Source organism: Poecilia reticulata, linkage group LG19 (genome assembly GCF_000633615.1).
Source record: "Poecilia reticulata strain Guanapo linkage group LG19, Guppy_female_1.0+MT, whole genome shotgun sequence".
Classification (NCBI taxonomy): domain Eukaryota; kingdom Metazoa; phylum Chordata; class Actinopteri; order Cyprinodontiformes; family Poeciliidae; genus Poecilia; species Poecilia reticulata.
In genome coordinates, this window is record NC_024349.1 from 8,865,809 (window position 1) to 8,974,826 (window position 109,018).

The following is a 109,018-nucleotide window of genomic DNA, read 5'->3' on the forward strand; positions in this document are numbered from 1 at the left end:
CACTAATATTTATAGAAATCTACGTCCTCAGATGGGCCTTAAACATAAAACAATTTAAAAACAATAAGACAAAACAGCAGGATAAAATGTCCTATGTAACATGAAGCCTAAAATTAAAACAAACTATGAAGGGAGTTTCTCTGGCAGGTTATTTTACTTATAACATGGAAAAAAGTTATTGTTCCAAGTGAAATAATCTGCCAGTGGGTTGCTAGGTAAAGGCTGGGGTTGCTAGGTAACGGCTGGGATTGCTAGGTAACGGTGGCAGTGGAACTTGAACCTTTTCATCAATATTAAGGAATTACTGACTTAAAACAAGCTGCTGTATATCACTGAAGAGCTACCTGTAAGTTAGTTCTGTCTTATTTTAAGTGTACTAAGATATCTGCACTAAAAACTAGACAAAAAATATGTGGTAACATTGTGTTTTTGCATATTCTATATTTTCTCACATAGAGTGCAGAAATGTTTCACACTTTAAATAAGAGAAAACTAACTTACAAGTAAGTTTTTAGCAAGATATAGAACCTTGTTTTAATGCAACAATTCCTTAATATTTATAAAAAGTTCGTTTTTCATCAATTTTGAAGAAGTATTGACTTACAACAATTACTTAAAGTTACTTATAAGTTAGTTTTGTATTATTTCAGCTGTACTATAACCTGTTTGAGAAACTAGAAGAAAAATACTTTGTAAGATATTGCAGTGTTAGCATCTCAAAATGGGAAAGATAAAAGAACATGACATTCATCCAAGTCAGGTAAGTTCTTCTAAATTCAGAAAAATGGCGCAAATGGAGCAAAAATTAAAACGTTTAGAAGAACCGAGAAGCTGGAAGATGAGTTGTTTATCTTGTATCCTCTCACTGAAACTGACGTTTTGTTTTGCAGACAGGGAAGCTCCTGCACGTTTACCTCTGCTTCCTCCCGTATGCGACGCGGCGCCGAGGCTTCTGGGCGCCGGGGAGTCGTCCTCCAAACCCCACAAAGACGAGGTGAAGATGGAGCTGGAGAACTCATCGTTATGGAAGCAGTTCAGCTCAGTGGGAACCGAGATGATCATCACCAAGAAGGGCAGGTCGGCACCTCTGCACACAACCATAAATGACACCTCTAAACACTAAAAAAACACCGTTTTAAAGGACTTTATTGTATTTCATCTTCTCAAACAAACTTCTGAGGCCTTCACAGGTCAGTAAATTACAACATCTAGTTATTAGTTAAGAGGAACAATGTAAAGAGCTGCTTGTGCTCCCAGTCCAACTTAATAAAACCTACAACCTTTTAGTAAATTTGTCTTTTTATTTCAAAGAATTTTGATTTATTTTTAGGTTTTGAAATAAAGAAAAATGAAGAACAATCTATTACATGTCATTTGTGTGAATGACACAAAAAGAAGGTAGTTTACATATAAATAACACAGCTTGTTATATAACTGATACACTGCAAAAAACAAAATCTTATCAAGCATTTTCAGTCTAGTGCAACTAACTACTTTACAAATAACAATGGAGCAAGACACTTATAACCTTACAGAAGTAAGGTTTACATTTGTAAACCTTACTTCTTCTCAGTCTTACAAAGTATTTTGGTTTAGTTTCTAGAGGAAATATTTTAAACATTTCAAATAAGACCAAACTAACTTAGAAGTAATTTTTAATCAGCTGTAGATTTTTTAAAGTCAATAATTCCTTAATATTGGTTTAAAAAATTTACCAGTTCTACTTGCAAATTATTTCATTTTTCCTATAAGTGAAATAATCTGTCAGTGAAACTAGTACATTTTCATCAATACTATGGAATTAACTTCTAACTCGTATTGTGTTGAAAAGTTGTTTCTAATTAATTTTGTCTTAAAGTCTAGTAAGATATTTGCTCTTTAAACTAAACCTTTTTTCCAGCTTTAAAATCCCAATAAAACAGAGTTTCATTTTCTACAGGACCTGCCTGCAGCTCTAAAAGACGCCAAACATTTTCTTTAATTTCTCCGTCTTGCAGGCGGATGTTCCCGGGCCTGAGACTGAAACTGTCGGGTCTGAACCCGTCTCTCCGCTACATCCTCCTGCTGGACGTCGTCCCGGCCGATAACTCCCGCTACCGCTTCCAGGGCGGCGGCTGGCAGGCCGTCGGCGGGGCAGAGGCCAGGCTGCCCGACCGCGTCTTCATCCACCCGGACTCGCCCGCCACAGGCACCCACTGGCAGAGCCGCACCATCTCCTTCCACTACGCCAAGCTCACCAACAACACCCTGGACGCACAGGGACATGTGAGTGCATGCAGGCTAAGGGGGCAACGCACGACGGCGTGTTGGGGCTGCTGCAGACAGAGAAAAAGAAAGAGGAGTAGTACATTCCTGCCAAGAAACACAGAATCTTTTAGATTGATCTAAGAAACTTTCCAGAAACAAACAAGGACATTTCTGAGCTCAAAAAGTCAAAAGTTTGCAAGATAAAAACTAATTGAGATTGATTTTTTTTTAAATAGTTTCAAAAGTAAAAAAAAAAATTTCAACTTTTGTTGGCAAGATTCAAAAGTTGAAAATATTCAACTTGAATTACAAAATTTCTGTAATTTATCTCAAAATTTGAGTTTTTTTTCTAGCAAATTCTTGACTTTTAGAACTAATAAATTTCCTTGTTTTTCTAGCAAATTTTCAACTTTTAGAGCATAGATTTCTTTTTTTTTCTAGCAAATTCTGATATTAATCTAAAAATGCTTGAGTTTTTCTCTAGCAAATGTTTGACTTAACACTCAGAAATGTTCTTGTTTTTTCTACAAAATTTGAGATTAATCTCAAAATCTTTTAGTTTTTTGGTGGAAATTTACAAATTTTTTTCACTGTCTGCAATGGGCCCGATACTTTGTCGTAGCAACATGCTTCATTAGATTTTGATGTTTTTAGTGAATCTTATTTTGGTTTTGCTTCAAGATAATCCTGCACTCGCTGCACCGCTACCAGCCCAGAGTCCATGTGATGGAAGCCAGAGACATGTTACGGTGGGGCGGAGGACAGCACAGCTTTGTTTTCCCGGAGACCCAGTTTATCACAGTCACAGCTTACCAGAACAACAAGGTACGGCTTTTTTTAAAATTAAACTTGATGATAGAGTATAATACAAGGCTGTAAACAAATGCATTCCACACTTCTCAGATTTTTTATTGCAAAAACTTTGAAATCCGTCTATTTTTTTTTTTTTGCTCGTCACAGTAGTAGTTTTCATTACAAATGTACGCAAAACTTTGTCGCTATTGCGCTAATGTAGAAAGAACACAATTTCACAATTTTGGTGTTTCCAACAAAAAATAAACTCAACTAAAATCACAGGCGAGTCATTAAAAAACATGCAGCGCCACGATCCTCCTACCACTTCCTGTCGTCGTCTTCTTCCTGGTTTGCTCCAGTGGCAACTTCCAGTTGTTAATCATGTGATTCTTGTGATGCAAAAACAATTTGTTTACATTCAGTTTAGCAAAATAAACCAATTTCGATATAGCCAAAACAAATCACCGCATCCTAGTGCTAAAACTTATCAAAAAAATATTTTTTTTAACTTGGTGTGTTTCCATTAAGCAAATTTCTTTTCAAAATGTCCAATTGTGTGATTATAATGTCAATGTAAAAGCAGATACTGATGCATTTTGTAGGCCAGTCACAGAAATCTCTGTGAAATCCATTAAAGTTTGTAAATTTATTTTGACAAAATGTAAAAAACGATCAATGCTTTCGCAAGGAACTTCAGAGTTTCCGTGGAAATGAGTCAAAATAATAACTTTGTTTACAGATCACAGAGCTGAAGATCAACTCCAACCCTTTTGCTAAAGGCTTTCGAGAGGATGGCATGAACAGCAAAAAGTAACCGGCAACTAAATTCCCTTAAAAATTAAAAACTTGAACGTAAATTAACTAAACTTAACTTTTTTCCTTCTTTTGCAGGCAAAGAGACGCAAGACAGAAACGCAAGATGGTCGCGCTAACGGAGACTCTGGATATTGGTGAGAGAGATGACAGGAACTATCATTTTAATTCAGTTTTTGATGTGGAATAAACATGGATGATTGTATTTTTGCTCCCGTTGTCCGTGAAGTGAACTGTGATCCCTGTGAAGCCGTTAAACCTGCGGCCTCCAGCTCCGACCTGCAGGCTTTGGCGCTCGCCTCTCTCCCTCCGCTGCCCGACTCTTCCTGCGGGTTCAGACCCGAGGAAGCGTCCTATCCTGTCCCAGAGCCCGCACTGGACCTGACCCAGACCTTCATGACCTCCCAGATGCCAGATATCAGCGTAACAATGCAGGAAACGCAGGAAAACGAAGCGGCACACAATCTGATTGAAAGGTGAGGAAATATGCTGGTTATCTTTGGAACAATATTTGCAGAATCATGCAGATTTGTAAAAAATAAGAAGCTTTTTTATACTGGTTTAAAACGTTCTTCAAGAAAAGAAATGTTACCACTTTACTAACTCTGATTAAATGGATATGGACAGGTAAGATGGCGTATTAAGGCCATTGTAAACAAAAAAGGAGTACATTTTCACCAAAAAAACAAAAACAAAAAAAAACAGAAATTTTCAAGAAAAAAAAAAGAAAATTTCTGAGTTGAAAAGTAAAATAATTGCTAGAGGAAACCCACAATTTGAGATCTCAAAACTTTTCTAGAAGAAAAGTTAGAAATGACTGAGATCCAAAAGTCAAGTTTGACAGAAAAAAAATCTCGAATTTTATCATTTATTTCTGAGTTTTAAAAGGTGAAAGTTCTGTTGAAACTCAAAACTTTTAGTTTTTCTAAGAGATTTTCTGTTTTTTTGTATGGCCCTAAAACGCAGTCATAGAAAGACGTAAACAGTGCATAAACTGTTTATTTTCTCCTTCACAGCTCAGACGTCATGGCTGAAGCGACCTTTGAGCCTAGCTTCTCTGCTCCTCCATCCCATCCTCACCCATCCTTCCCTCCGGTGGATTACCCTTCCAGCTCCTTCAGCTTCCCCACACCTCCACCTTCAGACTCCTCTTCCTCCCCCGCTAATGGCGCCTTCATCCCGGAAGCAATCAGCCCCCACACTCCAGCTGATTTCACCTGCCCGTCAAATCCACAAACATCTCCTCCCTCTCAGGTGCAGCATGGAGAACCGGATGCTAATGCAAGTAATGGACGTTTAGTTCACACTTCGGCGGCTTTTACTTATCCAAATATCCTCCCTACGAATGCAGAACCTGAATATTCTTTAGCTACTTTACCTGCTAATGGTTCCTGCAACACTTTTGCGTTGCCGTCGCTTCCCCAACAAATTAAAACTCTCTCATTTCCAAACGTAACTCAAAACACTGCTTTGAATTTCTCCAACTTGACCCACCAAGCTCAGTTCGCGACTGCCCCCTATCGTCCGGAGGTGGTATTGCACCGCCAGGCTTTTATTCCTCAGCCGACCTCCACGCCTCCGCCAGCTCTTTACCCCGCCTTCCCATCATACCCTCTCCGCCTGCATCAGGACCCCCACTCCGCCCTCTCTGCACCCTTCAGGCATCTTTACAGACAGCACCAGCAGAGCCACCCTCACTCCCAAGGGTCCTACATCAGCACAAGAGCAGTGTTTTAAATTAATGTTTGGTTTCAAGGCGCTTTACGGGAATTTAGCAATAGACTAGAAGTAGCAGTCGTGAACTTTGTATGAGAGCCAAACTGTTCAGCTGATTAATATTGGTGATAATAATGATGATTTGCATATACTTTGAAGTACAGCTTGGTATGATGGTGTATTAGAGTACAGTTGCTAGACCCGTTGTGGCTCAATATTGGTCCATATATAAAGCGCACCGGATTATAAGGCGCACTGTCGGCTTTTGAGGAAATTGAAGGTTTTTAGGGGCGCCTTATAGTGTGGAAAATATGGTAACTAAATTAGACCATGCTTACAGAAAATGTTTTATTTATTATGGCTTCTTGAATTTCAAGTAAATATTTGTAGCAAATATGCATGCCCATAAAAAGTAAAGGCATCAATTTAGAAGGTTTGTTAAAACACCAATTTGACTGAGAACAAAGTTTTTTAATGTCTTTTAGTGTTGCTGAAGTCCATCCATCCATTTTCTTACACCCTTGTCCCTCAGTGGGGTCGGGAGGGTTGCTGGTGCCTATCTCCAGATAGTGTACCGGGCGAGAGGCGGGGTCACCCTGGACATGTCGCCAGTCTGTCGCAGGGCAACACAGAGACACACAGGACACACAACCATGCATACACACACTCATACCTAGGGGCAATTTCGAGAGGCCAATTAACCTGACAGTCATGTTTTTGGACTGTGGGAGGAAACCAGAGTACCTGGAGAAAACCGTTGCTGAAGTCACATTTAGATAAATGTTTCTATGTGATAAACGTCTTTTCAGTGATGAAAGATTTTCAAGCTAATTTTTGTCAAAATGAGACAATCTGAACAAGTTATTCTGACCAAAACTCAATTTAAATTTAATTCTGATTTTTAAACATTTTAATTCCATATAAAATATGTTGGTCCTGTTATCTCTTTCTTTTATCTTTGCTCAACAAGTTATTTCTATTTTTTAAGTTGTTAAACATGAACTTCATATGTTGTATTTTTCTTCCTTGTTTTAAAATAAATATTTTATTTAAATTGTTGTTTTTTTTGTCTTTTCTGATTACTTAAACCCTGCACAAGTAATGCTATTGCTATTTTTCTGTAAGTCTACATTAACTGCAAAAAAGAAAAAAAACTGCTTTTCAAACTCTAACAAGTATATTTTTGGGTCAAAATGTTAATAACACAAATCCTGGAAGCCGGATGGGAAAACTTCACATAGAAACCACCTGGCTGCACATTAACGCATCTCTATGAACAACAACCAGTCCTGCAGCTCCCCTCTGCAAACCTCTGAGGTGAAGAACAAACAGACGAAGAAAAGCAGAAACAAACCAGAAAGGTCCGGCTTCGCTGCACATGATGTGTCCAACAGTCCCTGAATGATCTCATCTCTTCTAGTTTTGCTTAAGTTGCAAAAAAGTATTAAACATTTTGGGGAGAAACCATATTTTACCTCCAACACATCGGCGATAAAATGGAAACTTTCCTTAAGTTTATTTATAAGACAATTTCAACTTTTAAAGTCAAATTTGTCCCATTAGGGCAAATATTTCTGAGACATAAACTTCTTCTATGAAGTATGGAATAAACATATTTTGCATATTGTACACCAAACTGCAAGATGCAATGAAAAAATACTGACTGTTTAGTATAGTTTTAAAATGGTAAACAGGGCGATTCTGACATGAATGCCACACTGGGCGGGCCCCGACAACATAGGTTTCAAAAAGCTAATTGTTGGTTCAAGCTGTAAAAGGATAAAACACATTTAGAAAAGTTCTTAAAGTAAAGCAATATGCAGTGATGCACTTTATATTTGTGGCCAACTTAGTGTCAGTGGATCACAAACCAAGTGAAGATCTATGAGGCAATGCTACGGGTCAGACTGATGTTTACTCAAATGTCCCAACAGTCACTGATTAACCCAAAAGTCCTGCGCTTGGATCCTCAAACTGCAGCTACCAGCTTTAATCAGTGAGGTGATCTGGGTGGCGTTTATGGGACGGATGGTAAAACTTTCTTTCTTTTCTGCTTCAGTTTTCTATTTTCTTGAATTAGATTTGATTCTGCTGTAAAAAATAGTTTTTGAGGTGATTTTTTTTTACCCGTTAAACACTTGAGCCAGAGTCACAAGAAAATAGATAAAAATACTTGGTAAAATTTTGTGTTTCTTTACTAATCCTACCAACAAATTACTTAACATTTAAAAATACTAAATAAAACTTTAGTAGATGTCTCACAAAATTAGAGAGCTAAATAAATACACACTGCAAAAACACAAACTCTTACGTTTTATTTTGTTTGGTATCTACTGCAAATATCTTAGTGCTCTTATAATAAGATAAAATTAAATTACAAATAACTTTTCATCAATATACTGGAGCTTGCTTGAAGTCAATAATTCTTATAACGAGCGCCAATATGTTGCTGAATAATTACTTATAAGCTAGTTTTCTTATTTCAAGTGAACTAAGATAATTGCTTGAAACTAGACAAAAATACCTGATTAGATTTTATGTTTTGCAGTGTTCTATCTTATCTTTATGCTTCTATAGAGCTCATAAACGGAAACCAGCATCGGTTTTGTAAAATTTCAAAACTTTTGTGTTTTTCTTTCTCCTATATATATATAGAATTTTTACCTAGAAAGGAAAACAACGGTCTAAAATTGAATATTTGGCACTGTAACATATATTTACACACTCTAAAGACATAAAATTTTTCTATAAGCTGGTTTCCAGCTAAACCTGAACACACTTGTGTTTCTCCTGGGACGATGCTGTGCTCTAACCTCCGCTCGGCCGTCCCTCACCTCTTGTCGCGGAGGCTTGTTGGTACCGCCACCTCCAGGACGGCAGCGGTGAAGCGGCCGGAGATTCTGTCGGTCAGCCTGGCCTTTGAGGATCCGAGTGCCTTCAGGGTGAAGAGTCTGGGCGAACTCCTCCGAGCTCTCGGTGTCTTCCGCCTGTGCTCCTTCCCTGTGCTGGTCAACAACTGTGGTAAGGTGAGATCGAAGCTTTATGAAGTCTTTCCTGTCTTTCTTTTCCTTGACACTTAATAAACCCATTTCTTTTTAGATTAAAATTTTAAAATTTTTTTGTAATTTGGTAATTTTTTAAACTATGACAGAGTATTAGGACTATACTAAGAAAATAAATAAGTAAGTAAATATATCAATAAAATTATGGGAATAAAGTTGTACGGAATAAAGCTGTAGTATGATTTTAATTCATGTTATCATGACTTTATTCTCCTACAAATTTGTATTTGCAATATTATGATTATTTTCACAAGCAAGCAAAACAAAATGAAAAAATCAAAAGCAAGGAAAAAAATCTAGACAAAAACTAAACAAATTTCTTGTCAATGGCAAGAGCACAAAGTGTAGCCTAAAAAAATTAAGCAAATGCTTATTATTCCTTCACTTTTTATATGCATACAGCATTACCAAAATCAATACAGCATTTTTCCTCCATGTTTTCTAAAGCATATCTCTAAGAAATTGCGGTCAAGTCTGTAGACAAACTCATAAAAGAAAATAAACAATCATAATCAAACCTTTTTGTATTTGTAGCAAATGATTTGTATGCATTTTTTTTAATTTGAAGAATGAAAAACACAGTTGCATCTCCTCACAATGATTATTTCACTCCCAAATCCCTCCAACTGAAGTGCAAGTGTTTCATCTTGATATTTTGTTTTTGAACAAACTCTTCTCTCATTGTTTTTTTAATTTAAAGCCACTCCTGTTTACACTTGAAAATGAATTTATTATAGGCTTAGGATATAATGAATACTACTAAATTATAACATTTTAAAGTAAATGAAAGAAATATTGAATTAGTTGGATAAAAATAATTTTATCCAGGGCCCAGGAGAACCGCACCATACTTTCTATAACTGATTCAGTTATAATTTTAATCTTTTTTAGCTGATGACAGCAGCACGCACAATCCTGGGGAGGAGAGGGTTCTCTTTGCTGCTGCGGCCCACCGTCTACGCCCAGTTTGTGGCTGGAGAAAACGAGATGGAGATCTCCCAGTCCATGGGAAAGATCAGCTTGCTGGGACTGAGGCCCATGTTGGCGGTTCCGATAGAGGAAGACCTTGGAGAGAGCATTGGGTATACCTTAAATTCCTGCAGAGTTTTGTAGAAATTATTCATACCTTTTAAGGTTTTTCATATTTTGTCACATTACAATCGCACACTTCAATATATTTCACAGATTTATTATATAAACCAAAATAAAGTGGTGCATAATCGTAAAATGGAAAGATAAGACTTTTTTTCTACTTTGAAGCATTTTACCAACACACAGCATGATACTTCTACTTGTATGTTACATTAAGATCAGACTTGGTTTCTTTAGACAAAACACCGTGCATCATTTTCCTTCCACTTTAAAATTATTTTTTTTAATTTGGTTTGGTAAATCACGCAAAATCTCAATAAAACACTTTGAAGTTGAAATTGGGGTTGTAAAGTGACAAATTGTGGAAATAAATACTGTTACAAAGCACTGTACATTCAAAAAGGTTGGTTTTAAATCATTCATTAATGTAATAAAAAACTTATTTGAGGCTTTGATGAATACAGTATAAAAGGTTGCAATAAATCCACCTGTAACTTGGTCCCCAACAGCTGAAAATAGTATTTTTAATGTTACACTCACCGATAGCTCACTGAAAAAGTGTTGACCTTTCACTAATGCCAGCTGGTCAGCTCAATTTTTGTTCCTCTTCTAATGTTTGGTCAACCTGAAATAGACACAAAGCACGATTTTTCCTTAAAAAATATATTTAGTGAAATCCTGTTGTAGTAATTCATGTTTAATCTCTCACTTTGTATTTCTACTCATATTAGAGAACCAGAATTTATCCCCGAGGAGAAACTGTTAATTTGTTGACGAGCTACTCCGTCAAAATGTTACATATGAGCAAATACGAATATAATCATATGTGACATAAATAGATTCATAATTGTGAACTTACATGTAATTTAGCTATAAAATTAACAAATGAAATAAAATAAAAACAAGTATCTCCATACAAATATGCAAAACTAAATGATTTCAGAATAAAGAGAAAATATTAAGACTTGGTATTGACTTATATTCGTTTTAGTTACTGCATTAATGCCTAACCCTAACCATTACCACTACATTTTTTAATTTAAACTTAATCAAAATTTAATTCCCACCTGAAACCTTTAACCTTGACCCACAACATTAAAAATGGCTTTGGTCCTCATAAGGACAATGGTCTTCAGAGGGTGGGTGAATGTAGCAGAAAATGTCCTTAACAAACACTAAAGACAAGTACACACACACACACACACACACACACACACACACACACACACACACACACACGCACACATGCATAACTCGACAACATTATCTTTAATATTTGGATGTGTGTTGAAATGTCATAGTTCTAAGTAAGCTTTATCCCCACTAGAGAAAAGAGATATGACGACAACATGGCGGCCATGTTGGAATGTGTGCGGATGTCCCACAGCAATGCCTGGAGCAAAGACCCGATGATGCAGCTGAAGATCACGGCTCTGCTCAGCCCGGAGCTGTGTGTAAGGATCCTTCCTCCATACACAAAAATATTAAATATAAAACATTTCTTTTTCCTTTATTTTATTTTATCTTTTGGACTTGAGGCTTACCACCAACACACTGACAGCCTTGAATTCCTACACGTATGAGGGGAAAAAAGATAAGAACCCACGTTTTAGTGTTTGCGCTGTCAACAGCTGCTCTAAGCTGTTTCTGCCGACTCAACACTAATTTCCCCAGCCTAGTTGCCCTCCGTTTCCATCAGTCTGTCTCTCTGTCATGTTGATCTATTACTGAATGTCCTTCACCTCTTTCTACTGAGAATAAACTGTTTGTGTCAAAGGTCAAACTCACAACCCTGATTGCACAGCAGCCATACGACCTGAGCCTCCTTGTCCGAGCGATGGACGGAGAAGTAAGCCAGCAGTCCACTGAGTAATGTAGATTATACAGTGTATTTTTCTAATTTTATTCACAATATCACTTGCATTTTAAATAATTTATACTGTTTTTTAGATGGTAACGTTTCCTGGATTGGAGGAAAAAGAGGCGGCTCATTTCTTGTGTGGTCTGCAAAGACTGAACAAAATAGCGGAGGTAACCCTTCCCAGACTTATCTGTTTGTAATGGTTGTATTTTCACAATCCAGTTGCAGTCAGAAGTAGTTTTATGGGCATTCTGACACACACGTACTGTTGTCATTGCTGTACTGTAATATATTTGTTTTCCTGTCAGTCGTTGTGACAACAGTGACTTATTTTAAGATTCACCCACATCCATATTCCTACCGTTCACAGTAATAAAAAATGGTATTCCATTTAAATAAATGTTTATCTTTATCTTTTGTGATGTTGCTGTAATAATAAAAGTTACATTGTTAAATGTTGATTATTGTTTTTAGGCAAGTGTTAACAAAGTCAGAGTGCTGGTTGATGCAGAGTACACCTACATGAACCCGGCTCTCACGCTGGTCACCATGGCGCTGATGAAGAAGTTCAACAAAGATGGCGCCTGGATCTGGAACACCTATCAGTGTTATCTAAAGGCAGCTGTCAAAATCGACGGTTCAATAACTTCTACAAACATCTGAGCATTTCCACTGTTTCCACTCACTGATGGTATGTGACAAGCGTCTCATCTGTCAACCAGGAGTCCGGGTCTCTGCTGTTGGAGGCTCTCCATCTGTCGCAGGCTGAAGGTTTCTGCTTGGGAGTCAAACTGGTACGAGGTGCATACATGGACAAAGAGCGAAAGCTGGCAGAGAAGGAGTGCCGGGTGGATCCCATTCACCCGAGCTGGGAAGAGACCAACAAGAGGTTGGATGCACAGCAAATACCAAGGCTAAATCTAAGGACGGACTTAAATTATAATCGCCATCTCAGTTTCAAAATGTCAACCCAAAAGTACAGCCTGGAAGAAACATTTGACTAACAGAGTGACCCAAACTGGCTTTAATGCACAAAATAATGAGTTCAGACGACTGAATCCAAATCTATATTTCCATAAGTTTTTAATAACACAGTGGATCTCTCATTAGAATCTAACTCTAAATTTTTCAGGGAAAATTCATAAAAAGACCAAAAATATTTAAAATAAAACAGGAAGCTAACTTAGGTGCTAAAATGAGGACATCATGTTTGTTTAAATGAAATAAAAATTGCAATTGAAAAATCATTTTCAAACCAAAACTAAAGGTTTTACACTGAGAAAGGAAACTGAAAAAGATTTGAAAACTTTTTGGTTCAGATTTTTTTTTCAGTTTTATGCCTTTTATTGGTTCAAACATTTTTTATTTTATTTTATTTTTTACAAATTTTATATCCTCAATTTAACTCCATGTAATCTTTATAACCCAAAGAGCCTTTCTTGTCAAAATCTCTTAATTAAAATTGGTCTTACTGTTTGTCTTAATGCGTATTAAGGTTGTATTTAGTGTTTAAGCGATCAATGTATGCAGTTGTAATTATTTTCATAGGGGTTCTCAAGCATCAGCTTGCTGGGACTGAGGCCCATGTTGGCGGTTCCGATAGAGGAAGACCTTGGAGAGAGCATTGGGTAGACCTTAAATTCCTGCAGAGTTTTGTAGAAATTATTCATACTTTTTAAGGTTTTTCATATTTTGTCACATTACAATCGCACACTTCAATAGCACACTTCAATATATTTCACAGATTTATTATATAAACCAAAATAAAGTGGTGCATAATCRTAAAATGGAAAGATAAGACTTTTTTTCTACTTTGAAGCATTTTACCAACACACAGCATGATACTTCTACTTGTATGTTACATTAAGATCAGACTTGGTTTCTTTAGACAAAACACCGTGCATCATTTTCCTTCCACTTTAAAATTATTTTTTTTAATTTGGTTTGGTAAATCACRCAAAATCTCAATAAAACACTTTGAAGTTGAAATTGGAATTGTAAAGTGACAAATTGTGGAAATAAATACTGTTACAAACTGTTACAGTTGTAATTATTTTCATAGGGGTTCTCAAGCATTTGCGGATTTTAGCTCTTCGTGGTCGGCTGTGAGTGAAAACCAGCGAATGCTGATCACCGGAAATCCACTGTGATAATAACGTTCAGCCATTGCAAAATCCAAAACATCTCTCAACTGAACTTGCTATGACAAAAAAAAAAAGTGATCTATATATTCATTTAATTTTCATTTAGAAGTCAAAACCTTCATTAATTCAGACGTTTTCACAGCAGAGTGAGAAATAAACCCGTAACATGTTACGACTTCTTGTGGCAACAGTTATAACGGCTGCCTGGACGTGATGCTGGAAGCCATAGCACAGAAACCGGACCGCTACAGGATCATCGTGGCCACCCACAATGAGGAGTCTGTGAGACGAGCTGCTAAAAGGTAAGGACATAAATAAAAACATACTTCACAGGGTTATTTTAAAGGAAAATTAATTAAGGATTTAAGGAAAAGGTTTGAAGGAGAGAATGAAGAATCATCACCATCAGTCCACAGAAGTCACTCTTCTGTTTAGAAAACTAAATATATTAACCGGCGGAAGCTTACTGAGTTTTAAACAAGCTTTAAAGGGCATTGTTTGCCTTGCAGTCAAATAATGAGCTTTAAAGGAACAAATCAATATTTAAGCTCAATCGAACATCGTGATGAAGGCTAGATATATTAAAGGGGATCTAATATGCAAATGTCACATTTTGCACGTTTTTGTACTTTTTTTTAAGTCTCAACTGCTTCTAAAAACAGCCCAACCGCTTAAAAAAAAACACTAAACAGACGTTTTTGGTGTGTAAAATTAGCGGCTTCAAAAAGTAACACTTGACTAGCATTGTGCTGTCACCTAGCAACCCCAGCAGAGGTCCAGCATGTTTGGTCAGCTGGTATGCACTGTACAATGGCTTCTAGAAAAGACAAGTGTATTATTGTTGACTTACCATCCAGAAACCACTTCCTGTAGTCTTGTTTATTGTACACGATGCTCCGCTTCTGCTTTTCAAAGATGCATAGTTGTATATTTATGGATCTGTCTGCAGCCATTTTCATGCGAGAGTGTAAAGTGTTGATTTGGGGGGTGAATCCAGCAGCAGCTCATTCTGAAAGGAGTTCAAAAGAGGCAGAACTGAGCAGACTAAAATCTAATCTAATAATTCTGTGCAAAACCATATAATGAACATGTTTTCTATAGAACATAGACCTACCCTAACCTGTTCAAGGAAGCATAATACTTAAGATATTTAAACATTCGTAGGTTCAAACATGCTGGAATAACTCCCGGGTTGTAGCAGGGTATCCTGATCTTTTCTCATGACTGTACAGGACAGGAATATTTAAAGTTTTGAGTGTTTAAAATGAACATTTGTACTGTAGGATGGAGGAGTTGGGGATAGAAAAAGATGGAGGCTCGGTGTGTTTCGGCCAGCTACTGGGGATGTGTGATCACGTCTCCCTGACCCTGGGTGAGATGAACTCCTTTTTCCTTCATGTTGTACAGAAGAGCATCACTAACGTTGACTATTGTTTTTCTTTTGACCAGCAAAGGAAGGTTATCCTGTCTACAAGTCGGTGCCATACGGCTCAGTGGACGACACTCTCCCCTACCTGGTGCGCCGGGCCCAGGAGAACCGCACCGTACTGCAGGGCATTCGCAAAGAAAGAGACCTGCTGAGGCAGGAGCTCAGACACAGAATGAGGCGGAGCATGAGGGGTGGCAGCGAATGACGGATAACCAACATAGAGACTGAAAACAAATCAGGAAACTGATGAAATGGCGTATTCTCTTGGATAAATTACTTATGAATGTTATGCAATTCTAAATAAACAAATCCCTTGTTTTACACGTTATATCCCACAGCGTTCTGCAGTCTCCACTTTTTGTCGTCATGTATGTGAACAATTTTTAATGTATGCTGATCTTTTATTCTTGGTCACAGTAAAAGCAGAAGTTACTGCAGGCATGTTGACTAATGTTATGAAGTTACAAAGCTAGCATAGATGTTTACAGCTGAATGTATCAAAAATAGTTCAAATGTTCTCCAGAATGACTGACAGTGCATTTAAAATTTCATTAGCATAATTGCCCAAGTCCTATTTCTAGAAAACAGGGCTTAGCTAAAAGGACTTAGCAATTATGCTAATAGACTCAAAAGTTAACCTCAAACTGCAAATTTGAACTTACCAAGCTCCTGCTCTAAACAGATACTCTGTGCATATCCATGTTTTAGCTGCAAGTTGGTTTGGTTCATCAAGAAAATTAACCCAGTTGTTTGTGTTTCTGAATAAACAAACTCAAGACAGTGTTTATTTTTTTCCTTTATTACTGTTTTCCTAAGTAAATAATAGTTAACATGTTCTAATTGACCACGCTGCTTTGCTACAGAGGAGAAAATCTTCAGGGTTCGGTACTGAATGGTGGTATTGTTGAGACATTTCATAGCTTTAATGAAGGAAGTTTCAGCTGATTCAGGATAAACTGAAACCATTTTTCCATTGGTTGTTGTTGGTGTTGTGGAATGAAAATTACTCCAGGTAGAAAAAGTGACAAAAAAATCCCAGCACAATTTCTAAGTTCAGTAGTTGCTCTGGTTTTGATTCCTGTAGCCTCCTCGCTGGTAGCCGCCCTGCTTCTGCTGGTAGCCGCCTTTCTGATCTGTTGAAAGGTCAAAATTTTAAAATTACAATCAGCATTTAACTAAATACAAACAGAAAACCAGCTGCATTATTCAAAATATATGCATGGAGGAGCAGGCAACATAATATATACCTCTCTGGTACGGCTGCTTCTGCTGATATCCGCCTTTCTGATCTGAAAATCAAAACAAAACTATTTTTTTCTGAAGGCATTTACAGATGATATCTGCATAGAAATCAGACTGGTATGTTTCATTTAAATATTTATTATAAATTAAAATCTAAAGTTAAAATGATCCTAAAACGGGAGGCTAACTCTTAAATAAAAACTCCTTTAAGTTCAAACATCATCTGGTTTTTCCAGATCTTTCTCAATCTAAGACAATTCTTCCATATCAGCTCAGATCAGAATTTGTTCCATTTTATTAAAAATAACAGGATTAAATCCACGTTTCCTGTCCCGCTCACCTCTGTTGAAGTATCCTCCGTAGACGCCCTGCTTCAGGTCGAAGATCCGCTCGTTGTTCTCCACCAGGCTGCCCAGTTTCTCTGCCAGCTGCAGAGCCATGTTCTGCAGGGAGGTGGGCTCTGTGCGGTGCATCACCACCGTCTGCGTGGGCTGGTCCAGCGACGCCTGTGGAGGTCGGTGCAAAAAGCTCTTAACGCCTTTAATAATTAACCAACAGTTGGAATTCATTGGTTCAATACTAAGATTTTTTTATGCTAATAGGAAGACTAAAACGAACCATCAGTTCCTCATTGATGATCATCTTGCTGATAATACTGTGAACGGTTGGGATCTCCAGTTCAAACATCTCAGACAGAGTCTCCATGCTGCAGATCACAGACAGAAACAAACATAAAAATAAACATTTAGCATAGTTTTTAGCAGATCTAAATGTCTTCTAATATATAATAATGTGAATTTGAGGTTTTCTGGAGCAGATTAATCAGATTGCTTCCACAGACTAAACACAGAATTGTCCTTTTCTTCTCCATTTTTCTGAACTGCTATGAAATAAATGAATAAAAATCCCAGATATTTTTCACATCAAATCCAACTTGAAGCAATTTTTTTTTCTTGCTTTCCTTTCTAGAAGAAAAAAAAATGTAAAACTGACAAATATTTTTGGATTTTAGGATACAATAGTTTTCGTTTAATTACGAGAATATAGTCACAAAACGGTGGCTCTCGGAGCGCTGACATCACTGAGCCAAAAAAAAAAACAAAAAAAAAAAAACCCAAGGAGTGCATTGTTGGGGAAAAAAAATTCTAATTTTTCAAAAATGTTACCATCAAAAACAAAATATTGGATAAATCAATACAGTTGATTCATCTGTACACGATGCGTTTACCTGATGGAGTCGTACACACTGCTGTAGGTGAACAGGTACGTCCTCAGGGATTCCTCCTGGATCTTCCTGTAAAGGGTTTTAACAACATTAGGTGGAAAATTGGAGCAGTCATTCCATTAAAAGCATTTAATCAGATTAATCACACTATGATTTATCAATATGTCCAACTTTGTAAGGTTGAAATATAAATATGCACACAGTTGTGATTCTTGCAGGAGCAGGGCCCTTCCTCCTGCTGCTCTTCAACCAATTAAAATGCAAGAAATGATCCGATTTGTTTTTGTAGCAGAAAGCAGGTGATGTCGTCAACAGCAACAAAGGGAAACTTATCCGGCTACACATTCATTCAAATGGCAGCAAACTTGTACTTGGGACAACTGATAGATAAGATCCAATTTATTTTAAAGATCCTGGTTGTGCCGCCCCTCTCTGATGTCACCCTGGGCATCTGCCACTGTGTGCATGTTTTCAGAAGATGTTTTACTGTGTGAAACCAGGGATCAGGAGGGCGGAGTTACCTGACGAGCATCTCTCTGACTCGCTGCGTCTCAGGAAACAGGTCCCACACTTTACTGTTCATCTTCTCATTGATGATGAACGAGTGGCAGGTGCGCCAGTCGCCCATCTTCATGGCCTTGCTGGCTGCCACCACGTGTTCCCTCATGCTCTCCGGAGGTCCTGGGGGTCAGAAAGGTTAAAGTTCATCGTCTCTGCCTCCAGAGTGAGGTGAATCCCTGACGGAGGGAGTTCGGAGGATTGCTTTGTACCCAGCAGTGGCTGCCTCTCTCCCACTCGGAGCTGGTGGTGGAACTGCTTGCTGATCATCCTGCGCCGGGCGTCGAACTCGTGGGCAGCCATGTAGGGGATTTCCAGCAACATGGCCGACACCAGGTACACACACTCCAGCAGCTCCAGGTTGATGTGCATGTGGAAAGGAACCTGCAGCCAAAAGGTGCCATCTTGGAGTCACATCATTGCAAAAAACACAAATATCACCAAGAATGTTTCTAGTGCAAATATCTTAGTGCACTTAAAGTAAGACAAAACTAACTTAGAAGTAACTTTTTAGCAAATTACAGGAGCTTGTTTTACTTCAATAATTCCTTAATATTCATGAAAAAAAGTACTAGTTCCAATGGCAGATTGTTTCACTTGAAACATGGAAAAATATATTGTTTTAGGTGAAATAATCTACCATAACATTAACAAATTGAAGAAAGCTAATAAAAAGAAATCACAATGACCTTTTGTGAAGCACTGACTGCCGTTTGTGTAGGGAAATCTGTTTGAATGTGTCGTCACAGCCAGAAGTGACTGGATTGTGATGTGATGCGTTTCAGTGGCAAAGATTCTTTCATGAGTTCATAATTATAATTTTAAGACATTGTTTACATCCAGATTTACTACATTCTGGTGCAGAATTATGCCCCATATCTCACATTAAAGACATTCGACATGACTGTTCAGACTGCAGACGCTTTGTTGCATATGTATCCAATGTAGTGCCACCGATTTGATGTTTTGGGCAGCGAAAGATAAAAATTTGGTCGTTTAGATTGCCATTAAAAAAAATAATTATTTTGTTCACATTTGTCTGCTGTGTGAATGTAGCCTAAGGTTCTTTTCACACCTGATAGTCCGGTAGACTCGGTTTGAATGAGGACCAAAATTGTTTTTGGAGTGGACTCCGGTTCGTTTGGCATTCATATATGCATTCAAACTGCACCCGAGTTTGAGACCAGACCAGGGTATGTAGAAAGACCAAAGCTTTCTCTTTTGGTCTGCAGCAGTTTGATTAATTACTCAAACTTTCTAGGGAACCGGACTGGAGTCGGATTAAAGGGGACTAAACCGTGGTGGTGTGAATGCGTCCTCCTCGTCTCTTACCTGTCTTCTCTTCTCGATCTTCTCCTGCTCAGCGTTCCTCTCCTGCATGTTCCTCATCAGCAGCCCCTGCCCCAGCAGCTCCTTGGCTCGGCCCGATGACTGGATGTCCAGCAGAGCGTTGTGGGCGTCTTTAATCATCCCCTGTCTGAAGGCGCAGATGCCCAGCTGGACCATGGTTCTGTTGTACAGGATCTTCAGGAGGAAAGCGGAACAAAAAGCCGATTATTCCCGTTCTCCTCAGGCTGAGTTTCCGGTGGTCTTGAGGGGACCGACCTGCACGGGGGGGTCGGCGTGCTGGATGTTGTCCTGCAGGTGGCTCATGAGCATCAGGTCGCGGGCCTGGTACCAGCGTGAGTGCAGGGCGTGGTGGTAGATGTGGCACAGGATGGCGCAGGTCCGGATGCGGTCGGTGCGGTCCTTGGCGTAGATGAACTTGCAGAGGCGGTCCATGATGATGGCGCTGTCCTCGCCTTCGCTCTCCTCCTGGTCCTGCTCCGACTAAACGCATAATTCAGAAAAGCAAAAAGTTATTCTGCTCTGAGGAGCCGCAGTTCTTCCCACGATATGCAGTAAATTGTCCCAGAACTTAACAAGGTTATTACTGTTTTGAGCCCATTTTCAAATAATATAATGGTAATGGCACAATAATGCAAGTAGTAGGCCTGTTGCAATAAACAATAAATCACTTAATCGCAGGATAAATGAAAACAAACTCAATAATTTCAATTTGAATGATTTCTTGTTTTTCTCTTTCTACCAAAAACTGGATGATAAAAGTCTTCAGTCTGGGGCTTCTCGCTCAACCAGACAGAAGAACTTCACAGTTTATTTCATTTGTTGTTTTGTTTATTTATTTAGGATATTTAAAGTTTTCCAGTTCAGTGTTAAATATTCATTAGAAATTAAATGCAACTCTGAGAATGTGCTCTTGCATTATTATACCACTACCACTTTTGAAAACAGTTTAAAAACAATATTATCATTTAATTGGAAAAAATAAAAGATGCACTAAAACAGGTGAACGTAATTTATTACTTGAGAAATTAAACTGTCTCAAAAACAATAATATCATAATTTATTGCAATTTCTGGGACAATTTATTGTTAAGCAAATGAAATATCACAAGTACACATTCTAAGAGATCAACACGTTTTAATTCCTAACAAACATTTAACAATGGAACTGGAAGACATTTTAAATATTGTGACTTTCCTAAAATAATGCCAATTTTTTGGTCTTTTTTTCCCCCAAAAGTGATTTTGGGGAAAACAAAAAAGTAAATAAATAAATAACTTTGGAACTTAATAATGTTTGAAAGGTGACTATATCCCAAATGATTAAAACAACAAATAAAATTGATACTGAAGTCTGTAAACACAATTGTAATTTAAAAAAAGAGGCAAAAGAGAAGAAACAATAGAAGAAAAACAAATGAATGCAAATAGAACTGGTCAGACTTTTTAAATTTATCCTGCGATTAATAGTCTTAATGCTTATTGGGAGCCCAGTTCTTCCCTCCACACACAACCTCGCCTCACCTTGGTTTCTCCCTGCAGGCCGAGGCTGCGGCGGTGGGCTTTGTAGTCGAACTTGTAGTAGGTGTGCATGATTCTCCGCAGGTAGACGCGGCAGATCTCCTCTGTGGATCCTTTGTTCTCCAAGTAGGAGAGCAGCCGGTCGATGATGCCGCAAACCCGACCTTCGTCTTTCAGGTTGTCCACGTACTCTGCACAAGCAGACGGAAAGTAAGAGAAACAGAAACGTGAATTTATGAAGGAAAATGTTTGTTTATACAGACGCAGCAGCAACAATAGTGGGTTTTGTACCTTGTGAATGAGGGTCGGTGTTCTGCATGATCTTGGTGAACTCTTCGTCCATCCTCTCCACCAGCGTCAGGACACACCCGCGCACCCTGAAAGGCTGATGGCCAGACGGGCAGGCACGCACACACACGCACACACACAGAGCGGTTCATGGATTCGTCACACTGCAAACTAAAGAACTAACTAAAGAAATTTAAGGTCTCACCAGTGACAGGAAGAAGAAAACAACAGCAAAAAAATGTATTTCCATTACAAATGTGAGCTAATCTGTGTTTATGTTCCATCTAAGGTAAGAAAAAAAAACTCAATTGATGTATTTTGGTTAAATATTTAATTATTGTTGAACAAGACTGTGGTAGTCTAAATAAATAAGAAACAAATTTATTTTACATCAATCTGAAAGGCTAATAAATACAAACACAAAAATGAAGGACGTTATAATTTCAGCACGTTTTACAATGCATGACATGGTTCCAGTTATAGTTTCCCCCCATTAATTACAGTTTTAATAATTTCCATTAGCAAAAATATTTTCTCAATTTGTTATTTTAGTTAACTATAATAACCTGTTTTCTACTGGCATTAATATCCGGTTGTTGATCACACGACAAACCTTTTCATTTAGAACCGTTAGAGCCTTAAATAAAGAGTTCAGCTCACCTGATCGGAGATGATCAGACTCTCGCTGTCCTCTGCGATGTTTTCCCCGATGAAGATGTTGTTGTATTCAAACAGGATGTCCAGCAGCTCGTCGATGCAATCCAGGCATTTCTTCCACATGTCGGCCTGAAGAGCAACATGACCACAAAACAGAAACGTCCTGAACCTCAAACTCACCAGAACTCTGGAAGAATCTGAACCATTTCGGCTCACAAATCATTTTAAAATCTTTCGGTGACGTTGGATCTTTTAGAACGCAGAGGCTCACCTTCATGAAGGCTGCCAGGTTGGGGTTGTAATCATACAGAGAGGCGATGATGTTGAACTTGATCTTGACCAGGATTCCTTGGCCCAGATTATTCTCAGCAGCGATGACTTCCAGAGCGTGGAGCAGCTCAATCTGAGCAGCCCTGTGCGAGGAAAGAACGGCTCATCATTTAAACAGACCAACATTAATCTGAGCTGCTCGTCTGTCCACTACAGCGGTTAGACGACATCATAAATCTACTGGAACTCCATCCATCCATTTTCCTGCACCCTTGTCCCTTAGTGGGGTCGGGAGGGTTGCTGGTGCCCATCTCCAGCTRRCGTKCCRGGCGAGAGGCAGGGTACACCCTGGACAGGTTGCCAGTCTGTCGCAGGGCAACACAGAGACACACAGGACAAACAACCATGCACCAACTGAGTTGGCCCCAACTGTTAGGCCAATTAACCTAACAGTCATGTTTTTGGACTGTGGGAGGAAACCGGAGTACCCGGAGAAAACCCACGCATGCACAGGGAGAACATGCAAACTCCATGCAGAAAGACCGGGCCGGGAATCGAACCCAGAACCTTCTTGCTGCAAGGCAACAGCTCTACCAACTGCGCCACTGTGCAGCCCTACTGGAACTCCAGTTAGTAGAAAATACAAACTGTGAAGGAGCGCTATCAGGCTTTTACAAGATGGAAACTAGAGAAACTCTTGGTTTGTCACAGCTGTTTCCTCCTACCTGTCTGTTCCCTTTTTGCCTCTTGCTTGCAGGATCTCATTGAGCTTCTTCACCACCACAGGAACGTTGATCTCTGTGCCTTTAGCAAACATCTTTGGTTTCTCCTGGTGGACAGAAAACACCAGATCAACGTCAGCATTAGAGCTCAGTTATATTTGCTTTGTTTTAGAGACACGTCTCTTAATGTGATCCATTATGCTCATGTTAGGATTAGTCTATGTTCATTACATTCTTTTGCACAAAATCATTCTTAGGCAATTAGATTTTAGTCGGTTCTGCCTGTTTGAGCTCCTGTGACTTTAAATTCAGTTAAGCTGCTGCTGGCCACGCCCCAACTCAATATTTACCATCACACTTGAAAATGGCTGCAAGCAGATGTGCAATTATACATCCGTGCATCTTTGAAAAGCAGAAGTGGAGCCTCCAGTACAACCAGTAAGAATGCAGCAAGTGGTTTCTGGATGGTAAGACAACAACATAACTCTGGTTGTTCAGCGTAAAACCAGCTGACCAAATGTGCTGGAGCTCAGTTTGGGTTGCTAAGTAACGAGCTATGCTCAGGTGCGGTTGGTAGGTAACGGCATAGTGCCTGCTAATTTGTTATGTAACATTCAAGAGGTTTTTCAAATGGCTCATTTTCCAGACACCAAAAACACATTAACTTACTGCCTAAAAATGTGCAGGATGTGCGTTTTGATTTTTTAAAACCAAAACGGACGGATGAAAACGTGCAAAATGTGAATTTCTACCTTGACCAGAGGGACGCCTCCTTTAACCTTCTCCCAACCCTCTTCGTCTCCTTCGCCCTCCTGCAGATCCCCACCTCGGTCTTTCTTCGGCAGCTTCTTCTTCTTCTCGCCCTTCTTGATGCCGGCTTTGTCGGCGCCGGCCACCCTGAGGACGGTAAACGTTCCCGTTAGCGACCCGTTTGGCTGCAGAGCGATTTGGGCCGACCGTCGGACTCCAGACTTACTTCTTGAGGAAAACAGTGGCCAGAGATTTGCTCTTCCCTTCCTCGTCATCCGAGCTCTCGCTGCCGCTCTCCTCGGTGTCGCCACCCCAGTCTTCATCATCGTCGTCTTCATCACTAGAAGTCGACTCGTCCTGTTGGAAGGAAAACTGACGTTCACATTTGCAATTTGTTTGTAGACTTTTCTCAAAGGAAATTCAAGAACTTTTCAAACATTTTTAAGGTAAGTTTCAAACTTTCCTACTTTGGAGATAAAAGCAATACAAAAAAATCTAAAAAAAAAAAAAAACCCAAACTATTTCAATTCACTATTATATGATGTCATTTATTACAGCTCTTAATGTCTTGTCATAGTATTCTACGTTCTAGGGAAACTGAAATAGAACAAAATTTTATGTTTTTAAATGCATCTCACACTTCACTGGTTTGAGAACAAAACATTAATTTAATAATAAATTGCCTAATTTTAATAACATTTGTTAACATAAAATATCATCTAACCTTTATTTCAACAGATAAATAACGTAAATGGCATTAAAAGATTATATAAAGAAAGTTACAAACAATCTCTAAAAAACGTTCTTGGTAACTTTTCTGAAATTAAGCAAACAGAAATAATTTTGGTGAATCTAACTGACCTAAAACAAGAAACGTTTAGTCTGATTTAACTTCAGACAGTCAGAAAAAACAATGCTGTGTTTTCTTATTAGGTACATGTAAATATCTGGTTCCAACTGTAAATTTCATTTTCCAAATTTAGGCTTTTAATCAAACCTTAGATTGACTTTGCTGCCAAACGGTGCAGTTTGAGTATCAAGAACTTTCAAGGACTTTATACAGAAATCAACCTTGAAAACACCAGATTAATATCCAAACATTTTCAAGGATGTGAAGCAGTCAAACAGCTCGCTGCCTCTCACCCCAGAGCCCTTGGCAGACTTGAGGAATTTGCTCGCTTCTGAGGGGCCTTCGGGTTTTTTCTTCAGGAAGGATTTTGCCGACACTTCCTCCCCCACGTCGTCGTCATCATCGTCGTCGCTCTCAGACGAGGAGCCTGGGGAAATAAAACAAGAGAGTTTTTGAGAAGATCTTAACACTTCTAATTAGGCCTGACATGATAACAAATTTTGCTGGATGCAGAAGTTGTTGTGATAAATTATATATTGTTGTTTGAGACCAGTTGTTAGTAATATAATGGTATAATAATGCAAGAACACATTCTCAAAGATCAATAAATCTTAAATTCCAGTGAATGTTTGACACTGGAGCTTGAAGACATTTTAAATATCCAACATAAATAAAGAAAATAACAAATAAAATGAATCATGAAGTCTATGTAAACTAAACTGCCCTTCAATAAAAGGGCTGGTTGAGGTCAAAGCACCAAACTGAAAACTTTTGCCATCCAGTTTTTGATAGAAAAAGAAAAAAATTATTATTATTAAGCTCATTTTAATTAATTGATTTATTGTTTATTATGACAGGCCTATCTGTAATCCTCAAAAGTGCAAATATTTTTCACTATGAATCTAATATAATGGATAATCTGGGGCTTTTCTGCAATCTTGGCGTTTCTTGAGAACGTGACAAACATTAAGAACAGAAACATTTACCAGAGTCCTCCTGCTCCTTCTCCTCCTCTTCATCTGCAGACTCCTGTGGGTTCTAAAAAGTGAAAAAAAATATTTTTATTCCTGTTCAGGTGCTTCTGTTTTCTTACCCCAACCATTGTTGTTTTTATTTCCACCTTACCTCCTTGTAAGCAGCAATTTCAGTTTCAAAGTCTCGGTTGTATTTGCGGATCTTCTGGCGCAGGGTGCTCAGGGCCTTCGCGTTGTTCTTGTTCATCTTCTTCTTGCCCTCTTTGTCCTCCCAGAGCTTCAAGGAAGAGAACAAACGTTGTTTGTTTAATAAAAGAAACGTCTGGCTGCTGTTTGGTATTAACGGAGGCAGCCGACCTGGTTGAGGTAATCCTCCAGGTCAGCCAGCAGGCGGATGTAGAACTGAGGAACTCCTTCTTTGTCCACTATGTTCTTGCTTTTCAGGAAGGCCCGACACAGCTGCTCGAACTCCTCCAGACACTTGGACATGTCACGGATCTTCATGGCGTTGCGGATTGTCTTTATGAAGTTGGTCAACTCTTCAAACCTGACATTTAAATGGAAATTATTTTTTAATGATGAGCTTGGTGGACGATTTCTGCCATTTTGAGGCTGTTTAAAAGCACACCCACCTTTTGTCTTTGGCGCTACGCACCACTCTTTTAGTATCCTCCTCATCGTCACTAAGGAGCAGCGACCTGTAAAAGAAGTATTATTGTGTGAGACCTCAGTAGACGGATTTGATGCGATGAAAAACTGGAGAGATGCACTGACTGCTTGAAGGTCGTTCCGGGCGCTTTAGGGGTGATCTCATCGGCGGATGACGACTCCTCTGACTCGCTGTCAGACCCGGTGGCGAAGAAACGAGACATCGCTGGAAGGAGCTGTCAATTTGGAACGATACGCATTACACATCAGAGAGGTCAGCTGATGTACTGAACAGTCAATATCTAGATTTTTAATTATTTTATGTTGCCTAGACAACACAAAATTTATGCCGATGCTCCACTTATATCCGTCACAATAACACATTTTGCTGGACTATAAATTTTCCAAGAACTTATTGTGATAAATGATAGTATTGATGCTTTGAGACCATTTTCTAGTAATATAATGGTATAATAATGGAGGAACACATTCTCAAAGATCAATAAACTTTGAAATCTAATGAATATTTAACACAGGAACTGGAAGATATTTTAAATATCCAAAATAAACAAAACAAAAAAAACTTAATTATGAAGTCTGTAAACAAAATTGTCCTTCAAAATAAAAAAGGTCACCTGCTCCACCTGTACATATCCCACAAACATTTTAATTGTTAATTTTCTCATCTCATTAAAATAATAACACAGAAAAAAGCAAAATGTATCATTAAAAGCAGAATGTTAAATTATTCATTCACCCTTATTTATATTTCTTCTTATACTTGCTAAAAATTACAAATGAGCAGTGAACGTCCTCTGCTGAAAAACTGTAATATTGATACTGATTTTTTTCAAATTTATATGGATACGAGTTATTCTTTAATCAGGACAAAAGAGGAGGATTTTTTTATTTCCACCAAAGGTGATAATTTAAAAAGTAATCCAAAATGTGCAGTGAATCAGTAAAGTGGTACCGTCAAATGGATTTTTTTTATTTTATTACTTATATTAAGTAATATAAGTACTAAAACGATACCTGCCAACGATACGATGGCAGGTATCGTTTTATATCACGATACCTGCCATACAGCAACCCGACTCGAATGAAACACCTCAGCCGGAATCATTCAGGCGTTAAAAAACAACTAATCTTACCGTTATTAACTTTGTCAAGCCTTTGACAATATCAGTAGCCGACTATCTATAGTTTGAAACTCAATCTTTACGTCCGTTATGCAACCTAGCTTTATTGCCATAAACAGTCTTTTGATAAATGCTAAATCATTCTTTCTTTTTAGAATAAATTGCGTTTCCATACGTAAGTGAGGCAGGACCTACGTTTTCAACTAGCTATCTACATGCTAACAGTCAGTAATGCAACGTACTCTTTAACATATGAAGTAGAATGACCTAATTTAGCCAAACATAGATTGTATTTTCGGTTAAGTTGTACACATTATCCCAAACATCTTGTAAATAAATACCACAATTAAATACCAAGCAAAGAGCATTTTTATTTATACTGAAGCCGTTAATGTGGCGCGGCTAGCAAGCTAATGCTATCAGAGACTACGGTGAAAATATTAGGCCTTACACGAGTTTCCAGTGAATTAACAGCATCCTTTCAAGCTAGCAAAATACTTGACTATTATTGCATTCATGACCGAACTTACTTATGTCGTTCTGGAAATGTTGTTATCGTGTGTTTGTTCTCGTTGAAAGGTTATAAAATCCAGGTTTGCTAAAATAGGGCCACGGAAAACGTGTGCGGCAACCTCGCCGGGTGCTTCGCGTCAGGAAAAAGGAGCCTACTCTAGATCTACACAACATAGGGATGGTGCAACTGCAGATCTACATTCTCACCGACAGTGGGCTTTTCTGGGTTATACTGCCACCAAGCGGTAAAAGTTTTTATTAGTTTAGAACGCGGAAAGATAATATCTTCACAGTGAACAATTGGGTAGCAACTAGTTATTTACTCAAATGAGTAACATTTGGGAACATTTACTTTTAGGGGTATTATTACTTTGAGTTGGGTAGTTTTATTTTGAGGTATCGTATCATTACTCTTATTGGTAGTAAAATTTCTCTACCCATTGTGACTTTACTGAATGATAAACAAGCTTGTTTTAACCATAATTTCACCTGACACAAAAACACGCCTTAAGTTTGTTTGGTGTTTGATATAAAGACGAAATGATTTGGAAAAATATTTGTTTTTCCCCTGATTTTTATTTTGTAATTAATATATATTTTAGTCTGTTGATTATGTAATTTCTAAACATGAGTTGCTTAGTTACTTGAGTAGCTGTTTACCAAATACTTTATTCTCGAGTAATTTCTTGTACAGCTAGTTTTTACTTTTACTTGAGTAAAATAATGTTGGAAGTAGTGCTACTCTTACTCTAATGCCATTTTTGGGTAATCCTCCCATCTCTGGTTACTGTAGTAATCTGCATTTAAGTGGTTGATGAGCAAAGAGAATCTACTTTCATCTTAGTGACAAAGAAGAAGTAAAGAAAAATAAGGGAGTTGACTTTAGTTTATTTGCATAGAACAAAAATCACAAAAGTGGCTTCTTCCATCCTGTCAGCACTCCACAGGCATTCGTGTAGCTTTTACACATTCCCATCTTTCATCCCTCAGAGCCAACATGGCAGCCATTCTGAAATGGCTGCCAATTTTGCCAATGGTAAAAATATCCTTGTCAATCCGACAAGGATATTTTTGCAGCCATTTGGTCGATGCAGTAAAACAGTTGATTTAATACAGGATAACAAGGTTCTTTATGATTCATTCCCAGCTGTTTCTGAGTTTATATCAAGGCAAATGAAGATAATTTTACCCCAGATACAGTGTTAGAGTGAATGCACAAGTGTTGGTCTAAAAGTCATGGGCGTCTCTCAGCGCCGTAAAAAAAATAAAGTCGGTATCAAAAAAATCAGCAGTATCATTAAAACGACAAGAGCAGAAAGCAGCAACAACATGTGAAAAAGGTGATAGCAGCAGAGTGAAATTATTTTAAAAATGATGTTAATATTCAGGTCATTTCCATAGATTTCATTTCTAAGGTAGATTTTAGCTATAAATTATACAACTAATCTTAATTAGTTAGGAATAAACTTTCAATTGTTAATATATCGTAGAGCTGAAAAAGCCAACAAAATTATGTAGAACAAATCAAAATATTAAAAAATATATTTTTAGGTGAATTACTTATTTGAAAGCATTTTTAAACTAAAATATACAGTGCAGGTTAAGTATGTCTGGTCTTTGTGCAAGCTGCTAGAATTTAAGTGTTTATAGTTCGTTTTTAAACACAATCAGTCACATCCTGACGATGGTTCATTACAAGCAGACTGAACTTTCAAGGGTCCCGGTTTACTAGGTCTCCAAGCTAATCCCCCCACACTGGATAATTCACTTTATACGCCCCAAACTCTCTTTAAATTGAATTTAACCATCATGAGGCAAAACATAAATAAAATGTAACATTTTTAAACCATATTTCCAACATTCATGCTGCAATTCTCTTCCTCGGTTTCTCAGGACAGCGAGGAGTGAAAACATTACGACAGTCTCTAAAATGGCACCATCAACGTCCAAGTAAGCATTTCTTAAAGTCTTTAATCTGTTTTTTCCATTTCCCATCACAGCTCAGCGCCCTCTGGTGGAGAGAGACGTTAATGCTGAGGAGATTCTGACTGAGCTGATCACAGATTAAGTGATTACATAACCTATACCTAATCATCCCCATACAATCAGAGCATTTACCATTTTTATATTGCATATATTTTTTATAGACTTCAGGTATCTACCACTTCAGCACTGATTTAAAGCACCGAAAATAGAGATAGAATAGAAACATGTGTTTTTAGTGAGATAAAGTGTAAAGCTTCTCAGCACAGCGCTCCAGACGATCCCGGTACTCCAGTTTGGAGTAGTTGCATTCAGGAACCCCTTTGGTGCCGTAGAGAAGGCCCCAGCAGCAGCAGGCGATCACCGCTGTGCTGTCGTTGTCACCTGGACAAAACCACAAAGGTATAACGCCATAAAAAACATGTTTAAATCATCCTCATGTCTTCATGTGAAATAATGTAAACTCTGACAGTGTTAGAGGAAGTAACATTCAACAAAATTGGATGAATCAACCTCACTGATTCCAGATTCTACCAGTTTCACCATGGCCAAAATCAGTTTTGTCCATGTTCAAACAGCCATTTGTGTCCAAGTTTCAAACCTCTGATCCCTGAGCTATAAAGCCGACTCATGCAACCAAGTAAAGAGCGAAACAATACTCTCCTGCAGAGGACTAGAGGTTTGAACTCTGTTTAATTGACTCCTTTAAAGCTGGTATTAATACACAAAAGAGACATTTCTTATTTGAACTTCTGACCTCCATGGAAAGCAGCTCTGTTCATCAGCTCCTCCCAGTCTGAACCGGCGCCCAGTAAGGCATCCAGCGCTATCATGGGAGCATCGTGGCCACAGGATCCCCCCCAGCCAGACAGACTGAAGCTCTTATAGGCCTCATCCCTCTCAGCCACACCGTAGGGGTCAGGCCAGGTCACCGGCCCCTTTCCGTCAGAGATTCCCCGCAGATCCAGGTATCTGAGGTCAGAGGGAAAAGCTCACTGATGTTTACAACCCAGTTAAGAATCAATTATGTTCAAACATGGGATGCAAATTATAGATTAATGAATTAATTTGAAATTGATTAATTTTATCTGCTTCATAAGCAGCCATTTTGTCTCATGTTTTATCTAGTATGAAAAACCATTTAATGGCTCTATTTTTGATAATATACAGATTTTATTTAAAGAAACATCATTATAGATTAGCAATTTTGCCAGCTTTATTCCATACTGACCGAATAAACAGAAAATTATTAAACTTAAACATATTTATAAAATGTAACAAAACAAGAACCTCTTAGATTGCTGAATAGAAAAATAAAAAGGTTAATATTAGAAACATTTAATGCCCCACAAAGTGAGACATTTTAATGACTCTATCCATCACAATACAATTTTTCTGCCTCATACTGTCATTATATGCCTTAGCAACAAAATAATTTTTTAATGAGACGGTGCGGCTGTCCCGTTGTGCACCTGGGCTTAATAAGCGTCATTAAGGTGAAACTTGATTAGTTTGTCAGGTATTTATATTTCCAAACAACTTAAGGAGCCTGTCAAGAGTTTATATTTCAGAAAAGAACTGAATAAAGTGCATTTTACGTCCCACACCGAACTCTGTTCGGACCGTTTCTCTACTGTCCTAGTATGCCTCCGCCATCTTGTACCAGCTGGCTCCGCTTAAAGATGACCAGCGGCGCCCTCTGTTGGATGGCGGCAAAACTACAACACAGATATAAGGTCTAACGGACGTTATTAGCCGCATGGAACTAGTTTTAATCTAATCGTAATTGAATCGAACATCAGCACAGCCTAATAAAATAAAATAAAACTGAATTCAGCAGCTTGTACCGCTTCCAGTGCTTAGAGAAGGAGTCCCAATCCTTCAGATTCTCCTCCACAGAGAAGCCGCTGTCTATAATAACCTTCAAGGCTATGGGACAGGCCTCTTCCAGCAGACCCAGACCCCAGGATTCAAGCGGCCGCCGCTGGATGGCGTAGGAGGCGAAAAGCGCCGACGCAACGGATCCCAGGAAACCGATTGGGTGATGGTGAGTCATCCTGCCCGTCTCCACGGCAACAAACACCAGAGAAGGCAGCTGGTCAGGGTTTGGATACCTGGAGGGTAAAATAAAGCAGAATTGGGGTTTATTGGTGAGGATATGTCACAGATCTCAAAAGTGAAACAAAGTGTTTTGAAATCGCTCCAGTGCGACTTCAAAAACGAACTGGTTCTGTGATTCAACGACAGAAACGCATCGTTTTTAAACTTTCCAAAGTAAAATTATTATTATTGCAAGTTTTACTTTTCCAGCAGCATTTTGAAGATAAAAACAAAACAAATGAACCAAAAAAAGACAGATTTAATTCACGTTATTAATAATGTCTTGTGATACTATCAACCTTCTACAGCAGCAACAAGGTAAACTAAAATATAAGTAAATATAACACTTTATCGGTCCGAGACCAAAACACTAATTTAATTTTAAAAATCCTGCTATTTTAATAATGTTGTTTAACATATAAATATAAGCCAACCTTTATTTCAATTACACTGATCAATAAGTCATTGTAGGAATAATTACATCAAAAGAATCCAAACAGATTGTGTTTAGGTAAATGACAACATACAAAGAGAGTCAAAAAAATAATAATTTCTCACTACGTTTTCTGGGATTTAGCAAATAGAAACTATTATAAATGACGTAAAACAGAGAGGTCTAATTTAATTTTACACACAGAGAAAATTAATGTGTCTTCTTATTAGGTGTATGAACATATCTGGTTTCAACTGTAAATCGTTTTCCAAGTGAAGACTTTTAAACAAACATTTGTCTGCACATTATTGTAAAACTGTGCAGTTTGAATATCAAACACTTTCAAAGACTTTATACAGAAATCAACCAAAAAAAAAACACCTAACAGAAATCCAAGCCTTTTCCAGGATAGCAAATTACTTTTCTTGTACAATTCTGCTTCCTGAAACCTGAAAGATTTTGTCAAAACCAGACATCCACTTGCCTAATTATCCTGTGTTGGAAGACTTTAGATACCCAAACTCTTTAAAGTCCAGAAGTCCCAGAGGTTTGTCTTACCGCAGGCCGATGCACATGGCCCTCATGGCCGCTCCACAGCCGGCACCCCGGCTGTTATACGGCACTCTGTGGCCCCCTTTCTGTCCAGGCTTCAGTCTGTCAACATCTAAGAGTATATTTACTTCTACATATCTCTGCTACAAGTGGACATGATGTAATTTAATGATTAAGACCTACTAGAAGCGGTTGTATTTCCAGGAGCCCTTCCAGTCATGTCTTTCATCCCCTTCACATAACAAAACGCCACTTCATCCAGAAGTTTCTCCTCGGTCTTTCCTGCATAGAACATAAACGTTCGCTCAATTTGAAGTCAGTATGCTTAGGATAGGTCTGTGAGCTATGCAAAACAGGTTCACTACATTTTTTACACAAAATCATTCTTGGATAATTTCAATTTAGTCTCCTCACTTCTGCCTATTTTAAACTCCTTTCAGAAGGAGCTGATCTAATCCCTCTTGTCACTATATACCCAAAAAAGCTGATGCTGGTCACGCTGCCAAACTCAACATTTACATTTGCATGTGGAAATGACTGCAGCCAACTGTGCATCCTTGAAAAGCAGAAGTAGAGCCTCATACACAAACAGGAATGAAGCAAGTGGTTTCTAGATGGTAAGCCAACGACAAAACAATTGTCTTTTCCATTATACAGTGGTAAAACCAACTAATCAAAGGTGCTGGAGCTCAGTTTGGGTTGCTAGGTGACGACCGGAACTCTGTGGGGGTTGCTAGGCGACAGCGCAGTGCACGTGGAATATGACATTCCATTCGGGTGAAGTGACTCATTTTCCAGACACCAAAAACATTAACTTATTGCAAAAAAACTGCTGGGTATTTAAAAATAAAGTATAAACACACTGAAAATGTAAATTTTGCATAGTAGGTTCCCTTTTTAAAGGTACTTTTTTAGGTTTCCTAAAAAAAGATGAATATTGACTTCATCTGCACACGAAGTCAATATTATCAGGGAAAAGTTCAATTTCCAGTATCCATTTTTCTGTTATACAGAGTTAATAGGACAGAAAATCAAGGCAAAGGTTAAATTAGATTTAGCTGGAGATCTAGAAGGTGGGGTGCAGTCAGTCAGCAAAATAACATATTTGACTGGGTTTTCTGATAACTCACCTGTTATCAGAGCTTCAGCTGTTGCAAGATGCAGAACTGTGTCGTCGCTCACCGGCCATTCAGGAAGCCGGACAGTGATTTTTTTCAACCCACCAAGCTTCTGCAGCTCCTAAAGATGAGAAAAATAATCAAAAACACCCGTCATCTACTTCCTTAAGTATTTTCTGATTCACTTGCCACAACTCAAAATTAAACTTGATGCATTTTTCTTAATTTTCCAGGTTTACATCCAGTCTGACTGTCAAGGTTTCTGGTTTGGGAACCTCAGGATCTCAGCTGTGCTTTTCATAAATCAAATCCTGACCATCCTCTTTATGAGACTGTCTTGGGAAAGTACAGCGTTTTCAGTCAGAGGCTTCTTCAGATTCAGTGTAGTGCAGACCACTGCAGAGTTCTAATTTAAAAATAATTATAACTCTTTGAAGAACCTAAATTAATGAGTTACAACAACATTTAATTTCCTTTCAAAAGTATTTTTTAATTTTGAAGTGATGGAATTTTGTTGGCCATGAGTGCAAACATTTTCTCAGAAATTTCCACGTTTTTTTCTAGAACATTTCTGAGATTAATCTGAACATCCATTAATTCGAGTATTAGAGTATTTCAAGCTAATTTTCGACTTTTGGAGTTCAGAAGTTTCTCTCTCTCTTTTTTAATAATTTCTGAAGTGAATCTCAGAATTTTTAGTTTTTGGTAGAGATTTAGTCTTTTTTTTTTAAATATATCTATAGTGACCCTAAAATCCCATCGTGCACGTCGCTCCTCAAAATCAACCGTCCCCTTTCCTCCATCATGCTACATGTTTTCTATATCCTCCGCTTTTCTGTCATCACAACCTCGCCTTCTTAGCAAATCAGTAATTTTTGAAGTTGCTTCGTCTTGCTGATCGACTGAATGAGGCTATTAATGTGGTAACTTAAGGAGTTTGTCCGTGTTTACATTTAAAAACAGAACCGCACAAAGTACATATTGCCTCCCAAACCGAACTATCCTCCCGGTATGGCCGCCATCTTTGATTCTGCATCAATGGCTCCGCTCAATTAAGGATGACCAGCGGCGCCATCTGCTGGATGGCGGCCAAACTACAACACTGAACTACAACACAAAAAGCAGGTGTAAGAGGATGTTAATAGTAATTTTGAAAGTAATTTTAACCTAATAAAAAATAGGCATTAATCCACAAGTAACTGAAAGTAACATGTCATCCGAACCTAAAACCATTAGGCTGGTGGTTATAATGGTTCACTGACCTGGTGGATGTCTGGTCCAACATAATTAAACTCCCAGGTCCCGCCCCTGTAGCCCAGAGCATCACCGGCACCACTGAGCACCATGCCTGCCTTATAATGCTCCACTGTAACAGCTTCAAGTCTGCAGACACAAAAAGATTAAACACTCCAGGTTATATTTCAGGTGGGTTGCTGGACCATAAATGTGACACGTGACACCAGAGGAGCACAATTATTCAGGACTGGTCCTCGTTTCATTTACGGATTCACACCAACGGTCAGACTACGATTTATGAAAGCTTAAATTGATTTGTGAATGTTCAATAAAGCTCGATAAAGGGCAATTCCCAAATTGGAAGTCAACTTCAGGTTCGTTTAGTGCAGTAGAGGCTTGACATCCCCACAAATTTTACATCCTCAAAATTATCCTCATAAAAACAAACTTTTTTTCGTCTGAAAGCCTTCAAATTAAATATTGATTCAGCAATATTTAATTTGAAGTCAATCTGACAGCAGTAGATATCGAAACAAAATGTCCTCGAGTAAAGGTACCAATGCTTTGACTTATTTTCACATAAGTAAAAATAAAAAGTACTAGTCCAAGAAGTTAAAGTAAAAGTTAGAAACTGCTCAGGTAATAACTCTATTACCTGATTTAATATTTTGAAATGTCTTCAGACTGAAAAAGGTAGAAATTTGATTGCAAATTGTCATTTGTTTTTCAAATAAATGTTTATTGAAATAACTAAATGGTATTTGTACATAAAACTTCCAAGAGGCAGTGAGACTACAAACACTTTTTTGGCGTGTTTTTGTTGACATTTAGTTTTTCACAGAGGAGCATTGAAACCCTTACCTCACCAGTTTCTAAATCCGCCGCTGGGTGAATTTATTCAATATTTTCTGCATTCCCAGCTTAGGATTTAAAATAAATCAGCCACAAGTTACCATACGTTTCACTTTTCAGCACGATTGCGTCTTCTATGAATATACCGACGACACAATCAATTAAAATCAAGGTACAGCATATTTTCGCAACTTTTATACTTTTTACACCCCGACCCCTGAAGCCATTATTGCTCGTTGCGCTTAAAGAAAAGTAATACCTTTTTAAATTCATTTTAGATGGACTAAATACAATATGATTGGTTTTAAACCACACTTTATTTTGGACGCATTCACATCGGAAGATGATGTTAACTATTGCCCGACACTGGGGAAGTTAAACCTTAAAGTACAAAAAACAAATAAGCACAAAAACATTTAATCTGCGGCCATATTTACTCACTAATGTAAATCTCTTACCCGTCCATTGCAGAAAACAGCTCCTTAAAATGAGGTCGAGTCAGCACCTCTTTCTCTATGCCGATTCTTCTTCGTTTATTTTGGTGGGTCTCAACAATGTGGTGCATTACCGCCACCAACTGGTTAGGAGTGAGAACCGGAATGATGCTTGTACCAAATAAACGAAATAATTAAATTTTAAAAATAAATAAAATTTGTCCCTCATTTAATGCAAGTACATTCGCTTTAGAAACTAAAATTAAAAATGTTAAAATCTGCAACAGAACATTATCTATTGTATTCAGAGTTTAAGAAAACTCAAAGTACTACACCTTGTTGCTGATTTTTTTAAGAGGTTCAAATTAATATGAAGTAGATGCTTTTGAAATCTGCAAGACAACTCAAACAAATCATCACCTATTTTTAACATCCCAAATATTTTATTTATAATTCTGTACACTGTATCTAGAGAAATAAATAATTCAGACTTAGTTTATAAAATTTCAGTGACAGAAAAATAAATTTGATGTAAATGAAATTTTAAAAAAAATGATTTCTCATTAATCAAAACATTAAAAAAAACAAAATCAAACAAGGACTTTCAAACCTGAAAAAAATGCTCTTTATTTTTTAAATTAGTTTTTAATTTCCATAAATACAAAAAAGTCTGAGTTGGCCTAATTCTGCAAGTATGTATTGTTCTTTCCTCTGAAGTCAATACTTTAGTGTTGATATTACATAGAAGATTGTTTTGAGTATTCAAAAAATTAAGATCACCAGCACAATGTTATAGATCAATATTCAATTTAAGAAGTAAAAGTTGCAGATGCCCACTTCACTTACAAGAAAAAAATGAATACTTTGTAAATCCTTAAACTGTTTAAAAAACAAACATCATGGAAGTCTTCAGTCGTTCAGTGGTATTTTATGCTTGCGAAGCACTGTAGGGAAAAAATAAATAAAGATATATTAACATTTAAAACAAATGAGTAATTAACATTGTTGATTATCAACTTCGAAAAATGTTTTAAATTTCCCACAGGGTTAATATAAAATACAGAGTAAAATGACATGTTACCTTCCTTTAGCCTTTCCACTTCTTGTGACAAAAGCTCACATTTGACACAACCTGTAGTCAAGAGAAAGTAGACAAAATAAAAAATGTTTTTCTGTCAGAAAATTCCTCACATTAATGAAGTCGGAGTAGTGATTTAGTAGAGGATGCTGACAATTACATTTTTAGAAAAATTCAGTTTCCACACATTCTTAAAATTAGTTACATTTTCCAGAATCAACTTTTCAGAGTTCTCAGTATGTTGTAGCAGACACATGATCAATATCCAATAGATGATAGGTCTGATAGAATATTCAATCATTTTGCTGAACTTCAATCCAGAACCGCAAAGCGTTCTGGGAGATGTAGGCAGAGGAAAGGCTTTAGCTGCTCAACCTCTGACAGCTAGCTAAGCAAGGTTGGTGGGTCAACCGACTCACTCACCCTCTGGTTACCTAGCAACTCACTCACTCTTTGGTTACCTAGCAACAACCTAGGTAACCAGGTTACATTCTGCACTATTAAAAATAAAAGGAGCAGAATGAAAACTGTTGATAGAAAAAAATGCTAAAGCATTTAGCATTAATTCTGATATTTAAAACAAAAAAACCCTTAACAATAATTATCAAATATCAACAGACCCGTTACAGTCCTGCTCGTAATTTTAACTCATTTTGTTCGCCATTGGGGAACAAAATGAGAAATCTTATGAACTTGCTCTTGTTTTTAGCTCATATCTTAATAGCTAATAATTTTACTCAATTAAACAAATAACTTGTATTATTACTGTGTTTGTGAGGTTTTTTTTATTTCAGGTTTTTTTTGTAAATGAGATCTTAGTTTGACAACCTGTGTGTATAAAAGTGAAATAAAACAAAAATATCTGGTTTTATTGTACAGTATTTGCTTCACCATCACCAGGTGACATCAAGAAACCTAAAATGAAATCCAAACTGAAATGGTCACATTCATTCTTCATATGGTCAACATGGAGTGAACATGTGACAATCAGGAGTTATCCATAAATAAATGAAATTATATTATGCTCTTCTTACCTTGGCTTTGCGGTTTGCCATTGTTAGCTCTGGGATTGGCTGCTGCCCGTTTTAAGCCCTTCCCCCTGCTGACGACGTCATATGATGCTGCTGTTTTAGCAGCTACAGCATCTGAAAGTTGGATAAGAGAAATGGCTCAGATTGTTAAATCTACTCTGTTGCTGCTTATTATGCATCAGAACCAAGTTACCGACCAGTTCTGGAGGATTTACCAGGGGCAGAACTGTGGCCGGCTGTTGGCTGTTTCCCTGGTTTTAACCCGCTGGCGGCGGCGCCGACGGATACGGGAGCTTCAGTTGTGCTGGCATCTAAAAGGATTAGTGAGAATAACTTTTACTCAGCTTCAGTTCTTCAGTGAAAATGTGGAAATTAATTCCCCTAAAAAGTCTAATCAAGATTTGTGAATAAAAAAATTTTTTTTTCTTTATTTTTGCAGTTTCTTTGCACCAAAAATATGGAACAAACTTCTGGAAAATTGTAAAACAGGCGAAACACTGAGTTCCTTTAAATCAAGACTGAAACAGTCAGAATAAATGTTACTTATTATTGTGTTGACAAACTACATCAATGCACTTTAAAAATAGGAATAACCTTTTATTTGTTAAAGATGATGCAACACATTTTTATCTAAATTTGTGTAAACACCAAGTGTGACACTTTTACACAACATTTGCATAAATATCACCACGTGCTGCAGCTTTACTTCCATATTTACCCGTTTTCCTCCTCGTTGACACAGGCAAAGCGTCTCCTTTAGCCACAGGATGCCTCTTACCTGGTGCCATCTTGACAGAGATGGCACCAGAGTTAGAAGCTAAATGAAGAATAAACAGACTAATTAGACAGGAAACAAACTGCAACAGTGAGTTCTCAGTGTTTCATATGCATTCAGAGGGCTGGCTGGAACGATTAATCGCTAATTGGAGTCTAAACCTCCCATAAAAAGCTAATAGCTAAAAAAAAAAAACATATTCAGAGCAGTAATTAAGCCAAAAGGGCAAAAAATATAAATACATTTTGCATAAAGGTGTAAAAACAGCCGTTTGTCAAAATTCTTTACCCAAAACTCATCAGGTTGGATTGTTTTAGCTTCATCTGGATTAAATTAAAACTAAACTAAAAGGAGCGCTTTATTTCATTACATTTTAGGCAATAAATGTCTATTTTCTTACTAAAAAAATAATGTAATTATTTATTTCCATTTTTAATGTACTTCTAATATTGTATAAAAAAAAGCTTAAGAGGTTAAATGAAAAATGTTTATCAGATTGTCAGAATAATGGATAGCATAATCAGTTTCTAAAATAATAATATTTATAACCTCTGCAACTAACATTATGAAAACCAATTTTTGTAAATTTAGAATGGAAGTTGGTATATGGGTTAAATATAAAATATCTTAAAAAAAAGAAGCAAAAACATTAAAAAAACAACTAATGAGAGTCTTTAGTTCTGATTTATTTTCACATTAGTTCACTTGGTGATAACAGTTAATCAAATCAGGAGAAAATGGTCCAATTCTGATAAACTTATCAACTGGTGCATCAGTGTAAAAAAAAAAACAAAAAAACTGCAAGCAAATAAAACAAAGGCATTAAAATCCTTATAAGTCTAAAGCTCGATTAGAAAAGCCGCAGGTTTCTTTACCTGCCGTCAGTCTGCTGGGTGTTTGAGTTTTAAGCAAAGTGAAGCATGCAGCTTGACCAGGTGTGAACAAACCTGCAGGTCCGCTTGGTTTCTCTGTGCTTGAGCAGGGAGCAGCTCTCAGGCTCAGTGCAGCCCTCGGCAAGCCAACGGGAATGCCGCTCACCTGAGGTCTCTGCAAGCCAGAGGGGGGCGGCAGCTTGGAGGCTGCAAATGGAGCAGAGGAACATTTTCAAAAATGTGCAATTTTTTGCACATTTGGTCACATTAAACCCAAAAACATCTGTGTATTTTATTGGAAAGTTATGGACTGAGACACCGTGGAGTATAATTGTAAAGGAGAACGAAGACAGTGCTTTCTACGTTACATTTTTAAATAGCAATCCTCAACATGTAGTGCATATTTATATTCAAATAAAATATGGTGCAACTATTACCTTTAGAGAGCCAGAAATTAGTAAAAAAAATAGTAAATAATTTTAAATAGTTTAAATAATGTAATTTCAAAGTCCTCTTTGAAAAGTAGCAGCATTAATCGCAGTTTGTTTTCTTCCTCAAGTGGCTTGTGGATCTAATTAGCATCATACCTAAATTTACACTGATGGCATCTGTCACAATAAGCAATTAATTAATTGCTTGATGACTTAAAATGAGCTTGATAATTTCCATGCTAATGATAAATATTTTTTGAAGGGCAATTTTGTTTACACAGACATCATAATCCATTTAAGGTTTTGGTTGTGTGTGTGTTTTTTAATGTCATTTTTATTCATTGTTTTTGGTTGTTGTATTTTATTTGTGGCATTTAAAATGTCTTCCAGTTCCAGTGTGAAGTGTTCCGCACGAAATAAAAGTTTACTAGTCTTTCAGAGGGCAAACTTACATCATTTTACTTAAAAATGGTCTCAGAACTATATTTTGGCTTATCGCAATAATATCTGGGACAATTTATCATCCAGCAAAATCTGTTAGGGCAATGACAGACCGCTTTAGAAAACAATGTATTACTATAAATGTATAAGAATAGGGGGGGTAACAGCAAATGCAAACCAGATGTTGGTTCAATAAAATATTTCAATCTGCAGAAGAATTTCTGAAAACCAAGCATCACTGCTCACCTAAAGATCGCAGGTTGTACGAACTTGAGTTTTTCTGGAATACAAAGGATCACAGACATATAAAGATACAGCTGTAAAGTTGAGTAAAATGATCAAATAAAAAGCAACGCAATTGTTTTATAAACTCAGCAGCACCCAATGTTTTTACCTCCTGTTCCTTTGGAGCAGCAGAACTTTTCGCAGCCTCCCCATCGGGTCTCTGTAGTTTCACCGGCAGGCCTGTTGCCGCCGCTGGTGGATTACATTTCAACAACTCTGAGGCTATTTTGGAGGCAGGTTGAGGGATTTTAGCTGTGGGCTGCTTGAAGAATGTTTTACGATCACCAATGATGTTTGACGGTTTGATGGTGTTTGATGGCTTTATAGGCGTTTTCCCATAAAGTTTTTTCTGCACCGTTAGGATGTGGCCAGCCCCTCTCTTTGTCTCAGAAGCCTGTTTAATGTTTAACAGTTTAATGCCCACCATTGGTGTAGAACTCGCCACGCACTGAGGTCTTAAATCCAAACTCTCATCAAAATCGGAAAGACCTGATTGTGAAAGATATATGGATACATTGGCTGGCTGTAGAGGAGCTTCAAATGCCATGTTTGGGCTTCCATCCTTCTTGGTTTCTGGTTCTGCAGCTTCATTTGTCATGTTTGGGCTTCCATCCTTCTTGGTTTCTGGTTCTGCAGCTTCATTTGTTTGGAGTTTTGACGAGTTGTTTTCAGAACAGCCATCTTTAAGGGTAATTGTTGCATTTCTTGCTTTGGAAGTGGAGGAGCTGCCCAATCTGCTTTGATGACTGTCGTTTGAGCTCATTTCTGCCAAAGTGATTGTGTCGTTTAGTTGTGAGGGAAGCTTATAATCAAATGTCCCGTTCCGGTGACCAAGTGGAGCAGGAGTTTTCTCTAAGGCGGAACTGATCTGGAGTTTAGATTTTTGAAGAACATCTCCATCAACAGTGACATTCTGAGCTACGGCGAAGGTGGTTTCCTTGTCGTCTGAGCTGCTCTGATGCACAACAAAGGAAGCTTCAGTTTTAGAGTCGACAGAAGTTTGCTGATCTCCAGTTTCCTTGACATCTTTTGCCTTGCTTACGTTGGTTGGTAGAAGATCTAGAGTCTCGTTCTTGACGAAGGAAACAGTCTGCATAGAGGGTTGCTCAACGGCAAACGTGCCGTTTGCAGACACGTCTGGTTTCAGGGTTTGTTGTGACTCTTTGTTGGTTGACTTGGTGTCACAGCAGGTTGGCAGCTCTTCAGGTTTTTTGGGGGGTTCAGATTCCAAGTCAGGGGTGAATTTGTCCATGTCAAAAGACAAGTGTGCAGTCTGCACAGACGTGTCACAGCCGGGGGTTTTTTCTGGAGTAATGTTAATAGCTTGGATACAGTGTGTGTCTGAACTCTGATATATCTCTAGTTTTTGTCCACCGGTCTCCAATTCTGGGCTCCGTTGCGACTCCTTTGTGACCATCTCAGCCTCTATGCAATCAGAGTTTCCTCTCGGTTCAGGACAAACCTCATGGGTTGATCTTTCTATGCCAGAGGAAGAGATGTCGACAGTCGTAGAGGCATCACAAGAGGAGCATAGATCATGAGTAATATTGATAACTTGAGTGCCATTGTCTGGATTTTGAGATTTCTCCACTTTTTGTTGACCGGACTCAAATGAAGACTTGCTGTTTTCCAAAGTAACATCCTGACTTGCCTCCAAGGCTGACTTAATTGAGTTTTGCCTTGAACTCTGGGCAGAGTTTCTGCTCGTGCTGGAGACTTCCTCAATTGTGATTGTGTCCGATTTCTCTGTCATAATTTGATCATTATGATCAGAAGTCGCTCTGACATCTTCCATGTCCATGAAGGACATGTGTCCAACTGGAGAGTCCCGCGTAACTTCAAGGAGACTTATGTCTTGTAAATAGTTATTAAAAATCCCTTGGAATGAAGGCGCGCTCTGAAAAGATTCATCCACCTTTGTACAAAAGCTATTTTGATTATCTGAAGTTATTGTCTTTTTACCATAAAGCTGAGGAGTTGCATGTTGTCTTTCAGGAAAGACTGAATCATTCATTGTCGGGTGCATCATTGAATCCGAGGTAATATTGAACAGAGTAACTTCTGGCAAGCATTCATCGTTGATCATAGAGAAATCCTCACCATTCTTTTGTGTCCTTGAGTCTTCGGTTGATTTTTGACAGTTTGCAGCATGAAAACTAGAAGGAACAGCAAGATTAGGACTGTTTCGAAGTTTAAAAGGTTCTGGAGATGCGCCTTTATTCCGGATATTTAGGTTTTTAAAGACTGGGCTTAAAGAATACTGGACACCTGACAGCACCGACTTTGCCTGGAAATCACTGCTTTTATTTTTTAAAGCAGGAGTGGAAGAAACAAAAGCATTCACACCATCTTCTTGCAACTGTAAGGTGAAATTCTCAGTGTTTTCTAGTTTTGAAGAGTCATCAGCTTTAGGATCTCTAGGTGGAACATTTTCACGGCATTCATCAGCCTGTGGATCCTCTGTGATGTATGAGGCTTGAGGTGTTGTGGTATTAGCCATGAGAGTAACTCCTTTGTTTTGCTTTGAGGAAGACAAACAGGACTTTCCTCTTCTAAAAAAAAAATAAAATACTAGAGAGGCTTTAAGCACAAAGTTCTCTCACAGTCTTAAAGCAGGCTCTCTGTGGAAGAAAAGAAAATGATTTTTTTTTTTAAAAAAAACATCAATTGTATTCCCAGTTTCTAACATACATATAATCCCACCATTCCGTTTACATTAATTTTTTACAACATTATGGTTTCCTAATATTTTTGAAACACTGAGAACAAACAAAATGATGATTATTCATAGAAAACTGGCTGAGATACTCATCTTAGCCACAAAAAATAAGCAAGTGTTGTTGGTATCAGATTTTTAACCATCAGTGGAGAAAGCCATGGAAAAGTTTAACCACCTGAAGGGGTCATATTATGTTGTGGGTGTGGCGTGAATACCAAACTTTAAAAGTTGTGGCTAAACCAGTTGACCAGCTTATCCACATCCACTACATAAAACTTTATGGGCTGAAAAAATACAACTCGGGTCAAAGAGAAGAAAAAAGGGGGACAATTGATACTAACTTTGTCTGTCAGATGGTAAAATATGTAACTAAACTAAACATGGAGAAAACATTTCAGACGCTTTCTAAAAATAGCGAAGAAAATATATTATGTTTAACATATCATCACTTGCACGTGTTCACTTGATAAAAATGTGGTGTGACAAAAAGTGTACTTATTACCTTAATAAATAGAATCAGTAGCGGACCTAGAGGAACAACACTACAGTTTTAAACTGATGACCAAATTGTGCCGTTAACCTCTCCCTTCTTCCAGAGTCAGTAAACTTAATGAAGACGGACTCAAACGTTTGAAAATAGGCAAATAAGTTTATAAAAGTATTACTGCTTAACTGTTGCTAAAACCCTGAAAAGTAACTGAACGTACACATTTAAAGGCTGTTGCTAATACGCAGTACCTGTGGCAATTTCAAAGAAAAATTCGCTTAAGAAAGCTTACCTTGGAGAAGACACATCTATTTTATGTTTCAGGAGGTATTTTAACAGACGATCTTTAGTTTTAGTTCAAAAGCATAAACTTTAAGCCACCGTGATTTCGGACAAAATGCCAAAATCCATAAAAAACAACACAAGCGTTGAAACGCCAGTCTAGTTTAAAAGTATCAGTTTCCTGATTGGAAAGTAATACCAGCCAATCACAGCCCGGTGCTTCTTCTTCGTGACTCTTATCAGAGCACTTTATCGCCATCTACCGCTTGAACAGGTTTATAAAAGAGGAGCTCAGAAAATAACCGACAGTTTTTGTAACAGTTTTTTTTTATGTATTAAAAATACATATATAAAACAGTCATGGCTGACCTTGACAAATGACGACATAAAAATGCCCAGACAGAAACTAATAAAATATAAAAGAGTGAATTCTGAACAACCCCAGTCATTTCAGTTAAACGGCGCAGCCATATTGTGAGTGGCATTTTGTTGTAAAACAACAAGAGTTGAGCAGTGTCAAGACCTTACTCGGGTAAGAGTCGCACTACTTCAACATATTTTAACTTACTACCTTGAAATGTATACATTTAATATAATATTCAAGTAAGAGTGAAAATGTTTTTGGTAAAAAGTCTGCACAAGTACTGAGTAACTCTCCATAACTTCTGATTCAATATTGCACAATAACATAATCAGACAGACAAAAAAATTAAATGTTATGTTTGTCTCACTTTCACATAAACCGTAGGTGAGTCTCTGAATAAATATGGTTAAAGTTACTTTTGTTATTCAGTAAAATTACTCACAGTAGGTTGAGCATCGAGAAATGTAACTTAAGTAAGCGTTGTGATACTTCATAATATTTCTAGAGTAAAAGTAAAAATTACAGTATAGTAAAACTACTCCTAAAATGATTTTTTCCTTGAACAATTTTGTTTTAAGAATTAGCACAATTTCTATTTATTTACTTATCTTTATTTCTTATTCTGTAAAAAAAAGATCAGTCCTTTACTGTTACTACTACTTAAGAGTTATAATAATAATAATAATAATAATAATAATAATAATAATAATAATAATAATAATAATAATAATAATAATAATAATAATAATAATAATAATAATGGTTAACCCTCTCTACATAAAGGTGTGTGTTAGACCAGCAGAGTCAGAATTTGTACAGAATAAAAAGGAGGATCAGACAGTGTCATCATGGCCTCATGTGGCCAAATCTTGCGTGAAGAAACAACAACTCTGTTTTTGGTTTTGCTTTATTATAAATGCTAAATATAAAAAAAAAAGTACATAGCATAAAAATCTCATCAATGCTTTTAGTTAGATAAAAGACAAAAACAGAGCAATGTTTATAATATAGTGAGCTATTCACAGAACGCATTCAAATGATTGTTTTCACTCTTTGGGAGTTTTCTTCAGCTTGGTCTTGAGTTCAGACATGAGTGGATTTCCAAATCTGTGGAGACATATAAAAGAAAGAGAATTCATGATCTTTTGCTGAAAACAGCAAAGTTTAGGGTTTCGGAACATTTTGTTGCTTCGGCTTTACCCTGGTTGTCCGGGTGGCATCCATTTGGGTCTCTTTGGTTCTTCATCCTTTTTGGCAGCATCACTTTTCTTTTCCTCTTCCTTTTTCTCCTCAGATTCCTTTAGATTAAGAGTAAAATCACATTTAGCTTTCCCCGACATAAAGATAAATAGCGATGTATGAATTAATGTAGGACTGAAGTGATTAATCTGATTAATCAATCGCAGAAATAATTATCAACGAATTGATTCATTAGTTAATCACTAATTGGAATATAATTTGTTGAGGTTACAACACAGTCAGATCAGTAATTAATACAGAACTGTAGAAAAATATATGCATTTTACATGCAAGTCCCCAAAAAACTGTACACTGAAGAAATAATTATGACCAGAAAGAATTATGACCATTGGAAAAAAATCTGACTTTTCCTCAAAATCTTGATTTTATTCTCAGAATTCTGACTTTAATTTCAAAATTTAGTCTTCTGAGAAAATAATCCAAAATCTGAGAAAAAGTCAAAATGCTTTTATTTTTTTCAGTGGTCCTAATCCTCTTCCTTAGCATTTGCATTTTACGCATTAAAATATTTGAATACCCAATTGAATCATTTAATTTTTTTCATTTATTTGCATCTTTTACTGTATTGTTAATAATGCATTAAAAATATTGAAGTGGTTAAATGAAAAATCTGAAATTTTTAATCTGATTAACTGACAGAATAATCGACTAAAGAATCATTAGATTATTGCGATACCTGTGATTGTGTTTCTGGGTTGTCTTCGTGTCTTGGGGGCCGTTGTGTTTTCTTTAAAACAGGAAAACCTGCTCCAATCCCTGAATTCAAACATAAATACATAAATAACTTTTTTTTAAATGTTGAAAACAGGGACTGATATGCTGCAGAGAATCAAACCTACCAGGCAGTTTGATCCCGATCCCCAAGCCGCCTAGAGGCAAACCCACAGGAACTTTACCAGGCACCGGCAGGGGCGGGGTTGGATCCACAGACGGCTTATGGATTAAGGAGCGGGGGTCTGTCGGGGGCCGAACACGAGGGTTTTTCACCGCAATGCGAGACTTTTGCACTGCAAAATCAAGCATGGCGGCATCAACCTGCAAATAAAAAAATCATCTCATTCTATAGCTTATCTGCACACTGCAAAAAATTAAAAACTTACCAAGTATTTTTAGTCTGTGTTCTAGTGTAAATATCTAAGCACACTTGAATTAAGACAAAATTAACTTACAAGTAATTTTTCAGCAACCTATGGGAGCTTGATTTAAGTCAATAATTCCTTAATACTGATAAAAAAAAGTTCTAATTCCACTGGGAGATTATTTCACTTATAAAATGGGGGAAAATGTTTTCTAATAAGTGAAATAATCTGCCAGAGAAACTAGAACTGCTTTTAAAAAAAATCAACATTAAGAAATCATTAGCTCAAAACAAGTTCCTGTATATCGGTAAAAAGTTATTTTCAAGTTAATTTTGTCTTATTTCAAGCGTACTAAGATATTTGCACTAGAAACTAGACCAAAGCATCTGGTAGGACTTTATGTTTTTGCAGTGTAATTAAAAAATTAAAGATGATTAGTTGGTACACTGCAAAATCACAAATCTTACAAAGTTTTTTTGTCTAGTTTCTAGTGCAAATATTTTAATAGACTTGAATTAAGACACACCTAACTTGGAAGTAACATTTCAGCAATATACCACAGCTTATTTTAAGTCAATAATTGCTTAATATTAATGAAAATGTTCTAGTTCCGCTGGCAGATTATTTCACTCATAACAAGACATTTTCCCCATGTGCTAAGTGAAATAACACATGGATGAAGACTAGCACTTTTTCGTCCATGTTAAGGGATTATTAGCTAAAAACAACTTCCTGTGTTTTGCTGACAAGTTTTATCTTAATTCAAATGTATGAAGGTGTTTGTACCAGAAACTAGACCAAAACTGCTTGGTAAGATTCAGTGTTTTTGCAGTGAACTTCAGAGAACTGATATTGCTTTGGTTTGTCTGAAACAATACCTCGCTCCAATCTTCTTCCAGCTCAGTCCCGCTTGGGTCTGGAAATGATTCGCTGAGATCTTCTGAAGGTTTTTCCTCTGGTGCAACCAGGGAGAAATTTCTCTTCTCAGGTTCATCCTGAGGTTCACCTCCAGAAGGTGATTCAGTCAAAACACTTTCCTCCTCTAACAGAGGAGAGATCTGGACTTCACTGGAGATGTCGGACTCTGTTGCTTCTGTCAGTGACGTAACATCTGCTTCTTCATCGTCTCCACTCACTGCGTCTGTCTCTGGTTTAGTTCCATCCTGCTTCTCTTCAGCTGTGCCTCCTTCCTGATTCAGATGTTTTGGTTCTGGGGATGAAACTCCTGAATCGGGGCAGGATCCGATCTCACCGGATGCTCCCTCCGCTATCGGGTAAGGCTGAAGAGTTTCAACCATTTCTTCGATCAATGCAGATTCAGAGTTAGACGTAAGAACTTCACAGATGTCTTCTGAATTGTCATTTTTGTCGGGAAGTAATCCGGTGTCTCCTGATTTAATTATCTGAGTATGACTGAAAGTCTGGTCCAAAAACCCAGAGTCCAGTGTGGTCAAGGAAGTTTCTGTTTCTTCTGAAATTGCCTCCATCACTCCCTCTTTCTTCTCCTCTGACGATGTTTCGCCTGGTTCCTCTGTAAGTCGGTCTTCTTTAATCCCACCAGTGTCCTTTGACATCACTGTCTCGATCCATAAATCAAGGATTTCTTCATCAATCCCATCCTGTTGTTCTTCAGCTGTATCTTCTGAGTGTTTCTTTGTTTCTTGCGGCTCATTTGTAATTTCACCAAGGGTCGTCTCAGATTCATCAGCTGTTTCTGTGTCTGTCGTTATCTGACGCTGCGATAAGGCTGATTGTCCTGTGATCAGATCAGATGCTGTCCCCACTAACTGAAGAGTCGTGATCTCATTTAAATCCAGGACTTCGTCTTGTTCTTCAGTGTCAAACCTCACCGGCCGAAATTCAGTGGCACTTTCATCAAATAGTTTAGGCTCGGTCTCACGGTCATCCTCCAATCTAAAAGCTTGTACAAGTTCTGGACCAAGACTTATCTGTGTCATCTTCCCTTCTTCACTCTTGGGGGATTCAGGAGTTTCATCTGCAGATTCAACTCCTTCATCGGCTGCTACAGCGTCTCTTTTCTCACAGACATCTTGGGGCAGCCTGTTTGTTTCCCTTTCAGCCGTTTTGCCCTCATCCTCCAGTTCAGTCTCAAATTCCTCGTCTGATTGTTTGATCTCCGTCTTCATTGAAGTATCCAGTAACTCGACCTTTTCTTCCTCTGAAAAATGATCTAATTCCAGATTTATGTTGTCGCTTTTCGGCTTCTCTGTATCTTCTGCAAATTGAAGCGTTCCAACCTGCAACTCCTTCTTGCTTTCCTCTGTGCTGCCTTCTCTTATCAGTAAATATTCACCTCCTCCTGCTTCGCTGCTTTTAAATACCTCCACCTCTTCTGGTAAGTGAATGGTCTGAATTTCCTCTGAATTTCCCCCCTCGAAGAACCTTTGTGTGGTATTTTCATCTGACTCGAGTTCATTGTTGTGCTCAGGAACTGCCTCTGGAGTTTCCTCGCACGCCTTGGTGTTGAGCTCGTGAGACAGGCCAGCCTGGCCTTCAATTACCCCCGAGGGAACGTTGCTAAAGCCAATGTTTATTTCCCGTTCAGACTCGCCTCCAGCTTTTACAGTAACTGGAGCGGTTGTGCAAACTCTTTTCATGCAGATCTCTTTGTCGGAAAGCCTCTCCTCAACATCTGATGAAATTTCCTCCAAAGTAATTTCTTTCTCTGTGTGCATACTGGTGACATCGTCCTCTTTAAATGTAAACTCAGTTTTTTCCTCTTCGATTGTCCTTCTGTTCTTGTCCTCTTCCAGCTTCTCATCTGTTGTCTGATTCAGATCTTCAGTCATCTGGACGTTGAGGTCAGTTAGCTCATCTTTGCAGACAAGGAGAAAAGTTTCTACTTTAGTTTTCTCATCTGAGAAGTTCAGCTGTGATGCATCTTCACTGAGGTTTGCACCTCCCAGCATTGCTGCAGAAGCTTTATTGTCCCTTTCTTCTTCTGTCTTTTCATTGCCGCCCTCTGCCTCCTTTGTTGGGGTGCTTTCTTGCATCTTGCTTTCCTCCTCAGAGTCTTCTTCAGCTCCTTCTTCATCATCTTCTGCAATGTCCGCCAAGGTTTCCGACACTTTCCAACGATCATCCAGTCTCACATACTCCTCTTCTTCACTTGATTCAATCCCATCTCTCACTCCCTCCTTTAACTGTACATGTCCGGATCCAACAGTTGTTTCCTCTTTGTTGTTTCCAGGCGCCTCACTCTTTTTCTCAAAGTCTTTTTCACTTTCCTCTCCATCATCTTCCTGGATTTCACTTCTCTCTTCCTCCAAGTCTTCTTTGGCTTCATCATTGGATTGGTCGCTGTCTGTTTGGTCGAACTGCTCCTCTCCTGTGTCTTCATCAGCCTCGCTGCTTGTGGCACTTTGGGTTAAAATATTTTCCTCTTGTCTGACATCTTCAACTTCTCTGCTGCTCTTATCCTGCTCTTCCTCTTCACATGTGACAGACTCTTCATCCTCAACCCCCTCATCCTCAACCACACCAGACAACTCTTTGCAAACAAGGTGTTGAGTTTCCACTTGTTCTGTTCTCTCTGCTGAGTTTTCATTTTCAGATTTCAGCTGTGATGCGTCTTCACAGATGTTAGCGTCTCCTAGCAAGACTGCACCAGCCTCATCTTCTTTTTGCTCTTCTCTCTCTTCTTTCACGATGTGTTGTTTTTCCTCAAAGTCTTCATCTCGATTGTCTTCCTCTATTTCACCTCTCTCTTCCTGAAAGTCTTCTTTGTTTTCAACCCTTTCTATTTCTTCACAAGTGTCCAACTTTTGGATCTCGGTTTTCTCTAGTCCAAGTTGGTGTGTTGTCGTGTCTTCAGTGATCAGCTGATCTGCAGAGTCGTTTCCTATTTGGCTAAACTGTTCCTCTTCTGTGCTCTGATCAATCTCGTTGCTTGTGACACTTTGGGTGGAAATATTTTCCTCTTCATTTGTCCTTCTGCTCTTATCTTGTTCTGACTCTTCTGTTGTCTGTTGCTTTGCAGCTGTATTCAGATCTTTTTCAAAAACAGTCATCTGGACGTTCTCAAACTCTTTGCAGACAGGAAGAAGAGTTCCTACATTGTTAGTTTTCTCAAAAGGTAACTGTGATGCATTTTCACAGATGTTAGTAACTCCTAGCATTGCTCTGGCAACCTCATCCTCCCTTTGTTCTCCTGTCTCTCCATCAGTGGTAAACTGTTCTGCCTCACTTTCTTCCTCAAACTCTTCTTCATTTTTTTCTCTACCATCCATCCGGATTTCATTGCTCTCTTCCTCCAACTCTTCTTTAACTTCATCCACTTTTGGGACGTCTTCTTCTCTCTTTATGCTCACAGACTCTTCTCCAACATCTCCATCACCTCTTTTTTCCAGCTCTTCATAATTTGCCTCATTGGCTGTATTTTCTTCTTTCTTTTCAATCACTTCTGTTTCTGCAGAAGTGTGCAACTTTTTCTCTAGTCCAAGTTGATGTTCAGCCATGTTTTCATTTATCAGCTGTTCTGCAGTGTCGTTTCCTTTTAGACTAAACTGTTCCTGATCGTCCTCGCTGCTTGTGACACTTTGGATTAAAACATTTTCCTCTTGTTGGACATCTAGAACTGCTCTGCTACTTTTCCTCTCTACCTCTTCATGTGTTGCAGGCTCTTCCTCCTTAATCCTCTCACTCTCTGCTACACCAGACAACTCTTTGCAGACAAGATGCTGAGCTTCTACTTGTTGCACTCTCTCTTCTGTGTTTTCATTTTCAGATTTCAGCTGTGATGCGTCTTCACAGATGTTAGCATCTCCTAGCATCTCTGCCGCAACCTCACATTCCCTCTGATTTCCTCTCTCTTCCTTTGCAGTGTGTTGTTTTACCTCACTTTCTTCTTTCAAGTCTTCTTCTTCATTTTCTTCTAGTATTTCATCTCTCTCTTCCTCCAGGTCTTCTTTGTTTTCAGCCTCATCTCTTTCTGCAGAAGTGTGCAACTTTTTCTCCAGTTCCAGTTGATGTTCAGTCATGTTTTCATTGATCAGTGGCTCTGCAGAGTCGTTTCCTTTTAGATCCTGTTCTTCCTCGCTGCTTGTGACACTTTGGGCTAAAACATTTTCCTCTTGTGGGACATCTTCGTCTGCTCTGCTACTCTTCCTCTCCTCTGACTCTTCATGTGTTGCAGACTTACGATCCTCTTCCTCCTCAACCCTCTCATCTTCTGCCACACTTGACAACTCTTTGCAGACAAGAGTTTCCACTTGTTGTGTTTGCTCTGCTGAGTTTTCATTTTCAGCTGAGAGATTCTTGCCTTCTGCCATCTCATAATCAAGATCTGCTGATATTTCTTCCACGCTCACATCTTCCTCTGCAGTTTGCATAATGGTGACCAGCACATCTTCTTCTGTAATTGTAAACTCGGTCGTGTCTGGTTCTGTTTTTTGCACATATTTGCTGCCACTTTGAGTTAAAATGTCTTCGGCCGGCCGGCCGCTCTTGTCCTGTTCTGACTCTTCTGCCGTTGCAGCTTCTTCAGCGACTTTCATCTGGACGTTGTCATCCCCTGGTAACTGTCTAAGCTGAGTTTCTACGTCTTTAGTTTTCTCATCTGAGAGGTTTTTGTTACCAGAGTCCAGCTGAGATGCATCTTCACTGATGTTTGCATCTCCTAGAATCGCTGCAGAAGCTTTGTTGACCTTTTGATGTCCTGTCTTTTCATTGCTTTCCTCCCCTGAGTTTTCTTCAGCTTCTTCCTCAATGTCCGCCAAGGTTTCCACCACTTTCCGATGATCACCCGATCTTGCTTCTTTTGAATCCATGTCCTCAATCACTCCATCCTTCACCCATACATGTCCAGATCCACCAGTTGCACGCTGTCCATCATTTTCAGGAGCCAGACTTTCCTCACAAGTGTCACATTTCTCGATCTCAGTTTTCTCTTGACTGCCTTGATGTGCCTTTGCACTTTTAGTGACCAGCAGCTCTGCAAACTCATTTCCTGTTTGACGGCGCTGTTCCTCTATTAGGTCCTCTTTGTTCTCATGATCTTCTTCTTTGGGCTTCAAGTCGATGTCTGCAGCGCAGCGCTCCCATGCAACAACCGGCGAAGACAAGCTAACAAGAGAAACAGTAGAAAGAGACGGTTCCTCGCCGACTTCTACCCCTCTGGCGTCGTCGTCTTTCTGGCTACGGTCAGCAGGCTCGCCGTCGACTCCAGGTTCATCTGAGTCGACGGCTTCAACTGGTTGTGGCCTCAGGAATCTGCTCACAGCTTCACTTATGTAACACTGGGGAAGAGATGGGAAAGTGTTATTCATCTTAATGAGTGTGTTGTGCACAATCTGATGCCGAAGAGAGAGAGAGACATAAGAAGGCACTTAGTTCCACTTGTACACTAACAGTGTAAGAGGCTATTTACACAATAGCGTCCCTGCTGCTTTGCAGGCTGATTGCTAAAGGCCCTTTCCTGTTTTAGAACAACAATACCTTGTCACACAAACCAAGGTTCATTAGTGAGTCTGAAAGAAGTGGCCTTCGCTGATTACTGATTAAATAACAGATCTCACTTATGTAAGATTAAGGGTGTGTTGTTAAATACGTGGATATTAACGATATGTGCAAAACATGACAACGTTTTACAGTACTGTGAAAAAGTCATTTCCTATGTCCTTATGATTTGCTCGCAAACAAACAGGTATTTTTGTAATCTTCTACTTTCTAAAGATGTTTCAAAGAAATGTCGTCTGTTAAGCCACTTTGCTCTGAACCTAAGGATCATTTATGCATCATAAGGCTCTTAGGGTGATTTTACACCTGGTAGTCTGGCAAACCTTTACACCTGGTAGTCTGGTTTGATTCAGGACCAAAACTGCATTGTCCATTTGTGAATACAGTTATGAAAAACACAAATAGTTAACATAAAGCTATTTATGTTAATAGCTAAAAGAGAAATGCAGTGAACTGCAGGTACTCAGGCGGTCAACCAGGCTATGTAACCAACTCAGAGAAAAGCTTTACCATTCTTAACTACAAACAACAATAAATGTCCTAATTAACATTTTTATTGTTGTAATCATAAATATAGTAGATAACTTCAGAAGCAAGAGAAATAATTTCTGCATTTCAGTTGAAAACAAACCAACTGGATTATTTTTATGCCTTTTTGTTTAAAACCTTTTGCATAAATGCCACTAAATAGTGGTAAATTTTATTCAAAGTTAGCATACTGTCAGTCATATTGTAGTGTAAGAAATCTGCCTATGATAACTCAGTTTAATTGGTAATAAAATGGCATTTTAGCAAAAAGAACTAGTAGCTAAAACTTGACAGTGAACATAAGTAGGTTTACAAAAGAGATATTTAAATATCTGAGGTCTTGTGTTCAGTGGCGCCACCAAGTGAGGTCGGGGTGCAATTACTGTAAATTGGATGCCCCACCTCCAATCAGTCTGCATCCTGTTTATGAGTATAATTCAGAAGAAAAGAAGGCTAGTGCATGACGTTCAGAAATATTTTAAGGCCTACTAGTATATTTTTCTGTCCTTCATCAGCTCACTCTGTTCTGTTTATGACTTTGCAGCCACTGCAAAGTCATAATCGGAAATTAGGAGTGGTCTGAAATATTTTAGACATGACCCTGATGCATACCTTGAGTTTTCAGCCATTTCATCCCAACATGCTTCATTAAGTCAGTTAATTGACTTCAGAAACAAATATATTCACATAAATGTATGTACTTATATGAATTATAAGCTGATAGTGAGTCCAGAGTTAAACCTTTGTTAAAGAAACATATATTGTCTTGCTTTTCTTCTCTTTCTGACTGTATCAAGAGTTTTGTCTTGTGTATGGGAGCAAATTCCTGCCATGTGTTGGAAAAAAAAGAAGAAGAATTTTTTTACCTCTTACTTATAAGACATACATTTCATTAGAATTGGATAAGTCAATATCATGAGGAAGTATGTAAAAACTGCAGGCTATGAGATTATTAAGTATGGATGTGACAAAATCCATAACTATTGAAACTCCATGGACTGCTGCTAAAGTAGCTAATTATTATGAGTCCTGGATATAAAGGAGAAGGATATTAGATTGAAACTCAATTCTATGTTTGAGTCTTATGTTGAAGTGAGAAAGGAAGTACTTCTTGTATTGCTGCATTGTTTTGACACATTTTTGACTTTAGATACTACTGATCAAACCAGAACTGGTTAACACTTATCAGACATTCATAAGAATATAGTTTTATTCAACTTAAAGCTGTATCTTTTCATTAGAATAAATTACAAGATATTATCTCAGCTGAAATAATTCAGTGATTATCATGAGACATCAAATTATACACTTTTTCCCCATCATGGTGGCAGAAATGGGCTTCCATAGAGTGTATCCCACTATACTTTATTGCCATAGGCTACAATTTTATCACATTGCAGCATTATTTAAAGCTGCAGTATTTAACTGTTATTCCACAAACAGTTTTTTACATATTTGTTAATATTAGACAGATAATCTGTGAAAAGATCGACCTTCCTCCAGGAGCTGCTACCCTTTGAAGAAATGCACAGCTCCCGTTCAAAAACAACCAATCAGAGACAGGAGGAGGGGCTTAATGTTCTCCCTGCTAAATGTGCTAATGACAGAGAAACAATTGACCTTTACAGAAAAACCGTTTATCCTCCGTCATCAGTGGCTATGCTAACTAACCTGACCATTCACAATATGCTATGCTAGCTGTGGTAAACCCCGCCTCCTGGCTCTGATTGGTTGTTTATAGTTAACATAAGCATAACATACTGTCACGACAGTGACTTTTTCAATAAATATGGAAATATATAAATATACATTTATATTACATTTATATTTTATCATAATGTTTAAACAGAGCCGATGTGTTCAAGCAGAGCAAATAATTTTAATAAATAGTAAACTAATAAAGAAGATAAAAGAAAAAAGCGGAGAAACGTGACCGATGCAAGTTAAAGACCAAATATAGATGAATAGAGGAGGGAGGAGCAGAAAACAGGGGACATGTTTGTGTGTAATGTGTGTGAGAAACATCTAAACAGGAAGAAACTATTAAAACATTAATGCTCATGTCGCAACTTTGAACTTTACCATCAAATCTGTATAAAGTTAACATGATATTTGCTCACCCAGACTGAGATCAGCGTCCTCTCCACCCGTTGAAACGGACCGTCGGGGTCCGGCTCCATCTTTGCGCCTCCTTCCTTGTTTAACTCTTGACCATTTGAAGCAGAGAAACAGAAAAGCGCATGAGTTTATCCTGAAGCTTCATCAGAAAGCTGTTTCCAGATGGTCCTGCGTCCTGCAGGTGGACTCCTCTCTCTCCTGGCGTTTGTCCGGCGCTGTGATCAGGAAGAGGCTGATCCCAGCTGAGCGCCGCGTCTAGCCGATGCGCTGCAGTTTGCGGATGTAAACAGCGCTACTTTTGACACATCAGACCACTAAAATGCATGTGATGAGTTGCTGAGCTGCAGTGAGAAATGCAATTTTAAAATAACTTTGAGTATGCCGAGTCATGGTAAACTTCACCAGTGCATGAATTGATCTGCACTTTTCCCCCCAGCGATACATGCTTATTTATTTTTTCATTTTTGCACGTTTAGGCTCAGTAAGCAGCATGGGAAGACGTTTGTAGAAGTTAGGAATTGGAGAAGTTCCTCAAGGTGATAAAATTAGACTGCACAGGGTTTATCAGCGGCAGTTTGATCTACAGCACATTTCATCTGCTTCTACTTCTGTTTCTGTCACTACATGAAGAGAAGTGACAGAAACAGAAGTTACAAATCAGAGCCGTGAAAAGGTCGTTGCCCCCTTACAGATTTCTGCTGTTTTGAATTTATTGTTGCTGCTTAAAGTTTCAGATCTGGAGAAAATGTCAGTATTAGACAAAAAAAAAAAACAAAAAAAAAAAACAACAACAACATAAAAACGACCTGAGTAAATTTAAAATTAAGTTTTCAAATTATACACAGCAAAAAACACAACTCTGGCAGATTACTTCACATGTACTGGGAAAAATGTCTTGCTATAAGTGAAATAATTTGTCAGTGTAACTACAATTTCATCAATATCAAGGAATTATTGCCTTGAAACAAGCTCCTATCTTGCTGAAAACTTACTTGTAAGTTAGTTTTGTTTTATTTTAGGTCTATTAAGATGTTTACACTAAAAACTAAACCAACAATACTTGGTTAGATTTGTGCTTTTTACAGTGTAATCTCATTTGTGAAGTGAAAAGTTACCCTAACCAACCTGGCAGTGACGTCTATATGGTATGAGACAGATAATCTGAAAAAAATCGAGCTCCTCTGCCTTCTCCCAGTGCTAACTAAACAACCAAACCAGAGCCAGGAGGCGGGTCTTAGCGCTGTCAATCACCTTCCAGCGCTGCTTCTTCCTTTCTGTGACTTTCCCAGTTGCTCTCTGCTACAAACAGCCCGTCATGAATACAGCGTCTCAGCGTTCATGTTGCGTTTGAAGACGGCTTGGAAAAGCAGGTTACGACGTGTTAACAACGATTAAACAGTTTTAACTGCCGAAAAAAGTGACAGAGGACACAAATATGGGAAGTGCAAAAGCCCCTACTGATTAAATTAATATAGGAATAACAGAGAGTTGGCCATTCTAAGGTAAAAACAACAACAGTTTCCAGTCCAGGGCTGACTCTGTGGGCGGATAATGCCCCCCCAAAGTCCACCATTGTGTCCCCCAATGTCCTCCAATGCCCCCAATGACCCTCAATGCCCGCCCATGGCCTGATCTTACATCACTGTGGAGGAAATTTGATCATTTTCTTCCCAGCATTGCTTTAATTGAGGGTTTTTTGTTTTGCTTTTTTTTAAAATAAATGGCCTGTTTAAAGTCACACAGCAGTACCTCAATTGGATTTAGGTATTTACCTTGACTAGGACACTCCAAAACTTTAATTTCTTGTTTGAAGAAAGAGATACTGGTGTGTTTTTTTCTCACTGGTTTGAATTTCTGTACCATAAAAGATTGCTTTTCTAGATCTTTTATCTACTTTCTGTTGTCAGACAGGTTCTACTGAAGTGATTTCAGCATTTTTTATTTACTCGGGTCATTTTAAACTGACATCAACATTTATTTGATGATCTGAAATGTGTAAGAACCGAAAACAGCTGACCAGCAGCATAACAGAGTCTGATAACATGAAATAGGTCTGGAGGCTTCAGCAAATCAGCAGCTGAGAAGAGCTAGAGAGAAAAGCTGTTAGTGGTTTCTTTCTGCGTATAGCTGTGGCCGGCTGAAACCTCTGGTAGCGTGGCCTGCTTCCAGTAAAGTGAGGCTGACTGTGTGATTATTTCTGCTGCATCTCTGCTGATTTGCTTGAGAATAAGCTTTATTTTCCATATTTCCAAAATTTAAACCTAAAATATTCCTAAACAACTCGTTTATTTTTCCTTTCTTGTAACAAAAGGAATAAATTATTTGAAGCCTTTTTTCAGCTAACTGTCTGGTAGTGCACAGCAACAGGTGGAGGAGGGCAGGTGCATTACTCAGTGTTTCATACAGACATGAAAAACTGAAAAAGACAGAATTATCCAAAAATATAACTGGTTTGATCCCATTGTGTTTTATCCATTACTGTTTTGTTGCTGTTTCATCTGTTTAAACTGTAACATAATCTTCTGCATTAAATCAATACATTTTTGATTGATTGGATAAAAAGTGCAGCTAACATCTGAGCATCACTTCCTGTCGTTCTAATGAGCACTTAACAGTCAGAGTGCCCAGATCGATGCCATGCATATGGCTCTACTTCAACTTTGTCTTCTTTTTTTTTTTAATACTGTATACATACATACTTATTTATAAAAAAGTATCTGCAACGTTTTACACTTTGCTTTTTCAAATCAATCATGGTAAAATATAAAAAAATTCTGTATGTATGTAATCTCAGATATGCCTCACTGAGATTAAAAATATTTTTCAAGAGAGACAAAATACAGACAATAACAAAAAACTACAAATATCAAAACCCAATTAAAATACAAAACATATAATAAAGGAAGAAAAATAACAAAAGTAAAAAATACTTACATTTTTGGAATTTTTTTTTTTACAAAAATGAAATCTTCTATTTGCAACATGACATTAAATGAAAATATTTGAAGCTGCAGTATTGGAATTTTTATGTACTTATTTATTACAGCTGTCACCATGTTGTGACAGTTTAATGTGACACAGATAATCTGTGAATGAATCCGTCTCCTCCGATCGCTACCATTGCCTTCTGAAGAAAAGCACAGCTCCCAGTCAGAAACAACCAATCAGAACCAGGAAGAGGGTCTTAGCGCTGTCAATCATGTTTGTTTATGCGCTGCTAAATCCGCTAATGGTGGAGAAACAACTTATAGTTCCAGGAAAACTGTTTATCCGCCGTCAACGATGGCTATGCTAACCAGCGTTAGCATTCCTGGCAGGGAGAAGCTGTAGTGTAGAGAGAGAGGTATACACTGACGGCACTAAGACCCTCCTCCTCGCTCTGATTGGTTGTTCCTGACTGAGCGGTGTATTTCTGTAGTTGTTGCTCAGAGATGGCAGAAGAGCTCCATTTTTTTTTCAAAGATTATCTGATTTATCCAATCAATCAATAATTACAGACCAGAAGGGCGTGAATATTTACTCACTTAATTCATGTTACATATTTTAATTATTATTTTTGTAGAAATTAGCTTTCTTTTTGGGAAAAAGTAAAATTTTGTTGATCCTAATTAATTTGTAAAAGCAATGAAGAAACAGTAAAACATCCAAGGTGTTGAATACTTAGTGAAGTCAAAATGGAACAGAAATGAAGGGGTTAATATTTATGCTACACGTCTTTAACTGTCATTAATTTTCACTTTACTTTAAAGGGTTTTTCTTGTCAAAAAAGTCACATTTAATTAATCACGACTGATCTGTAAAAGCAGTTTTTGCAGGTTTGCAGGTTTTTGCAGCTTCAGTGAGAAAGAAAAAGAAATTCCTTGTTCGTGACCCAAACTTGGCAAACGGATCTGATTCTGGTTAAAACTTCAACGTGCCTTAATACCAGAAACCACTTCCTGATTCAAGTACACTGCCTCATGAAGTATTGCTTCATGGCTTCCGAAAGTACAACTTACACCAAAATGTTGTAATACAGAATTTATAAACACAGTCCTGCAACACTGAGAGGCATTTAATAAAACAGTACAAAAAGTGATCAATGTGACATAAATTTGCTCATCTCTGCAGCACATATGCAGAGATGAGTAATGAGTTGTTCCTGTGGTCAGAGCATAAAAAAACAAAACAAAACAAAAAAAAACAGAAGTATATTTTGAAACAAGAACTAATCTTGGCAGGTAACGGCTACGACTTTTGCACATAACTTTAAACACCAAAGCTGAAGAAACGACAAAACACATCCAGGTCAACATGATTTAGTTTTTATTTTATCGTCAGCTTATTCATACAAAAATAGAAACTTTTGTGGGAAAAACATACAAAGTTTAGAAGAAAGTAAAAGACAAAAGACTAGAGATATAAATAGACCCTCATCTAACAGCGGAAACATGTGAGATGCAGCTGAATGCTGTAATTTTTGTTAAGCTCCAGAGATAAATACATCACATTAGATACATTAGAAGGGATGTGAAATAAGGAAGCAGAGTTGTGAATCTTCTTCATGCAGAGGATGAAATTTCCTCATTGGGCTCTGAAAGAGAAAAACACACAGATGAGCAAACTTCCTGTTGAGTGTGGGAGTTTTTTTCTTAACTGGTAAATATTTTATTTAAGCAGCTTTTTGTCTGCTAGTAGAAAAGTTTCACGTTTCTATGGTTGACATTTAAAAGTGGAATTAAAATGCTAAAGGATAACGTTTGAATAAAGTTTGTTGAATAACATATTTTAGCTGGAAGTTGAAATATTTTTAATAACTTCTTATATTTGGAAGAGATAAATAAGACGCTCTGCTTCCCCCTCATGCTTCATTCTAATGTTTTATCTCTGTAGTTATGCTCTGCAAAAACACAAAATCTTAATCCAACTACTTTTAGTGTAATTTCTAGTGAAAATATCTTAATACACTTGAAATAAGACAAAACTAATCTAAAACTCACTTTTCAGCAAGATATAGGAGCTTGTTTTCAGTCAATAATTGCGTCTCTGTCTCTTTAAAAACTCCTGTTCTTTCTGAAGCTCCGCCTTCAGGAAGTCATCCCAACATGGTTCCTCTATTAACCCTTTAAATGTTTTTACCAGCATTTCACTGGGAAGTACCACAACAGATGAGCAGTTCCACCAGGTGTTTGCTAATTGCTGCTGGCTTGTCTGAAGGAGCTGAGTGGGGGAGGAGCTGCGCCTCAAAGGCGGAGCTAAGTTCACCCAGGCGTTTTGAACAGCTGAATGGTTGCCATGGAGACTAAAGGATTTCTCAAACATGCATAAAAAAATCGAGGCAACACTCCGGGAATGTTTTTGATGACATAATAATATTATAATATGATGCAAAGCTCAAAAAAGTAAATTTTACGTAGCACTGCCCCTTTAAATGAAAGGTACACTACTGAGGGTCTCACCTGTCCACGTCCGGTAAACAGGAATCTTGAGTGCCGGGTGTGTGATCTCCACACACAGTCTCAGACGTTCCCTCTCGCCGTCTCTCAGACCCATCCTCAGGTTGACTTTGTTGATGTGAAGCGCGCCGGCGGCGCCCGCCATTTTCTTATCGCTGTCCTCTTCGTCCTCCTCCGACTCGGATATTGTCTCCTCATCTATGTATTCTATGCCTTCAGTGTCGGGGTCTGTGACAGCAGCTTTTGTTTCTGAAAGAAGAATTACATATCTGAAAAGGTGACTCAATTACTGAACTGATCACAACATCAATTATTTAATATTTAAAAATTACATAACCAGATGGACCACAATATAAAATTGTGTGAAAATTTTGATATTTTAAAGGTCAAAAAGAAAAGAGCCCTGCTTAATGATTTTATTACATTGGGTTATAATTGTACATTTATGAAAGTATACTATATTTATAATATAGCTTCATTATTTTATTACATAAAGTGTTATGATTGTGCATTTATGTAACTGTTTTTGCAATAAACGTTTTGTTTACGATGTGACCCCAAGAAGAGTAGCCATTGTTTGTCATTGAGAAATAGGGATCCAAATGAACAAACAAAATGAAAATTAGTCATATTAACAACACAATTAAAGTTTCACAAGTTATAAAACTTATGAAAACTGCAGGTTCATGTCTGGTGAATTTTTGGTTAAAACAAACTTGTTTTTTATTCAGTGAAGATTCTCACAGTGAGTCGATTATCCAGAAATTTCACTGAAGAGAGAGCAGCGATACTTCACAATAAAAATACTCAAATAAAAATAAGTAATAAGTACAGCTTATTAAAGATACTAATAAAAAAAGTTTTTATGGGTATTAAAAAAAAAAAATCTAATCTAATTAGCCCGTCTTTTTGTGTGTGTGCCAAAATCGAATTTGGCAAATAAATAAAATTAATAAAAAAAATAAAAAATAAAATCTAAATAAATAAATAATAAAATCATGCAAAACATGACCAGGCTATTGTATTAGGATGGTGATATCATATAATAGACATTTACTTATTGCGTGGCCATTCTTGCGTCTCTCCGGTTTGTCCGGTGTTTGTCCGGTGTTTGTCAGGTTCGCGGACTCCTCCAGGGCGCAGACACTTTTCAGTTCTCTCTGTCCGTCTTCTCCGATCTCCTCTGTCTCACTGGACACTAACGGAGAGAAAGTCGGTCCCCCCGCGGACCAGAGTAGCTTGGCCTTGGGGTGACCTCCCTTCAGCAGGATGGAGAACACGCCGACGCCTTCGCTGCTCCAACAAACGGAAATCGACGGCGGAATGGTCGGGGAAGCTAAAGAAAACGGAAGGAAGTCGTCAAATGTTAAGCCTGAATCAGGACTTTACGCTACGTTCACACAGCAAGTCATCATGCTGATAATTCCGTTCATGCTACTAATTAAACACTACAGCAACGAGATTTCTGTATAAATGGCTAACGGCCCTAAAGCAACCCGCATGCGCAGAAGAAGAACGTTGACGTCACATAGCAGCGCTTTGTTTACGGAAGTAATAGTGGATTGAGCTGTTTTGGATCGATTTTAAAGTTTATTCAGCAATGAGAGCCGATAGTATTGTTGTCACATGATAATAAAAAGAAAGATTAATTGATAGCGATGGCTTTTTGTGGAGCATTTACTGTAATTTATGCAGGAAAGTTTGCTTGGATGTGTAGTCAGAGCCAGGGACTGCGATTGATAAATTCATAACCATAATTTTCAGTCATTGTTTACGTCCTGATTTACAGCGTCTAGTCTTTTCTGGTCCAGAATTAAGACACATGTTTCACCTCAATCACGTACAATTCGGATAAAATACAACATGATTCTCCAGACTGCAGAAGCGGTGAAAATACTGTAATATCCGAATTACTACAAATGGAAATCGAACAGATCTGTTTTTGTTTTTTTTTCGCTGAAAAGGTTGGAATTGTATGACAGAATATTAGGGAATTAAATAATAAATAAAGAAGGCAGGTACTGTTCTGGGAAAACTGTGGAACCTCTGGAGATGATAATGGAAATGATTTTACATGAAATCAAGAAAACCATGAACAAACCTGACCATCCTCTCCATGAGGCTGTCTTAGAAAAACTGAGTGCTATAGTCAAAAGCTTCTTCAGATTTGCTGTAAGACAGACCTCTACGGCAGATCTTTCCTGCCAACAGTCCTAACTCTGAAGAATTTTTAATTAAAATGAGTTACAACATTTAATTCCCTTTGGGATCAATAAAGTATTTTTGAATTTGAAAGAAATGATCAAATAAATAAAATTATGACAAAAAAGTGAACATTACACGAATAAAGTCATAGTATTACAAAATTAAAGTTGTAGCAATAAGGAGAACAGTCATAATATTACGGTTTGATTCTCATGACTTTATTTTCCTAATAATTCTCATATTATTGATACGTTGTTGCTCATATGACTTTATTCTGATAAAACTATCACTTTATTCCCTTAAAAACTTTTTACTCATAATTTAATTTGTTTTTTATTTTTCTTAGTTTGGTTCAAATACTCTCTCGTATAATTAAGTAATTCAGACTGCAGTGATGAAGTTGGTTAAAGGTCGCATTTGGGCAAAAAATACGAATTTGAGTCACATTTGTTAATGTGTGTTAATATGGCCTTAATAACTGTAAATGTTAATATTTCCCACCATTGTCTCTGTTTCTCCAGTGTCTCTCTATCGGCTCCTTTAGGGAACAATGCTGGACTCTGCAGGTAATGCCGCCTCCTCTGTCCTTTTTCTCCTGCAGGATTGGTTTCCTCTTCAGAGTCGCTGTGGCCCTGAAGAGCCTGGGCTCAGTTTGTATGGGGCCCCACAGCTCTCCTCCCTCTATCACCTCCTCTTCTCTGTCATCCTCCTCTCCATCTCCGAGCTTCAGCCACGTGACTGAAATGTTCGGAGGGTAGAAATCTGTGATCTCACATCCCAGAGTGAAGCTCGGATCCGAGGCATGAGTGAAGCTGACAACATCAGACACGCACGGCCTTTTGATGAAGCCTGAAAGGAAATAAATGTGGCAGAAATGTGACGTATGTTACAGGTAAAGTTTCTTTTTATCAGCTGTGTTTCCATTACAAATGTGCGCAAACTTTTGTCAATATTCTGCTGATGCCGAAAAACCCCCCTGTAATTTTGCAATTTCTGTGTGTCCATTAAATGGGAAATTAAATTAAAATCACATGCGAATAAGCTTGTTTATAAGCCATTAAAATAGGTGTAAACAGTTACATGAGAAATATTCATAATTCAGGCATGGCGCTCATCATCCATTAGCCAATAAGAGGAGATGTCGGTGTCTTATTTCGTAAGGGCCGTGCTAATAAAAAAAATTATGAAAATAAAGTCATAATATTTCAAGAATAAATTTATAATATTACAAGAGTAAAGTTGTAATTTTATTACTTTATTCTTGTAATATTTTTTTTCTCTAAGCGTGGCCCTAAAACTCCACCGTGCAAATATCTCAGCACTTGTGAAATAAGACAAAACTAACTTGCAAGTAACTTTTCAGGACAATTTTGAGGAATTTGTAGTTGGTGATTTCACAGAAGAGCTATGGATTCAACATATTTGAATAACAACCAACTTCTTATGAACTGTGACGCTGTGAGAGCTCTGGTGGAATCGGCTCCACATTGTCTGAAAAAACAAAAACAAACCATCGTCCTCGTACCACTTCCTGTCGTCTTTGCAGTTTCCGGCAGTAGTAACATCCGGTTGTTGATCACGTGATTCATGTGATGTGAAAAAAGTCTTTCGATATGGTTCCAGCACAAAAACGTTTTACGGCAAAACATGAGTTTTGTCAAAATTGGCGTGTTTCTATTAAGTTCTTTTTTTTTCTCGAAATTTCAGTTTGCACAATTTTTTGGTAAATGGAAACGCAGCTCGTTGTCTGTTGTGGGCACCTCTGGTCTCGCGGGTGATTGGTTGCTTCAGGGCGACGTGGTGCACGCTCACCCACACCTTGGTGGCGCCCTTCTCCACCTCGCGGCGAGGAAGTTTGCACTGACTGAAGGCGGAGAAGAAGCCCTCTGAATTGGGCCGAGGCGACGAAGAGGCCTTGGAAGCCACGGGGCTGAGCTCCCCGCCCTGACAGAACCAGCGGAAGGTAATGACATCCGGATGGAAATGTGTTGCCCCCACTGTCATGTTGATGACATCTGAAAGAAAAGGATGCAGCTTTGACAACACGGGAGACTAACACACTGGATGGTACATTTAATACACAAACCTGAATGCGTTTTAGTGGGACTGGCAGGCAAACACAAAGTGGGACATGATTCATATTTTCACTCAAGTGAAAGTACAAAGTAGCCATCCAAGAAATTACTCAAGTAAGAGTAAAAAAGTATTTAGTAAAAAGGAAACTCAAGTACTGAGTAAGTGATCAAAACATCAATCACTTAATATTTAAAAATTACATAATCAAACAGAGCAAAATATGGAAATTTTGGTATTTTAAAGACCAAAATGAAAATATAAGTCTCCTAATTACGAAACAAAATCAGGCAAAATTTATATTTTTCCAAATCAATTTATTTTAATATTAAAATCATGACACTTTAACAAAAACTGCAGGTGTGTGTCTGGTGAATTTTTGGTTGCAGCATGTTTGTTCTTTGTTCAGTGAAGTTACTCACATTACATTTTACTCAAGTAAGAGTAGCGATAAATTACTCGTGAACGTAAAAAGTACATTATAATAAAAACTAAGTAAATGTAAACAGCTACTCTGGGTGCCATGTATCGGTTTTGATCAGCTTACTTGTCTGTGCTAAAAGCATTCCCACAGCATAATACTGCTGAAAATTGATGTTTACTGACTCAGTCTTGTGGTCTAAACTCACTATTCCTACTAGTCCCAATGAAGTTTGTGGTGTTAATGTCAACGGATGTGGAGAATTTTTTACATGAGGATTTTATTTACCTGGATTATTTTCTGTCTCTGCCAGCTGTATTTCAGACACCTCTGGAGCAGCTGCGTACAAAAAAAAAAGTATTGTTACAAACAGATTATAAAGAAAAATTAAACGTATTTGAAGAGAAAAAACAGGATTTCTTACAGAGAATAGTAAACCTCTCCGACACTCTTTCCTCCACAATCTTGTCCTTGCCCACATAGGACACCTGACATTTAAACACAGCGCCCTTGTGCAGAGAAATCCGCGGGACAAAGGTGAGAGCGGAAACCAGCTGCTGGGTCCCCTTCCCGGAGGAGAGGACCGGCCCCTGCGTGTGCAGCTTGTAGTACCCCATCTCGCCTCCGGGGGTCAGCAGAGGACCTTTCTCTGAAGCTGGGGAGGTGAGAGTTAGACCGAAGGGCAGGTGGATGGTGGTTAGCGGAGTGTAAAGGCAGTTAAAGTTAGACCTGGAAGTTCCTATTTGCATGTAATGTTGTCAGGCGGGAGGATTATGGAGACGTTGATGAGAAAACATTACAAGTTAGATGCGCAAATATTTCACCATCACTTATTTAAAAGTTGTTGCACTGCAAAAACACAAAATCTTACCAAGTGTTTTTGGTCTGGTTTCTAGTGCAAATATATGACGCAGTACTAGGGCTATACTAATAAAAATCAATAAAGTAAAATTATGAGAATAAAGTTATAAAACCACAAGAACAAAGTAACGTTATGAGAAAAATAGTATAAAATATTACAAGAATGAAGTTGTTTGAGAATAAAGTTATACTATTCAATGACTTGAAATACAACAACTTTATTCTCATATTGTTTCGGTTTCATTCTTGTACGAGTTTATTCTATTATGACTTTATTCTTGTAATTTTACAACTTTTTCCTCGTAATCTTATAACACTATTCTAGTAATTTTACAATCTTATTCGTGTAATTCTATGACTACTTTTTTGTAAGTTTATGACTTTATTCTTGTAATTTTATGGACTTTCTTCCATGTAATTTTATTAGTACTTGAAACAAGACCAAACTAACTCACAAGAAACTTTTCTTCAATAAACAGGAGCTTGAAATATCTTGTTGCACTGGCAGATTATTTCACTTATAACTACTAGTTTTTAATCAATATTAAGGAATTGCTAACTTGAAACAAGCTCCTATAATTTGCTGAAAAGTTACTTGTAAGTTTTGTTTTATCTCAAGTGTACTAAGATATTTGCAGTAGAAACTAAACCGTTTGGAGTGCTGGATGATGCAGAAATGGTCTGATATTTCTTCTCTCTAGAATCCCAGATCAACCTTTTGACCTGCACTCATCCTTTTTCCTGTTAATCTAAAATGCACAACATTTTGCTTACATTTTTTTCACTTTTCTTGTATTTGCACTAAGAAAAAAACAAATTCATTCCTGCTATTCAATCCAAGTTTAGCTCAGTTTGATGAAACCTGCTGCGTCTGAAGTGTCCCAACCTGTGAGCGAGGTGTCATTGATGGCGGTGTCGTTGAGGAACCACCTGGTCTGGACCCGGTCCACGCGCCGGCCCTCGATGCTCACGCTCACCCGCCCCTTTTGGCCGACGATGACGTGCGGCGGCAGGATGATTCCTGACACAGTGAGCGACTTCTGTTTCTCTGTGGAAATGAGAGCGTTAAAAAAAACCAGTTCCTTCATCTGGCCTTCCCGTAAATTTGACCTCTAACCCAGTGGCGTCCAAACGTTTTGCATTGTGGGCCAAAATAATTTTATTATGGGTTTTCCAGCCACATGATAATTACTTGATTATTATTGCACAATTAAGTTATTTTATTATGCAACACAAATCTGGAAAAAACTTCCAGAAAACTGAAAAACAGCTGAAACACTGAGCTCTAAATGTTTTCATTTTTAAACTGGCCTGTTTAGGATGTGGTGGGTCACAGCAGCTCTAACAGCAGCTTCGTGACATTTCCTGAGTGAACATGTGAACACGCTGCTGCAGCGGTGCAAAAGGGATTTAAGCTGTCATTTACTGAATAAAAAAAATAAATTCTCCCTCATTTTGAAGCATTTTTGTTATACTTTAAAAGAGATATATTCTCATAAAGTAAAGTAAATCTGTTATTTTTTTTTAAATATTTTGTGGGCTAAATAAAGACAACAAATGACTGATCTAAAAATATGTTTAGTTTTTGCAGAAAATGTGATTATAATACTCTTTTTTACCATTTTGTGTTTTTGTTCTAATATTTCTGGTAATGTGAGACATATTGTTGTTAAAATCCATGAAAATAGAAAATAAATCGTCAACTCTCTTCCTACACTGCAAAAACAGAATATCTTACTAATTATTTTTGGTTGAGAATAATGTAAATATGAAAAAAGTTTAAGTTCCACCAGCAGATTATTTCACTTATAATTTGGATAAAATATGTTGGTTTAAGTAAAATAATCTGCTAATTTAACCAAAACTTTGTCATCAATTTTACGGAATTAGTGACTTAAAACAATCTTCTACATGTGGTGGGATGTTGTTCCACCCTCCCCCACTCTGTGCACCGGGCATCGTTGAATGCCTTTGTAGTTGGGCGGGCCGCTGCAGGGTGCGTGCGTCTTTGTTTCTCTCACTGTTGCTACGGTCGGCGGCTACATGTCGGCTTGTGTGTTTGGTCGACTCGTCTGCAATCGTAAGTGCCAGTTTTGCTATCCGTGGTTGAGATCATGGTTGGTTTTTGGGTGCTACACCTATCGTGCGTTTCTGCAGTGTTGCTCTGATGGCRTTGCCGGCTGCAGCTGGGGGTTGCTGTGGCGTGCGGCTTCCGTCTGGTCCTCATCTGCTGACCCGCTTCCTCCCGGGTTAGGCTGTGTTTCCACCCCTGGGTAAACTACCTGCTATTTAGCTTTTGATTTATTTAATCTGGATACACCGTTAATGGGTTTTCTGTTTCAGGCAACTGATTGTGTTTGGAGCTGCAGCGCTTTGGACGCTCTGCTGTCTTGTCTTGCCGTTGTTTGTTTGGGCCGCTCTCAACTAAACCTGTTGCGGATTGGGCAGGCTGTATGGGTGGGGCATTATTCCTCTGCATCGAAGGGCATTTGGAAGCGGATGACGACAACGATTTTTTCCATTGTTTGAAGTGTTTTCTTTTATAGTTTTTGTTTGATTTACTCATTTCTTTTGCATTGCATGTTTTCTTTTTGTTTTTACTACTTTCTTTTGTATTGCATGTTTGTTTATTTAGTTTGGAATCATTTAACTTGTCCGTCCTGTACCTTATGTGTTCCTTTTGTTCCAGGGACCGAGTAGTAGGACCGAAGCCTAATTTTTAACAAGAGAATTGTTTTAAGGAAAATTGTTTAATAAAATATTGTGCACTGTTAAATCTGTGTTTGGATGCATCTTGTTACTTTTAAAAAGATGCCCACCTGCTGGTCACATACATGATGCTGAAAATGACTTGTAAGTTAGTTCTGTCTTATTTCAAGATATTTGCATTTGAAACTAGAAATTAATACATTGTAAGATGTTGTGTTTTTGCAGTGCCTGATTGTGTGCCTTACCTTTTAGAAGATAAACTCATGCATTATTTGTTTTACCCAGTTTTTAAAACGTTTTAGCCTTAAAAAGGCATCACATAATGATATAGTACTCACCAAGTCCATAATGTGCCACTCAAAACGGACCTTTAACAGTTTTTACATTTCATCATGAGGTAACCATAAACACTTAAAAAAACTTTTCTGTGGTAAACCAACACAAAGTTGTACTTGATTGTGATGCAGATTGGACAGGATACATGCAAACTGATATGTTCTTATATAATTGCCTCATGAGTTTTCAGACTGACATCCTTCAGTCAGGCTCAGTCAGACTGACTTGAAAAAGCCTGTAAACACCAATTTTTAAGTCTTTCCATAGATTCTCAACTCAATATAGGTCTGGACTCTGACTAGGACATCCTAACACATGAATATGCTTCAATCTAAACCATCCTATCATGTCTCTAGCTGTTTAGGGTTGTATCTGTATTTAGCCCTTCCATAAATGTCAGATTTGTGCTGCACATATTACCTATCCACTCATTCTCCCACCTGAGCTGTGAATCTCTGCAGCTCCTCCAGAGTCACCAACAAGTGGTTTCTAGATGATATGTCAACAAAAAAACTCTCAAAACGTTCTGGAGTTCAGATTGGGTTGCCTGGTAACAGGCCTTGGCTTTGCTGGGGTTGCTAGGTAACGGCACAGTTGAATGTGACTTAACAGTCGGGAGGTTTTTGAAACAAAAAAACATTAAGTTATTGCCAATAAAACAGCTGGATGCTTTTTTTTTAAGTACTTGGGTTGTTTTTAGAAGCAGCAGAGACAAATGAAAGAACAAAAAACTGAAAAATTATCATTTTGAGTAACAGAACCCCTTTAAACTTTCTGCATCTCAGGCTCTGACTCACCGTCTCTCCTCCTCCAGGAAAAGCCGAAGCAAAGCAGGAAGACCAACACAATGGAGATACACATCATGGCCACGGATGCTTTGGCTGACTTTGTCAACACAGGAGCTTCATCTGGCAGAGGGAAAAAGAAGGAAAAACTTAATGAAGAAGAACAAAAACATCAAAAACTAAAATACACTTTAAAAGAATCCACATTTCAAGCAGCTCAAGATACCAGAAGAAGATATTTTATTTAATCTGGATGCTACAGATATGAGAGAGCATTTCCAAGCTCAGAGATTCTCAGAAAAAAAACTATCACATTTTAAAAATATTGTCTTAGAATCCACAAAAATAGAAAATAAATTATTTACTGTCTTCCTACACTGCAAAACACAAAATCTTAGCAAATATTTTGTCTAGTTTTTCGTGCAAATATCTCAGTACACTTGAAATAAGACAAAACTGGATTCAAAGTAACTTTTCAGCATTAGTTTAAGTAATATGTGAAAGTAGAAAAAAATACTAATTTCACTAGGAGATTTTTTCACTTATAATGTGTGAAAATGTCTTTTTATGAGATTTACTCAAAACAAGCTGCTATATTTTCCTGAAAAGTTATTTGTAAGTTAGTTTTATCATATTTCAAGAGTACTAAGATATTTGCAGTTAGAACTAGACTAAAGCGACTTGGTAAGACTTTGTGTTTTTGCAGTGTAGACCAGCATGTTGAGCTTTTACCCTGAGGGTCCAGCTTGTCCAGGTCTGCTGACGTTCTGGTCGGATCCACCGCCCCCGGTTGGTTCACTGCACACTCCACCGTGCCGCGCCTGCGCCTCTGCTCCGGGCTCAACGTGAAATACCGCCTGGTGCTGTAGGTCCGGTCCGGGTTCTGATCCGTGGCCGGGGGGTCCGGGAGCGCCGTGCCGTTCTGGAACCAGGACACGGACACGTCCTCTGGGTAGAAACGCTCCACATCGCAGTAAAGAGTAAGAGGAGCGTTGGTGGAGCGAGTCTGAACAACGGACAATCTGACAGAAGGGAGATCTGAGAAGACAAGCAAGAATAATCTTCAGACTCAAATTAATTTAAATCAGATGCAGCGGTGTAATAAGGCTATTGTGGGTAAAAGAAATTATGCCAAAAAACTAAAAAATGTAGAATTATCTCAGAAATTTTCTAGAAAAAAGTTTATAATTTCTGAGGTCTAAAAGTTCAAAAGTTGCAAGAAAAAAGAAAACACATATGATTTTAGATTAATCTAAAAAAGTATTTAAAAAGTTTAAAAGTAAAAAGTTTTAGAAATTTTGAGATTAATCTAAAAAAAAAATTCTAGGAAAAACCTGAAAATCTCTTAAGTTTAAAATGATGGCAAATTTCAACTTTTGAAAATTTTGACTTTCCAAAGTGAGAAATTTTCCAAAAGTAATTTATTTTTTTTTACTTTTGAAAGTCAAAAATTTCTAAAACATTTTTTTATTCTTCTTCTTTTGGGAGGGCGGGGAGGAATTCTTAACTTTTCAAACTCAGAAATTTAAAAGTTTTTATTTATTTAAAATTTTTAATTTTTGGAGTTCTGAAATTATGTCTGAGATTAATCTAAAAAATTTCAGCGTTTTTCTAGCAAATTTTTTATTTTTTAAACACAGAAATTCTCAAGTTTTTTGTTGAAAATATATAAAACTGTACTGTGATCCTAATACTCTGTCATAATGAGCTTTTTATGCTAAGCCTCAGGCCTCAGAGCATTTTTCTGTTGAAAATAAACTCACGGGTGACACTGAGCCGGAAGTCCAGCTCCTTGGTGCTGCCTCTGTGTGACACCTGGCAGCTAAAGGTCACGTTCTGGTCCTCTTTGGATGGGTAAAAGGTCAGGTTGTTCACCGCCGTGTAGAATCCATCCGGACTCGGCTCGCCTTCCACCTGCAGGGCCGGCTGGATCACTTCTTCTTCTCGGGTCCAGGAGAAAAACACCGGCGGTGGGTAGAAGCCTCTGGCATGGCACTCAAGCTGGCTCTCTTTTTCTAACAGAACCCACTTCTGAGGCACAGAGACTGAAGGGGGCGCTAAAGAGCAGAAACAACAGAGAAAGGAAGCAGACTTTCACAATGGAGCGTTAGGGCCAAGGTATACAGAAAAAAAAAGAGTACATTTCTGTCAAAAAGTTGACATTTTTCCAAAAGTCAACATTTTGGAGCTCAGAATTTTTTTTTTTTGAAAATATGTTAAATTAATCGAAAAATTCTGATTTTTTCCCCCCACAAATTTTCAACTTTTGGAGTTCAGAAATTTCCTCGTTTTTCATGAAAAATTTCTGAGATTAATCTAAAAATTTCTGAGTTATTTCTAGCAAACTTCGACTTTTGGAGCTCAGAAATTCTTTTTTCTTTTAGAAAATTTCTTGATCTCCAAATGTCACATTTTTTCCCTCACTCATTTATTACCAGTAGCTTGAAAATGTAAAAAAATGTTCTGGAAAATTTGACATTTCAGACGCTGGAAAATTTCTGAGTTCTTTCTAGCAAACTTTAGACTTTTGCATATCAAAAATTTCCATGTTGTTTCTAGAAATTTCTGAGGTAAATTTCAAACTTTTGAATTTTTTTCTTACAAATTTATGATTGTTGTAGCTCAGAAAATTCCAATATTTTTCTAGAAAATTTTGGTGCTCTTTTGGCAGAAATGTACTCCTTTCTTCCTAACCACAAAATCTCTAATACGCCGTTGTAGACTTTAAATTTTTGCTTCAGTTTTACAGTATGAATCTATTAGAAACAAGTGAACTATAACATACCTAGAATACTAAATGTAACATTTCTAGAGAACAGGTCTGTAGAGTTGTAGCTGACTGTGCATTTATAAATCCCCTGCAGACTGAAGCTGGCGCTGAGGATGGAGATGGAAAAATCCCCGTTGGTGAAATCGGATGGATCCCAGCTGAATCCCTCCTTTATTTCTTCTTCTGCTCCATCGAAGGAGGCGACAGTCGAGTTTTCTCTCGTCCAGTTGACTCTGATCAGAGAGACGTCCATTTTGTCTCCTGGTGGGGAGAAGCTGCAGCGGAGCGTCGCATTTGTGTTTGGGTTCGCCTCGATTTCATCAGCAGACACTGAAGCAGAGCAAACAGAAGCACATCTCAGTGAAGTTCATTCAAAAAGGAAAACTCATGTCGATAATTTCACAGAGTGATGCGTTTAAGTTGTTAATTTTGTTATAACTTGGAGGTAATGAAACAAAAAATTCAGTTTATCTGAAAGTTTGAATATCACATAAAACAAATAAACAAGAAGAGTAAGTATCTGGAAAGTTAAGTGGAAGGAAAAAGATCCATCAAATTAGAATATTACATAAAACCAATAAAAAAGGAGGTAATTGCTTAAACTGTTGACTGTAGCAGTGACGTGTGGTCAGGGGAGGCAGGTGAGGCAGAGCCTCATCTACCATCATAGAAAAATAATATATAACAATAAAATAATTTATAAAGATATTTTCACCCTATGGTTTGTACTATAAAGTACCTATTTTTCATTTAATTTAAAAATCAGATGATTTTTTTTCTTCAAAATCGCTGAATTTTCGCGTTTTCCCATTCAAATGCTTGCAAGCGAAGTCGGTGAGGCAGCAGCGAGCTGAGCCTCATCTGGAATTGCGCAACCTCTCGCTAACTGCACCGGTTGCCACTCTATGAGCGCATGCTCCTTCTGTCTGTACGTCGCCAATAAAATAGTTAACAACATTCAATGTATGTACTGATTTTCCATAATTTAGCTTATGTATTTAATGTACTGTGTTTTTATTGTCACCAACTGTGTGTGTAACGTGTTTCGTGTGCTGAGGAGCCATCAGAAACGGCAGAGAACAGATTCGAGGTGAGGCAGGCAGTTCTCGTGCCTCACCGCTGGGGGCGCTCATGAACCCAGACACTGTGACTCCACAACTGCAGAGTAAGAGACTGTAACAGCAATCTAGCCATACAGTAGCTGCGCTGATACAGAGAGCGAGAAAGACGTGGTTTTGAGTTGTACTTTAACGGTTTCTCCCTTTGCTGTTAGGCACAGCACGAAATTAATATCTACATGTCAAGTTTGATTGAGATAACGGAATTATTCTGCGGCGGCGGCGCGGCTAAGCATCATATGTTAAAGAATAGTCTTTTTGCCCTCCAGCATTGTACGCATGCGCGAAATTTCCTTATGTAAACAATAACATGCAGGGGGTCTAGATTTGTAAATCCGATTATAATTAAGTCGGTGCTTCACCAGCTATGAACCTCACCGCACGTCACTGGACTGTAGTATCTGAGTATGTTAATGGAAAGTTGAGGGGAAGGATAAAAAATTATAGAAAGTAAGAATATTACACAAAACCAATAACAAGAAGGGTAAGGTGCAAGAGGTCATTACTTAAGAGGTTGGCTGTAGTATCTGAGTATGTTACTGGAAAATTGAGTAGAAGGGAAAAAAAATCCATAAAGTTACAATATTACATAAAACTAATTTAAAGTGATTTAAATAAAATATATTTTATCTAAATATATTTTATTAATGTATAGTCCTTGTCAGTGTAGTTGACAAGGACTACACTGAGACAGTGCAGTCCTTGTCAATATAAAATGTATTTATGTAGCACTTTAAAAACAGGTTTAAAACGGCACCAAAAAACGATAAGAGGTTGGCTATTTGATGAAAAGAAAAGAAATACAAGAAAAAAAAATGTATAATGTTAAAATAAGTATAATAATAATAAGTAAACAAAAACAAAAGACGGTTGGTTGTCCTTTTTGTCCCAGGTAAGATGCTTTTGACGCTCCCTGTGGGTCAGGAGTGGCCCAACTCAAGTAATGTGTGCAGGTTCAGTCCATGTGTGCAGGTTCCTGCATCACCAACTCCAGCTGCGGTCCAGGCCTTTTGGGTCTCCCCAAATCTCCTAAATGTGCTTTTTGTTCCACTTTTATTACAAAGATTCCATTTATCTGCCAAACTTTTTCCTTTCACTCAACTTTCCATCAGTATGCTTAAGTAAATCATCCTGTTCACATTTAGTTTGTCTAACAGTGACCTTTGTGACATAACTTATTTTTCTCAAGTTTGTAATTTTCTAAAATTAAATCACATTGTTTAAAACTAAAATAAAGATTATTTATAATCTTTATTTTAGTTATATATCAGTTTCACATTTAACTTTAATTACTGAAACTAAATTATCTTCTAGATGGTATTCTAGTTGGCTGAGATGCAAATGTTTCTATTTTATTTCATATATTTATTGTAATATTCTCTGCAACAGAAACAGGAAGAAGGAAGCTACAAACTCATAGGAAATTATTTAATTTTCTTCCTGGAATGAAAAACCCGCTGTACATTTGAAAGCAACACTGAATTCAAACAAACATTTTTTAAATCAAATCAGTCTTGGAACCTGGACTTTAACACAAATAGGCCGATTTTTATTTTATTTATTGCTCGTCTCCAGACTCTAGTGTTTTAGTTTCATTCTTTTCCTCTCTAAAGGTAAATCAGTAATCGCAGTATAACCCACTCTCAATGAATCGGTGAAAATATAAAGTCTTCTAATCAGCTTAATTAGTAACCTGCACAATAAATACTTGCATGCAGATACGGCACCAAGTTACACGAAACTTTCCACACTCAAGTGTTTATGTTTCACCTCCAGCAAAGTGTGACAGACAAGCCTTTAGGACTGAACGACGCCTTTTTGTTGCTTATAAGTGCAAATAAGGTGAAGTAGTTTCAACCTCAGCTGCAATCAGTCATTTGAGAAAGTTATTTTCCACACTGAGGCACAACTGGAACTTTTTTTTTATCTTAAGTCAATAATAATTCATGAAAATGTATGAGTTAAACTTACAGATTATTTTACCTACAGCAAGATATTTTCCCAATGTTACAAGTGAAATAATCTGCAAGGGAACTAGAACTGGGTTGCTAGGTAACAGGCTGGGCTTGGCTGGGGTTGCTAGGTAATGGCGCCACTGGAACTAGAACTTTTTCATCAATATAAGGGATTTTTGAATTAAAACCAGCTCTTATTTTCTTGCTGAAAAGTTACTTGTAAGTTTGTTTGGTCTTCTTTTGAGTGTACTAAGATATTTACAGTAGAAACTAGACCAGAAATAGTTGGTGATATTTGTGTTTTTGCAGTGATTCCGTCTGGGGAGTCATTTGTTTTAAACTGGTGCACTGCAAAAACACAAAAGTACAAAGTGCGAAAAGTAGCTTTGTTCTGGTTTCCAGTGTAAATATCTTACACTTGAAATAAGACAAAACTAACTCATTGGAAACCTTTTTAGCAAGATTGATTTAAGTAAATAACTCCTTTATTTTGGTGGAAAAAGTTCTAGTTCCAGTAGTTTTAATCAATACTATGGAAATTAGAACAAGAACTTTTATCTTGCTGAAAAGTTGCTTATGAATGTGTTTTATCTTATTTCTTGTGAACTAAGGTATTTGCACTTGAACATAGAACAAAAATACTTGGTAATATTTGTGTAGAACAACCTGTTTTCAGATTCCAATATGTGACCAATTTATTTTTATTTAACATGTTTAGCAAGGCCTCTGGAGGTGAGACAAGCCCACAGCATTATATTTCGCCTACTGTACTTAAAGGTTTTTGTTTCACACCTCACCCACCTGGAGTGTTTTGTTGCTGAAAAGTTCAATCTTGATCTCATTTGACCTAGTTAAAGGCCTACAAAAACTCCTTATGTTAATGTTTGCGATGGTAGGACAAAAAATGTTCTTTTTTTAGGAAGATTACTAATGTAATAATATATTTGAACCAGAAACTAGATTTAAAAACTTGTTAAGATTTATATTTCCTGCAGTGCAGAATAAAGTCGAGTCCTCATCTGGTCTCATTTATCACAGTAATTAAGATTTTTTTTTTTTAAATTCTTCATGTAGGATATTTTTTGCTGAACAACTTCTGTCAGATTAAAACTTGCATTTTTCTTAATTTTCTTTTCAGTTAAAGTACTGCAGTACAGTATTCATTTATTTTCCACACCTTTGCTACGATTTCCAATAAATGCTGAAGGACATTTTACCCAAATCAGTTGTATTGTTCTATGTATTGTTTTAGTGAAGATTTTTAAAGAAGCTACATTTTTATTCTTAAAATAATTCAGTTTTAATGTTCTACTTATCCTGCAGCAGGAAGAGTCGGCCACACTAGACAATCATTTCATAAAAACACAGCAGACATCATGTTTCACCAGGGAATATGTGGATAAAAATTAACATAAAGTCCTAGAAAACATTAATACAGTGACTCACTTAGAAACTCTTCTTAAGACTCTTTTTTTTTTAACATATTTCCTTGTCCTCTGTTTATCAGCATTATCAGATCACAAATAAGTAAATAATGGCAGTACTTAATGCAAAAACTGCAATATCGGTGCTGATACACTGCAAAAACACAAAATTGTACCAAGTAATTTTGGTCTAGTTTCTAGAGCAAATATTTTAGTTCACTTAAAATAAGAAACTATCTTAAAAGTAACTTTTCAACAAGATATGGAGGTTTGTGTTAAGTAAATAATTGATTAATACTGCTGAAAAAGTGGTAGTTGGTTTGTTGATTTATGTTCTTATGACATAAAACACTTTGAACTGGACTGTTGCTTAAATGTGCCATGAAAATAAAATTTGATTTGTTATAAGAGCAATAATCTGCCAAAGGAACTAGTAATTTATCATCAATATTAAGGAATTATTAACTTAAAACAAACCTCTATATTGTGCTGAAAAGTAACTTTTTAAGTTAGTTTGTCTTATTTGAACTAGAAACTAGGCCAATAATTCTGGGTAAGATGTTGTGTTTTTGCAGTGTATGCATTAAATTAACATAATTTAAAGAAATAAATCTACATTTTTCTACTTTTTCATCATTATGCATGAATGTACACCACTTTAATATTGCATGATCACAATATTACAAAGCATAAATTCCCTCTGAGAGTTAAAACAGGAAGTAAAACTCTGTTAAACTCTTACAAACGTCCAGTTTGAGCTGGAACCCGCAGATTAAGCCCCGGATTATCCATGCAGGCCTGTTAGTGTAATAACACACAATACTCACCAGGCTTTATGAGAGCCAGGAGCACAGCAAAGACGAGGACTTTACACCGCATGGTCGGGCTTGTCTTCACTGCAGAATCTTATCAACAGGTCCGTTCTGCAGGCTAATGCTTATATAGAGGTCCGAGGTGACAGGGGGCGGGATCGTCCCGAAGGAACAAGAAATATTGTTCCTGGGCCTCACAGGGAGTGAAAGGAGGCTCTTTGATATGTGGACGTTCCTCCAAATAAAGGAGGAAAGAGGGGAAAGATGTGCGGGGAAGCACAAGTGGAGGAAACGGGTCACTTAAAATTCACACGGGCCGGAGTCCAAGGTTTTCTGGGGAGCTGCTTGACATTGGCGCAGCGTTGCCGTGAACAAACGGAGAGTAATCCCCACTGAGCTGGTGTGGGCAAACACTCAGCCGACACTACAGCGCTTTTCTGAGAGAGCAAGAAGTTACATTTAGGAGAGAAAAGGAGGTTCTGTTCTCCTTCACAGAGTTTAGTCCCAGCCGTCATGAGGGTTAACGGCTGGAGGAAAGTCTAACTATTCACTTAATTAGATGTTTATCTTGTTTCACTTTGGATATTGACACTATTAGGGCCATCGTAGATAGAAAACGGAAAAATGGAGGAATACATTTTCATTTATTTTGAGCCCCAACAGTTGAAAATTGGCAGGAAAATTTTTTTTAGGTTAAGCTCACATGCTGAAAGTAACATGTAAATTAGTTTTGTCCAGTTTGAAGTGTACTAAGATCTCTGCACTAGAAACTAGATGAAGTTAGCTGGTAACATTTTGTGTTTTTGCAGTGCAGACTGATTCTGAAAGCTTTTAACGGATCCGGCAGGAATTTGGTTTGAGTGCTTGAAATCCAACTCAGATTTCCGGAAAATGCGGATAGTTTATGTAGGCCAGGCTGGTTTTCTTCAAATCACAATTTGATACAATACTTTTTCTTATTTACTCAGGTTATATTTATTCTATATTTGAATATGTTTAACAGTCAAATACTTTTCCGAGCATAACACAGCGTACCTATGTCACAGAGCCGAAGTTTGTGTGAAACAAACACAAGGCTAGAAATGCTTTAGAAAGTGACTAATGTTTGTTAATTTGACTTGTTTGCATACTGTGTTTGAACACTTCCTCTTATTTAATGGAAGATTTTCTCTTTTCTCCTTTGACACCGACTGGCTTTAGTGTGAACGTTTAAAAAGACGAATAACAGGAAGGAGAACTTTCACCTTTCACCTGATGATTTTATGTTTCTACGTTGGTTTGATCTGAACATCAACAAAATCCTTCTTTAGGCCAGAACATGACATCTATTTTCCATGCACACCGATTAAATGTTTTGGCAGACAGGGAAGTAAATAACAAATGTCATGGTGATGGTGCAACTTTGGACAAACGACGTCAGCTTGATTTCAGTTTAATTTTGCTTTTGTTTTTAAATAAAAACTATTTTGAAGAGATTTGACATCAGAGTAGAAGAATCCATCCAAACATCCTTTTTTAGATCCACAAATTTGTTCAGAGTTCGGATCAAAGGTGATGGTTTAATGTAGATTGAGCAGAAAAATCGAGATGCCGAACTAGGCCTGTCACGATAACAAATTTTGCTGGACGATTAATTGTCTAAACAATTATTGCGATAAACGATAATATTGTTTCAATACCTCTTGACACTGATTTAATGGAAATGACTAACAAATGCACGCGATTTCCTGCCATAGATAGATACACTTTATTTTCAAAAGAACACATAACACTGGAACTGATAAACTAAACAAGCAAAACAACCAAAAACTAAAATAAAATGGATTCTCAGCCTCCATTAACAAAAAACTTACTTGAATAAAAACTAAACAACATAAAGCCAAAGTGGAAATAAATACTGCATTCAACCAGAAGAGTGCAGATTATTAAGTCTGTATACTATATTGTCCTTCAGTAATCACTAGATTTAAATAGAGAAGATGGGCACATCCGACAACATAATGCAGTAGTTCATACTACACGGTTTTTTGCCCCTATTTTCCTCTTATGATAATCTTAAATCGTTGGCTGATCTAAGATTGTCGCTTGTGGTTTCGTAACCGATCATCCTGCGGTGTGTGGTGTGTTACGGTAGATCATCGTGGCCGCTCCGATCTAAATCAGGGGTTTTACCCAAGTGGGAGCGTTGACGCTGAATGTGACAGGTAGCCAATCAGAAAGCGCGGATTCTCCTCCGTGCTTTCTGTGGGGAAATAACGCAGGAAAATCCCAAACAGCGCAACACAAAGTCCAGCGGACATCGGAGATGATTTGTGGAAACAACATTAATGTTTATTCAACATTTCGTGCAAAGAATATAGAAATAATAAGGAGATGAGTTGGAGCCAAATTGCTACCGCAGTTGATAAACCCAGTAACTTTTCAGCTGATCTTTGTTAATGTGACATAAATAGGTTATAATGATTTTCATTCAGTCAGGACTTTAGCCACATGCATTGCAAAGCATTGATTAATGCCTGATTTTAAAATTAGTTAACTGGACTTGTAGCCATTACTTTGTGCCCATGTGGCTGGACACCACACGGCACGATCGAACCTGATCGAACCGTTATACCTAGGATTTCTGTCGGCTAATGTGTGGTCTCTCAGGTTTAGAAAATGGGCCAACAATCGGACGTGTAGTGTGCCCTGGGCATTAGACTAAGGAAATGAGGAAGGGAGGGTCAGTGGAGAGCACCGGAGCTGAGCCTTTTTTCATTCAGTGTCATCAACAGAAAGAAAAAAAGGCAGGAAGAGACGATAAAGCCGATAATTAAAAGTTAGGGCCACTTTAGACAGAAAAAAGAGAAGTAAATGTCCCCCAAAAAATTCAGACATTTTGAGATTAATTTCAGAAATTTTCAAGAAAAAACAAGAAAATATTTGAGCTCCAACAGCTAAAAATGTAGAAGAAAGCAGAATAGAACATTTTTAGATTAATCTCACACATTTTCTTGAAAAGACATGGACATTTCTGAGTTTGGATTTTAGAAAAAAATATTTAGTTTAGAAAAATATAAAAAGCTTAGAATAATTTAAGAAATTTTCTAGAAAATGTTTTGAAAATTTCTGAGTTTGAAAAGTCGAAAGTTTGTTAAAAATTAATTAGAAATGTTGGTGTTAATCTCAAAAAAGTTCTTGAAAAACTTGAATTTTTCAGTTTGAAAAGTCACAAATTTTCAAACTAAATTTGCATTAAATTTCTGAGCAGAGGCGCAAAAAGTGGGTATGCAGGGTATGCAACGCATAGGGGCGCAGCACCAGAGGGGGCGCCAAAACCCCGTCTGRAGGGGGCGGCGCGCCGATGATGTTTTCCCGTACACTTTTGCGCGCCTTACGCTCCTTCACCTCGCGCACATAACGAGGGAAGTGGAGCGAGTTTTACCATTCCCCTCGCGCCGCCTTGGAGGGAGGGGGGGGGGTGCTGAGTGAGCGTCGCTCCTTCACCCTTACGTTCCTTCCCTCGGTCGGGGGGAGGGGGGGCGCCGATCTATGTTTTCGCATCCACCTGAATAATGTGTAGTTGCGCCACTGTTTCTGAGTTTCAAAAGTTGTGTCCCTTAGTGGGGTCGGGAGGTGCTGGTGCCCATCTCCAGCTAATGTTCCGGGCGAGAGGCGGGGTCACCCTGGACAGGGTCGCCAGTCTGTCTCAGGGCAACACAGAGACAGACAGGACAAACAATCATGCACACACACCCAGGGACAATGTTGCGTTTTCTTGTTCAGTACTCATCTTTAAAATGAATCACACTTCTTTTCGTTAGATAGCTGTGTTCACTTTATTGCTAACGTTCAGCCTTCGGTTAACTTCATCTCTACTTCGCTTGATCGGAACAGTGCTGCCTTTACACAAGAACTCGCACTCACTCCCCCTGGTGGACAACAGCAGTACAACATGCACATAAACAAAGTGACAGGATACAGAACTTTACCTTCAGCTTTACCTTCCAAAGTAAATTAGAAAACATGAACACATAACACAAAATAACTCAAAGACAAGTTAAGATGAGAACATATTCTAACAGACAATTTGGAGAGGCCAATTAACCTGACAGTCATGTCTTCATCTTAATCTGAGAAATTCCTGAAAAGACCTGTAAGTTAGTTTAGTCTCACTTTAAGTACTAAGATATTTCCACTAGAAACTAAACCTAAATTAATTGGTAAGATTTAGTATTTTTGCAGTGTCTTCAGCTGCCATATTGACGTCATTCATAGCATCACCTGCCCTGTGTGAATGTCTAGAAATGGTGTGTGTTGTTTTCCACAAACCAAATGCCTTTTTTTCCAACAGAGGTGTGTCTGGGGTCAGATTACAACTATGATACACACACACACACACACACCCCCGCAAACACACACACACCCCTACACGCACACACACACACACACCCCCGCAAACACACACACACCCCTACACGCACACACACACACACACACACACACACACACACACACACACACACACACACACCCTTACCAGAGATGCTAGAAAAGAACAGGTTGGGTTGCTTAGATAGAAAGCACAAGACGTCAAACATTTCATGAAGGCTCTATAATTAACTGTAAACTATTGTAGGTTTTTCAGGTTTTGCATCTATGCAAAGTCAACGTGTCGGAGCTTACTGGCATGAAGAGAAACAGGCTTGGACAGGGAGTGTTTTCCTTGATTTTTTACTGTACAGATAAGCAACAAAGACATGAAGCTTGGATAAAAGCTTTCTCAACAGCTTGTGCGGACAGAAAGCAGGAGGCTTGGTTGCGAACAACATGGCAGCGGCTTCGACTCTGTGGGTGGTGTTGATGTGTACGGTCCTCTCTGGCCGAGGTGGGATTAATTACTAATTATATTAATTATATTTACCCTGCTTGTGTGTGTGTGTTTTGTGGCAAACAGGTGAATATAAACTGCTTCAGCTGATTCTTAGTGATGTCTTAGTGTTTATAGTGCGATCCGTTTAAATCCTCAAGAGGTGAATTTTTGCGTTTAAAAGAATTCAAAAAATTGTTTTTCCTGTTCAATTGTACCTGTAAAATTTGAAATTATGACATTTTATATAAAAATGCATTGTAAAATCACATTACCAAGTATTTCTGTCTAGTTTTTAGTGTAAATATCATAGTACACTTGAAGTAAGACAAAACTAATTTGCAAGTAACATTTCAGCAAGAAACAGGAGCTTGTTTTAAGTGAATAATTAATTAATATTGAGGATAAAGTTATAGTTCCACTGGCAGATTGTTTCATTTATAACAAGACATTTTCCCCATGTTATGAAAAAATACTTGTATGTTAGTTTTGTCTTATTTCAAGTGTAATAAGACACTTGCACTAGAAACTAAACCAAAAATACTTGGTAAGACTTTGTTTTTGCAGTGACAAGCATTTTTCAGGTTTTTGTTGTGTTTTAATACAAATGAGGATTATATATAAATTGACCAAGGAAGTATAAGCTTAATTTTATCTGTTAAATTTACGGTAGCACAGGCAGGAAACAGCATCATGACAGTACAAATGTTTATTACTGCAAATTGGGTTCTAAAAATAAAACATGACGGAGTTTAGTACAAAGTTCACTGTTCTCAAAGAAAGCGCCAACAGCAGCGCCCTCGTGTGGTCATGTTGACACACTGCGATCATCAAGCTGTCATTAATTTTCATTTTCTTTCCCTGCAGGGCTGAAAGCTCAGGGTGAGTGCAGTGACGCTTTCCAACTCTTTAAAGTTGTAAATAATGAAAATTACTCTAGTAATTATTATTATTACTATACTCCTGGATAAATAATTATGATCGGTTTGCTTTGTCAGACTGCGGAGTCGCACCTCTAAACACGAAGATCGTGGGCGGTGATGGCGCGACTGCCGGGTCGTGGCCGTGGCAGGTCAGCATACACCGGACGTCGAGCCACGTCTGTGGAGGGACGCTCATCAACAGCCAGTGGGTTCTGACTGCGGCCCACTGCATCTCGACGTAAGACCCACTCAACATGTCGTCCACTGTGTGTGGAGCATTTATGAGAAAAGGAGAAATACTTTTTTTTCAAAAAAGACCTGAAACACCTGAATATAATCAAGTGATAATCATTCAGACTTAAAGCTCGGAGCTAAAGGAGAAGAAAGCAAATAAAAACAGAAGAGCATAAAGAAGAAATCAGTTGACAAACTTTAGCCTTCAAGTGCCTCTGCTTTAACACACCTAAAAAAATAAAGTATATAACTTGTATTAAAAAAAAAAAAAAAAAAATATATATATATATATATATATATATATATTACATATATATATATATATATATATTACATTTTTGTTAAATGTGTCACCATGTTGTGACGGTAATTGAGACAGATGATCTGTAAAAATAACTTCCTCCATCTCTTCCCTAATCTCCTATTCCCGTCTGAAGAAATCCACCGCTTGAAAATCAGCCAATCAGAGCCAGGAGTGCCTTAGCTGTCAATCAACTTTGTGTACGCTCTACTAAATGTGCTAATGGCTAAGAAACAGCTCACCATTCCAGTAAAACTGTTTATCTATCATCTGTGGCTATGCTAACTAGCATTAGCATTCCTGGCTGATTATGGTATCGGGAAGAATCTGCCACAACAATCACTGTTGTGTAGTGATTGACAGCACTAAGACCCGCCTCCTGGCTCTGATTTGTTGTTTCTAGTTGACGTTTGAAGAAGGCAGACTAGCGTGAATTTTTTTCAAAGACTATCTCTCTTATATTGTACAGTCACAGTTTCAACTGTTTTTTAATAGTTACATATTAGAGCTTTCATCAAATAACTACATTACAGTTCATTTATTTCACACAGACACAATGTAAAACATTTAACTGTTTAAAAGGAGAGATGCTTGGTTCAAGATTATAGCAAAAAATGTTACTTTTCACATGGACATGTTGGTGCTATTAAGCATTGATGTACAGATTATAAATTTTTTGGGAAGACAGTTTAATAATCCCAGTGAGGATCTGACAGAGAATCTATGAAGGAAACTAAAGATTAGGGTGATGGTAAGAGGCCCTCTAGCCTTAAAGAGTTGGGAGCTTACTAGCAAAGATAAAATCATCAAAACACCAGTGGAAAAGTTAAAAACGTTTCTGATCCAGCTTTGGTGACTGCAGCTCCCCCAACTGGAGAGAACAGGTAGCGCACCAGAAAAAACAAAACGAAAAGGAAAGAAAGGGGAGTCGGAAGGATCCAGAACGGTCAGGAAATGACAACTTCCTGACAAAGTCATTAGTTCAACAAAAAGTATTTTAAATCTGAATATTCCAGGTGTATGTGTACTTTGAGCTGATCACCTGCCTGCAACATAAAACTAATGCAGATCGAATACTGAATGCAGATAATGCAAAAATACATAGACACATTTTTTTTTAGTGTTTCAAAACCCCTTTTCTGATTCTTTAGTAGTTAATATTTACAGTTTTCTGGGAACCTCAACTTTGGATTTTTACTACCTTTAACTAGGTGAAATAATCAGGAGTAAACTGTTTAAATACCCATTATGTCTATAAAAATGTGTAATTATTGAAATAAATACATTTTTCAGTTACATTTTAAAGACTTGAGTCACACTAAACTGTTACTGCAAAAAGTGGCTGACTATTGCGCAATAACAACAACAACAAAAAATCTTACCAAGTAAGTTTGGTTTAGTTTCTAGTGCAATTATCTTAGCACAGTTGAAATAAGACAAAACTACCTTAAAGGTAACTTTGTAGCAAGATATACTTGTTTTAAGTAAATTATTCCTTAATATTGATAAAAAAAAGCTGATAAATTAACTTATAATATGGGAGAAAAGATAAATAATCTGCCAATGAAACAAGTACTTTTTCATCAATATTAAGAAATTATTTACTTAAATCAAGTGCCTATCTTGCTACAAAGTTACTTTTAAGGTAGTGTTGTCTTATTTCAAGTGTGCTAAGATAATTGCAACAGAAACTAGACCAAAAGTACTTGGTAAGACTTTGTGTTTACATGGAAAACCACAGTTTGTTCAGCAGAAACTCTTTGGAAAATTCAACATGACGACATGAGTACTGGTCAGCAATACTAACTTCAGAGGAGGTAAATGTCTCTGGATACCAGTAACATCTACCTTTAAAAACACTGAGGTGACATTTAAACGTAGCAACAAGACAAATATCTTCCAGGCAGCAGACAAGAGACTTCCTCAGTGGTGAAACACCCGCCTTCAGCTGCGCGTCGTCGGCTGACACGCAGCGCCGGGCCAAATAAGGAACACGTCGAGTTTCCCACAAGTGTTTCTCATTCTGACTGGTCACCAGTGCAGAAAGTCACAAACTGACCAACTTAAGGACAGAAAACCTGCAATGACTGAATAAAACTTCATATTTAATACGGTGGGAGTTTTTTAAATGAATGTTGTTTTAGCGATGGATAAAAGCGGATTGTTGTTTTTTTTATTCTGTGGTGGGTTTTTTTAAGGATCCAGTTTCTTGTCTTTTTGACCTTTTAAGGCAATCAAACACATGAAGGAAGTGTAGGAAGGGGTAGTGATGTGTAAAACAACAACAACAACAAAAAAAAACTCGAAAGTCCCACTGGTTCCTTCAGTTTACCGCAGGTATGGCACCATGTCCCACTCTGCTGGAAATCCACTAACCAGAACTTCTTTACTTTATTTGATTTACCTGTAAAGGAGGAAGTGAAACATTTTGATTCATCATGAGTCTGTTGATGGCTTAAATACAGGAACAATTATTAGTAAGCCGCCTCTTCTCAGAAGGACACGCTATATTGCCGTAAAATCATCACATTAGTTTTGAAACTGTGTAACAGATTAAGGTTTTACTTCCATGAAAAATCAAGAAGCAGTACAAAGAAAGATTCTCCTCTCAGTAAACAATGACTTCACCTTTAAAACAGTGACATTAAAAATGCAGAACATAATTCAAATCAGTTCCAGTCACCAATCTTGTGCAGCTGCTGGCTAAAGGTTTTTCTCGTGGTATGACGTTAAATCAGATTAAACATTTCCTGCTTTCATGCTGACCTGAGCAAATACAAAAAGGTATTTTTTTTTATCATCCCCTTGTTTCAAATGAAGCTAAATATTGTAAAATCACAACTCAATATTGTTCTCAAAGCGACTGCTAAATATTCCCAGTATATCTATTCTCATATCCCAGCATTTTTGACTAAAGTCCTACGGGGTTTAGAGTTCCAGTTGACGGCGTTTCAGCTAAAAACCTAGAGGTTGGAGTCCTTGTCAAATGGCGTTTTGACTAAAGTCCCAGATCGGGTTTGCGTCCCAGATAAGGATCGGGGTGTTTGAAAAGGGGTGCGGGTTTTAATGTTTTTATCTTTTTTAATCTTTTTTTTTTCAAAATCTCTGTCTTTCTTACTGTTTATTCAATGTCACATACTGTTTTCCGCACTATAAGGCGTACCGGATTATAAGGCACACCTTCAATGAGTGGCCTATTTTAAAACCTTTTTCATATATAAGACGCTACAGTAGAGGCTGGAGTTACGTTATGCATCCACTAGATGGAGCTGCACTACACGGCTTGTCAACAAAACAGTCCGACTCCGGTCGGAGAGGAGAACCTTCCGCGACTGGGTCGGGGCGTGGCCGGACGATGGTCACCCTTCTCCGTTCGCGCACAGCATGTTGGTGGAGAACGTGGTGCTAAATGACCTGCAGACGACCTGATTATAGGCGGTCAGTAGGTAGATAGGACAGTCAAACTTTATTAACAAATCAGCGTTCTGACAACTATCCCAGCATGCACCAAGCGCTTCTTCTTCTACGGGGGAAAATGAAGTCGGCGGCTGCTTACCGTAGTTGCTGGACCTGTTGTGGCTCAATATTGGTCCATATATAAGGCTCACCGGATTATAAGGTGCACTGTTGGCTTTTGAGGAAATTTGAGGAAGGTTTTTAGGTGCGCCTTATAGTGCGGAAAATACGGTATGTAAAGCACTTTGAAATGCCTTGCTGCTGAAATGTGCTATACAAATGTGCTGAATGTGCATCATCAGGCATCTTGGCTGCTTTCAGATCAGGAAGAGTTTCTAAGGCAACAAACAGGAAATTAATTCTCTGAACCTTTAAATAATTCACAATGTGAATCACAATAAATTAAATCTGCAGGGAAGAAAGACCCAAAAAATGAATTCAAATTGATATAAAAAAAAACTCAAGACAAGCCATCGCAATGCTCAATGGCAGTTGTTGGTATTACTTTTTTTCTCCAAAGGCCTGGTTCTTTTGAATATTTTGTTTCCCTGAGTAAATAAAATTATTTAACTATAAAAAAAGAAGCAAGAACAGAACAAGTCTACCTCTTTAAGGTAAAGTACACAAACTGTTCGAGGATAATGCCAAGTAATTTGCAACAGATCAAATTATGATGACGACAATTGATTACATTTGAGTTAATTGGAAACACAAATTTAAATTGATTGAAAGGAAAAACACCAAACATGCTGCTTCCCTTATGTGACATTGTGGAAAATTCAAAAGAAATTAGATATACATAGTTAAATACAGGTACAAAATAGCAGTTGACCAAACACTATGTCGTTTTGGGAAGGTGATGTATTCTGTGTCCCAGAGATGGAAATATTTTTGGTTAAATGTGCATCTCGACTCTAGAATAGAAGCAGAAAAACTCATGAAAAACTGGTAAGAAAGTGTTATCTTTTGTTTTATTTTTTGCATCTTCTGCCCTGGTTGTGTAACATATGGTAGCTATGTTGGTCAACAGAGGTGCAGTTGCTCAATCAAGTTCAAACATTGTGCAGCTCCCGACTCATTTCACTTTCTGCATAGCCTGCCTTGCTGCAGGATGGTGACATCTAACTCAGCAAGTCCAAATTCAACACCTGCAGCTTTCTAACCTGCTCTCTACAGAAAACAAGTAACTAGAATGTGTTTTTTCAAACTTCATGTTCAGAGGTTCAAATCTGACGTAAAAAAAATGGTTCAAGGTCTGTTGTGATAAGAAAATCTGTTATTAAAGGGGATCTATTACGCATAATTCACATTTTGCATGTTTTTATACTTTCATTTTTTTTACTGCTTTCTTACTGCTTCTAAAAACACTCAGCCGTGTTTTCGCAATAATGTTAATGTTTTTTGGTGTCTGGTAAATGAGTCGTTTCAAAAATCCCAAGTGCTAAGTCAATGGGGAATGCACTATTACCTAGCAACCCTCACTGGTTAACTAGCAACCAAATCAGAGCTCCAGGATTGTACTGTACAATGGCTGCAAGAAAATACAAAATGTTTTGTTGTTGATTTACACTCCAGAAACCACTTGCTGCATTATTGTTGGCTGTACAAGAGGCTCCACTTCTGCTTTTCATACCTGTATGGTTGTATATTTGTGCATCTGTTTTCTGCTATTTTCACGTGCAAGTGTAAGCGCTGAGTTGGGGGGGGCGTGGCTAGCAGCAACTTATTTGGATTTAAAAAGACAAGAGGACCTAAAGGCTCATTCTGAAAAGAGCTCACAACAGGCAGAGCAAAGTAAAATCTCATTATCTAAGAATGACTTTGTGCAAATAAATGTAACAAACATGTTTTGTATAAATTACAGACCTATCCTAACCTGTTCAAGGAAACACAATAGGTCACCTTTAAATATGCTTGCCACCTTAAATGGCAAGAAATGGTATTTGAGGCTTGCAGAAAGTAATACATGAGATTTGGGTGTTTTTGGGACAGAAAACAGTAAAAAAAGAAAAGAAAAACATCAAATAAATTAGACACATGCCTAATTACAAGACCATTTCTTTTCTTATTGTTTAATTCCTCTAAACGCAGGACCACACCGAATGAGTGGACCCTCTACTTTGGAAGAGAGACCCAGGCTGGCCCCAATACGAACGAGGTTTCACGGCAGTTGAGCCAGATCATCGTCCATCCAAACTACAACAACTCGCTCTACAACAACGACCTCGCCTTGATGAAACTCAGCAGCTCGGTCTCTTTCACCAACTTCATTAAACCCATCTGCCTCGCCAGCTCCCTCAGCCAGTTCTTCAACGCCACTTCATGCTGGATCACCGGCTGGGGAAGACTATTGAGCAATGGTGAGGATCCTGTGTGGAGTTTTGTTTGTCAAATTTAACGTTATTATTTTTTTATTGGATCATCTAATGGTAATTTTCACATTGTGATCCTCAGTGTCCTTGCCAGCGACCTCTAGGCTACAGGAAGTCGAGATTCCTGTCATTGGAAACAATGAGTGCGCCTGTAGCTACACAGCGACAGACGCAACCATCACGGGCAAAATGATGTGCGCCGGGCAAACGAAGAAAGGAGCATGTCAGGTGAATCCCTATAAAGAGTTAAAACGTCTAAAGTCGACGTGATTAACCGAGCTAATACACAATTACAGCCTCAGCTCAAAGATTCAACTCACATTATTTTTATGTCATAAACTAACTAACACAAAGCAACGTGAAGAGAAAGGAAAGTGATACTTAGTTTTGAGGTTTTTTTTTTGCAAATAAAAAGTGTTGCATGCATTCATGTTTCGCCTCAACAGCTGAACCACCAATTAGAGCAGAAAGTCTCAACCAGACAACCACGTCCTTCCGAAACAAATAAAGCTCTGCAGATAAAGCTCACCATGTTTCAGTACAAGGTGACACCAAGTATTTTTGTCTAGTTTGTAGTGAAAATATTTAAATTCACTTGAAATAAAACAAGACTAACTTACATGTAACTTTTCAGCAAGATATTGGAACTTGTTTTAAGTAAATAATTATTTAATATTGATGAAAAAATACTAGTTCCACTGGCAAATTATGTCACTTATAACATTGGGAAAATGTGTTGGTATAAGTGAAATAATCTGCCAGTGGAACTAGAACTGTGTTGCTAGGTAACGGGCTGGGCTCCGCTGGTGTTGCTAGATAACAGTGCCAATGGAACAAATTTTTTTTTTAAAGGGATTATTTACTTAAAACAAGCTGCTACATCTTGCTGAAAAGGTACCTGTAAGTTGGTTTTGTCTCAAGTGTACTAAGATATTTGCAGTAGAAACTAGACAAAATACTTCAGATTTAGTTGTTTTGCAGTGTAATCTGACAGTTTTGCAAGACACCACATTGTTTTTTATTGTTGTGTTGCTTAACTGTGTAACTGTGCATTTTGTTGTGCTGTGTTAGGGAGACTCCGGTGGACCTCTGCAATGCAAGCAGGGCTCCAGGTGGATCCAGGCTGGAATCACAAGCTATGGGATTCCTTGTGCCACTGCTGGTTTTCCTGAGGTTTACGCTCGAGTGTCGGAGTTTCAGACGTGGATCACAGACACGATCGCTGGCACCACAGCGGACTTCGTGACGTTCAGCTCTAACGGCACCGACGCAGACACCAGCTTTACGTGTCGCAACTCAGGCGATCTTTCCACTCAGTTCTCATTTGCCGTCCTTGTGACTGTGATGCTGCATCCACTCAATGAAAGTTTTTTTTTTTTTTTTTACAGTTTTGCTACACTTTAAATGGTCTTACAAAATAATTATATTTTAGAATAAATAATGTTGGTCAGAGTTGACTTTGTATAAATAGTTTCAGTGCATTTGTCATAATTAGTGGTGCCATAAAGACCCAAAAGTCTAATTGAAAAAGGGAGACTGGAAGCCATGAAAAACAAATGGTTGTACTAGTTTTTCCAAAATAATTTATTTATGCTAAATGCAAAAAAACCTTTTCAGAATTTTTTTAAATTCAAAAGTTTACATAAAGTTGGTCAGTATCAGACATAACTGTCTTTTAAACCACCTGTGCAGTGCAAGTGATTGCGTACTAATGTGGCGCCGCACCTCTGCAGGAAGACTGAATGCTGCAAGTCAGTGATGAAGCAAACTGCTGGGTTTCCTTACAGAGAAAGTTTGTCAAACTAATTTGAATTGAACATGATGTTTGGTAACTAGGAACTATTGCAATAACCGCATGATTGAGCTGAAGTGACTTTTTTTTGTAAAATTCCATTGTGAAGTTATTTGAATCTTAATAAAACAATCTAGTAAAATAATGTCCATCCATCCATTTTCTTTACACCCTTGTCCCTTAGTGGGGTTGGGAGGGTTGCTGGTGCCCATCTCCAGCTAACGTTCCAGGTCAGAGCTGCCTCTGTCACCCTGGACATGTCGCCAGTCTGTCGCAGGGCAACACAGAGACACACAGGACAAACAACCATGCACACACACTCACACCAAGGGGCAATTTGGAGGCCAATTAACCTGACAGTCATGTTTTTGGACTGTGGGAGGAAACCGGAGTACCCAGAGAAAACCCACGCATGCACAGGGAGAACATGAAAACTCCATGCAGAAAGACCGGGGCCGGGAATTGAACCCAGAACCTTCCTGCTGCAAGGCAACAGCTCTACCAACTGCACCACTGTGCAGCCTTAGTAAAATACTATATAATAATCAATATATATTGTACAGTTTTGGCTTGATTACTGCTCTGAATGTTGTTTGTTTCAGCAAATTTCTATTTTTTTGAGTCTCAAAACTCCAATTTATGATTAATCAATTACTAAATTAGTTGACGATTATTTCAGTAATCCATTAATCACAATTAATCCAATTAATCGTTTCAGTCCTATTCATAAATTGCATCTGGTTGCTTTTAAGACTGTTTAACACCAAGATCCCAATCTAAACTGCACTTTTTCCTGCACTAGAAATAAACTTCTGTTATGTCACATTTATAATCCAGGAAAATAAAAAGTCGAGAATTACTAATCAGAAGTGCTTAAAAATGGGGATGAACTTACAAACTTCACATTTATTTATTTTAAATAAATAAATCATTTTTATTAAATCATAAAAATGATTTAATATCAATTAAATCATTTTTATTGTGAAAGAATATGCAACAGAGATGAGGGGAAAACATTTTACAGCATTTTTCACATCTTCAGCAGGCAGAAAGTGCATCTGTGCCTGTTCAGGATTAGAGAGCAAAGCATGACAACTATGGCGCTGTGGCGCAGCTGTCTGTGTGCACGTCCACAAGAGACGGGGGGCTCGTGATTGAAATGACACTCTGGCCTTTTTTAGACCGAGGCCGGACATGACAGAGACGATGTTCAGGCCTAAGATTAAAAAAAGAGAAAGAAAAACAAATAACTGATCTCAAACTCTGCAGATAAAAGTTTCTTCAACAGTTGGGACTTTCATTACTTCTCTGTCTGGTGTTTATTTTTGCATAAATTGTGTTGAATGTGTCACTTATCTATGTGCGTAAGGAGGAAAGAGATAAGGAGTTTGACACTTCATTGTGTTACTCATGAGGGCGTGACGTTTTTGGTCATTTCACAGACTTCAGAATCTAAATCTGGTGGTGTCCTCGCCAGGACTGTTTCCTCTGCAGCGGCGAAAAGAAGGAACTTGTGAAATGTCACAGAAATTCGTGTGAAAAGAGAAACCGAACCCAGCAGAACAAAAGTACAAAGGAAAATTTAATCACCCATTAAAAAAGGAGAACAGAGTTCAGTCTGGCATGAAAGAGCAACCAATGTGTGAAGATGACTCAACATGAGAAAACAGGGCAGAATTTAAGTTATTTTTCATGCATGGCGACAAGAAGTCCCAGTTACATGAAGCTGTAATATAATGAGAAACTACAGGTAAGTGAAGATCTTGTTACTGTGAATTTAAGAAGTGAAAGAAAAAAAGGGAACAAGAAACAACAGAACAAAACTGTAAAAAAAAAAGAGCATTCAAATGTTTTCACTGTCTTGTGCTCATTATGTGTCACATAAACACTTGGCTCCCCATCAGGGGTTTGATAAAAAATACTAAAGGTCACTGGAGGTCAAGTATTTGAACTACTGTGTTCTGACTGATGGGTGGAGCTGTTTGCCTTCGAGTCAAACAGCTCCACTGTTTACAAAGATAGTTGACAAGTTTTCCAAATCTACAAAAACCATCTATAACCCAATAACTAGAAAGGAAAATTCGGTCTTCAATGTTTTAATAATCTGTAATCTCTCTCAGGTCCTGTATAAACCGAGGACTTTTTTCTTGCTAAAACTGGAGTTTTATGTCTAACAACTAATTTATTTATTAGATAATGGCTCCTTTATGGTTTAAAAATACTACTTTTATTTTTTTTTTTGATTTTTCTAGACATTCAGGAGAACCTTGTGTCTTTGCAAGAAGCTGCTAAAAAATAAGGGTTAAACTGCTTTAAAAGAACAAGAGTAGCTGCATTTCCATTGACCATCTGATTCCGGAAATTGGAATTACGAAAATAAATTGGCTCAACAGAAACACACCAACTGAAAAAAAAAGTTCATTCAATAACAATGAGCTGGATTTTCGGCTGTATCAAAATTGCTGTATTTCGTAAATGTGCAGGGGAAAGACATTTTTTTGCATCACACGAGTCGTGTGATCAACAACAGGATGTTACTACTGAAGGAACGACGAAGAAGACGACAGGAAGTGGCAGAGGATGATCTTTTAAATGACAACGCATGAATAAATGACTTCGCTTGAAATTTCAACTGCTTTTCTTTTTTTTAAGGGTTTTGTTGGCTCTAGTGGCCTTTATTTGAAAGTAGTTTGACAGGAAAATATTGACCCACTTTTGTTTTTGCTGGCACGTATGTGAGAACGTGTAATGTGTGTTTTTATTGAGATACATGTTTTAATTTATTTATTTTATTATGGTGTTCACATGACTTTTACTGTGTGAATTGTATTTAATTGCAGAAGCAGCTTTGTTTACTGTATAATGTCCAAGACAAATTTCCCCGTGGGGGTAAAAGTATCTGTCTGTCTGTCATGCAAACGAGTGACTAAAACAGGATGAACCTCTGAACTGTAAGATGTCATTTAGTCAGATGTTTGTTGTTCTGCTTTGACTTGTTACTGTGTAACCGGACAGATCAGGAACTGTAATCTGGTAATCAATACATTTATTTATCATCTGAAACTGAATCAGAGTTTTCCTGAGGAGACAGACAGGTACAGACAAGGACTCATTTCGAGGAATCACTATGTTCATCATGATTTAATCTGTTTTTCTTGTGCAATTTCCTGTTTCAGTATTGGGAAGGACATTCCTACTAACAAAAGGGAAAGTCAACCACAGTTACAGTTATAATGTCAGACATGAGCTGATCGCTTTACAGCTCTACATTCCTGCAGCTGAAATAATATATTAATTACATTTATGATTTTATTTCATTACTGTAGGTTTTCTTTAAGCTAACAATGTTTAGAAAAAGCAATCATTTAGATTTATGTGAATTTGCAGCAAGCATCAGATAAAACTGTGGTAGAAGATTAATCTGGAATAATCAGCCTCTCAGACTATTTGAAGTTTTAAAGTAAATATTATTATTGTGCAGAATATTAATGCTTCATAATGTTTCACTCTGCAAATTCAGTCAGAAACAACCAGAGCCAGGAGGAGGGACTTAGCGCTGTCAATCAAGCTCATGCACAACCCGTCTCTGCTAAGCTATAGCTGGTTCACTACTACAAAGCCTGAAGCTAATGCTAAAGCTAGCTAGCATAGCCGCTAATGATTTATCTTCCTGTAACATTAAGTTGTTTCTCCAGCATTATGATATTGACCGGCGTACACAAGGTTGGTTGACAGCGCTAAGTCCCGCCTCCTGGCTCTGATTGGATGTTTTTGACTGGGAGCGGTTCATATTAGTAGCACTGGGAGGAGAGCTCAAATTTTTTAACAGATTATCTTGGATTATACTGTCAGGACACAGTGACAATTTTAAGAAATATAGAAAAACCTTAATTTTTTAAAAGTTACATACTGCAGTTTTAAGTTAATCTCCATTGTGTTTTGCTGTAATGTTCAAACAACTAATTTCCTGCATTACAGATATTTACTACTTGTAAATTAAGTCAGCAGAGAAGTCGCTTTGTTTGGACTGTGGCTCTGCATGAGTCAGAACAGGTCTGTGGCTGTTATGGAAATCAACCGCTGCCATGTTTAGAGGTGACAAAGTGAGGATGACATTCTGCGATGGGCCGCTGTGACTAAAACGGGTTTAGCATTTGTTGCGACTGACGTTTGGTTGCCCAGTGATAACACCTTTTATCTTCTCAGCACCTTTCTTGTCACACATTGCAAAAGCCAATAAGTTTTCTTCCTCTTTCCAAAACACAGATCATTTTATCTGCAGAAATGCAGAAGTTAATCGTGGAACATATCTTTGAGGCTGCTTTTTTTTGCCACTAGTGCAGCTTTTCTCCCTGCTTCAGTTTATCACTGTTATTATGTGACATGCAAAGAGAAGAGAACTACAAACTGGAAGTAAAGCAACATGTTTGGATACAAACTTTATTTCACGGTATTTGTACACTGCAAAAAACACAAATCTTACATTTTTAGTTATGTTTCTAGTTGAATAATTACTTAATATTGATGAAAAATTATTAGTTCCACTGATAAAAATCAATATTAAGGAATTACTTACTTAAAACAAGCTGCTATGTCCTGCTGAAAGTTAGTTTTGTCTTATTTCAAGTGTGCTAGAAACTAAAGATACTTGGTAAAATTAGTATTTTTTGCCGTGTAAATGTTAAACTCTGTACTTGTCCGAAGCAGACCAAGGAACAAAATGTGTAAAAACAAAAAGGGAATCTTCACCTGTACAAAAAGGTGTTTAGAAATAAAAGGTAAGGGAATGGAGACAAAACATTTTCCACTTCTTTCTCTTGCGGCCAAAGTGTTGGTGTTGCTCTTACTGGTGAACAAAGGATGTTGAAGGCGCTCCTTTATGTAGGAAATCCCCTTTTCATAAATGGTGATGCAGTAATGGTGAGTAGAAGGTGGGGAGTGTGTTTATGCTTAATAAGCATGATTAGCCACAAACAGTGAGTCTCCACCAGCAGCGCTGGTTCCAGAGGAAACGTATTTGCCCTGGCAGGCCAGGCTGTTGGCCTGAAGGAGGAACATTAAAAGTACATTAGTGGATTTATTCTGAATTCATTCTGCAGTATTTTATATTTGAAAGCTTACCAGAGCTCTCTTGATGAACTCATCTTGGCATGCCTTTCCGTTCTCCTTCTTGCCCCCCCAGGCTTTCAGGGCGGAGGCCTGCAGGGCGCGGCCGTATGAGAAGGTCAGAGCCCAAGGTCGGTGCAGAGGGCACTGGTTCATGGCATTCAGGTTAACAGAGGCCTCCTCCTCGCTCTGGCCGCCAGAGAGGAAGGTGATTCCTGTACAAGGAATGGAAATACAGTCAAGTATCAACTTTCCCTGAATATTTATCCAGAGCAGGCCCAAGGCATATGTGAGCTAAGGGGCTGCTTAGGGCCCCCATCACCACCAGAGGGCCCCCAAGAGCATCATTTGATTTTATTTTGTAGTGATAGATTACACATTTAAACTGTCTCACATTTTAAGAACAAAACATATTAAACTTGCTAACTTGCTTACTACAAATCCAGTGTTTGTCTGCAAATGCTACTTCCAAATAGTTAAATTAATACGTCACACTTACAGCAAACACCGTTCTGCATTTCAAAATGCAAATTAATTATAGCATCTTTGCTTGTTTGCTACTCCTGTAAGATTAAAACCAAGAGAAATAATAAAACGGGTATGATGCGCACTGCAAAAAATACAAATCTCATCAGTATTTTTTGTCTAAATTCTAGTGTAAATACCTGAGTTCACTTAAAATAAGACAAAACTAACTTAAAAGTGGCTTTTCAGCAAGATATAGGAGCTTGTTTTAAGTCAATATTTCCTTAATATTGATTAATATCTTTAAGTATTGGTTCTACTAATGCAGTGCTTCTCAACCCTGGTCCTCAGCCTCCCTGCCCTGCATGTTTTAGGTGCTTCCCTTCTGCTACACACATGAATTGTATATCTGGGTGATTAACAGGCTTCTGTGGCACTTGATGCTCATGCAATCATTTGAATCAGCTGTTCTGGAATAGAGGCCTGGAATTGAGAAGCACTGTACTAATGTGAGGAAGTAATATGAAGACATTTCCTCATATTACAAATAAGGAAATGTCTCACTTATAAAATAATTTCCTCTTACAAGTGGAAATCTCTCTTTATTAATATTAAATTATATAATATTACTGACTTAAAACAAGCTCCTATATCTTGCTAAAAAGTTACTTGTGAGCTAAATTTGTCTTATTTCAAGTGTGCTGAGATATTTTTCTAGAAACTAGACAAAAAAAGTACTTGTTAAGATTGTGTGTTTTTGTAGTAAGTTAATAATAGTAGTTATGATTGATGCATAGTGTAGCATAAGACTAATGAAGTATCTAGTATTTGACATATTAATATGAGGCACCCCAAAGTAAAATCTGCTTAGGGCCCCAAAAAGGTTTGGGCCGGCCCTGTATTTATCCTTTATATCAACAAATCCATCAAGAACTGAGGACGTAAAGAAGAAAGCTGCCTTTCTTTTGCCTTTTTAAAAAAGTGTTAAAAGGTCGCTTACCTGGGACTGCAGGGGGCACAGTGCGACGCAGGGCAGTGACCGTTGCCATGGCGATCTCCTGGTTGCTGTACTTGTGTGAACAGGAGTGTCCGGAGGTGACCATGTTGGGCTTGAGCAGGGTGCCCTCCAGGTAGACGTGGTGGTCGGAGAGGGCTTTGTAGACGGCGGCCAGGACCTTCTCGGTGATGTACTGGCAGCGCTTCAGGTCGTGGTCGCCATCAGGGAGGATCTCCGGCTCAACGATGGGGACGATGCCGTGCTGAGGTACACAGGAGCAAAGGCGAGAAGAAAGAATATCAGAGGAAAGTCACTGCTGATGCTAAAGGTGACATTTTATGCTTCCTTGAACAGTTAGCGCAGCTCTATACTAAATGTCTTCATTACATTTTTTGTACTAAATCATTCTTAGATGATGAGATTTTAGTCTGCTCAGTTCTGAGCTCCTTTCAGAATGAGCTGTTTTAGGGCCTCTTGTCACTTTAAGAGCAATGTTTACGTTCGCACGTGAAAACTGTTGAAAACAGAGGTGCATCTGTACAACTGCACTTCTTTAAAAAGTAGAAGTGGAGCCTCCTGCACAACCCACAAGAATGCAGCAAGTAGTTTCAGGACAGTAAGTGAAAAACAAAATACTTCTCTTTTCCAGCAGCCATTGTACAACGCATACAGCAGTAAAACTAGCTGACTAAGCGTGCTGGAGCTCCACTGGCTAGGTTGGTAGGTAACCAGCTAGGCTTTGTTTGGGTAGCTAGGTCAGGGGAAGTGCCTGCTGATTTGTTACTCAACAATCAGGAGCTTTTTTGAAAGGTGTCATTTTCCAGACATTAATTAATTGGCTGGGTGACTTTTGCTGTTTTTAGAAGCAGTTGAGACTCAAATGCAAGTACAAAAACACACAAAATGTGAATTTTGGATAATATGTCCTCTTTAAATTCTAACTTCTTAAGATTTTCCTGACATTGATGGACATATTTTGAGTATTTACAACTTTTGAGGTATGAGCTGTTTTTAAAGTTTAACTTAGCAACTATGCGACTAACGGATACAGAATCCTCAGTGAAACAGATTCTGAACATTCTCAAGAGATTGTTCTCACCATCTGGCAGATGCTGGCGTAGCGAGCCAGGACATTGGCGTTCTCCAAGATGGCCAGCTTTGAGGGGGTGGTGGGCGTGATCTTCAGAACACAGCGCCACTTGGCGAAGTCAGCACCGTCCTTCTTGTACTGTGCGCAGCGCTCATACAGTCCATCAAGACCTGTCGGACGGAACGTATTGTAAAAGTGGCTGTTACAAATCGTTGGTAAAGGATTCCAGCTGCTGTTCTACTCACCCTGGGTGGTCGTCTCGCCGTTGGTCCCGGCCAGAGGGACAACGCCCTTGTCTACCTTGATGCCGACCACCATGCCTCTTTCCTTCAGGTACTGAGGGAAGGTCTTTCCATCGTCGGTCTTCTGGTACATGGTCTCGTGGAACAAGATGACGCCACCAATGCAAGGGACGATGCGGTCGTCAGCAGTGAAGAGGAGCTGGCGGTACAGCCTCCTGTTCTCCTCAGTGTTCTCAGCATTGATGCTCTGGAAGCGCTTAGCCACACTCCCTGGAGGTTATAAAACCACTCTTTGACTGAACTAATGCAGAAGATTCCACATTATTTTTATTTAAAGGTGCATATATCAATGCTAAAGTGTCTGAAAGTTATTTATGTCAGGCTAAAGAGTTATCCAATTAGCATGGGTTTAGCTAAATAACCATTGCTGAATCGACATTTCTAAATTGCTTGTGTGACACTATTTGTGGTTGTAGTTACAGTAAACAAATGGTAATTTAGTGGAAGATATGACATATAATCAGTATTAATACCACATCTCAGCTACTATTTATAGCAGGGATAGAAAATAATGTTTAAATCTCAACCAGACTACTGAATAACATTTAAAGGACCATTTTGAGTTCTGTTTTTTAAGGACAATGTTTTCTGTAATCTTATATACAGTTTATTATTATTATAATCTTGATTTTTTAAATAATTTGTTTTAACACTAAGAACTTTTTGTGTGAACCTTTAAATCTGTTGCTGCTATTTCACCTGAATTTCCCCTTTGAGGGACATTAAAGGTTGCTTCTATTTCTAATGGTTGTTTGTTGTTCAAAATCTAAAGTTTAAAGGCTTGGCCAAAGCCTGACAGGTTAACTCTTTGGTAAACAGAGATTTATTAAAGTGCAGTTTGGAATTACAACGCTGAAGTTTTGGGATACTTTAAATGGCATCCTGTTTAAAAACTAACGGACATTAAGAACTGAACCCTGGACTGAATTAAACTACACCGATAAATGATCCATAGAAACAGTTTAGATTTGTTAATCATTTTCTCTATTTTTGAAAACAACAAAAAAGTACTATTGGTGTTTAAAACAGAGCGCAGCATGGCAATAGCTCTCAATACAGCTGCTATAACGTTTATTGTGTTAAATAGTGTTTAGATCTTGGTTGCTATGATATAAATAGATTTTTAAGGAGGACATTTGTTTTACATTCATGGTGGATTCTCACTGCTCTCTCTCTCTCACTCACCTGTGGACTCATCCGCAGCAAGGATTCCCTTGCCTGGAGCGACAATCTTCTGAGCAATGTCGCTGAGCTCCTTCTTCTGCTCAGGAGTGAGGAAAGGATAAGCGTGAGGCATCCTGACTCTGCGCAGAGAAAGGAAGCGCAGATAAAAATTAGGACCAGCAAAAGCAAACAAAGGAGCTTAAACTTTACCAAGTACTGATCGGGGGGGAAAAGTTCAGCAAAACTGCAACGGTGCAACGTCTAACGTCTGCGGTTTTGGTTTTCTTCTAGATGAGTGTGAAAGTGCTAGATGAAGGGCAAAGACCGAAAGGTTGACAGTGTGAAGGAAGTGGTGGTAAGGAGTCTTTGCATATGTTTTTTTTTGTCTCTCTAAGTTTTGGTATAAAGGGAAACCTGTTAAAGCGTTTGGTACAGTTTCACGTGTATGAGTGTTTTCTGTTACTTCTCAGAACAACGCATTGATGATTATGAGGGCTGTTGTAGATAGAAAAGAACCAGAGGTAAATTTCCACCAAAAAGCTGACTAATTTTGAGATAAATCTCAGAAATTTTTCTAGAAAAAACTTTGAAATTTCAGAGTTTCAAATGTTTTTCCTACAAAATTTCATTTTTTATTTCTCCTCACATATTTTCAGTTTTTTGAGCTCATAAATTTCCTTTTTTCAATAAATAATTATGAGATTGATCTAAAAAATTTCAAGTTTTTTTCTTATAATTTTTTGAACCTCATAAAAGTCCTTGTTTTTATAGAAAGAAATTCTGTGATGAAACTCAACCTTTATGAGCTTTCTGACAAAATTAACTCCACCTTTCTTTGTTTTTTTCTATCTGCAGTGGCCCTAACATGCCGTCGTACTTAGATCTACGCTCCACCCCCACACTTTAAAATCCCTCCTAGCATGTGGCTGACCTATCCCATTTTCCAACCCAGTATCTCTGACCTTTCCCTTCACTTGCTGCCCTCTTCCTGTTGTCTTTGCCTGCTCTATGAATAGACCGAGCTAAATTTACATGGTATGCCACTGCAAGGCTCCGAAGCCGAGGAAAAACCTTCACATGTTCAGCAGCCATGCCACTCTGGAGGAGGATTAACAATGGAAACAGCCCTACTAGATTAAAACTATTTCTAAACAACGACTTGCTAGTTTCCCACGCATTGAAAACAGAAACGCCACCACACTAACCACAGTCTCTGATGCGCTGTCTGCTCACTCATATTGAACCGTAACAAGCTGTTATGTTCACTGTGCAATAAGATTTGCAGGCAGAAGTGCTGTGATGATGTTATTCACCACACGTTAAAAGTCTGTAATAAACACGTAAAAAACTTGTACGAAGCATGTCATCTGCAGTGGTGAGTCTGTGGGTTGCATGCAGCACACATATCTTTTTGCAGTCAACTCGCACTTACAAAATGTGAATCTCTGATTATTCAAAATATTAAATAAAAAGAGAAGATTTTAGACTGCGCTCTTTTTTTTTTTACCTTTGAGTTTGGGAGGAGAGCTGAGAGAAGAGTGGTAGGCAGAAGATCCGGCCTTCGTCTGCGACACCTCTCCGACGCGCTGGCCCTTGTATTTATCCTGCCATTGTGACCCCTCACATTTCAGCTGCCCGGCTATAAAAAGAACAGGACGCAACCAGAGAAGGCTTGTGACATTCAGCGAGCTCTCAGGCTGGAGTAGCATGCTAGTGAGCAGCCACTGAAAGGGCAAAGATGGTTTCGGTGAATGGCAGAGAACGCAACAAAGTTGAAACGGCTGTAGAGGTGAACCGGCAGGTTTGCTTGATCACAATTTTTTTACACTCCTGCACCTAAATTCAGCAATTTCCAACATTTTTTTTTTAGTGTTTTAGTAAAATGTGTACAACTAAAACCCTGTTCAAAATTTATTACATAAACCAAAAGAATTTTAAAGGCTGAATGGTAGAACATTGCTCTGTATTACAGTACCATGGATGTGACGTTTTCACAATTTGTAGTTAAAATCACAAACGATGTGTTTTATGGAGTTTTATGTGATGTAAAGTTAAATGAAAAATTGCAATAAAATCCCAAAATATTTGACTTGCCTGTTGTGTTTAACAGGAAAGTCAAATGCCTATTAAACACAACAGGCTATTTGTGTTTAACAGGCATTTGACTGTTAAACAGTCAAATCAGCTATTTTATTTGTGTGTAAAATAACTGATTTTACACCCAAATAAAATCAGCTATTTATCCTGATACAGTAAATAGCGTCATTTTCAGCATACATGCAGCTGTTCTGTGAAGGTTTGGTAGAGAACATTAGAAAACATTGAAAACTAAGGAACCCAGCAGACGGGTCAGGAAAGTTGGGACGTTTAAAGCAGAATTAGCTTCTAAAACTTTACCCCAAGTTGTTCACTGCATGATCAAAACATTCGAAATGCATTGCACTACCGAATGGTCGTTCACTTAAAATGTTGTGAGGGAGCTTCAATAAGAGAAGCACCGTAACTCTAGAGGAGCTGCAGAGAACCACAGCTCAGGTGGGAGAACTAGTTAACAGAAAAAACTATTAGCTTTGCATTTCAACAATTCTGGACTTTATTGAAGAGTGATAAGAAAACCAAGCAAAAAAAAGTGCAAGAAGGTCCTCAGGGAATTCCTTCTCTGATGGAAAATTAACACTGCACATCATCCAGGATTCACTATTCACACTATGAAGCATCTGTTCTAAATGCAATTGAGACATTCCTCATCCAGATTAACTGAGCTTGAGTTATTTTGCAAAAGTACATGGTTAAAACGTCTGTTTCTAGTTGTGCAACGCTGGTAGAGGGGAACCATAAAACACTTGCTGCTGCAACCGCAGTGCAGTGGTGGAAACACTGATGGGGCTCGAGACAAATACATGCTGCACTTCTGCATCTGTGACTATTCAAAACCTATGCATGATTACTGCCTCATATTTGTGACCTACTTTTGTTGGTCTGTCATATAAAATATAAATAGGTTGACTGAAGAATGTGACTGAAATGAGACAAAATGTGAAAGTTAAAGGGGAATTAAAACTTTTGCAATTACTCTGTAGAGTGTAGGAGCTAATGGTACATATGGGGGCTTGTGCAGCAAGTGACATTGCAAACCTGCCTTTAGAAATCCAAGCCAGACACGGCAACACAGAGCCCTGATCCTTGACCTTTTCCCGAACTTTCTCGCCCGTCTTTGCTTGGCAGGAATGGGGGTCGAACAGCAAGCTCTAGAAAAGGTTTGACGCTTTATATCTGTAATACCCACCCCACAGCTGGGTAGAGGGTGAGGAGTGGGAGCCTTAAAGGTGACCTATTATGCTTCCTTAAACAGCTTCAGATAGGTCAAACAAAACATGTTCATACATTTTATTTTTTTTTTATTACAGAAAATCATTCTTAGATAATCAGATTTTAGTTTGCTCAGTTCTGCCTATGTCGAGCTCCTTTCAGAATCAGCCGTTTTAGGGCTCTGTCACTTTAAAACCAAATTAGCTGCTGCTGGCCACGCCCCCCAACGCAACATTTACACTCACGAGAAAAAACCTGCAAAACAAATGTTCAACCCTACAACTTTGAAAAGCAAAAGTGGAGCTTCCTGCACAACCAGTGAAAATGCGGCACGTGGTTTCGGGATGGTAAGTCACAGGGCCAGTCCAAGCCTTTTTGGGGCCCTAAGCAGATTCCTAAGCTACACATAAGCTACTGTGTGTAGCTTAGGAATGATACCGACTATCACTACTGTCATTTGTAATTAGCTTACATCATAGCAGTGATATTGTGGCTGATGATTTTAATCTTATAGGAGTAGCAAACTAAAAAAAACATTTGGATTTTTAAATGCAGAGTGGTATTTAGGTGTGCCATATTAATTTACATATCTGAAAGTAACATCAGCTGGTAAACGCTAAATTTACAGTAAACAAGTTTAATATCTTATAATTCGCTTGTGGTGGCAGCCAACATCAGGAAGAGATTAGCCTATTATTTGTATATGTGTTAGAATTTAGCTTGGGTTATTCAATGTTATTTCAAATATATACATACATTTTATCATGCTAGCTTGATGCTCTTAGGGTTCCCTAGAGGTGTGAGACCATGAAGCAGCCTCTTAACTTTCATATCCCTTAGGCTGGCTCTGGTAAGTCAACAACAAAACACTTGTCTTTTTCAGCAGCCATTGTACAGCGCATACAGCTGTAAAACCAGCTGATCAAATATGCTAGAGTTGCTAGGCAATGATCTGGGCTTCGCTGCGGTTGCTAGCGCCTGCTGATTAGAGACATTACATTCCAACAGTTTTTGATGCTGTCACTTCCCAGACACCAAAACACATTAGCTTATTACCAAAAAATGTCTGGGTGCTTTTTTAAGCACTTGGGTCGTTTTTAGAAGTAGGTGAGACTGAAATGGAAATGTAAAAAGATGCAAAATGTGAATTTTGCGTAATTCAACCCTTCAAAAGCAGAACAAAGTGAGTAAACTTTATCACTGAGGACCAGCAGCGAGTGGGAAGGTTCACTTCCTGAGCTGGTGGCTTAATGAGTCAAAAAAAAGGAGGTTGAGGCATGACAGGCGTGAAACGGAACAACATAACCTCCAACAGCAAGTCGACTTCAAAACTCAGACTGCTTTCTGTCTCACCTTGCAGCAAACCTCAGATTATTTTGATAAGACAGATCAGTCTTCATGTTTTCAAGATACAATTCAGCTGAAACAATCTCTATAAACATATTTTTTTTCTCTTCATAAGCAACATACATCTTTGTCAATTCATCTTTTATAACCAGCTGACATATAGAAATAGCTGATACTGTCACACACAGGATACGAATATTCAGAGGGAGTCTGACAGAAGCAGAAATGTTCCTTTTCATTTTTACGTGAGAGAGGTGAGAAGACTTGAAAGACTTATGTGTGATTTGACAGATGGCTAAATGATAATATTTTCACACCTAGATGATCTGGACTTTTTCTGAATCAAACAAGCAGCAACTTCTCTTTATTTATCAGAAACAAACCCCACCTCCTCCTTTGGCAATGCCCAATTTATTCAAACTATCACAAAAAGAAAACATATAGCTTTGGATTAAGGATAATAAATAATACCACTTTTAAAAGTTGCAGTAGAGAAATACTGTAGACTCCCATCTGTTCGTGGAGTCACCATATTTTTTTGTGGAAAGTAACTTGGCATCTTGTAGCTATTCGTAGGCATGTTCTTGTTTCTTTAAGACAAGTGTAAGTAAAATGGTGTGCAGCGAATTGCTGTTAATTAAGTTTGGCTATGAATGACAAAAAATGGACTATTTTAATGTACTGACTATAAAGTTGCAATGTGTAACTTTTATCAAAATATTTTTAACCTATTTGTTAAAACTGTCACTACGTCGTGACAGCGTGACAATATGAGACAGATAATCTGTGATAAAAACAAATCAAGCTGCTCTGCCATCAGAAGTGCGAACTAGAAACAACCAATCACAGCTAGGAGGCAGGTCTTAGCGCTGTCAATCACAGCTGTTGCAGCGCTGCTCATCTCCTCTTCACCTCCCTGAAAGCTAATGTCAACCGATGATGGTGGATAGTTTTTCCGTAACGGTGAGTTGCTTCTCTGCCATTAGCTCATTAAGCAGTGCATTTACGAGAATGATTGACAGCGCTAAGACCCTCCTCCTGGCTCTGATTGGTTGTTTTTGGTTGGGAACGACGCATTTTTTCAGACAGCAATAGCAGCATGGAGAAGGTCAATCTCTTCAGAGACTATCTTTGTTATCGTATTGCTGAACGTTTTAATAAGTATGTTTTTTTGGGTTTTCTTTAAAATAAAAGTTACATACTGGTGTTACATAATGGCTTTAGGGTGCAACAAAACCACAACCCATTAGAGATTTGTACAACAGCAAAAAGAGCTTGCAGGAAATGTCACGTCAAACCGTTGTGGTTGGTAAGCACTAGATTTATTTTAAGTTGGAGTAAATGGGGCTAGATACAAATGTATGTCACCATTTACATTTTCTTTTTGTATTTTTTCTTTAATTTCAGAATAATGTGCTACTTTTTTGCTTGGTTTATAACATAATAAAACGCAGGGGAAAGTTCATTGTGGTATGAATGTTTCATAAACCAGTCAAAGCTGCTGTTAATAATTTAATATTGTTCTGTAATGCATGTTAATGCTTATTTCTGCTTACATACAAAATCTGCTCCATATCCTTCTACTTGTATAATTCACTTAAAGAGGG

General features: G+C 38.0%; 9 protein-coding genes and 1 long non-coding RNA gene across 13 annotated transcripts; 3 read left to right on the forward strand and 7 right to left on the reverse strand.

Annotated features, from left to right (window-relative positions):
* Positions 1-586: 586 nt before the first annotated feature.
* On the forward strand, positions 587-5,828 carry tbx6 (T-box transcription factor 6). The gene is made up of 7 exons (XM_008436800.2): positions 587-1,077; positions 1,998-2,265; positions 2,929-3,072; positions 3,782-3,852; positions 3,934-3,992; positions 4,085-4,331; positions 4,872-5,828. Exons 1-7 carry the CDS (start codon positions 722-724, stop codon positions 5,590-5,592), a joined length of 1,866 nt encoding a protein of 621 aa, XP_008435022.1. The 5' UTR covers positions 587-721; the 3' UTR covers positions 5,593-5,828.
* A 1,703-nt stretch (positions 5,829-7,531) lies between these two features.
* On the forward strand, positions 7,532-15,493 carry prodh2 (proline dehydrogenase 2). Of its 2 annotated transcripts, XM_008436801.2 has the most exons (11): positions 7,532-7,602; positions 8,227-8,597; positions 9,525-9,715; positions 11,053-11,179; positions 11,503-11,574; positions 11,676-11,756; positions 12,061-12,204; positions 12,309-12,475; positions 13,922-14,032; positions 15,014-15,102; positions 15,180-15,493. In XM_008436801.2, the coding sequence occupies exons 2-11, from the start codon at positions 8,370-8,372 to the stop codon at positions 15,362-15,364; spliced, it is 1,395 nt and encodes a 464-aa protein (XP_008435023.1). In that variant the 5' UTR covers positions 7,532-7,602; positions 8,227-8,369; the 3' UTR covers positions 15,365-15,493. The 2 variants fall into 2 exon arrangements, with proteins under 2 accessions (XP_008435023.1, XP_008435024.1); XM_008436802.2 differs by lacking the exon at positions 7,532-7,602 and having other exon boundaries at positions 8,516-8,592.
* On the reverse strand, positions 9,611-12,399 carry LOC103481396 (uncharacterized). Its single transcript, XR_536287.2, has 4 exons — positions 12,273-12,399; positions 12,109-12,208; positions 10,266-10,350; positions 9,611-9,698 (listed from the first exon to the last, which is right to left on the reverse strand). It is a non-coding gene; the product is annotated as an uncharacterized LOC103481396 (long non-coding RNA).
* Positions 15,494-15,937: 444 nt separating the features above from the next.
* eif3c (eukaryotic translation initiation factor 3, subunit C) lies at positions 15,938-28,040 on the reverse strand. Its single transcript, XM_008436803.2, has 23 exons — positions 27,883-28,040; positions 26,337-26,446; positions 26,195-26,260; positions 25,920-26,109; positions 25,714-25,839; positions 25,575-25,626; positions 24,882-25,015; positions 23,965-24,095; positions 23,741-23,885; positions 22,992-23,095; positions 22,268-22,409; positions 22,000-22,125; positions 21,343-21,436; positions 21,055-21,242; positions 19,790-20,014; positions 19,517-19,708; positions 18,397-18,568; positions 18,148-18,307; positions 17,630-17,695; positions 17,020-17,107; positions 16,742-16,907; positions 16,407-16,448; positions 15,938-16,292 (listed from the first exon to the last, which is right to left on the reverse strand). The coding sequence occupies exons 2-23, from the start codon at positions 26,432-26,434 to the stop codon at positions 16,213-16,215; spliced, it is 2,787 nt and encodes a 928-aa protein (XP_008435025.1). The 5' UTR covers positions 26,435-26,446; positions 27,883-28,040; the 3' UTR covers positions 15,938-16,212.
* A 693-nt stretch (positions 28,041-28,733) lies between these two features.
* Positions 28,734-36,689, reverse strand: LOC103481399 (protein ADP-ribosylarginine hydrolase-like). The gene is made up of 8 exons (XM_008436805.1): positions 36,598-36,689; positions 35,314-35,434; positions 34,064-34,172; positions 33,117-33,215; positions 32,940-33,045; positions 31,696-31,962; positions 30,606-30,820; positions 28,734-30,232 (listed from the first exon to the last, which is right to left on the reverse strand). The coding sequence occupies exons 1-8, from the start codon at positions 36,603-36,605 to the stop codon at positions 30,084-30,086; spliced, it is 1,074 nt and encodes a 357-aa protein (XP_008435027.1). The 5' UTR covers positions 36,606-36,689; the 3' UTR covers positions 28,734-30,083.
* A 493-nt stretch (positions 36,690-37,182) lies between these two features.
* On the reverse strand, positions 37,183-45,177 carry LOC103481400 (uncharacterized). 2 transcript variants are annotated; one of them, XM_008436807.1, is made up of 9 exons: positions 44,985-45,177; positions 41,596-44,107; positions 41,448-41,481; positions 40,405-40,536; positions 39,401-39,499; positions 38,898-38,993; positions 38,686-38,796; positions 37,655-37,705; positions 37,183-37,517 (listed from the first exon to the last, which is right to left on the reverse strand). In XM_008436807.1, the coding sequence occupies exons 2-9, from the start codon at positions 43,984-43,986 to the stop codon at positions 37,483-37,485; spliced, it is 2,949 nt and encodes a 982-aa protein (XP_008435029.1). In that variant the 5' UTR covers positions 43,987-44,107; positions 44,985-45,177; the 3' UTR covers positions 37,183-37,482. The 2 variants fall into 2 exon arrangements, with proteins under 2 accessions (XP_008435029.1, XP_008435028.1); XM_008436806.2 differs by having other exon boundaries at positions 38,880-38,993.
* Positions 45,178-46,212: 1,035 nt separating this feature from the next.
* LOC103481401 (myb-like protein X) lies at positions 46,213-57,080 on the reverse strand. Its single transcript, XM_008436808.2, has 6 exons — positions 56,803-57,080; positions 48,556-53,934; positions 47,438-47,633; positions 47,275-47,354; positions 46,539-46,636; positions 46,213-46,445 (listed from the first exon to the last, which is right to left on the reverse strand). The coding sequence occupies exons 1-6, from the start codon at positions 56,860-56,862 to the stop codon at positions 46,385-46,387; spliced, it is 5,874 nt and encodes a 1,957-aa protein (XP_008435030.1). The 5' UTR covers positions 56,863-57,080; the 3' UTR covers positions 46,213-46,384.
* Positions 57,081-61,088: 4,008 nt separating this feature from the next.
* On the reverse strand, positions 61,089-79,971 carry LOC103481403 (uncharacterized). 2 transcript variants are annotated; one of them, XM_017310848.1, is made up of 13 exons: positions 79,720-79,971; positions 74,411-74,725; positions 73,389-73,682; positions 72,358-72,663; positions 71,638-71,748; positions 68,682-68,843; positions 67,359-67,673; positions 67,223-67,273; positions 66,201-66,455; positions 64,942-65,289; positions 63,293-63,571; positions 62,239-62,484; positions 61,089-61,373 (listed from the first exon to the last, which is right to left on the reverse strand). In XM_017310848.1, the coding sequence occupies exons 1-13, from the start codon at positions 79,769-79,771 to the stop codon at positions 61,342-61,344; spliced, it is 2,766 nt and encodes a 921-aa protein (XP_017166337.1). In that variant the 5' UTR covers positions 79,772-79,971; the 3' UTR covers positions 61,089-61,341. The 2 variants fall into 2 exon arrangements, with proteins under 2 accessions (XP_017166337.1, XP_008435031.2); XM_008436809.2 differs by having other exon boundaries at positions 67,359-67,589; positions 79,720-79,970.
* A 4,307-nt stretch (positions 79,972-84,278) lies between these two features.
* On the forward strand, positions 84,279-93,551 carry LOC103481811 (testisin). Its single transcript, XM_008437573.2, has 7 exons — positions 84,279-84,571; positions 85,421-85,435; positions 85,552-85,714; positions 91,559-91,827; positions 91,922-92,067; positions 92,911-93,205; positions 93,532-93,551. Exons 1-7 carry the CDS (start codon positions 84,514-84,516, stop codon positions 93,549-93,551), a joined length of 966 nt encoding a protein of 321 aa, XP_008435795.1. The 5' UTR covers positions 84,279-84,513.
* Positions 93,552-98,045: 4,494 nt separating this feature from the next.
* On the reverse strand, positions 98,046-104,371 carry aldoab (aldolase a, fructose-bisphosphate, b). The gene is made up of 7 exons (XM_008436810.2): positions 104,263-104,371; positions 102,777-102,895; positions 101,535-101,801; positions 101,299-101,459; positions 100,203-100,461; positions 98,753-98,952; positions 98,046-98,674 (listed from the first exon to the last, which is right to left on the reverse strand). Exons 2-7 carry the CDS (start codon positions 102,886-102,888, stop codon positions 98,582-98,584), a joined length of 1,092 nt encoding a protein of 363 aa, XP_008435032.1. The 5' UTR covers positions 102,889-102,895; positions 104,263-104,371; the 3' UTR covers positions 98,046-98,581.
* Positions 104,372-109,018: the final 4,647 nt, after the last annotated feature.

Excerpts from the sequence above, each read along its gene's own strand:
- tbx6 (XM_008436800.2), top strand. The coding sequence starts at position 722 with ATGGGAAAGATAAAAGAACATGACATTCATCCAAGTCAGGTAAGTTCT. Across the intron at positions 1,078-1,997 it reads ATCATCACCAAGAAGGGCAG|GCGGATGTTCCCGGGCCTGA; the intron begins GTCGGCACCTCT and ends TCCGTCTTGCAG. Across the intron at positions 3,073-3,781 it reads CAGCTTACCAGAACAACAAG|ATCACAGAGCTGAAGATCAA; the intron begins GTACGGCTTTTT and ends CTTTGTTTACAG.
- prodh2 (XM_008436801.2), top strand. The coding sequence starts at position 8,370 with ATGCTGTGCTCTAACCTCCGCTCGGCCGTCCCTCACCTCTTGTCGCGG. Across the intron at positions 8,598-9,524 it reads TGGTCAACAACTGTGGTAAG|CTGATGACAGCAGCACGCAC; the intron begins GTGAGATCGAAG and ends AATCTTTTTTAG. Across the intron at positions 11,180-11,502 it reads TGCTCAGCCCGGAGCTGTGT|GTCAAACTCACAACCCTGAT; the intron begins GTAAGGATCCTT and ends TTTGTGTCAAAG.
- eif3c (XM_008436803.2), bottom strand. The coding sequence starts at position 26,434 with ATGTCTCGTTTCTTCGCCACCGGGTCTGACAGCGAGTCAGAGGAGTCG. Across the intron at positions 22,126-22,267 it reads ACCTGGCAGCCTTCATGAAG|GCCGACATGTGGAAGAAATG; the intron begins GTGAGCCTCTGC and ends GTTGCTCTTCAG. Across the intron at positions 19,709-19,789 it reads ACGCCGACCCCCCCGTGCAG|ATCCTGTACAACAGAACCAT; the intron begins GTCGGTCCCCTC and ends TTCCTCCTGAAG.
- LOC103481399 (XM_008436805.1), bottom strand. Across the intron at positions 31,963-32,939 it reads GCCATGTGCATCGGCCTGCG|GTATCCAAACCCTGACCAGC; the intron begins GTAAGACAAACC and ends TTTACCCTCCAG. Across the intron at positions 30,821-31,695 it reads TTCTCTAAGCACTGGAAGCG|ATACCTGGATCTGCGGGGAA; the intron begins GTACAAGCTGCT and ends CTCTGACCTCAG.
- LOC103481400 (XM_008436806.2), bottom strand. The coding sequence starts at position 43,986 with ATGGCTAATACCACAACACCTCAAGCCTCATACATCACAGAGGATCCA. Across the intron at positions 40,537-41,447 it reads GTACAACCTGCGATCTTTAG|CCTCCAAGCTGCCGCCCCCC; the intron begins GTGAGCAGTGAT and ends CTCCATTTGCAG. Across the intron at positions 39,500-40,404 it reads GAAACCAAGCGGACCTGCAG|CTTCTAACTCTGGTGCCATC; the intron begins GTTTGTTCACAC and ends TTCTTCATTTAG.
- LOC103481401 (XM_008436808.2), bottom strand. The coding sequence starts at position 56,862 with ATGGAGCCGGACCCCGACGGTCCGTTTCAACGGGTGGAGAGGACGCTG. Across the intron at positions 47,355-47,437 it reads GATCGGGATCAAACTGCCTG|GGATTGGAGCAGGTTTTCCT; the intron begins GTAGGTTTGATT and ends GTTTGAATTCAG. Across the intron at positions 46,446-46,538 it reads ATGCCACCCGGACAACCAGG|ATTTGGAAATCCACTCATGT; the intron begins GTAAAGCCGAAG and ends ATGTCTCCACAG.
- LOC103481403 (XM_017310848.1), bottom strand. The coding sequence starts at position 79,771 with ATGCGGTGTAAAGTCCTCGTCTTTGCTGTGCTCCTGGCTCTCATAAAG. Across the intron at positions 67,274-67,358 it reads GGAGAGGTTTACTATTCTCT|CTGCTCCAGAGGTGTCTGAA; the intron begins GTAAGAAATCCT and ends TTTTGTACGCAG. Across the intron at positions 62,485-63,292 it reads CAAGAATGGCCACGCAATAA|AAACAAAAGCTGCTGTCACA; the intron begins GTAAATGTCTAT and ends TTCTTCTTTCAG.
- LOC103481811 (XM_008437573.2), top strand. The coding sequence starts at position 84,514 with ATGGCAGCGGCTTCGACTCTGTGGGTGGTGTTGATGTGTACGGTCCTC. Across the intron at positions 85,715-91,558 it reads GCGGCCCACTGCATCTCGAC|GACCACACCGAATGAGTGGA; the intron begins GTAAGACCCACT and ends CTCTAAACGCAG. Across the intron at positions 91,828-91,921 it reads GGGAAGACTATTGAGCAATG|TGTCCTTGCCAGCGACCTCT; the intron begins GTGAGGATCCTG and ends TGTGATCCTCAG.
- aldoab (XM_008436810.2), bottom strand. The coding sequence starts at position 102,888 with ATGCCTCACGCTTATCCTTTCCTCACTCCTGAGCAGAAGAAGGAGCTC. Across the intron at positions 101,460-101,534 it reads CGGCGAGACGACCACCCAGG|GTCTTGATGGACTGTATGAG; the intron begins GTGAGTAGAACA and ends TCCGTCCGACAG. Across the intron at positions 98,953-100,202 it reads TGTGCCCCCTGCAGTCCCAG|GAATCACCTTCCTCTCTGGC; the intron begins GTAAGCGACCTT and ends TTCCTTGTACAG.